Genomic DNA, 144,179 nt, shown 5'->3' on the forward strand with positions numbered 1-144,179 from the left:
TTGCGCAGGTCGCACCAGTGTTTAAGAAGGGTAGTAGGAGTAATCCATCTAACTACAGACCTATATCATTGACGTCGGTTTGCAGTAGGGTTTTGGAGCATATACTGTTTTCAAACATTATGAATCACCTTGAAGGGAACGATCTATTGATACGTAATCAGCATGGTTTCAGAAAACATCGTTCTTGTGCAACGCAGCTAGCTCTTTATTCGCACGAAGTAATGGCCGCTATCGACAGGGGATCTCAAGTTGATTCCGTATTTCTAGATTTCCGGAAAGCTTTTGACACCGTTCCTCACAAGCGACTTCTAATCAAGCTGCGGGCCTATGGGGTACCGTCTCAGTTGTGCGACTGGATTCGTGATTTCCTGTCAGGAAGGTCGCAGTTCGTAGTAATAGACGGCAAATCATCGAGTAAAATTGAAGTGATATCAGGTGTTCCCCAGGGAAGCGTCCTGGGACCTCTGCTGTTCCTGATCTATATAAATGACCTGGGTGACAATCTGAGCAGCTCTCATAGGTTGTTCGCAGATGATGCTGTAATTTACCGTCTAGGAAGGTTATCCGAAGACCAGTATCATTTGCAAAGCGATTTAGAAAAAGATTGCTGTGTGGTGTGGCAGGTGGCAGTTGACGCTAAATAATGAAAAGTGTGAGGTGATCCACGTGAGATCCAAAAGAAATCCGTTGGAATTCGATTACTCGATAAATAGTACAATTCTCAAGGCTGTCAATTCAACTAAGTACCTGGGTGTTAAAATTACGTACAACTTTAGTTGGAAAAACCACATAGATAATATTGTGGGGAAGGCGAGCCAAAGGTTGCTTTTCATGGGCAGAACACTTAGAAGATGCAACAAGTCCACTAAAGAGACAGCTTACACTACACTCGTTCGTCCTCTGTCAGAATATTGCTGCGCGGTGTGGGATCCTTACCAGGTGGGATTGACGGAGGACATCGAAAGGGTGCAAAAAAGGGCAGCTCGTTATGTATTATCACGTAGTAGGGGAGAGAGTGTGGCAGATATGATACGCGAATTGGGATGGAAGTCATTACAGCAAAGACGTTTTTCGTCACGGCGAGATCTATTTACGAAATTTCAGTCACCAACTTTCTCTTCCGAATGCGAAAATATTTTGTTGAGCCCAACCTACATAGGTAGGAATGATCATCAAAATAAAACAAGAGAAATCAGAGCTCGAACAGAAAGGTTTAGGTGTTCGTTTTTCCCGCGCGCTGTTCGGAAGTGGAATGGTAGAGAGATAGTATGATTGTGGTTCGGCGAACCCTCTGCCAAGCACTTAAATGTGAATTGCAGAGTAGTCATGTAGATGTAGATTTAGATGTACTGAAGGACAGGGACCACCGAGCATTGCGAACGGTGGTTGCAAAAAAATCGCATGAAATCAGCAGAAGGACTCACTCTCGAGTTTTTTAAAGTGCTGCCAGCAGATGCTGTGCTGTGCTGAGGGGTAGAACCGTCGAGCAGCTCCTCAAAAGCCACACATTACTGTAGTCAATGCTTAGGGAAGGCTGGACACATCCCACATTGATGTCCACTGACAGGTGTCTGCATACATTTGATCAGGTAGTGTATTACTTGCTCAAACGTACGAGGGTGAGTCAAATGAAAACCTTAAATTTGTAATAACAAATAGAAATTTCGCGCCGTTATCCTGTAAGTTGGTAAGCGTGGTACTAAACAGCGCGCAGAATGGCCTGTAAGTGGCAGCATAGTGCAGATGCACATATACCGTCGCAGTATGAGTATAAAGATGGCCGCCCCACTTGTGACTTACACCAGGGAAGAACAGCGTTCTGTTATTTTTGCGTAGTGAAGGTGTGAAACCTATTGAAATTCATCGACGAATTAAGGTTCAGTACGGTGATGCATGTTTGTCACAGCAGCAAGTCTACGAATTGAGTAGTAAGTTCGCAAATGGTGTGACTTCAGTGGAAGATGCTCCTCGTTCAGGTCAGGCACAACGAGTTGTAACTTCACAGAACATTGCAGCAGTTGAAGACATAGTGAAGGAAAACCGCCTAGTGACACTGAATGACATTGCAGCATGTTTACAGATTAGTCATGTGTCAGCACACCACATTGTGCATAATGTGCTCCAGTTTCACAAAGTGTCTGCAAGTTGGGTGCCACGGCAGCTGACTCCTGAAATGAGAGAACGACGTGTTGATGCTTGTGAAGTACTTCTTCAGTGCTTTGAATGAGTAGGTGGTGACTTCCTTGCAAGAATCATTACTGGGGACTAAACCTGAAAACCAAAACCAAAGAAGTTTCGAACAGAACCATCAGCAGGGAAGGTTATACTGACTCTCTTTTGCGACGAAAAAGGCGTCATTTTGGAGTATTACATGCTTAGAGGGACCACTGTCACCAGTGCATCATACACAGATCTCCTAAAAAATCATCTGCGGCCTGCAATCAAACCAAAGGGACGTGGATTGCTGTCAGCAGGTGTCCTTTTGCAACATGACAATGCCAAGCCCCGCACTGCCCGTACAACAGACCTGCATTTTGAGTGTCTTCCTCATCCACCATACTCTCAAAGACGCAATTGGAGGAAAGAAGTCCCATTCTGATGAAGAGGTACGCCACGCGGTGCATGAGTGGTTGAGCGGACTACCAAAAGAATTTTTTTCTAAAGGAATTTATGCACTTTGTAAGCGCTGGAGGACTTGCATTGAGCGTGAGGGAGATTATGTTGAAAAGTGATACAGCTTTTTACCACTTCTGCACAGTAAATAATATTTAAGAAAATATTTAAGGTTTTCATTTGACTCACCCTCGTGTATCTCACAAAAAGGCCCTGAAGGTAAAATTGGGGAGATTCTAGATCACACGAAGGCGTACCAACCACTGTTCATCCTTCGATTAACTTACGTAGTCTTGTAAGAATCGATCTGTAATTGTTAATGTTGAAATCTTTTTATACGAACACTTTATTTGCCAAGATCGCAGTTGTTTGTATGGTGATGACTACTTACGGCAAATCTGAACGTCCATTTTCAAATCCCATGGATCGTTCTGCACGTTAAATCGTAGTGATGTGGAACGAGTACTTTCACTTTCAATTGCAAATTAATTGGTAAATTTGGCTGCATGCTGAACATTTAGAAGAGTTTTTATTTTTTTTTCAACTCTTTCGGTATACATGGATGTGACAGAATTTCGTGCCAACCACCTTTTACACATTGCAATTATAGACACTCTTCTTCGGAATAGGAGTTGTCAAGGAGAAACTTTTCCAGTTTTTTTTTTTTTTTTTTTTGAAATTTTCCTCTGCTCTCTGTCAGCATTTTATATCACTGAGTAGGTGATCAAAATGTTTTGCTCAGCATTGTGCACCCATTTTTGTGCTAAAGGCAGTCTTAACGTGGAATAATGAATGTCATTTTTCCTACTGGTGCTGTAATTATGTACATCATTTTTCATTTCGAACTGTAGCCGAACATTGATAACAAACTTCATCAGGGAATAAATATAATGTGAACCAGCAGTCAGAATGTTCAACTCCTTAAACAGATGTCTACGAGACGATCACGAGTGAGAACAACGTATTATTCTTACAGCAAGTTTTTGAGCAGTGAAGACTTTCTTTCTTAATGGTGAGCTACCTCAGCACATTATTCCACATGACTTTACTGGATGAAAATACGCAAAACGTGTCAACTTACTGATTTGTTTCTCCGAAGGATTTGCAGTGATTCTAAGTGCAAATGTGGCTGAATTGTTTTAGGAGTTTCGAAGTGTGTTATTTCCAGTTTAAAGTCTCATCAATATGGACACCTGAAGTGTCCACGCTATTTATTATTTCCTCACTAAGTGTTACATTTATCACTGATGTAGAAGCGCTAAATGCGCGGGACTGAATATGTCGTGTCTTTTTAATACTGAGAGTGAGAACATTTGCAGAACACCAGTCAATGATACTTTTAAGAACATTGTTTACGATTTCTTCTGTTTCTGTATACGTGCATGCATTCAATTAATACTAGTGTCGTATGCAAAAATAGTGAATTCCGCTTGTTGCATATTAGACCGAAGATAGTTTACATGTACGAGGAACAAGAGTGGATTTAAGATTGAGCTTATGGAAACACATTCATGGTATCTCCTCAGTCACCATAACGTCTCCGAACTATGTTGGTTGAATTACTAAGTACAACTTCCTACATTTTTTTATTAGATATGACATTATCCATTAGTTGGCTATAACATCAGTCCCACAAAGCTTCAATTTGTCTATGAGAATACTGTGATTCACACAGTCAAATGCTTTAGACAGGTCGCAGAAAATACCAACTGCCGCTATTTTATCATTGTACAGGCGCTAGCGTCTAGAACTACCATTATAAGTAGACACTTGTGACAATCGATAATAATGTTACTCACAGTACAGGTAATGCTATGCAACGTTCCATGTTCATCCCCGACTGGAAGAGGAAAGGAGGAAATGACGGAGGTACACAATGTATCCTACGTCACGCACTGAAAGTTGACTCGCGGAGTCACAGATATGGGTTGAGATGTAGATAGCGAATAACCCACTCAAGAAGTGCAGTTTACTTTCCAGCTGCGTTTTTAGAAATTTCATTTTTATGTAGGTTTGATTCTTCACCCTCAGAGACAGAAAGTGAGTAGAGTAGTTTGTCGTGCAACGCATAGAATTAAATTACTGTGACCACGTATGAAATTACCAGCTACTACTGATAGTATATTGATGCGCCAAAGAAACTGGTATAGGCATGCCTCTTCAAATACAGAGGTATGTAAACAGTCAGAATACGGGGCTACGATCGGCAACGCCTATATAAGCCGACAAGTGTCCGGTGCAGTTGTAAGATCGGTTACTGCTGCTATAATGGCAGGTTATAAAGATTTAAATGAGTTTGAACCTGGGGGAGCGAGCGATGGGATATAGCATCTCCGAGGTAGCGATGAAGTAGGGCCGGCCGGAGTGGCCGAGCGGTTAAAGGCGCTACAGTCTGGAACCGCACGACCGCTACGGTCGCAGGTTCGAATCCTGCCTCGGGCATGGATGTGTGTGATGTCCTTAGGTTAGTTAGGTTTAAGTAGTTCTAAGTTCTAGGGGACTTATGACCACAGCAGTTGAGTCCCATAGTGCTCAGAGCCGTTTGAACCATTTGATGAAGTAGGGATTTGCCATACGACCATTTCACGAGTGTACCGTGAATATCAGATATCCGGTAGAACATCAAATCACTGCTGCCGGAAAAAGTTCCTGCAAGAACGACACCAACGACGACTGAAGAGAATAGTTCAGCGTGATGCAAGTGCAACCCTTCCGCAAATTGCTGCAGATTTCAATGCTGGGCCCTGAACAAGTGTCAGCGTGCGAACCATTTAACCGAACGTCATCGAAATGGACTTTCGGAACCGAAGGCCCACTCGTGTATTCTTGATGACTGCACGACACAAAACTTTACGCCTCGCCTGTTCCCCCCAACACCGACATTGCACTGTTGATGACTGGAAACATGTTGCCTGGTCGGACGAGCCTCGTTTCAAATTGTATCGAGCGGATGGACGTGTACGGGCATGGAGACAATATCATGAATCCATGGACTCTCCATGTCAGCAGTGGACTGTTCAGGCTGGTCGAAGCTCTGTGATGGTGTGGGGTGTGTGCAGTTGGAGTGATATGGGACCCCTGATATGTCTAGATACGACTCTGACTGGTGACACGTACGTAAGCATCCTGTGTGATCACCTGTATCCATCCATGTCCACTGTGCATTCCGACGGACCTGGGCAATTCCAGCAGTACAATGCGACACCCCACCGCGCAGAATTGCTACAGAGTGGCTCCAGGAATACTTTTCTGAGTTTGAACACTTCCGCTGGCCTCCAAACTGTCCAGATATGAACATTATTGAGCATATGCGGGATGTCTTGCATCGTGCTGTTCAGAAGAGACCTCGACGCCATCCTACTCTTACGGATTTATGGACAGCCCTGCAGGATTCACGGTGTGTGTTCCCTCCAGCACTACTTCAGATATTAGTCGAGTCCATGCCACGTCGTGTCGTGGCACTTTTGCGTGCTCGTGGGGGCCCTACGTAATATTAGGCAGGTGCACCAATTTGTTTTTGGCTCATCGGTGTTTCTCGTGTAGATCAGTAACATAATAACGTCTACGCTGTAGGATAAAATGAAAGGATTTCATTAGAAGCAAAGACAGAAAAAGCACGTTTCTTCGTGAATAATTATGACTAGGTTTTTGAAACGGACGTCACTGAGTACAAGACGTACACAAAGGAAGGGGAAAAATGTGTTCTATAACGCTCATCTTGTTCTTCACTTTCATTGCGGTTCCTTGCAGCAAAAATCGCAGTAATTGGCGGGCGCTCTCCTTTGTGAGCGGGCCGCGGTTCTTTGAAGTGTAGCAGCGAGTGCAGCTGCTGCGTTATCGTGCAGTCGTGCTGGAGCCCTCCCGTTGTCCCGGGCGGCACAAAGGAGGGATTCCCTGGCACAGCGGTCCCGTCTGGCCGACGTCTCGCGCAGCCTCCGCACAAAACCACCACCTGTCTCTCGCCAGCCCTACACCCCTACCCTCCCCTCCCAGTGCCATTTCCACTTCAGGTCCTGCGGAATGCGACAGCCGACTGCTGGAGAACGCATCTGTCTTCTGCTCGCTTTATGTCTCCCTTATTAAAATACGCCACCAGGTGCGATTCTTCTTTTCAGGTGCCCGTGACGTTCTGGAGGACCCAGCCACGTCTTTGGTGACAGCGCTATCCTTCTATTTCTCGGCGCAAGCTCTCGAGTCGACTTTCACATGACTGATTATACTCTTATTTCTTACAAGAGCGAATTCTGAAAAAAATCTTTAAGTAAACAATGATGTTCTCCTTCGTTTCCTTCCACCCACCGTAGTACATGCAGGACATTAAATACACTCCTGGAAATTGAAATAAGAACACCGTGAATTCATTGTCCCAGGAAGGGGAAACTTTATTGACACATTCCTGGGGTCAGATACATCACATGATCACACTGACAGAACCACAGGCACATAGACACAGGCAACAGAGCATGCACAATGTCGACACTAGTACAGTGTATATCCACCTTTCGCAGCAATGCAGGCTGCTATTCTCCCATGGAGACGATCGTAGAGATGCTGGATGTAGTCCTGTGGAACGGCTTGCCATGCCATTTCCACCTGGCGCCTCAGTTGGACCAGCGTTCGTGCTGGACGTGCAGACCGCGTGAGACGACGCTTCATCCAGTCCCAAACATGCTCAATGGGGGACAGATCCGGAGATCTTGCTGGCCAGGGTAATTGACTTACACCTTCGAGAGCACGTTGGGTGGCACGGGATACATGCGGGCGTGCATTGTCCTGTTGGAACAGCAAGTTCCCTTGCCGGTCTAGGAATGGTAGAACGATGGGTTCGATGACGGTTTGGATGTACCGTGCACTATTCAGTGTCCCCTCGACGATCACCAGTGGTGTACGGCCAGTGTAGGAGATCGCTCCCCACACCATGATGCCGGGTGTTGGCCCTGTGTGCCTCGGTCGTATGCAGTCCTGATTGTGGCGCTCACCTGCACGGCGCCAAACACGCATACGACCATCATTGGCACCAAGGCAGAAGCGACTCTCATCGCTGAAGACGACACGTCTCCATTCGTCCCTCCATTCACGCCTGTCGCGACACCACTGGAGGCGGGCTGCACGATGTTGGGGCGTGAGCGGAAGACGGCCTAACGGTGTGCGGGACCGTAGCCCAGCTTCATGGAGACGGTTGCGAATGGTCCTCGCCGATACCCCAGGAGCAACAGTGTCCCTAATTTGCTGGGAAGTGGCGGTGCGGTCCCCTACGGCACTGCGTAGGATCCTATGGTCTTGGCGTGCATCCGTGCGTCGCTGCGGTCCGGTCCCAGGTCGACGGGCACGTGCACCTTCCGCCGACCACTGGCGACAACATCGATGTACTGTGGAGACCTCACGCCCCACGTGTTGAGCAATTCGCGGTACGTCCACCCGGCCTCCCGCATGCCCACTATACGCCCTCGCTCAAAGTCCGTCAACTACACATACGGTTCACGTTCACGCTGTCGCGGCATGCTGTCAGTGTTAAAGACTGCGATGGAGCTCCGTATGCCACGGCAAACTGGCTGACACTGACGGCGGCGGTGCACAAATGCTGCGCAGCTAGCGCCATTCGACGGCCAACACCGCGGTTCCTGGTGTGTCCGCTGTGCCGTGCGTGTGATCATTGCTTGTACAGCCCTCTCGCAGTGTCCGGAGCAAGTATGGTGGGTCTGACACACCGGTGTCAATGTGTTCTTTTTTCCATTTCCAGGAGTGTATGTGCTGTAGTTATTTTCAGATAATGACAATATAAAGAAGTCCAAAAGAGCTGCAAGGTAATTATCTCTCTCTATTTCACAACTGATCTATTTCAGCATTCATTTGCCATTTTTAAGTAACCTGCGAATACAATGTTAGTGTGATCATTAACGAATACACTCCTGGAAATTGAAATAAGAACACCGTGAATTCATTGTCCCAGGAAGGGGGAACTTTATTGACACATTCCTGGCGTCAGATACATCACATGATCACACTGACAGAACCACAGGCACATAGACACAGGCAACAGAGCATGCACAATGTCGGCACTAGTACAGTGTATATCCACCTTTCGCAGCAATGCAGGCTGCTATTCTCCCATGGAGACGATCGTAGAGATGCTGGATGTAGTCCTGTGGAACGGCTTGCCATGCCATTTCCACCTGGCGCCTCAGTTGGACCAGAGTTCGTGCTGGACGTGCAGACCGCGTGAGACGACGCTTCATCCAGTCCCAAACATGCTCAATGGGGGACAGATCCGGAGATCTTGCTGGCCAGGGTAGTTGACTTAGACCTTCTAGAGCACGTTGGGTGGCACGGGATACATGCGGAAGTGCATTGTCCTGTTGGAACAACAAGTTCCCTAGCCGGTCTAGGAATGGTAGAACGATGGTTTCGATGACGGTTTGGATGTACCGTGCACTATTCAGTGTCCCCTCGACGATCACCAGTGGTGTACGGCCAGTGTAGGAGATCGCTCCCCACACCATGATGCCGGGTGTTGGCCCTGTGTGCCTCGGTCGTATGCAGTCCTGATTGTGGCGCTCACCTGCACGGCGCCAAACACGCATACGACCATCATTGGCACCAAGGCAGAAGCGACTCTCATCGCTGAAGACGACACGTCTCCATTCGTCCCTCCATTCACGCCTGTCGCGACACCACTGGAGGCGGGCTGCACGATGTTGGGGCGTGAGCGGAAGACGGCCTAACGGTGTGCGGGACCGTAGCCCAGCTTCATGGAGACGGTTGCGAATGGTCCTCGCCGATACCCCAGGAGCAACAGTGTCCCTAATTTGCTGGGAAGTGGCGGTGCGGTCCCCTACGGCACTGCGTAGGATCCTACGGTCTTGGCGTGCATCCGTGCGTCACTGCGGTCCGGTCCCAGGTCGACGGGCACGTGCACCTTCCGCCGACCACTGGCGACAACATCGATGTACTGTGGAGACCTCACGCCCCACGTGTTGAGCAATTCGGTGGTACGTCCACCCGGCCTCGCTCATGCCCACTATACGCCCTCGCTCAAAGTCCGTCAACTGCACATACGGTTCACGTCCACGCTGTCGCGGCATGCTACCAGTGTTAAAGACTGCGATGGAGCTCCGTATACCATGGCAAACTGGCTGACACTGACGGCGGCGGTGCACAAATGCTGCGCAGCTAGCGCCATTCGACGGCCAACACCGCGGTTCCTGGTGTGTCCGCTGTGCCGTGCGTGTGATCATTGCTTGTACAGCCCTCTCGCAGTGTCCGGAGCAAGTATGGTGGGTCTGACACACCGGTGTCAATGTGTTCTTTTTTCCATTTCCAGTCCATGCCACGTGGTACGTCCACCCCTTGCATATGTGATAGATTACAAATTGGTACTTACGTCTTGGTGAACTTGACGCCTATATATATACGACTGGAATACTCTCTTTGAAATTCAAAATGTGGCAGGGATAAAATACAGGGAGCGAAAGGCTATTTACAGTTTGTACAGAAACCAGATGGCAGTTATAAGAGACGAGGGGCACGAAAGGGAAGTAGTGGTTGGGAAGGGAGTGAGACATGGTTGTAGCCTCTCCCCGATGTTATTCAATCTGTATATTGAGCAAGCAGTGAAGGAAACGAAAGGCCGGCCGAAGTGGCCGTGCGGTTAAAGGCGCTGCAGTCTGGAACCGCAAGACCGCTACGGTCGCAGGTTCGAATCCTGCCTCGGGCATGGATGTTTGTGATGTCCTTAGGTTAGTTAGGTTTAACTAGTTCTAAGTTCTAGGGGACTAATAACCTCAGCAGTTGAGTCCCATAGTGCTCAGAGCCATTTGAACCAAGGTAACAAAAGAAAAATTCGGAGTAGGTATTAAAATCCATGGAGAAGAAATAAAAACTTTGAAGTTCGCCGTTGACATTGTAATTTTGTCAGAGACAGCAAAGGACTGGGAAGAGCAGTTGAACGGAATGGACAGTGTCTTAAAAGGAGGATATAAGATGAACACCAAGAAAAGCAAAAGGAGGATAATGGAATGTAGTCGAATTAAGTCGGGTGATGCTGAGGGAATTAGATTAGGAAATGAGACACTTAAAGTAGTAAAGGAGTTTTGCTATTTGGGGAGCAAAATAACTGATGATGGTCGAAGTAGAGAAGGTATAAAACGTAGACTGGCAATGGCAAGGAAAGCATTTCTGAAGAAGAGAAATTTGTTAACATCGAGTGTGATTTAAGTGTCAGGAAGTCGTTTCTGAAAGTATTTGTATGGATTGTAGCCATGTATGGAAGTGAAACATGGACGATAAATAGTTTGGACAAGAAGAGAATAGAAGCTTTCGAAATGTGGTGCTACAGAAGAATGCTGAAGATTAGATGGGTAGATCACATAACTAATGAGGAGGTATTGAATAGAATTGGGGAGAAGAGGAGTCTGTGGCACAACTTGACAAGAAGAAGGGACCGGTTGGTGGGACATGTTCTAAGGCATCAAGGGATCACAAATTTAGCATTGGAGGGCAGCGTGGAGGGGAAAATCATAGAGGGACACCAAGAGATGAATACACTAAGCAGATTCAGAAGGATGTAGGATGCAGTAAGTACTGGGAGATGAAGAAGCTTGCACGGCATAGGGTAGCATGGAGAGCTGCATGAAACCAGTCCCAGGACTGAAGACCACAACAACACGTATAATCGGCAGTAAACTGCTACATAACTGTCAGTTGCCGGTAAATTATGTAATTGTTCAAAATGTTCAAATGTGTGTGAAATCTTATGGGACTTAACTGCTAAGGTCATCAGTCCCTAAGCTTACACACTACTTAACCTAAATTATCCTAAGGACAAACACATACACCCATGCCCGAGGGAGGGCTCGAACCTCCGCCGGGATCAGCCGCACAGTCCATTACTGCAGCGCCCCCGACCGCTCGGCTAATCCCGCGTGGCCTATGTAATTGTAATATTTGTTATATACTGAATTGGTTTTAACAGTAATTTGACAGTACTCTATGATGCTACATCTTTTCAAAGTATACGCAAATAGACAGCGATGACGTTATTTCCCACTGATTGGATTTCGACGTAGGGTATCTTCTGGTGTTGTGCGTTATTATTATTTTTTAAATTTATTTCGTTTCGTGTTCCTGTATTTCACTAACTTTTTTAGGTACAATTTTTGTTTAAAATATTTATGTTCGTTTAGCATTTCTTGTGGATAGTTTCTCGTGGTTATACATATTTTTAATTCTTCAAGAATATTCTAGGTGGAACCTTTAGGCATTTTATGCATTTTCAATTTTATCTACTTTATGGTATTGATTTTTTATATGGAGCAAGGAGCTCATTGATTATTGTCGCTATTTTTGGTGTGCTCTTTAAATCTAATATTAAAATTTCTTCCTGTTTGGCGAATGTAGAAATTCTTGCAGTTGTTACACGTGATTTTATACACAGCTGGGTTAGCGTATTCTAAGGATTTCGTATTGCCCGAACGTAGCTTCACTGTGAGGTAGCTGTTAGTACGGGAGACTAGCTGTAAATTTGTGGTTTTGAACAATATATTTATTTTGTTGAATATTTGAACTAGGTAATATTAGTTACTGTCGATATAACATGGACGTCAATTTCATCTAGACGTCAGAACCTATAATTAATCAAAGAGATACGCAGGTAGTGTAATGTGCTTAAATGCTCTCAGCAACATTGTACAGGGTGTTTATAAATGAATATCGGGGTTTTAACGCTTTATAATATTTATTATATTAAACTTACAGCTATAAATGATATGTCAAATGGAAGAGCAACTCAAACAATTTTACCAAGAACCTTATGAATGTTCAATGTGAGCACCAAATGTCACACGGCACACATCAAGTCTATAGCCGAGTTCTTCCCAAACGTTGATAAGTGTGTCTTCAGTGATTGTAGCAACAACTGCTTCAATCCGGTTTCTTAATTCAGGGGGGTCTGCTGGTAGCGGAGGCACGTACACACGATCCTTGATGAAGCCCCAAAGGAAAAAATCGCATGGCGTTAGGTCGGGTGAATTTGGAGGCCATGCAAAGCAAGCCCTATCATTGGGCCCCTTGCGGCCTATCCAGCGCTTGAGACGAACTCGGCTATAGACTTGATGTGTGCCGTGTGACAAATGGTTCTCACATTGAACATTTATGAGGTTCTTGGTAAAACTTTTTGAGTTGCTCTTTCATTTGACATATCATTTATAACTCTAAGTTTAATATAATAAATATTATAAAGCCTTAAAATCTCGATATTCATTTATAAACACCCCGTATTTTCAGGTTACTAGACAATGGCAATGAAAGCCGAAATAGATCTGTCGTGAAATAAAGACTGATTATTACAACGCAGATATTGTGGACCGTTCATATAATAACGTTATTATCTGACTTATACTATGCTGCAGGCCTAAATGAACAAGTAAAAAAAGGACGTACTTTACAGTAAGGTGATGGCGATTCCCTTCTCTTCCTGATACGTGTAATACTACTGGCTCTTCAGCTTCGACCATCAGCGCTTGGAAATGAAGCATAATCAAAATTTTTCAGCGTCATCAGTCTTTGATTTTTTGGCTCTTTAATAGAAGTTACATTTTAAGGGAATAGGGTTCTGTCCGATTATGGGAACAACAGAATCTTATCGAATGAATAGTTGTTTATGCTGTCAAATGGAAGGTTACAAGCTGTCTGTCTTCCACGTTGTACATGTCATGTGGCCACCGACGGCAACTCACTTTAAGGAACCGTTTGCACTCGAGCACAGACGATATTTAATTTACTGAACTTAGATTACATGTATCGATTTTTTAAGACAAGAGAAAGCAAAACAAAGGAATTAACACCGCTGTCTTGTCGCAGCCAGTAAGCATCAGCACTCTCTTTATGTCATTCGTTGTCCATGAAGGACGTAATATTTTGTGTGGCTCCACAGTTAGCCATATTGATACTTATTTGCAGAAAAGAGGCGCAGAATTAATAAGTCGCTCTCATTTGTGAATTATCTGCAATTGTTTACCTTCAATTTTACGTGTCATTCATATCGTAATGTATATGTTGAAATGAATACATGTTTTATTTAATCGTATGCTTTTCTCTGTTTTAGTAGTTTTAGTCACCCCATTGTCATGATCGAAGCTGAGGTCAGATATCAGACTTTGTCTACAAAAAATATATAATGAGCCCTGGCTACGTTCTGTACATCTTCGGACGAGCGAAGCTCGATAAATTCACGGCGTAAATTGCATTTACTTTATCGTGTGACCTCAATGAACAATGCTACGTAAGATTTCATGAAAAATTAAGAAATTCAATTCCAATCTTAAAGGCGAAGCAAACTTAAATCTCATAATTAATTATCCAAACAACAATAATTTTTATTATTACAAATTATATTTATTATTATTTTATTTTATTTTTATTTGTTAAATCATGGAAACTACCGGTCCTTTTCAGAAAGTCGTGGTTAGCGGCCTGTGGCACGACTAGCCTCTTGAGATGGCCGAGGGTAAAATTTCCAAGTTCTTACAGGGACACCACAATTTATGGCAGAAAAGTATAAGTCTTTGAATGTGGTGTGGCCGTGGGAAATTCAGAAGTGTTAAACTACGCTCTGATTCGCCCATCACCGGCTGATATCAGATGGCAGCTTCTAGGACTAAGTAGCGGCTAACATGTGCTCTGACTGGTCCGTGACTGCCGACATTCTGGGGTGAAGATTTGTTAAACGTGGCATTGACACGCTGTTGGTGAAAAAGAGTAATATTTGTCCTAGTTCGTGTTTGCAGCCAGATGGGCGCAAATTGCCGAGTCGGAGGCTGGTGGGGAAAAAAGGCACTCATCGTTTGCTGGTAGATGGAGGCAGATCACTGGATAGAGACGTCGTGGCGCTTGGAGGTGTCTGAGTCCTGACGAACGAGATTCTGATGCTTCACTACGACCACGGTCCTCCGACTTTCCGTCACAGCAGACTGATGCGAGTATTGTAAGAGGTCCGAGCAGATGTAATACAGATGTAATTTTATGTAAGAGGTCCGAGCAGATGTAATTTCGATGTATTGCTCATGCGCTGCCTGCGATATGCAAGGTATAAGAGAATCGCTAACCAGAGAGCAGTGTTGACTGTACGAACTGTGTAGCAGTAGCAGTAAGTTGTTGCCAGTGTGTGTGTCTGCTCTGGTCCTGTCTGGAGTATCATGTTGGCTGGGCGGGTCGCGTTGCAGCGATGCCGGAGCCTGAGTATTATTGTATAAGGTAAAAAAAGCAGCCTCGCGCACATCTAGTAATATTATGTAATCTCCGATGTATATCTTTTAAAAATGTCCTAATAATAACAAGAATTCATTTCAGTTTAAAGAATTTAATATTTTTTTCAGTGCATGATCATTCCGATTGTTGCAAAAGAAAAATCATTTGCTTCCTTTCATAAATAACAAATGTATAGGCCAGCTGTGCCGGAAAAGAGCTATTGGAAGAGCAGATAGTTGCCGACTTTATCGAGGTGAGAATTTTTGCTTTTTATTCAGAATGATCTTTCAGGGCCATGACGCTGCACTGCTGTCGTCCATATTTTACCAGGTTACTGAATTTATTTTTTATTACGAGGTTTAGGAATTTTTCTGTTTCGAGCTTATATTAAATGAGAAAAGAATTTTGTGGGTACATTAAATGGAACCAGTTTTGTTCTGAGGTTACACTAAAATTAGAATAATTAACCAAATAATATTTAATTATATTTTTTGTGGGGAGGTTACAGTATACAGCAGTGCAGCTCGATAGATGGGAGTTAACTTTTATACAGGGATTGATCAATGAGAGGATACAGACCAGAAAAGGCCTAATGAACTTATGCCTGGAAATGCATGGTTTATTTAGTCATGCTTTGTCACAGAGACTGCGGTCTAATACGCGCTGTACCATGCAGCCACAGTTACAGTATAGATGATTTCCTCCTAGAGACTGGTACTGTTCTTCATACGTCATGCTCTACCGCCCTCTCCTACCATAGCCATTGGTAATGTAGTGTCCGATTCACTTCTCTTGCTGACTCAGCTTGTAGTGGATGTGATATAGCGTTGTACACAATGGTTCCGTATTCGAATCGAAAGCTTGTCGGCATGGTGGCTACCTACGGAAAGGCAAATGGCAATGGGCGGCGGGCAGCAACGTTGTACACTACTGGCCATTAAAATTGCTACACCAAGAAGAAATGCAGATGATAAACGGGTATTCATTGGACAAATATATTATACTAGAACTGACATGTGATTACATTTTCACGCAATTTGGGTGCATAGATCCTGAGAAATCAGTACCCAGAACAACCACCTCTGACCGTAGTAACGGCCTTGATATGCCTCGCATTGAGTCAAACAGAGCTTGGATGGCGTGTACAAGTACAGCTGCACATGCAGATTCAACACGATACCACAGTTCATCAAGAGTACTGACTGGCGTATTGTGACGAGCCAGTTGTTCGGCCACCACTGACCAGACGTTTTCAATTGGTGAGAGATCTGGAGAACGTGCTGGCCAGGGCAGCAGTCGAACATTTTCTGTATCCACAAAGGCCTGTACAGCACCTGCAAAATTCGGTCGTGCATTATCCTGCTGAAATGTAGGGTTTCGCAGGGATCGAATGAAGGGTAGAGCCACGGGTCGTAACACATCTGAAATGTAACGCCCACTGTTCAATGTGCCGTCAGTGCCAACAAGAGGTGACCGAGAAGTGTAACCAGTGGCACCCTATACCATCACGCCGGGTGATACGCCAGTATGGCGATGACGAATACACGCTTCCAATGTGCATTCACCGCGATGTCGCCAAACACGGATGCGACCATCATGATGCTATAAACAGAACCTGGATTCATCCGAAAAAATTACGTTTTGCCATTCGCGCAACCAGGTTCGTCGTTGAGTACACCATCGCTGGCGTTCCTGTCTGTGATGCAGCGTCAAGGGTATCCGCAGCCATGGTTTCCGAGCTGATAGTCCATGCTGCTGCAAACATCGTCGAACTGCTCGTGCAGATGGTTGTTTTCTCGCAAACGTCCCCATCTGTTGACTTAGGGATCGAGACGTGGCTGCACGATCCGTTACAGCCATGCGGATAAGATGCCTGTCATCCTGACTGCTAGTGATACGAGGCCGTTGGGATCCAGCACGGCGTTCCGTACTACCCTCCTGAACCCACCGATTCCATATTCTGCTAACAGTCATTGCATCTCGACCAACGCGAGCAGCAATGTCGCGATAGGATAAACCGCAATCGCAATCGGCTACAATCCGATCTTTATCAAAGTCGGAAACGTGATGGAACGCATTTCTCCTCCTTACATGAGGCATCAGAACAACGTTTCACCAGGCAACGCCGGTCAACTGCTGTTTGTGTATGAGAAATCGGTTGGAAACTTTCCTCATGTCAACACGTTGTAGGTGTCGCCACCGGCTCCAACCTTGTGTGAATGCTCTGAAAAGCTAATCATTTGCATATCACAGCACCTTCTTCTTGTCGGTTAAATTTCGCGTCTGTAGCACGTCATCTTCGTGGTGTAGCAATTTTAATGGCCAGTAGTGTATTAGGAGACCTATCCCCTCCGAAAAAAGCCACAGCCTTCAGTGTTTGCAACAGTGTTTCACAGCGAATCATCAGCATCGGTACAACCGGAATATGTAGGCCGGGACAACTGGCGGCCGTATTTTGGGACCAGTCTTCCTTCCACGTCGCCTAACAGACAGGAACTACTGGCGTTTCTTGCGGATTACTCTGCGTCTCCTGCTGGAAGAAGTGCCATTGATGATTGGATGGGTGTGTGGCTGCTACATGATGGTGTTCCAGGCCAGACGCATGTCTTTCCTGGTCGATGGGTCGGACGAAGGGGTCCAGTTGTATTGTCTGTTCGTTCACCATCCAATTTCTGGTTACGGGACCATCTCGTAAGTATCTTACTCTGCGTCTCCTGCTGGAAGAAGTGCCATTGATGATTGGATGGGTGTGTGGCTGCTACATGATGGTGTTCCAGGCCAGACGCATGTCTTTCCTGGTCGATGGGTCGGACGAAGGGGTCCAGTTGTATTGCCTGTTCGTTCACCATCCAATTTCTGGTTACGGGACCATCTCGTAAGTATCGAGTATGCAGTGCCCATTCCAGATGTGGAAACACTGGACCAGCGTATTCATGCTGCCTCTGACACGGTTCAGGTGCAACCTGGCCGATGTGAACGTGCGAGGCAGAAGATGTTACAGAGCGTACGCAGATGCGTTGAGGCACATGGAAACCAACACATACCGTAAGTGTGGCTGCATAGTACAGCGCGTATTAGTCCACAGTCTTTGTAACAATGTGTGACTGAATAAATGGTCTCCAGCATGGAAACCATACACTTCCGTTCATTAGACCTCTTTTGTTCCGTGTTCTCTCATCGATCAATCACTGGAGTTTATACACGGTGCATAACCCTGTAGTTCGTAAATCAATTGCATGCCCCATGTACTTCTCAGTATTAAGAACGAAAGTTCTTCAAATGCTGTATTTTTCTGAAATGCAAGTTGGGATAGGTTGTCCGCAGCTCTTGGTCCTCTGACTAGACTATGAGGACCCCGGTTCGACACCCTTCCTGGGGTGGACTGGGTGTTGTGTTATAATTATTTCATCATCATCGACTCGCAAGCCGCCGAAGTGGCGTCAAATTGAAAGACTGACACTAGGCGGCTGTACTACCCCGTAAGGGTTCTCCCGGCCATTGACAAGTGCCCTCCCGACAGAGAAAGTTCTACAGTGTAATAATCCTCCAACTGAAAGAAATATGCAAATGCGAATGATTCAAAGTCTCGCAACAATTCGTGATATGGCAAAATAAGAGATATTAATTACTCCAGTCGCTGAAAAGAAATGATGGAAAAATGTAGGAATTACGATAATAGGATTTCGACACTGATGAAGGGTGGTTCTTTCTGTAATAAGAGAATGATTAAGCTGATGGAGCTCGAATAGTCTGGTCATTAAACAATACGGCTCCAACCTTTTGAAGACGGCCGCTGAAAAATCATAAATAAAGCGCGCAGTCCACAAATTATTGTTTCAAATAAGGTATATCATCTTATGTTAAGAAATGAAACACAGTTGAATAAATAATTTTTAACATACAGTCCACGATCCGACAGAGAAAGATAAGAGAGTAGCGAAAAAAATTGAAGCTAAAACCTTACCTGAAAAGAAAGGATAACGTAGAAGAAGCGTAGTCTCTCAAGTTCGACTTGATAATAATATACGTTCATATTTTGAGATTATTGAATAACAGCTTTTTTTTTCATTCGACTTTAAATACCATATTGTCAGAACAAGAACATTATGCCACAAAATATACTTTTTCATTAAAAAAGTAATGGTACACCAATTACGCCATATGATCATTTCTTTTCACTTTATTTGCTAGTTACGCTAATACGATGAACTGAGCACTGATGTAAACAAATTGTTGTTACTAGATTAAAATTGTTTATAAATTTTATTGTTATTATTGTCATTACAATCGCAAGCAAATTGAACAACCCCATGTGCGGCCCCTGGTGAGTCGTGCGTGGGTAACTCAGTCGGTAAGAGAACTGTAGAACTGTGCTGAAAGTCAAGGCTTTGACTTCCGAGTCCCGGCCCACCACAAAATTTTAATCTGCGAGCAGATTTCATACGATGGACATTGTTTTGCAGACTGAAAGATTCATTCTGGGTACAATCCCCTAGGCTACAGCTAAGCCATTTCTGCACAACATCCGGAAAGTGGTTTCTTCAGATGCTTCGATAGCATCCTCACACTTGCAAATAAAATATTGATAAACAGCAATAAGTACCTCAGTAAATAATATGCTAGCAGATAGTGATTCAGATTACAAATGAAAAATGTCCTGCGCTTGAAGAAATTGTATGCATATTTCGTGGAAGATCTACAGCGATCTCTGTTAGTTACAACCAAAAATATGTATGCGATCTTAATCTGTGTACGTTCAATGTTGTTACGCATGGTATGTCTTGCAAATTGTGTGAGCTTTGTTTAATATGTGTGGGTTTCAGCATAAGTGGATTCCAAGAAAACCATACGTAAAAGATTTTTCCGAATCACAGTTAAATATTTAAAAATATTCATCACTAATTGAAAGTTGTGGGCCTTTATATATAACACGACGTCGCCGCGCGGAGTGGCCGCGCGAATTGAGGCGCCATGGCACGGACTGCGCGGCCCCTCACGCCGGAGGTTGGAGTCCTCCCTCAGGCATGGATGTGTGTGTTGTTCTAACCATAAGTTAGTTTAAGTAGTGTGTAAGTCTAGAGACCGATGACCACAGCAGTTTGATCCCTTTGGAATTCACACACATTTGAACATTTTTTTTTTACATGTGGAAAACAACTCCTAATGCCATAATACACGGAAAAACGACCTTGAAAATGAGAATCATTTTCCGAAACGCATCGTATAACAATTACATAAATAAAATAAAAATGTACCTGAGTTTCTCAGTGGCACAAACAATTTTCTGAAGGTGGAGAGGAACTCGAGGGCAATGAACGCCCTGCTCAACCTAACGATGCATGAACTGAAGGAAACATTCAAACAATTAATAAAATTGTGTCTAAAAGACCAACGCCTTCGTAGTAGTTTGACTGTCGATACAGTAAATACCAACAATGAAAGAAATTTTAGATGATGAATTAAACACGAAAAAAGTTTGTGGAAGATGCATCCGAAATATCCATCTCAGGAAGGAAAAAACGAGCGGAATAACATTTGCTCTACCATCAAGAAATAGCTCAGGGAACCATGGGGTAGTCAGACAGACCCAGAGAGGAGTAATTACTTTCCACCCCCATCCGATAAACAAACAAAGTTTTCGCAAAGTGGACTCGCATCCTGCTTACGAAACGGAAAGTAGTTTCGATCTGAAGAAAGCCTGAACACGCAGCGGATATTTACCAGCAATACTTTGTCACTAAATATCAAGACTAGACCTACGAGATTTCCGCCCCCCCCCCCCCCCGCCACGCCAACCACTCTCTCTCCCTACCCCCTCAAATCAGGTCCTAAGTAAGCTTGAAAGGTCTCTGTTGGATTCCTTTCATGTTAATTTCTTAAATCTGTTGTCATTTACGGCATAAATTCCTCTTCTAAATTTACTGTGGTGTTTCTATCTGGGAGGAGACTGAGCAGTGAAATGTGTTACTTTTACACATAAACAAGAACGATCTGTCACACTACTACACTTTAAAACACAGTTTATATGTAATTCATGTCACACAGTCTCATACGGAACCTACATCCGCTTTCTTTGATATACTGTATATGATAAGATACTGTCATCCCCCTTCCCTTCTGTGTGAGAGGATGAATGAGCAAATGTATTTCTAATTGCATGCTTGATGGTAGCAGACAAGCCTGTCTGCTAGAGAACAGTAGGACCAATGTCGGAACAGGTAGCTACACTTTCTAAAAGCAGAGAGGTTTCTATTCTTAGTATGGTCCTGTCCGTCCCTTGTCATGTTGGTATAGGAAGCTGCCTCTCTGGTCACTTCCGTTTGTATCTGTTAAGCATGCTCGGTAGGGGACCAGGTCAGTCTGTCTGCGGCGAGCGTCTGAAGTGGTAAGATCTCCGGCTAAGCGCGTGTCTGCTAAGTCCGTAGGACAATGGATTTCTTAAGTTCAGCCTAACTGAAAATTTAATCACCTTTATTTCAGGTTTAGCTCTAAAATATTTAATGTTATCTTAAATTGCAATGCAGTGTAATTCGAGTGTGAAGTTCCGAATATCTTCCGGTAGTTGCTTTATCACTACTTTGTGAGTAAAGTGGAACCATGTGTTGATCAGTAACTCTAACTAAGATCATCAATCTTAAATGCGAATGTGCGTGATATTATAACGTCTCGTCTTGACAATATTTTTCAATATACACTCCTGGAAATTGAAATAAGAACCCCGTGAATTCATTGTCCCAGGAAGGGGACACTTTATTGACACAATCCTGGGGTCAGATACATCACATGATCACACTGACAGAACCACAGGCACATAGACACAGGCAACAGAGCATGCACAATGTCGGCACTAGTACAGTGTATATCCACCTTTCGCAGCAATGCAGGCTGCTATTCTCCCATGGAGACGATCGTAGAGATGCTGGATGTAGTTCTGTGGAACGGCTCGCCATGCCATTTCCACCTGGCGCCTCAGTTGGACCAGCGTTCGTGCTGGACGTGCAGACCGCGTGGGACGACGCTTCATCCAGTCCCAAACATGCTCAATGGGGGATAGATCCGGAGATCTTGCTGGCCAGGGTAGTTGACTTACACCTTCTAGAGCACGTTGGGTGGCACGGGATACATGCGGACGTGCATTGTCCTGTTGGAACAGCAAGTTCCCTTGCCGGTCTAGGAATGGTAGAACGATGGGTTCGATGACGGTTTGGATGTACCGTGCACTATTCAGTGTCCCCTCGACGATCACCAGTGGTGTACGGCCAGTGTAGGAGACCGCTCCCCACACCATGATGCCGGGTGTTGGCCCTGTGTGCCTCGGTCGTATGCAGCCCTGATTGTGGCGCTCACCTGCACGGCGCCAAACACGCATACGACCATCATTGGCACCAAGGCAGAAGCGACTCTCATCGCTGAAGACGACACGTCTCCATTCGTCCCTCCATTCACGCCTGTCGCGACACCACTGGAGGCGGGCTGCACGATGTTGGGGCGTGAGTGGAAGACGGCCTAACGGTGTGCGGGACCGTAGCCCAGCTTCATGGAGACGGTTGCGAATGGTCCTCGCCGATACCCCAGGAGCAACAGTGTCCCTAATTTGCTGGGAAGTGGCGGTGCGGTCCCCTACGGCACTGTGTAGGATCCTACGGTCTTGGCGTGCATCCGTGCGTCGCTGCGGTCCGGTCCCAGGTCGACGGGCACGTGCACCTTCCGCCGACCACTGGCGACAACATCGATGTACTGTGGAGACCTCACGCCCCACGTGTTGAGCAATTCGGCGGTACGTCCACCCGGCCTCCCGCATGCCCACTATACGCCCTCGCTCAAAGTCCGTCAACTGCACATACGGTTCACGTCCACGCTGTCGCGGCATGCTACCAGTGTTAAAGACTGCGATGGAGCTCCGTATGCCACGGCAAACTGGCTGACTCTGACGGCGGCGGTGCACAAATGCTGCGCAGCTAGCGCCATTCGACGGCCAACACCGCGGTTCCTTGTGTGTCCGCTGTGCCGTGCGTGTGATCATTGCTTGTACAGCCCTCTCGCAGTGTCCGGAGCAAGTATGGTGGGTCTGACACACCGGTGTCAATGTGTTCTTTTTTCCATTTCCAGGAGTGTAGCAACTTTTCTTTATGTTCAACCCATGTGGGGTGTACTTTGCGAGACCAGTACCACGTGCTTATACAATTGTTTGACCCATAGGTTAATAGTAAGACGATAGTAACCAGTTGGAGGTTTTTCTTTTGTAAATTGCATTTCGATGTAATTTATTTTAATTATCAAAATTATTGTGGAGTTACACTCTTTGTGTAAACCAAGTTGACCACGTGAAGCATGTGGTGTAAGCATCAAAGTAGCCCTCAGCTATTCTTTTCGGGAATATTTCACAGAGATATAGTATAAATTTAGTATACCAGTGTGTGGTAATTTCATGACAGACAGGATTGCGCTACGAACGTAACTTCTTTGGGTGAAAATTGAATTGTTTGGTTGTGGTTAATTTCCTCTTGGGTATGTCTCAACGTTCTTCGTGTGTTATTTTATGAATGCAGTGTTGTATGTAGTCTCCCAATCTTGGCTTCCTATTTGATGTGTTCCGTAAGATTACAAACTCACATTTTCACAATCCTAAATTAGGCACCAGTTTAGTGATGAATCAAGTTTGATATGCTGAAATTTTAATGGAACAATGATCAATGTTAAAATAAATGTCCAAATATAAACTGATTTATTTCTTTTTATTTAAATTGTCTTTATATATATATATATATATATATATATATATATATATATATATATATATATCACTGGTTATTGTAAGATGAGTACTAAAAGATTATAATTAATGTTAGTTAGGTTGGGAATTTGGTAAGCTAGACTGGATACCTGGTGATACAGTTGCGCAGTAATGCAAGGTTAACTTCCTCAGATAGCTCACAGCTTTTAACCCACTTTTATGGTCTTGAATATCAGCACTGCTTACACCACACATTAAAGCATCAACATTACACATGGCGACGCTGTTCTGTGATTCCGCTAGACTCTGGAATCTCTGAAACGTTAGATTGCGAGCGTTGTATAATCTTAATTTTTTTCCCTGCAGCACTCAAACAACTTCTGCATTGTTTCTGAGAAGACTTTCAAAAGATTCACGGCGTTGTTGAGCGGCGTTGTGTTGTTTGTCTTGTTTTGTTTTCTATATTTGTATGTTTTATATGTATGTGTTTTTTTTCTCGCTTGTAAATAGCACTGACTTCGATCAAAGATATAAATTTGTTTTGCCTGTGAAAAAGTGCGTACTAGGTTGGGTACCTTTCGTGTGTAATTTTTGGGGGATACTTTTATTCTGATTAGTGTGTTGCGTACCGGGTATAAATTGAACTAATGCAGACACATAACCAAGCTAAAAGTAGGCGGTCCAACAACTTAAGCAACATGGACCAAGGGGATAATTTGATTTCGAATATTAACACGTCGGACGGTTCCGAAAATGCAGTGGGGAATTTTTCAGAGGAAATGAAAAACGGGACAAATGGGCTCACAGCAGAGCCAGAAATTAATTTGCCTCCAACTAACCAAAGTGATTTGGCAGAACTCATAAAAGCCTTATTGCATCAAAATAAAGAAAACGCAGAGAAATCAGAAAAATCGTTCCGAGAACAAAAAGAATCATCCGAAAAATCGATCCGAGAGCTAGGCGAACAAATGATGCAGAAATCTGAAAAATCGACCCGCGAGCTAGGCGAACAAATGACGCAGAAATCTGAGAAATCGATCTGCGAGCTACAAGAACAAATGACGCAGAAATCTGAATAATTGATCCGCGAGCTAGGCAAACAAATAATCGAAAAAGTAATCCAGCAGACAAATAAAGTCGACAAGTCGATGCAGAGAGTGTCCGATGATATCTCACAAAGAATAAACAATGTGGCAAGTGAAATAAAAAGTGATATTATGAAAGAATTAGGCCATACATTTGAACAAATTGATGATTGTCTGCAAGCGGATTCGCGATCCGGAATCGAAAGAGAGCGAGGAACAGCTACTTAGGAATTTCCAAGCTCTTAGAGAAGAATGCCAAAGGGAATACCAGCAGGTACTCTCCAGGGTCCAGGAGGCGGAAACGCATTGTCCCGCGTCCGTTAGCAACACAGTAGCGGACAACAGTCAAGTGATTCATGCACTCGAACAGCAAGTAGAACAATTGAAGCAGACTGGGGCGGAGGACAACAGACAAATACATGATAAGATTGCGGCATTAGCGGACATCTTAGGCACGATGAAGGTGACAGAGAGCGATAACAGTACTACACCGGTAGCGGTCGTAGAGACCGAAGAAGTGCGTTCGCTTCTTAGGTTTCAGAAGGGACAGTTCGAAGTGAACAGGCGACATAAAGCTGTAACAGGCGAATTACAAGAACGCGTGGCGCATCTGGAAAGCCGCATGGGGTATGATTCCGAACTCGCCAATAGCACTAAAAATAGCTGTATGAACAGTGCAGAGAGGGACTCTGGCCACGAGGGAGATTTTGACGACAAGGAAGAATGTATTTTGAGGGGCAGACATGAGAAAAATAGAAACATTCAAGGGCCTTGCCGGGAGGAAATGCGGGGATTTGATTTCAAACATTTCCTTATGGTGAGAAAGTTTGAGATATTTCGAAATTCGCAAAAAGGAATACATCCATGAGCATGGCTCGAGCAATTTGAGTTCTGTCTTCCCCCAGACTGGGCAAGTTCACATAAGATAGAATATATGTGTGGCTATTTGGAAGGCGACCCGGCGATTCGCATGAGGTCGGCAGCGCGTCACTGCAACTCCACTCGGGAGTTTCGACAAGCCTTTCTGTCCGCCTATTGGTCGGAAGCGGCACAAGATAGGGTCAAGCATGGCATAATTATGCTGCCAAATTGGAAACTGTCTGGTTTCAACAGCCCAGCACGCCTATTCGACCACATGCTGCAGGCAAATCAATTTTTATACTACCCATACGGGCCTGCGGAACTAATTAGGATATGCATCATCAAATTGCCGATGCACTTGCGCCACGTCATTCTTGCGGGACGATGCAGAGAGGATGTGGAAACGTTTAAGACACTTCTCCAAGAGTTGGAATACAATACAGGAGAATGCCCGCTTAATCAGGCACAAAGTTATTACGGGGCACTGCAGCGCGATCGCAGTCGTGGCCTTAGTACTAATCAACGGCGTGACTGGTCGTCGCGACGCGAACGGAACAATAATCGGGACCGGCCGTATAGAAACTGGGGTAACAGTCACGAACACAGGTGAAACAACGGAAATGATGGAGGACATGGACAGGATCGTGAACGCAACAGTTACGGCAACCAGAATCGATACTACGGTGAACACGGTGGGAATAGGATTGTAGGCGGAGCACCACATGATGTTGAAATTCGGCCGGCTAACCCAAGACATAACCCAGCAAATGGAAATGAACAAAACCGGCAATGACAAATGATCAGCGCAGAAGGCGCCCAATCGGAACAAATGAGTGACATGGCAAATGAGTACATAGGGTGAATAGAGAGAAGAATGATTTGATTACTTTACATTTGTGACATATGCAGTGTGAATAATATGTTGGTAAAAATAATGATAAAGATGTTTCTATGTGATTGATTGAGGTGATGTTTGTAGTTTTTTTTCCTTCCCTTGTGCAATTAGGATTTAGGTTGGCTCAAATGTGAAGATAAAAGGTTTCTTTGTGAACGAGTGAAATGCTGTTTATGGTTTTTTTGTGTAAATTGAAAAGAGTCTCTCCTGAGAGTAGCTAGATCTGTGTTGAATTAATGCAAAACTCAGGGTAATATCCGATCTGTGGGTATTATGGGTCTGCCAAACCCAGGTCCCCAGCTGTTAGTAGCCTTGTTTCCGATTTTCTGCTTTCAGTGCTACTATCTATCTATTACTATTCTATATCTGTCAGTATAAATGAGGATCTCTTACTATAGTATGCGTGCTGTATGAATATCTTAAGATAGGGGAACTCTGAGAAAGAAATGAGTAAGTTTAGAATCTTGAAAACAGGATGCAATAATACGATTGTTTTACCATTAGCTTCCCAATATGCGATGATATGTTAATATTGATGATATATGTCTTTTTTGTTCTTTATAGCTGAGTAGGTAAAGCGCTGTCTGTGGATTTCGTCAATGTATTGATTCCCTTCAAGGTGAAAGAAGAATTGTTTTTTGTGTAATTTACGTGACCCTGAAATGTTATTGTGTTGGTCAAATACGAGCAGTTTTTCAGCAAATGGAGAATGGAACAGAAATATGGATCCTTTCTGTAGTCTTGATTGATGTTGAGCCAGAGCCTGAAAAATTATTCTGCGTTAAGACTTGTCCTAGAAAAGCGACGTTTATGTGTTTTTTTGATGCTGTAAGCATTACAGCTTACTGTTTTCGCTGGTGCGGGATGCACTGCAGCCTATATGAGTTGAACCGAAGAAGTTTACCTCTTGAAGGTAGAGGAAGATTAAATAATTTTGATTATGGGACCGAAGGAAAGCTTGGTTTAATGTAATAAGGGTGAAGCAAAACATTTCTCATTTAAACTACAGGGGGATTCGGATCTTTTGTGCCTGTTGCAAGTTCAATAGGATGTTAAGATGAAACTGTTTTACAGAATAGAGGAGACCACAATTTTACCATTTCTGAGAAATGAGTCCAGAATAACCACCACAGGTGAAATAACTGATTTGGAAGCGAAAGGTAACTTAAAGAAGGAACGAAATTGGAGCAAAATGGGTAAGAAAATGTAGTATAACCTGCAACCTGCATGATGAAAATATTTTTACCCTTCTCAGAGTCATCTGTGTGATTAATTCTTGTGATAATGTAATCTTAGATGAAATTGTCTTACTGTTTTATGTATGAACATATGAGTATGATAAATGTATAATTGCGAGTCTCTTATCAGGTGTGTCAACTGGTATAAATGTTTTGGCGTGTAAATAACCATTGTTCTTTTTACTGTGTATGTTTAAGGAAAGTTTCTCCATATTTATCATGTGGCAAGACACATGCCGTGAGCATCAGGAAGAGGACAAATTACAACAATGTTGTAGTGGTATAAACACTGTGTTGAAGCAGCATTGAAGTAGTGTTGGATTAACTAGTAGTGGATTGAAGTAAAATTTTGAGTAATTCATGTTTATGGGTAGTTAGTTTGTAGTATAGACAACAGGTGTGCATGTGTGTGTGTAAATAACGTGTGAACCCTATGCTTTCCTGACCTATACTTGCACAAGGCATAATCCTATTCATTTTATTGAATTAATAAGTAGCATTTGATTTATTAAAACGCAAGTGTACCACATTAGAGATGTGGATTTAGATATTATATTGTCAGTTCATTTAATTTTTATTTTTATACTGTCAAGTCATTTCACTTTTATTTTTTATATTGTCAAGTCATTTAACTTTTATTTTTTATATTGTCAATTCTTCTAACTTTTTTATTTAAAAAAATTAAGTCTCACTTTTGTTCTTAAAAATTGTGGAAGACAATGGTAAGTGGTATGATGTATGACATTTTGTAACCACATAACTATGATGAACAATTTCTGTGAATGCAGTTGAGAACATGAAAGCGAACCGGCTAAACTTACGAGACAGCGGGAGCAGCCAGGAGGAGGACTAGCTGTAAATAGGCGGGTTTCCCAGCAGGACACACTGTCAACAGGTCCACTTCGGGAGTGCAGTCAACAACAAAAGAAGGGTACGGGACAAACACATTCCCTTGCACCCGGACCTAATGGCCGGCCACACCAGTGCGACCCTTCGTGGAGGCGATGACCTAAGATGGCTGGGCGGTCCACCGTGTGGAAATCCATCTGCTGACAGCGCACCACACACACACTACCATGACAAGATGGCTGCGGTGAAACGACAGAAGACAGGGGATAAAGGGGCGTGGAGCCTTTTGACAGGTACTTTCCAGAGAAACTTGCAGGCGTCAACGACGACTATCAACATTTCTTGGCGGATGCCCATTGTCAAGCGACAGTAAATCATGGTTCGGTGTTTTCTGGTCGCTAAGGGTGGCGCAATGAAGAGCCATTAAGTGTCATCCTTGTCCAGGAATATCAAACCAGCGAGCCAATTAAGGATAACTCAAGAATGTAACAACACAAAGGGCGTGGAGCCTTTTGACACTGGCAGACTTCAACGACTTCAACGACGCCTATCAACATTTCCTGGCGGATGCCCACTGTCAAGCGACAGTAAATCATAGTTCGATGTTCTCTGGTCGCTAAGGGTGGCACAAAGAAGAGCCATTAAGTGTCATCCTTGCCCAGGAATATCAACCTGGCATGTCAAATGAGGATACCGCACGAATTTGACAACACGAACATGGAACCAAATCGAGATGTACATGACACGGGCCACCAAGAGAAACTTCATGAAAGGGCAGAGCGGCGGGATTGCACGCAACAGCTTGACAAAAAAAGGCCCTACTGACAGCTGCGGCGACGAACCCCCCCCCCTCCCCCTTATATGGTGCCTCGGAACAGTGGAACTACTGAGTGTGCCAGCGAACAGTGAATATACGGTTCTTAGTACAATGTATATACGTTTGTTCTTTCAGAGAAACTTTGATCGTGTATTTTGCAGGAGTTCGATTTATTGGTGTTTCTTTTATTAGACTGACTCTTGTATTTTGCAGGTGTTTTATTTATTGGTGTTTTTTTAGGCATTGACTACTGTACTTTCAGAGCTGTTTTGTTTCTCAATGTTTGTTTTTGTGTGTTGTATTAGATTTGTGATATTTTGTTTCGTAAATTCATTCCTGTGGCATTGCTTTGTTTATCAGTCAGATAGCTATTCATGCTCATTGGACTGTGATCGATTAGCATTTGCATGGGGCATATTTATAGTGAGGAACCCCTTAAGGGTAAAAATCACATAATTAATTGTAGTTTCAGTATAATGACACAGTGCTCATTGTTTGCTAACTAACTGAAATATAGTAGAGTGATTAAATTAGTGCCACAAAGTTATTTTAATTCTACAAATTATTAGTTTTATAAGATATAGAATTTTTTTGCGATAACCACTTTGTAAAACATGTTTTCTCTCTTATCTTTTTTTTGATTTTGCGGATTGTGCATTGTAATGTTCTGCTTTATAATACTGATGTTACTTTCATATATTTTTTAAATTGCTCTGGCACCTTTGCTATTTTCGTAAATTTTACTTGTTAATCAACAGTCATAAATTTTCCTGTGATCAGTTGGCTCTTGCAATGAGCAAATATTGGTGAACTCCACAAGGGTAACAACCAGAAATTGTTTTCATATTAATGACACAGGGACCATTGTTTTTACTTGCTGACCGAATTAGATCTACACTATCTTTTAAATAGGTGTAACAGATTGTTTTTTCTCTTTGAAATTGATAGATTCTAAAGATGTGTTGAAATTATTGTGTTTTAGCAAGCAGCTGGTGACCTTTTGCCTTTTTTTTACATTTTTGGTTTAAGTTGGGTGTGAGAAGCCTGCTTGGGAATGTCCTAGCATGGCCAGAAAATTACCTGAACAATCTTTTCCCGGAGCGTTGGGGTTATGAAAGGTCTCTGTTGGATTCCTTTCATGTTAATTTCTTAAATCTGTTGTCATTTACGGCATAAATTCCTCTTCTAAATTTACTGTGGTATTTCTGACTATCTGGGAGGAGACTGAGCAGGGAAACGTGTTACTTTTACACATAAACAATAACGATCTGTCACACTACTACACTTTAAAACACAGTTTATATGTAATTCATGTCACACAGTCTCATACGGAACCTACATTCGCTTTCTTTTATATACTGTATATGATAAGATACTGTCATCCCCCTTCCCTCCTGTGTGAGAGGATGAATGAGCAAATGTATTTCTAGTTGCATGCTTGATGGTAGCAGACAAGCCTGTCTGCTAGAGAACAGTAGGACCAATGTCGGAACAGGTAGCTACGCTTTCTAAAAGCAGAGAGGTTTTTATTCTTAGTATGGTCCTGTCCGTCCCTTGTCATGTTGGTATAGGAAGCTGCCTCTCTGGTCACTTCCGTTTGTATCTGTTAAACACACTCGGTAGGGCCCTGGTCAGTCTGTCCGCGGCGAGTGTCTGAAGTGGTAAGACCTCCGGCTAAGCGCGTGTCTGCTAAGTCCGTAGGACAATGAATTTCTTAACTTCAGTCTAACTGAAAATTTAATCACCTTTATTTCAGGTTTAGCTCTAAAATATCTAATGTTATCTCAAATTGCAATGCAGTGTAATTCGAGTGTGAAGTTCAGAATATCTTCCGGTAGTTGCTTTATCACTACTTTGTGAGTAAAGTGGAACCATGTGTTGATCAGTAACTCTAACTAAGATCATCAATCTTAAATGCGAATGTGCGTGAGATTATAACGTCTCGTCTTGACAATATTTTTCAATATAGCAACTTTTCTTTATGTTCAACCCATGTGGGCTGTATTTTGTGAGACCAGTACCACATGCTTATACAATTGTTTGACCCATAGGTTAATAGTAAGACGATAGTAACCAGTTGGTGGTTTTTATTTTGTAAATTGCGTTTCGATGTAATTTATTTTAATTATCAAAATTATTGTGGAGTTACACTCTTTGTGTAAACCAAGTTGACCACGTGAAGCATGTGGTGTAAGCATCAAAGTAGCCCTCAGCTATTCTTTTCGGGAAGATTTCACAAAGAGTTAGTATAAATTTATTATACCAGTGTGTGGTAATTTCATGACGGACAGGATTGCGCTACGAACGTAACTTCTGTGGGTGAAAATTGAATTTGTTGGTTGTGGTTAATTTCCTCTTGGGTATGTCTCAACGTTCTTCGTGTGTTATTTTATGAATGCAGTGTTGTATGTAGTCTCCCAATCTTGGCTTTCTATTTGATGTGCTCCGTAAGATTACAAACTCACATTTTCACAATCCTAAATAAGGCACCAGTTTAGTTATGAATCAAGTTTGATATGCTGAAATTTTAACGGAACAACGATCAATGTTAAAATAAATGTCCAAATATAAACTGATTTATTTCTTTTTATTTAAATTGTCTTTATATATATATATATATATATATATATATATATATATATATATACATATATATATATATATATATATATATGTATATATGTATATATATATATATCACCGGTTATTGTAAGATGAGTACTAAAAGATTATAATTAATGTTAGTCTGGTTGGGAATTGGTAAGCTAGACTGGATACCTGGTGAAACAGTTGTGCAGTAATGCAAGGTTAACTTCCTCAGATAGCTCACAGCTTTTAACCCACTTTTATGGTCTTGAATATCAGCACTGCTTTCAGAACAAATTAATGCAACAACATTACAAGCTGTTGCATAGAGATATTAACCCTCGACAAGACCAGCACGGAAACGAAATCACAGATGATAAAAGACGAATTTTCCTATATGAGCTGCAGAAAAACTTCAGTCGATCGTCGTGAAGACTCCAGGATAGCCAAGAAGGGAAAAATGCGGAAATCAGCAAGTTAACACTGACTTTCCGTTCCCAATATCACGACTGAATGGGCGCCTGAGGGCCTGTTAACACAATGAAGTCATAATCAGACTGACAGAAAACTAAAGAAGAAATGAGCGCATTTGTGAGAGAAAAACTCATCGGTTTCTGCCAGCACACCACGTCAGATATCAGTGCCCTATCTTCTAAGCAGTTTTTAGCTAATAAGTGCATTCCTGTTGTAAGTAGGCTGTTTAGTTTTTTTTATTGGTAACGCCACCTCTGTATGAAAATCACTGGCTGTGCTGTGTGCAGTCTGTGGCTGCTTTGCATTGTTGTAATACTCGCCATTGTAGTGTTGGGCAGCGGCAGCTGGATGTGAACAGCGCGTAGCGTTGCGCAGTTGGAGGTGAGCCGCCAGCAGTGGTGGATGTGGGGAGAGAGATGGCGGAGATTTGTAACTTGTCATGAACTGCTATATTTATATATGATGATATCAAGGTAAATACATTGTTTGTTCTCTAATAATATCTTTCATTTGCTAACTATCCCTATCAGTAGTTAGTGCCTTCAGTAGTTTGAATCTTTTATTTAGCTGGCAGTAGTGGCGCTCGCTGTATTGCAGTAGCTTGAGCAGCGAAGATTTTTGTGAGGTAAGTGATTTGTGAAAGGTATAGTTTAATGTTAGTCAGGGCCATTCTTTTGTAGGGAATTTTGAAAGTCAGATTGCGTTGCGCTAACAAAATATTGTGTGTCAGTTTAAGCACAGTCCTGTATAAATTGTTCAAAGGGGACGTTTCATATGTCGACCCTTAGCCTAGGATACCTCACTGGAATCTTCTGATTTTTTTCTTGTAGTTTGTGTAATTAGTGTAGATTTTGTTTATTGCTAGCGCGTAATTATAGAGAGAATTTCCTTTGTAGTTGCAGTCTTTCATTGTTGTATAGTAAAACAGTTGTGGCATGCATGTAGATTTGCACCAAGTATTTCGCAGCTGCGCTTGCAATTAACTAGATATTATTTTCAGTGCTATGTTAATGTGTTCTCTTATTTTTGATCTTCAAATTGTGTTTTTCTGTGTTGTCGTGTGAAATACTGTGACAATAATGGCGTGTGAAAAACGTAATACTAGGCTCCAAAGTAAACTGAGAAATGACAGTGAAAATGAAAGCAGTGTGTTAGCGCCACCGAGTAATGAATTAACTGATGTTCAAAGTAGTAATTTGGTAATTGTGCATAGGGAAATGGAGCGGGCGGCAAACAATGGCACGGACAGTGAAACAATTAGTGAAGAGGGAAGCATTATCGACCGATCGGTCGGCAATAGCTCGCCTCAGGAAGCCGAAATGACACGACACGATCTCGCAAATACTGTAGTTTCAGGTTTTGGATTCTCACCGTTTTCTCAAATGAGTCAAGACACATTTTCCGCTTGTCAAAATGTGAATGTTGCCGGTGCAACTTCACTCCCGAAAAGCACTGAGGAACATGTTTCAGACACCAGTGCATTGTTATTAAAATTAATGCAACAAATGCGACAAAAGCTTGAAAAGTTAGACACAATGGAACAACACCAGAGACAAACACAGCAACAGTTAGACACAGTGGAACAAAATCTCAAAAAGTTAGACACAGTGGAACAAAATCTTAAAAAGTTAGAAGACTTAACTACTGAGTTACATAACATTGAATCGAAATGTCAAAAAGCCTGTAATGACGTAAAGACACAAATTTGTGAGCATTTTTAACCTATTTTTTCGCGTCATGAAAATGTATTACAGAAGCACGAAGCAGCCATAAAAGAACTGCAAACTATTGTTCATGAAAATCATGAGACCTTGCAAGCTAAATTTGACTCAGTTGCATCTACCGATTCGGTTACGCAACTTGCAAAAACTCAGGAAAACTTAAAGGACACAGTAGATACTCTGAAACTTGGTTCAGAAAAACACACTGAGGAAATAAGTACACTATCGGATAAAGTAGCCGAACTTTCAGATCAGTTCACTAACTTATCTACAAAGGTAGATGATGATCTGAATGACACAACACCTGTAGCCTTCACTGCCACAGAAGAGTATGAACAAATTAGGAAATTCAAACAAAATCAGAATCAAATTAATACGCAACACCAAAGAGAAATCCGGGAAGTACAAGATCAGCTGACACAGGTAATACAAGAATTACGTATTTCAGAGGACACTCGCGCTCCAACACGGGAAGAGGGACTTAGAAATACGGAAAAGCCGCAAAATAATAACACAGGGCATTTCGGAAGTTATGAAAGAAATTGGCAATGTGCACCGAATTTTGAGATGGAACGGCCGACACGACCTAACAATGACCGATATGCGACTCGCCGACATGATGATTTTGTCTATAAGCTGTTCATTACTACACGTAAATTCAAAACATTTAAGAATTCTGGCAACGACATTCATCCACAAGCATGGCTCCATCAATTCTCTCATTGTTTTCCTCCCAACTGGTCGTTAGAACACAGATTAGAATTTATGTGTGGCTACTTGGAGAATGAACCAGCTGTAAGAATGCGATCGGTAATTCACGACTGCCACAGTGAAGGAGAGTTTTACCATGCCTTCCTCTCAGCATATTGGTCTCAAGCTACACAAGACCGTGTAAAACATAGCATCATGATGATGAAACACTTTGAACAATCTGAATTTTCCAGTCTTATCAAATATTTTGAAGACATGTTGCATAAGAATCAATATCTTTCAAACCCATACAGCCCCTCAGAACTCATCCGCATTTGCTTACTCAAATTGCCTGAACATTTACGACATATTATTTTAGCAGGACGTTGCAAAGATGACATTGAAGCATTTCAGGGTCTGTTACAAGAATTAGAAATTGAGACAGACAGTCGCCGGATGCGAAAACAGGAAAACAATCACTACAGGTCACATACGTCACAATTCCGTGATGACAGAAGCAATAACTGGACACGACAAGCCTATTCTTACAACGCAAATCGTGACCAAAACAGACACCACCCATATGACAACCACTGGCAGAGTAATAATAGTTACAGAGAAAGATCGCATTTCCGTAGTAAAGAATATGACAGAGATTACCTTAGAAACAGACAATATGGAAACCAAAACAATTATTATCAAGGGAGACAGAATAACTTTAGACGCAACGGTCCAGCGCGCAGTTACGACTCAGGGCGAAATTCTCCACCACATGACCGACAAACAAGAAACTATGTAAACTACCGACAAAACGACAGACGTGAATTTCATCAGAACTGGCGGGATTCTAACAGAGCTGGGCCCTCTCGGCAAGGCGAATTTGTAGACGTTAGGTCTCCTAATCCCAATAACAACGCGCGCCAACAAAGAGACAGACAATGACTCGCACCGCAGGCATACACGTGCGCCGGCTGGCTCCGAGAAAAATAACTTTATATCTGGTACTGCTAATGAGATTTTAATGCAACATTTTGGTTTACTTGAAAATACATTCTGGGTTTAAAGTGCTTTCTGAGAGATACTAGAGGACACAGTGGTTAGTTTATGTGACAGCTACACGATGTTATCACGACGCTACTAATGAGTGACAATTTACAATGTTGCTTTTGCAGTGTATCTGTTTTATATCTGCACAGTTTTCTGAATTCTTCTAGGAAGAAAAACATGTTTTAGTAGTAACTATTGTGGTATAGCAACAATGAGACAGCCTTTTTCGTGGCATAACAATACGTTACTGTACAGTACTTTCCTCATCACGGCAATAAGCATAATAATTATGATATCTATACACAAAGCATTTCACTTTCGTTTCTGATGGGGTAAGTACATTGACTTCTGCAGAACTTAGCTTTCGGAGGACGATAATTACGACACTTCCACAGAATTATCTTACAGCAAGACGCACATTTAGCGCTACAGGACACGCATTTGAGTGATTAATTTTGTACTTAAAACATTTATTTTTAAAGATTTTTGAATTACAAAGAAAGTTTTCCATGATACATTTCATTCCATTGCTGTAATCTGTAACACCTGAGGGTATAATTACATTAATCCTCAGGGGGGTACACACTTACTTTGTGTACCATGTGTGTGGCAACCACAAGGAACCCTAGCTAATATGGTATTTGCTTATACAACTTTACACATCGGTACCATATTTCTCTAACACAGAATTACACAGCTATCTGATTATTTGACAGAGAAACAAACATTCTTTTTACTACATCAGTGACACATGTTTACGCAATACACAGTTGGGTAACTTCACACTTATGAAACTGTATTTTGTCTGTACTTTGAGAAACGCTCATATTTTTCGGAATCATTGTGATACTATGAGAGCTTTGAATGACGTATTTCGTAAGGGAGCATGATTTTAAAGTACGTTTGAGGTAGATGACACTATTGAAATGAGCAGAGAATTTTTTTAGGCTTAGAAATTATTGGAGGAAGTTACGACGATTTTGAGATTTGACTGAAGTGTTATGATGTTATTATTACGACGACGATGTGTATTATGTTGTTGAGGAATGTTTATTATGCTACGTATTTCTCACGATGAAATATTGAAGAAGTGTCGACGAATATGTATATGTATAATGAGGTAAGGAATAATGAGTAGTGTTTAGGGACTCTGATTTATGAAAAGGATGTTGGAAACCAAGAAACGTACTTTAAGAGTTATGAAATGTGTGACTGTATCACAATGCTGACCAATATTTTTTTTGGACACTTATATTTATAGGATTTTGTTTCTACAGATTTGCAACGCTAATTCTTGACCTGTGAAATATTTTTATATGAGACTGCCATGGTAGCAGAAACTGCTGTCGTAAATATTTCCGTACGAAAGTTAAGTGACCACCTGCACGTAATGCGTCGCGGGCACCCAGCTGTGTCAGACGCCTGGAGAAAAAGCCATTATTGTGAGCCCTTGTCAGCGGCACAGGTAGAACAAAAAAAAAAGGGGAGGCCATTATCCTCGGAAATATTTTTACATCTGCACACCTGATTATGACAAGCGTCTTTCTACGAGAGTTGAGAGAATTTCTACTAACTTATGAAATGTCACATGACTATTGAATGATATTTTTATGCTTTGGTTTGCGTAATTGCTTATTTCATTTGATATCTGGTTTCCAGCTGTGTTGCAGCATTGCTTTTATAAAATGAAATGCCTTTGCTAATGTGAACACTTTCTGTCAACAGATCTATTAAATAATTATTTTATGATCCACATTCTTTGAAAAAAAGGAGCACTTGGAAAGGAAAGAACAATAAGAAGGAACTAATAACAGTAACACATAATTTTCTTTTCAAGTACATTGTAATATTTCTTTTTACAATCAGTTGTTGTGGTGCACCACTTTAATTGCATAGACATTAAGATTTGATTATACATTTCCCTTATCTGCATTGTTGTCTTTACTGTAAATTTTTTCTGCTTGCGCTATGTCATGTTTAGGTATAAGTTGCTGCTGTTTGCCAGGTATAGTGTTATTGAATTTGACTTTTGCTCATTTATGCTGCTAGCTTTGCCAATTTGCATTTTTTGCATTGCTGTTTGTGTTGATTTGTTATGTGATGCTGCATTGCCTTGTCCCTTAGTTTAGCATCTGAGCTCAGTAGATTTAAGTTAGCTTAAGAGGGGGTAGCCTCTAAGAGAATGAGTTGCGATGAATTGGAAGAAATGCATTGAGAAAACAGGTTTAGGTAGGATTTTCTTGGAAATAAATGTTGAGGTAAGAAATGTGTGAACATATAAATACAGAAAGCATGCTTAGATAGAATTTTTTTGGTGGAAACAAAGGATGAAATAAGAGGAAAGATATATGAAGTTTTGGGTTGGACTGCAGTACCAAATGTTACACTGAAAACGAACCCTGTCCTTTCCTATTGGTGTTATCCCACTATATGTTTGTGTACCCTTGTGTATTTGTTTTCTTCCTGTCTCTGTGTAGTTTCATAGAATTTTTTCTTCTTTTAATATTAAGCTACATTCACTATGATGAGGAATACTGTTATCCTCAGATATAATTGGCATTAATAATATGTTATTTACCTTATAAATATGCTTACACATTATTTATTCTGTTTAATGCTCATGTGTGAAGTTGATGTTTCGAAAGTGATTCTGATCTTTTATGTATGTACTCATGTCATAATTCCTGTAACACTGATGTATATGTCTATTTCTATTCTTTTGTAAAGCCCATATTACTACAAATGTTATCTGTATTATTATGTTTTTAATGATGTATTTTGTACCTTTGTTATTGTATTCTCATGTTATAAAATTGTAATTGACACCAGTTTATCAAACTAAGTAACTTGTAAGCATTCATTTCACTGCACACATTTCCGTTGGTCATAGTATATGGACAATATGTGAGAAGTAGGGACTGTTAGTGTTTGCACGTGTGTTAATAATTCAGCAAGGGACTGGATAACAGCATTGCTGGTTCTAAGGACAATTCCAAAAACTTTGTGAGTGCACAAGTGGTGGTTTATGGACTTGCTATATTCTCCGCAAGACTCTTTGATGGTGAATGTGCACCTGCACAATCGCAACAGATGGCTGCTGGCCATCTCTACAAGGACTACAGTGGGTCTGCATCTTTGATGGCCCACCATTATCATTATCTCTACAAGGACTACAGTGGGTCTGCACCTCTGGTGGCCCACCAATACCACAATCTCTACCAGGACTCCAGTGGGTCTGCTCTGTGATGACCTACCTACCAATATTCTTCAAAACTTCGAATGACTCTGTTGTGGGTTTTCTCCATTGTGGCCCATTACTTGTCTGCATGTCGAGAGTCAGCACTGTCTTTCCGTTGGAAGGACAACACTACTTCTTCAAGACAGCATGGAAATCCACTACTTCCGTGTGCATTTTCTTCTACTGCTCAGACTTTGAGAAAAACACTATATTTTACCGTAATGAATGATCAGGACTGTCTTTATGGACTGTGAGAAAATTTTAGCTTTTGACCAACATTGTATCAATAAGTGTGTGCATTTGATTTCTTTGTTATTGTAATTATGAAAATTTTTTTTCAAATCTGTATTGGCCACTGCCCAATCCAATTTGTAAAAATTTTTGTGGGGAGCATGGGGGCTATGTAAGTAGGCTGTTTAGGTTTTTTTATTGGTAACGCCACCTCTGTATGAAAATCACTGGCTGTGCTGTGTGCAGTCTGTGGCTGCTTTGCATTGTTGTAATACTCGCCATTGTAGTGTTGGGCAGCGGCAGCTGGATGTGAACAGCGCGTAGCGTTGCGCAGTTGGAGGTGAGCTGCCAGCAGTGGTGGATGTGGGGAGAGAGATGGCGGAGATTTGTAACTTGTCATGAACTGCTATATTTATATATGATGATATCAAGGTAAATACATTGTTTGTTCTCTATTAATATCTTTCATTTGCTAACTATCCCTATCAGTAGTTAGTGCCTTCAGTAGTTTGAATCTTTTATTTAGCTGGCAGTAGTGGCGCTCGCTGTATTGCAGTAGCTTGAGCAGCGAAGATTTTTGTGAGGTAAGTGATTTGTGAAAGGTATAGTTTAATGTTAGTCAGGGCCATTCTTTTGTAGGGAATTTTGAAAGTCAGATTGCGTTGCGCTAACAAAATATTGTGTGTCAGTTTAAGCACAGTCCTGCATAAATTGTTCAAAGGGGACGTTTCATATTCCTGTGCTCCAACATCCTCCGCATTCGCCGGATCTTGCTCCACGTGCTTCATCCAAAAATTGGAAAGTGCACTGGAGAGAGAACATTTTTAGTCTGTGCGACAGGCAAAAACAAAAAATAAAGTCCGAGTGAAAAAGATGACAACTGGCGAGATGCAGAATTGCTTTAAGTCACGTATCGGCAGTGTGTAGATAGAGGAGGAGGAAATTCTGAATGGGCATAAATGTCAGTGATTGCTTTGCAGTAAGTCACATCTCTCAGGCCAGTCTCCCTGTTTAATTGCCACATCTCGTGTCGTCTGTGAAGGGAGTTCGCCGAACGTACGCACGCCTCTCTCACGCACGCCGCCTTCGTCTGCTGCGTAGATTGCCGGCGATTGCCCCAGACCGTCCCCCATGCGCATCGTACGGAGAAACGCGTGTTTTCGTTGGCTGCCGTCTATCTCGGACGTTTGTCGTAATCTGGGCGGCTGCTCTGACGCAGTGGCTCCGAGGGAGGGGAGGGGAGGAGGCCGAATTCCCCGTGCAGAGCCCGGCCAGCAGCCACCGCACAGCAGAGTACTGACATCACCCGTTTGCCAGAGCCTTCCATTTGCGAACTGCAGTGGTAATTATCGTAAAAACAAAAAAAGCAATAATTTTTACGACATCTTGCACAACATATAAAAGCTGATTTTCTACAATCACAGGGCGTTTGTAATAAATCTGCACAAAAATATGCCCCATTAACATTTACGAAAATGTTTTGAGTTTCTGATAATTTTGAGGCAAACCAGGCATACTGAATCATGTCTCGGAATATTGGTGACGATAACTGATGGTGAATAATAGAATGAATTTTTATACAGTCTTCCCGGGAATTAATTTGACGATTCTCCTGTAACAATGCGCTGCAATTTGCAAGCAACAGAAGGAAAAAAAGAAGTGCCGGAGGAGGAATCGAAGCCGAGGCCTCTGGCGTAAGGGTCCGACCGCTAACCATTTTTTATTTTTTTTTATCGTTGTGTTTGGTCATTGCGGACGTCGCAGACATCCTGTTCAAGTTCGGTGGTTGATCCTTCCACTCAGTTTTTTATTACAGAGGCGAACCGGCTCTCTGACCAAACACGCTGAGCTACCGTGCCGGCTAACCATAAGAGGCCAGACGGCGGCTCGGCAATGGACTAACATTTTATACTCATAAGGCACCTAAGAAACTTTGGATCGATTTTTCTCGGGATTTTCCGAGTAGTGCGTCCTCATATTTTAACCACGTGAGGTGTTAGGGGTCCTCTTTCACCACACAAAATTTCGGACAAATCCCGGACGCCACGGTCGTGCCGTCTCCTTGTAAGAGTTTCATTTGCTTCTCTCTACGGCGTGAATCCGGACTCCACGGGGAAAATGTCGGAGACATTTCAGGAATAATTTCTGTCTTTCAAATAATAGAGCACAGCAATCAGTCGTCCTTTTCTTTCAGGTTTTATTAGGCAAATCTAAAACCTGAAAGAAAAGGACAACTGACTGCTGTGCTCTTATCATTGGAAAGTCATATCACAGTCCTTGAATGTACACACGTTCCTAATGGAAGGTAACTTGATAATTTCTGTGTGTTATGGTATAGGAGACCATTAGTCACCCAGTAGCTTAATAAACAGGCATTTTATTTCCTTGCATTTCTCATCTCCCACCCCCCTACCCTTGGCTTACACGAAAAATTATGCTGGACTCGAGCTCGAACCCGGATCTCTTGATTATCGCGAGCGTAACCATTAGGCTGTTCGTGCTCTTCTCCTGAGACGAACCAAACTTCCATATGACACCTCCCTGTACCATAGTCGCCTACGTCCATCACTAAATGCTCGCAGCGATACTCTGCATTCCCGCACCAGCGAGATTGCGGCTATGAGAAGTCGAGACTTATGATGTTATCGTTTGCTGTCCATTTCCGCATGTAATATTTATTCGCATGTCTGGATGAACAGACACATTTGACGGATGCCGTCAGCCGGCAGAAGTTGCTTCGAAATAAATTAGCTGGATGAGAATAACTTGACTTAGCGATGAACGTAGGCGAGTATGGTATAGGTATATAGACAGTGTGATATACGGAAGTTTGTGTCGGTCCAGAAACTGTGCACGGATAGCCTAATAGTTACGGCGACCGCTTGCTATAAGCGGTAAATGCGGTTTCGAGTCCCGATCCGGCACAAATTTTCAAATGTCACCGATAGGTGGCACAACGATCACTAACACAGCTGAAGCAGATTTATTCGCATCCAGCCCGTTTATCTTTGTATCTTCTGTATCTCTGTGGTACAAAAATTATCTGTACAAACTTACAAATGTCGACTGTATGCGTCGCGTGTCTCATTTGCAAAGAAAATTGTTCCTTTCACTCATGGTGTTAGCTGTTTGTTCACAATAATACACAACAGTATGAATAAGTTTACCAATGCGGGGTCACGTAAGTTGTGCATGCAAACGTACTGTGACGCGATTGCCGTCATTGCGGAAAAGCACAGCATAGCGTTGTGCCATTTAATTCAGCACCCATACACGAGCTGCATATCCGGCCAGCAGCTGTAATATAATGCTATGCAATTCGATTAATTTCTGCTCAGCTTCAGGTGGGTATACATAATGACGCATACGTTATCTAATGATATATTGTCCTAATTAATCGAGATTAATGCAGAAATAATCTAGCCATAATTTTGTGCGTTGTTCTGCTGATGATATGTATGTTGGAAGGAGGGGGTGGGGGGAGAAGTCGCCATGCAGAGGTATCTGTTGCTGCTGTTATTTTGTTGTGGATAGACTTCATCATTCCGCCAACCCCCCCACCACCGCCCAGTCCACCACCATTTCCCTGTAACAAGCCACTCGTTCAGCAGAAAACTGCACAAAATTGCACCTACAATATTTCTGTGTTAATTTACATCAATTAAGACATTGTATCATTAGACACATACACCGCCCAGTCATCTTAATGTGACCACCGCATAGGTCTGACAATGTGCAACAACCTCTTGCACACGGTAAGTGGCACCACTAGGAGTGGAGGGGATATAAAGCGTGCTGGGGAGAAGCGAAAATAGTGCAGTCGTTGTCGTAATGCGGGACCGAAGCGATTTATTGGATATTCAGAACGACATCATCACTGGCTTTGAGCCAAGGCTGGAAGCATTTCCGATACGACTAAGTCCATAAACCGCGTGCAGACATGTTTAAATTATATCGTGCATGGCAAAACGGCGCTATCCAAACCCAGCGCCGAGGCTACTCTGGTGCACCACGGACCATAAACGGAAGATATGTGAAGATGGTATCTGTTCTTTCGGACTGTCCGGAAGAACAGATACCATAGGTGATCTTGCTGCTCTCAAAGAATGAAATTACAATGAAATCCAGACCATTAGCTACTTAGAGGCGTTATAAATATCAACGGGGACAGTTGAAAATGTGTGCCCCGACCGGGACTCGAACTCGATATCTCCTTGTTTACATGGCAGATGCTCTATCCGACTGAGCCATGTTTTTTTTTCTTTATTTTTTGTTCCGTGTTGTTCGTTGCGTTTGGTCTGGGCGGGCGTCACATGACATTCGTTCAAGTTGATCGTTGATTCCTTTACTCAGTTTTTTTTACTACAGAGGGCCACCGTCTCTCTAACCAAACACGCTTAGCTGCCGTGCCGGCATCCATCAAGGGCACAGAGGACAGCGCGACTGCAGGGACTTATCTCTGGCACGCTCTCCGCGAGACTCACACTTCCAACTTACTGTCCACACACATTTGTAGTACTCCTACCCACTATACTCATTACTCGAGGCAGTCAATCTACCCATTCCCGTAAGACTTCGGGCAATGTCAGTGCATCCGCACTGAAGAAGATCATTGGCCGGTAAGCCTTATCTATATGAAGACTGCACTCTAATACAGCAATCAGACGTCCACAGAGTGGCGACAAGTGATCTTTTCAGATGAATCACGTTTTATGCTCCATCGGCGCGAAACGTCAGAAAATAAACACCCTGCAACATTTACGGTCTAGGGAATGTTTTCGTGGCATTCACTGAATGATCTCGTCATTCTGGAAGGCGTAAAGCGTCAACACAAGTACGTATTATTCTTGGGGACGGTGTCGACGCCTACATGCAGTTTTTTTTTTTCCTCTCCACGATGCCATTTGTCAGCAGGGCAATGCGATGTGCCACACAACTCTCAGTGTACGTCCGTGGTTCTAAGAGTACCAGTTGAGTTTACCGTACCTCCTGGCTGTCAAACTCCCCCCCATCTAAACAAAATCGTGCTGCTCGGGCGATGGAACCTCGAACGAGGAAACTGGCACCCAGAACTGGAGTCGGCATGGCTCGACACCCCTGTCGGTGCCTTCCAAAATCTCACTGACTCTCTTTCTGCACGTCCCGCAGAGGTCCTCGCCTAAAGTGTGGCTATTCAGATCTTTGTCAGGTAGTCACATTCATGTGACGGGACAAAGTATTTGTTAGTATATACATATGCATGGATATGAACAGAACATATCCGGAACGCATAGCGTTAACAGAAAATAAATACAAACGTGACTGGTAGCAGTGCAATATAAATAATTAACTATAGTGTTCCAGCCACTGTATGATGTCTGGTGAGTTTTCCTATAATACCGCTCATTTGCGTGAGACGCACAACAAATAGGACCATCAGGGTATGCTGAAAGCAGGGCACCACAAGTGGTCACACGTTTGTTTCACTTACTGAAGAGAGTCACTAAAACCGGCAGACGTTTGAAGATAATTGTCAACACCTCACGAAACGCTGCTTGTGGAATCCCATGGCCCTCCTCCCATACGCTCCTTGATGTAGCACGGAAGCAATCATTCGCATTGCTATCCATATGCGAATAGAACACCAATAAACCCTAATCGTGGAACAAAGGGGAGTACCCCCTTGCGGGTATTTCACAATGATTTGCAGAATATAGTTGTAGATGTAGATGTAGGTGTCTCATTTTTTAATGTACAGTGGCACCGACACCGCAGCAGTACGACGACGACCGACGTTGGCCGAAGACGGCCGATCTTTTCAAATCAGCACGTCGGCGCAGCCGATCTCAATGTCCGAACGCACAGACTTAGGACGAGACTCGGCAGAATTAAAATGTTTTTTTCCTTCAACTGTATAGGTAAAAGCTTCCACACGGAAAAAGAGAATTGTTTGAATTTTTTAAGTGCATACTAGAAAGAAGAAGTTTGTGGTATCCTAAGGGTGTACAACATACTAACAGATACCTCGGCATTTATGATCTGAAATAACTACCTTATTGAAAACTACACCTAGAGAACTACTTAAAAATGCAATAATAATTAACTGAACGTTGCCTTATTAAATAAGAAATTATATGTGTTATGTGCTCGTCTAGCTATCATAGTCTCAAGTCTACGCTTTATCTAGCATGCCATCCGTAACTCTAGCGAAATTCATATCAGAAATTTTAGACTTCGATTATAACCTAAAAAAAAATTTGGTGTTCAAATGAGAAAAACTGCCAGTGTCAATTTCGATGCTTTAAGATACTAGCTGCCGAAGACTTCCGGCAAAAGAAGTCGCCTTCATTCTGCCAACGGCCTCGTCAAAGAGGGCGGAGGAGCGGACAGAGATTCAGGACACTCTCTTGTCCTTGTGGTGGGAAACTGCCCCTAAGGCGGAAGAGTCAGCAATGATCAACGTCATGAGAATACATAAGGCAATGGGAACCACTGCATTAAAGGCACATAACGTGTATCGACAGGACATGTGGTCTGTAATGGAAAATGTGTCATGTTGATCTCTCCATTGGCAAAAGATTCCGCAATACTCTCCCATTCGGATCTCTGGCAGGGGACTACCAAAGGGGAGGTGACCATGAGAAAAAGATTGAATAACCAAAGAAAGGGTAACCTTCTACGAGTAGGGACGTGGAATGTCATAAGTTTGAAGGTGGCAGGTAAGCAAGAAAGTCAGAAAAGGGAAATGCAAAGGCTCAATACAGATGCAGTAGGGGCCAGTGATGTGAAATGGAAAGAAGATAAGGTTTTCTGGTCAGATAAGTGAAGGGTATTATCAACAGTAGCAGAAACTGGTATAACGGGAGTAGGATTCGTTATGAATAGAAAGGTAGAGAGTATATTACTGTGAACAGTTCAGTGAAAATGTTCATATTAGAATCGACTGCAAAAAAAAACGACAACGATAGTTCAAGTATACATGTAAAAGTCGCAAGCTGAAGATGAAGAGATAAAGAAAGTATATGAGGATATTGAAGGGGTAATACGGTTCGTAAAGGGAGACGAAAATCTAATAGTCATGGGGGACTCGAATGCAGTTGTAGGGGAAGGAGTAGAAGAAAACGTTACAGGAGAATGTGGGCTTGGGGCAAAGAATGAGAGAGGAGAAAGACTAATTGAGTTCTCTAATAAATTTCAGCATGTAATAGCGAATACACTGTTCAAGAACCACAAGAGGAGAGGCCGAATGATACAGAAAGATTTCAGTTAGATTACATCATGCTCAGGCAGAGATTCCGAAATCAGAGACTGGATTCTAAGGCGTACCCAGGAGCAGATGTAGACTCAGATCACAACGTAGTAGCGATCGAGAGTAGGCTGAAGTTTAAGAGATTAGTCAGGAAGAATCAATACGTAAAGAAGTGTGATACGGAAGTTCTAAGAAATGAAGAGATACGCTTGAAGTTCTCTAAGGCTATAGATACAGCAATAAGGAATAGTTCAGTAGGCAATACAGTTGAAGAGGAATTGACATCTTCTTTTAAGTCTGACAGTGTTTTGCTCGTTGACCTGGTTGAAAACGGCAATAAGTAGGTGCTCAAAAAATCTTACTCTCTTCATTAGAAGGTGGACTGAAAATTACTCCAAATTAAAACGAAACATCAGTCTCCAGAGAACATTTTCGACAGGTTTGGTTTGAATGTAAAGGAGCGTACACAACAGGGCAACGAAGGCCAACGAACGACAGAGATTGAATTCGGCCGAACGCTGGTCGTCAAAGCTTTGACCATCAGCTTCTCATCACTTCTAACGAAGGACTTGCGGCCAAAATATTCCGTCACATGGAATAACATTTCGCTCTGAAACTTTCCGATATTGCACCCGTTTTGTTATTGTTGTAAAATAGCGTTTTAGTTACAATTTCGCTGGCCGATATTATGAAGGAAGAAGTGGATTTAGAAGTCGTCTCATGTGCAGCATTTATTTCACTGCAAGAAGCTGATCATCAGAAAAAAGAAGAAGAAGGAATGGCGCTCTAGAGGACTTCTCTCTTAGAGAGCAGGGTGAGCAGTGTGATGGGACAACATTAATGTCTTACCTTAGAGCTGAATTGGAATATGGGCTGTTTCATAAGTTTTTCCCCAATGAAAGCTACAGTTTTCGCACTGTTATGGAATTGTGTTAGACCTAAAATTTCCAAAGATAACACGTCTTTTAGGAGAGCAGTACCTACAGCAGTTTTCTTTGTTTATATTTGCCGTTCACGGTAAAAAGAAGTCATTAATGTCTTACCTTAGAGCTGAATTGGAATAAGGGCTATTTCATAATTTTTTCCCTAATGAAAGCTACAGATTTCGCATTGTTATTGAACTGTGTAGGCCCTAAAGTTTCCAAAGGTAACACCTCTTTTAGGAGAGAAGTAAGTGATGCAGTTTTCTTTGTTCCTCTTTGTCGTTCACGGCAGAAAGACGTCAATAAAGACAGCATTTTCTTTTTCGCATCGTACGTATCACTTTCTAATAACTAAGTTATTTTCCTCCAAGCGTCTAGTCTTTTTAGTTTGTTTTTATAATCACAGTTCGCAGGGGCCCATAAACATTCTCGTTCACGATACTGCACTAGAAGCTTTAATGGTCTCTCCATGTTCCACTCTATACTGTAGTATTTTTTAAACGCGATAAATACACAATTTTAGCGAGAGCAGTCACTGTCTGCAGGGAAAATTAATTTTTTCAGGACACCAAAAATCGCACTCGTTATGTTCCTGGTTCCACCGTTTAATTTGACAGCCAATTACTGAATAAAGTACAGTAATTGGGTGTCAAATTATTGTGAATTCCAGGGTTTATGATGATTCCCTTCTTATATTAAAGAGCTAAACCGGTCAATCAAAATAGTAACTATGACTTGTGGCTGTCCTGAAAAACTTAAATATACTCCACATCTAGTGACAACAAATCGTTACTGAGCCAACAAACATTCGACCTGCAGTCCATAACAGAAGGGTCCCAACGCCAAACAGCCGCCTATGCTTTGATGTTACCGCCAGCAGACCGAACCGCAACCAAGGCTAAAGCCATTGGCACACGGGCACGAAGCACAGCCTTTTGGCTGCGCGAGGTGTAACAAGCTTCCCCTTCCATCTCCGTACCCTACAACCACTGACGTGATAGTCGCTCCACTCAAAACGAATCGCACGGTGCACGGGGAGTGAAATTTCATGTCATCCGAAATGCCTTAAAAAAACTGTTTTTCGTACATGAAACTAGCTTATAGCCACACATTGCAGCTCGATAATGAAATGGTTTTCTTTTCGCTAAGGCCCATAGTTCCTGAGATACTTCGGAGTGAAGTTCAACACGGCGCATATTCTGAACAATTTGCAGTGAAAAATGTAGTCGCTGGCCAGTTCATGTTTGGTGGGCTTTAGGACGTAGGTTGCTGCGTACGAAATGTAGCTAACATATCAAAATTGTTTTCAACGGTTGAAGGAGGGTCATATCTGTTTCCATTCTCGAGAAAATACATGAAATATATTGGAGATCTCCAGGACGAGGTTGGCTGCTACACCGGCACATCCGGGGCTATTGCCGCCTGCTATCGCCTGCTAAGCGGAGTGCGAAGCTGCCTCGTGTTTCTCTTCTTCGTATGCTGCCGATACAAATCAAAGCTGGAAGTGAAAGAAAAAATTAACGACATGAAAAGACACTGGGAGTTATCAGCTCATGATGCTAACTGCAGGTTATTTAAGTCCAAGCTTCCTCCTTTCTGAAAACATTCCTGTTTTCTGAAAACAATATTACCTATACTATTGAATTTATTCGCTCATTTATTGTAACCTATTCACTTTACAATTGCCGTTTTAGATAAGCGCGCTACAAACTTTTGACATGTTCTGCTGTTGGTTGTTATAATGGCACATGAGCGATATAACTGCTCTCAGTCAAAGTGTTGACACGGTTCCTGAACTGTATTTTCTGTAAGTGCAGCAAATAAATCAGACATAAATTCTGTTATCTCACGTCTATAGAAAAACAGTTGAAATGAACAATAGGCAAATAAATCTAGTCTTAAGGTCGCACAATATAGCAGTGCGTGTAGGAAAGATCGGTACTTTCGGTTTTAATATTTTCTGGAGGAAAACGTTGAAAATGACATAAATAAAATGAAACCTGTGAAGTGAACGTGTAATATAACATTAACACATTCCTCTAGGGAGAAGTGTACGAAATTGAAATAAAACTGTTGTCTTACTGTCTAATAACGCGAGTGCGGTTCAGATCAAAGTTGTAGGTTTCTTCGTATCTTTCTCGTCTTCTCTCAGTGTTCTAAGAAAGTGTGCACGTCATGCTACAATGTCCTCCCCCTGAACCAGAGCTGTCCTTTTTTTTACAATTCTTTTTTAAATGAAGCAAACCTTTCCGTTTCTCTTCTGCACAGAAATGAACTACGCTATACACTATTGGCCATTAAAATTGCTACACCAAGAATAAATGCAGATGATAAACGGGTATTCACTGGACAAATATATTATACTAGAACTGACATGTGATTACATTTTGACGCAATTTGGGTGCATAGATCCTGACAAATCAATACCCAGAACAATCACCTCCGGCCGTAATAACGGCCTTGATACGCCTGGGCATTGAGTCAAACAGAGCTTGAATGGCGTGTACAAGTACAGCTGCCCATGCAGCTTCAACACGATACCACAGTTCATCAAGAGTAGCGTATTGTGACGAGCCAGTTGCTCGGCCACCATTGACCAGACGTTTTCAATTGGTGAGAGATCTGGAGATGTGCGGGCCAGGGCAGCAGTCGAACATTTTCTGTATCCACAAAGCCCCGTACAGGACGTGCAACATGCGGTCGTGCATTATCCTGCTGAAATGTAGGGTTTCGCAGGGATCGAATGAAGGGTAGAGCCACGGGTCGTAACACATCTGAAATGTAACGTCCACTGTTCAAAGTGCCGTCAATGCGAACAAGAGGTGACCGAGACGTGTAACCAATGGCACCCCGTACCATCACGCATGGTGATACGCCAGTATGGTGATGACGAATACACGCTTCCAATGTGCGTTCACCGCGATGTCGCCAAACACGGATGCGACCATCATGATGCTGTAAACAGAACCTGGATTCATCCGATAAAATGACGTTTTGCCATTCGTGCAACCAGGTTCGTCTTTGAGTACACCATCGCTGGCGCTCCTCTCTGTGATGCAGAGTCAAGGGTTACCGGAGCCATGGTCTCCGAGCTGATAGTCCATGCTGCTGCAAACGTGGTCGAAATGTTCGTGCACGTGGTTGTTGTCTTGCAAACGTCCCCATCTGTTGACTCAGGGATCGAGACGTGGCCGCACGATCCGTTACAGCCATGCGGATTAGAAGCCTGTCACCTCGACTGCTAGTGATACGAGGCCGTTGGGATCCAGCACGGCGTTCCGTATTACCCTCCTGAACTCACCGATTCCATATTCTGCTAACAGTCATTGGATATCGACCAACGCGAGCAGCAATGTCGAGATATGATAAACCACAATCGCGATAGGCTACAATCCGATATTTATCAAAGTCGGAAACGTGATGTGTCATTTCTCCTCCTTACACGAGGCATCACAACAACATTTCACCAGGCAACGCCGCTCAACTGCTGTTCATGTATGAGAAGTCGGTTGGAAGTTTTCCTCACGTCAGCACGATGTAGGTGTCGCCACCGGCGCCAACCTTGTGTGAATGCTCTGAAAAGCTAATCATTTGCATATCACAACATCTTCTTCCTGTCGGTTAAATTTCGCGTCTGTAGCATGTCATCTTCGTGGTGTAGCAATTTTAATGGCCAGTAGTGTATATCAACAATTTTCCTAATGAGTATACACTCTGATAAAATAACTGCAATGACTATCCATTTCAGTAGACGCTAAGAATACGCAGAAGTAGTAACGCACCATGACGATCATATGACTGTAAAATTCCGAAACAAGTGTGAACCGTCGAGTACTGTTAGACGCCTTTGGCCCTACCTGTACGTAAACAAAATTTAGTTCTGCGTTCTACCGTCGATATTAACTTAAAAAGTAAAAAATCCAGGCAAACCCGATAGAAAGGAGAGATGAGGTGGTGAGCAAACGAGCAGATACAAGGAAAACAGCAGCGTTCTACCGCTGCGCTAGACGCGGGAGGTACCGAAGGGATAGGGCACTGGACACACGCTCTCTGGTCCTTCGCCACAGGAAAGGCCCCTCTATTCACACTTGACAAGTTACCTAACGTTGACATGGCGCTGTAAGAGTTCTGTGACGTCACTTCCTGATATTTCTCGTTCAGGAGCCATGTCATCATGTGAAACACACAATAAGTACCTCGATAGTCCGGCAACGTGCAACGTAAGGTAGAACCAATAGCAAACAAGGACGCTCGCTACTTCGCAAGCAGAACGCAAAACACCACGGTGTAAGTGTCGTATTCACTAGTTGCCCGTATAACAAAATTATAGGATACGTCATACTGATGGTTAAAGCATTTTTGTATTTTGTTGTTTTCGAGTTATAACTCGCGTTATGAGAGTAAGCTGTGTCAAGGCAACGACCCATTGAAGAGCCATGAATACGTGTCGTTCTTGTTAGGATGTCCTATAATTAAATGTCAACAACATTTCAGCGATTAAAGTCCTTAAAACATTGTAACGTAAAGTACGAGGCCGGTTGTAGTTTCAGTTTTGTCTAGTTGGTTGAGGTGCTACGATTCAGACCCGAAGAGGATTCGTGTCCTGTTGTGTCCATTATTTTTTCTACCTTCGCATTTCCTTAAAGGTTCTTGGAGTTTTCTACGAAATTAATAGAAATAATTCTGTGGTATTTGATGTTACGTAAATATAAGTGCATGCTCTGTCAGGAGTGAATTTGTGCTTTTCTTAGACAGTATTGTTGGGAAACAGCGATCATTATTGTCATAAAATTATTTAAAAACAGTCTTGATCGCAGCCTCTAATAAGCAATCTTATATGTGTCATGTTTGTTTAATTTGGTACGTTTACTGCTAACACTTACGCCAGCTATGGTATGTTTTGCATTGGTGTCATTTAATATGGGAGCTATATTATATTTTAATCCCTTGTTAAGGAGCGTTACTTCAGAAGAGAAAATTTTGAATGTCTGTTACGTTAACAATTCATGGGTAGGTTGTAGTGAAATCAATATATTAATTTTCCTGTCTTTTTTCTGCACATTCCCGTGTGCAATTAATTTTGTCGTTAACTATACTAAGTAACTTGGAAAAGAACATGGGGGACGTAAGGTTGCTCAATGCGAAGTGTAATTTATACTTCCCGAATGAGATTTTCACTCTGCAGCGGAGTGCGCGCTGATATGAAACTTCCTGGTAGACTAAAACTGTGTGCCGGACCGAGACCCAAACTCGGGACGTTTGCCTTTCGCGGGCAAGTGCTCTACCATCAGAGCTACCCAAGCACGACTCACGCCCCGTCCTCACCGCTTCAGTTCTGTCAGGACCTCCGTCTCCTACCTTCCAAACAGGTTCGCAGAAGAGCTTCTGTGAAGTTTGGAAGGTAGGAGACGAGGTACTGGCGGAATTAAAGCTGTGAGGACGGGGCGTGAGTCGTGCTTGGGTAGCTCTGATGGTAGAGCACTTGCCCGCGAAAGGCGAAGTCTCCGAGTTCGAGTCTCGGTTCGTCACACAGTTTTAATCTGCCAGGAAGTTTCTTCCGTAATTTATACATTTGGAAATTTAAAGCATCTTTTACTCTCTAAGCGTCTCTAATTTCATACTTCATGTAGAGGGTACTGCTATTCCGTTGTACAACAATATGAACCTGAGATTTCGTATTGAACATTGCCGCTACATATTTTGGAATAACTCTAAAAGCCAAATATTGTTTATTAAAAGCAATTTTTTAATTTAATTTCGTTATTTTCATTCTAACTTCTCTGTTGTTGCTGTTGTGGTCTTCAGTCCTGAGACTGGTTTGATGCAGCTCTCCATGCCACTTTATCCTGTGCAAGCTTCTTCATCCGCCAGTACCTACTGCAACCTACATCCTTCTGAATCTGTTTAGTGTATTCATCTCTTGGTCTCCCTCTACGATTTTTACCCTCCACGCTGCCCTCCAATAGTAAATTGGTGATCCCTTGATGCCTCAGAACATGTCCTACCAACCGATCCCTTATTCTAGTCAAGTTGTGCCACAAACTTCTCTTCTCCCCAATCGTATTCAATACCTCCTCATTAGTTATATGATCTACCCATCTAATCTTCAGCATTCTTCTGTAGCACCACATTTCTAAAGCTTATATTCTCTTCTTGTCCAAACTATTTATCGTCCATGTTTCACTTCCATACATGGCTACATTCCATACAAATACTTTCAGAAACGACTTCCTGACACTTAAATCTACACTCGATGTTAACAAATTCCTCTTCTTCAGAAACGCTTTCCTTGCCATTGCCAGTCTACATTATATATATCTTCTCTACTTCGACCATCATAAGTTATTTTGCTCCCCAAATAGCAAAACTCCTTTACTACTTTAAGTGTCTCATTTCCTAATCTAATTCCCTCAGCATCACTCGACTTAATTCGACTACATTCCATTATCCTCGTTTTGCTTTTGTTGATGTTCATCTTATATCCTCCTTTCATGGCACTGTCCATTCCGTTCAACTGCTCTTCCAAGTCCTTTGCTGTCTCTGACAGAATTACAATGCCATCGGCGAACCTCAAAGTTTTTATTTCTTCTCCATGGGTTTTAATACCTACTCCGAATTTTTCTTTTGTTTCCTTCACTGCTTGCTCAATATACAGATTGAATAACATCGGGGATAGGCTACAACCTTGTCTCACTCCCTTCCCAACCACTGCTTCCCTTTCATGCCCCTCGACTCTAACTTCTCTAAATATTTTAAATTCTCCCAAAACCTGACTTGGTAAAGAATTCATAATTTTATATATCATTGCTGGAGAACAGCGATCTTTATTGTCATGTAATCACTTGAACACAGTCTTAATCGCAGCGATCAAGACTATATTTAAATAATTTTGTCAGTTTGTGTGATTTGGTGAACTTTTATTAGCTGAAGTACTTCCCGAGTCTTCCCATTTAGTCTTATTGGTCGTCCACGGGTTCTGAAGTTTTCTTTATGTACACCACAGACAGAACAATATTACTTGCATATGGCCGAGATAGGAACTGTGCGTTTTGATAGCGCTAACGTAGGAATCCTATGCGCGTTCCTTTTCGTGAACAAACTGTACGGTTTGAGACCCAAATAAAGTCAACAACTGCCTCTAGAATGCGCCAGATCATGTTAACCAGATGGTGGCGTGTACGCGATGTGGGATATCCCGTCTGCGTGCACGTTATTGTTAGCTGCTTTGTCCCGAGTGCCGACGGCTTAACCGGTTTCTTGGCTCCGATTTGCCGCCCGTACACACTAAGCAAATCTCGGCCAACGAAGCGGTTGCCTGTCGTTCGTTGGCCTTTGTCGGCCAAGTGGGTAAGCGCCTTAAAGCGAAGTCTAGAACTGGAAATCTCCTCCCCAGCATCGCCAATTGTGAACCGAGCTGTACGATGGGCGGAAATCTGAAACAATTGCGCTGCCACCTTGGGAAGAAAATGAATACACAAAATTACGTGAAGTTCGGGCCTCAGTCCCGACGACCTGACCGTTGAAAGTCAGCGGAAACGACCACTGCGTGGAGAAGGCAATTAGAGCGTGTCCGTGGGACGATCTTCATGCGAACCGCCGGCACGGGAAAGACCGCAACCGCGCCTCCCGAGCCCCGGGGCAGAGCGGGACGTCACGCGGGTTTCGCAAACGGCCCCCGCGGCGCGGCGTGCGCTTCGGCGGCATTCCTGGCGTAGGACCGCCCGCTGCGCACTCACTGCGCTCCCAAGGGCGGCCGCCGCCTGCGTCCGCGTCGCAATTCCCAGGCGACTGCCTTTCCTACTTCCTGTCCCTTCCTCTTGCGTCTGCATCGCTAGTACTTGCATGGGACGCGGTCTAGACGCTTCGCACCTGTGCTTCAGGTGTGCGACGGCACGAAGCAGCTTACCCCAGCAATTTCCAACGGAGCAGGCCGGAGTGGCCGTGCAGTTCTAGGCGCTACAGTCTGGAACCGAGCAGCCGCTACGGTCGCAGGTTCGAATCCTGCCTCGGGTACGCATGTGTGTGATGTCCTTAGGTTAGTTAGGTTTAATTAGTTCTAAGTTGTAGGCGACTGATGACCTCAGAAGTTAAGTCGCATAGTGCTCAGAGCCATTTTCTCCAACGGATCTCCAACTGCACGGCCACATCCACTTCTACAATCATTGACCGCCGCACGGTACATCTTTGAAACTAAACAGAGTACAGACGTCCAGAATGAGTTTTTCACTCTGCAGTGGAGTGTGCGCTGATATGAAACTTGCTGGCAGATTAAAACTGCGTGCCGGACCGAGACTCGAACTCGGGACCTTTGCCTTTCGCGCCAAGTGCTCTACCAACTGTGAGGACGGGGCGTGAGTCGTGCTTGGGTAGCTCAGTTGGTAGAGCACTTGCCCGCGAAAGGCAAAGGTCCCGAGTTCGAGTCTCGGTCCGGAACCCAGTTTTAATCTGCCAGGAAGTTCCAGAGTACAGACCTGTTCAAATTATTAGTCTAATGACGTTTCCTTCCAAAACTTTACATTTATTTATTTCCATCCACAAACAGTTTATATTTTTACATTCAATACTTTGTATGCATGCCTTTGTTCTTTATCAACATTTTTATCCAGTTTGGCATGGTTTCTATTAACTTTTCACATGACATTTTAATATCATTATCATGGTACCAGATTTTCTCTAGTTCCTCCATGAGATCCTGTTTGGTGGTTATTGTAAATTTCCTTATCCTCTGTTTCACAATAGCCCATAAATTTACAACTGGGTTCATATCAGGGCTATTTCCTGGACAGCGCAACACTTTCAGTTCTTTTTCTTCCAAGCACTTGGAAGCACTTTTGGCTTTTTGCAGAGTGCCCTATCGTGCATAAAAAAGGCATCTTTATTAGGAAACTACTTCTTCTTCGCGGATGGATCACTTAGGACCACGCGTGATCAACATTTGTTGGCCTTCCTTTTCGTCCAGTATTCCTTCACAAGCAACGAATGGGCCAGCTTTTGTTGCGTAGACGACGTATGTCGGTTAGTTTTTCTCTCTTCTTCCTCAAAAACCCGTGTGTTTGTGATTTTTCTGATTTCATTTCTGTCATGTAGATTTGGAGACCCTAATTCTCTCAGGTCTTTTTCCGTCTGTTTGTACCAGTTCGGTTTTGTAGTTTTGTTCTTTAAAAATGTATGGATTCTGTGCGTTCTCCTATTTGAGTCCATTCTTTCTAAATGCCCCGTGAATTGGATTCTTCTCATGCGCTTTGTGTCTGTTATTTTGGAGATATTTTCATATATTTCTGCATTGGGTTTTGGATAATGCACACCATCTTTAGTTCTTGGTCCTAGGATTTTTCTCATTATTTTACTTTCTTTCACTTATAATTCCCCTTTTAGTGTTCTGTGTTGAAGGTTTAGTGTCTCAGATGCGTAGAGAGCGTCGGGTTTAATTACTGTTGTGTAGTGTCGTATTTTGCAGTTCCACGAGAGACTCTTTTTGTAGTAAATGTTTTTCGTTAACTGAAACGCCGTCTCCATTTCCTGGACTCTTGATCTGACAGATTTCTATTCATTACAATTTTCTGCAATCCATTCACCTAAATATTTAAATTCTTTTACTCGAGAGATGTAGTTATTACCAATTTTGAGATCAGAAGGTGCATCTTTAATGTCAGTCATAAATTTTGTTTTTTCAAATGAAATTTGTAATCCTATTTTTACTGCCTGCTCTTGTATTAATTCTAGCTGTTTCTGTGCATCGGTAATGTCTTGTGCGATCAGTGACATGTCATCAGCAAATGCTAAACAGTCTAATTCAATTCCCTTACGTTTTGGTCCCAGTCTGTGTGCTGGTACACCTGCTTTTCTCCATTTTCCAACAACTTTTTCAAGAACACAACTGAAGAGCACTGGGGACAGTACATCCCCTTGTCATACTCCTGTGTCTATTTCAAATTCTGTACTCAATTCTCCCATAAATTTTACTTTGGATTTGGTCTCTGTGAGTGTTTCTTTTATGATGTTTGTTGTCTGTTTATCTAGTCCAAATTCTGCTAATACTTCAAAAAGGGATTCTCGGTCTATACTGTCATATGCTTTTTTAAAGTCAACAAACGTGATGACATAACCTTTGTTTGAAGTACTATGCAAATATTTCATCGAGTTTTTCAAGTTAAGGATTTGTTCTACGCATGATCGACCTGAATCCATCTTGGTATCCGCCTAGTTTTGAGGTTCTGCTCGATTTAGTAGCGCTTTAGACAGAATTTTGTACGTTATTGACAATAAAGAGATTCCACGATAGTTGTTGGGGTCTGTTTTACTTCCTTTTGGGGGGAAAGTTCTTTTTCAAGGATTTATTTATACTGTTCTTGCCTCATTGTCCCTTCAACAATGTGTAATCTCCCAGGACCTTTCACGAACATCACACTCCAGACCATAACGGAAGTTGGATGCTTCACACATTGCTGCACACACTCAGCCTTGAACTGTTCTCCAGGTCTGCGGCGAACATACTGGCTGCTTTCTTCCGTCACAGTGAATACAGATTCATCACTGAAGCATACCTGAAGCATGTGTACAAAACTGCAACTTAGAAACGATGGGAATAGTAGCGTAGGAGACCTCAACAGCCCCAAAATTCGATTGTGCATTTCTTCAGTATTAATAAAACATCATAATTTTAAGCCAATGCTCCTAACTTTAGGGGTCAGACCCACTTAATTTACCATATCATTGCACATACCTTAGCTCAGTCCCCACTTGTCCACTGCTGAAGTTGTTTAGCCCACTGCAATCTTTCGGTTTCGATAGCAGGTGCCATTTTCTGTTCCTTTCTTGGTCGGCATGCCTTTAAACCACATTCAAACAGTCGCAGGTGAAACTTCAACAGTCAAACCTTTCAGCTGACGGCTCATGTTGATTTTACATTTCATTGTTGCCATGTTTGTAAGTCTTCTAATTGTTCTAGGACTGATTTTTCTTTTATGTCCACATTTTACTTTCCTGTTTGGCTTGTATTCACCACCTTTCTGCACTGAAAGTTTGATTGTGCTGACAGTTTCTGTGATATTCTCATACTGCCAGCAATTTCTTGCTGTGTATAACGATTTTCAGCAAGAAGTGCTACCACAGCCGAAACTTTCCGAGGTGAAACATCTTTTGTCTTCCCCATAACTTCACTGTCTTTGGAAGCTCCACGATTTATTCCTAAAACTAAAAAACATGCAAGTTCACAAGCCACATAATGTCTTGTTAATGTAGCAAGAAGTTGATAGAATAAATAACAAGCTGAAGTACACCACAAAACATAAAACATTACTGTAAACACATTTTCAAAACGTGTACACAGACAACTAACACCAACGTGATTTGGAGGTAAAAGGACAAATGTTACCAACGGAGAAAAATGCAGTGATTTGTGAGTTGCTTGGAAGGGAAATTTCGTGGCATCAATCAAACCACTAAAACAAATCAATTATTACACTTTTCTCTCCTGTTTTTACACCATAAAACTTAAGAGTATCAAAAAGAATCGTTTAGTCTATTAATTTGAACACGTCTGTACATCGATCATTACCCTCCTGTCCCATGCCTATAAGTCGAAATAGTGTACTTTCAGAATTTACGAGGGCGTACTGAAAAGTAATGCCTCCGATATTTTATTTGAAACCCCTTAAAGCTTTCTTCTTAAATAAAACAGGCGTTATTCATAGACTACATATATCATCAACAATCAGACGATTTGGGTTTACTGTCATCGATCATCCTCCATACCGTCCCGACTTGCTCCAATCCGATTAGAATCATTTTCTAAAACTTAAAGAGCAGCTTCGAGGGCTTCATTTTAATAGTAATGAAGTAGTGCAGTCAGAGGTGAAGCTGCGACTCTGCAACAAAATCATAAATTCGATAGTTCCCTTATCAACAAACTGGTCTCTCGTTGGGAGAAATGTTTTCGTCGTCAGGTTGACTATGTTGTGAAATAAACACACTGACGGAAGAAAAATCGTGACACCTAGAGGGACTTGTGCGGCATAAACGAAAGTTGGAAGGAGTGTTTCTACATCTGAAAGATGATGTCTATTCAAATTTCTCGCCAGTTGCGTAAGACTGGTGGTAGTAGCGGCACTACGAGTGTGAAAATCAAGTTTTCTTTAAATACACGCTGTAATGATCGTGAGCATTAGTCACCTCTGAGACTGCATGTGGTAAGTTGACGTTATTCAACAATGCCTTTAAGACAACAAAGACGCCGTTATCAACACCTCACTGAGATTGAACGAGGACTACGAGAAACTGAATGTTCCTTCTGCGATATTGCAAAAAGACTTGGCAGGAATGTAACCTCTGTACATAATTAGTGGCAGTGGTGGTCACGAGAATGTATGGTCGCAAGAAGACCGGGCTCCGAACGGCCACGTGGCTCTACTGAGAAGGAAGAAATGGTTCAAATGGCTCTGAGTACTATGTGACTTAACTTCTGAGGTCATCAGTCGCCTAGAACTTAGAACTAATTAAACCTAACTAACCTAAGGACATCACACACATCCATGCCCGAGGCAAGATCCGAACCTGCGACCGTAGCGGTCGCTCGGTTCCAGACTGTAGCGCCTAGAACCGCTCGGCCACTCCGGCCGGCGAGAAGGAAGACTATAGTGTTCGGCGTATGGCTCTGGCGCTTCGTAATCCATCTACTGCAGCAATACGAGCTGCAGTTAGCACCACAGTGACACACGAAATGCTCAAATCGGTTACTTGAAGGACAGCTCCGAGCCAGACACCCTGTAACGTGCATTCCGCTGACCCTAAAATACGGCCATTTGCGACTTCAGCGGTGTCAAGTGAGAGCTCACTGGAGGGCAGGGTGGAGATCTATTGTGGTTTCCTGGACTTGTGGTCCAGGTGTGATTTCGTATGACAGAAGGAGCACTTCCGTGGTTATCCCACACACTCTGACTGAATCCTGTATGTCGGTGTAGTGATTCGACTTGTTGTGTTGCCTTCATGAACAGCATTCGAGGAGCTGTTTTCCAACAGGATAATGCTCGCCCACACACCGCTGTTGTAACCCAACATGCTCTACAGAGTGTGGACATGTTGCTTTGACCTGCTCCATCACTAGATCTGTGTCCAATCGAGCACATATGAGACATCATCGGACGACAAGTCCAGCCACACCCACAAACGATACCAACCTCCCAGTATTTACTTACCAAGGCATGGAACTCCATCTCAAAAACTGACATCCGGCACCTGTACAACCCAATACATGCATGTCTGTATGCTTTCATGCAACATTCTGGAGGTTACATTTCACATTTGCAATGGCTTATCTCGCGCTTACATTAACCTGTGATATTCCAATGATAATCACATAAATATGTTACCTAGACAAATGTATTCCCTAACTATCATTACTCTTCATTACTTGTTTTTCGGAGTTGCGATTTTTTACGTCAGTGTATGAAGACATAAAGAATAAAGATGTAAAATGTTGATAACGTTTGTTTTATTTAAAAAGCCCTAAGCGTTTTCCTATAAAAAATTGGGGACATTACTTCTCAGTACATCCTCGTACAAAAAGTTCAAGCAGTTTTTCATAAATATTAGCTACCTTTTTAGCTCTTGAAAATGCTCATTTAGTACATTTAGATAAGACAGAAAGCAAGCACATTCAAGACTAAACTTTGATGAATATTGTGTTCCTATAATGTACACTCATATTTTAGTTGTAAAAATGCAGTGCTCATCATTTTTCTAGCAAATTATATGGTCCACGGGTTTATATTGTCCAGTGAAAACACTACTTCACGCAATTTATTCTCATTTTATTTCATATGTTTATCGAGTCACAATAGTAAAGTAGTTCATACAAGTTTTTACACACAAAAGAGCGACTTGCGCAACACGTATTTGAAAATAAAAGATGCACTGTAGAAGTTCCTGCAGATCGCAGCGTGACTGACAATTGCAGTGATATTCCTGGCTGTGGCCGCTAGTATTGTATTCTGCTAGAAGCTCACCTTGATGCCGCTTGATACACCTGAAGTAGCATATGGTACAAAAGTGGAGTGAGGTACAAGCAACAGATGGTAAGGTATGTACCAGTCCCACGGGAGAGTCTGCCAATTGTACTGAACTTGCTTCTGACTGGTCGGCACGTTCGGATGCTAGGCGTCAAAACGCCTAACTTCTCTTATTAATTATTTATATACTTTTCATTGTATTTAACCCAGTTTTAAGTATGGCAATCTCTCATGGTTACCCTACGAGTCTATCACTTTTGTTTACTAAATTTCACTAGTTTTGAGAAACATAAGAGTAACGATACTGCAACCGAAGTGCTTCGGACACCTTCGGGTCACCTTGGCGCGCCTGTGACACGAAGTTCTTAGGCTGCGCTAGTCACTTGTTTTGGGCGTTCTGGAGGGCCGGACATGTAACTCTGTTTTGGACGTTCTGGAGGGATGGATGCGTGTCTCGGTATCGTGCGTTACTTAGATGTGAATATGTAATAGTCACTCTGTTTTGGGTGTTCTTCAGAGCCAGACATGTTGTATTTTATATCAGGCGAAACTTAGTCTAATGCGTATAACCAAGCAGGGTACATTAATGAGAAGTGTCGCCTACGATCATTGTCAGTAATACATTTCTTGCCCTCTGTACATACAGAGACTACCCTGGGCAAGTGGCATCCCACAAAATGCACAATCACAGGTTCGAATTGGCAGCGTAGCAGTCTCCGCCGAAGAAGATCCCACAACCGACGAGATGTCTTCTACCCTGGGGACACAACTTTAGAAGACAATAGGTGGGTGGAAATAACGGTCAGAGACTTTTATTCAATCTCTCCTGATGTCTCCAGCTCCCAGATCTGGCTTCCCAAGGGACATTTAATTTATACACGGCATCCCTCGCGGGGAACGTGTATTTAAAGAAGATGCTTCTATCCATTATCGAGAACTGTGAACAGTGTGACGTGAAAATCACAAAGAGAACAGTGGGCAGTAATTATTATCATAAAACGCCCGAAGCAATAGTGTATGAACAGTGAAAAAGATAGGAAGCGACACTGTGTGAACTGTGAAATTATATCTTATTTCAACTTTTGTAAGTTCCTTTGAACTGTTAGGCAACAAAATTTATAAATGCCGCTAATTAATCCGCGTCACGTAGTTGAATATGAACACGTGAAAACGCCAAATCGAGGTGTAGAGTTATAAGTGTGTCCGCGGTCCAAGGGATCACGTTTTATTTCACCGCTACGAGAAACAACGCTTCAGGGAGCACTTAGCAGAGCAGCCTACAGCAGGCGAGGCGGATGACATGGAAACATCTGTCGCCTCCATCAGCTGCAGTCCAACTTGAGCGAGCCGCGAAAGGCAAAGACAGGCGGCTGTGGTTGACTATGGCAGCCAAAAACACCCAACACGACAAAACAATGCGGCGAGCAACAGAAGAGGGTAGCGTAGTATGCAAATCACTTTACAACTAGAGAGAGGAAGCTGATACTGATAACCATAATGATTTTTCAGAATATTTTTAAATTGTTTCGTAATAATTTCTTTAATAACAAAATGTCGGGGGAAATCAAAATGCGGTAGAATCTACAGCGCGCATAAGTTTCCACGCAAAAAATCTCTCTCATACCCTCGTGGATATCGACGTGCTGAATCTATACGTCCCTCACGGTAGCACACACACTCATCTTCTCTGGTCATGCCACAACATAAGCCACAGTAACTTTGCACTGCAATATATACACATTTTACACAAACAGTGCAGTTATCTTTTATATCTGTACAGTGCCCGAAAAATTTGTCGTATGCCTACACTCACACTGGCTATATGTCTAGATTCTCCTCAGTCCTAGGAAATTATCTGACAGTGTCTTTGAATCAGTGCTTTTGGAAGGTCCTGCATCCTGCCAAGATTCTCTCAAACAAGTGTTACAAAGGACAGGCGTCCAGTACTATGTGATAATGAATACTGCACCCGTGGACATAATGCTTGAAAAGACATCACGGATGTGTGTTGGTCAACTGTAATCAACATCACTATCGATAGAACAACAAGGAAATTGCGAGGGAACGCTTATTGGTGCCAATGAGGAGACATATTGTTACAGCCGTATTTCCCATAGTGCTTGTACACTATAGCAGGTCCAATTGAACACTTGCATTGCTATATTGTGCAGCTGTTTACGAAATGAATCTATCACCACCTACGTTTGGAAATACTCCTCAGTGCATCGAAATCACAATTCACCATGTCCACTCTATCCTTCCCTAACGGCTAGACATATTTTTTTGTTTTTACGTGAATAGTAGTTTGAGTACTTCTCACAGACATATGTCGGAACATCAGCCATGGTACCTTTACATTCAAGCAGCAGCATGTGCATCAACAATTAAACCTTGCAAAGTGGCCTACAGATCGTCAAATACAGAAAGACTCTTACTCAATTACACTGCTCTGCCACTGAGGACAGGAGCTTGAATAATAGAGCGTGAAACCTATTTCCAATCCAGCAATATATCACCGTGTACTGTGTCGATGTAGTAAACATACATTTCGTATCCTGCGCCATACAAAAATCGCCCCTTTTACATCATCCATATAGCTATCGACCACCAGACACTTGTACTTATACCGCCAAGACAGACAGCACCATATACACTCCTGGAAATTGAAATAAGAACACCGTGAATTCATTGTCCCAGGAAGGGGAAACTTTATTGACACATTCCTGGGGTCAGATACATCACATGATCACACTGACAGAACCACAGGCACCTAGACACAGGCAACAGAGCATGCACAATGTCGGCACTAGTAGAGAGTATATCTACCTTTCGCAGCAATGCAGGCTGCTATTCTCCCATGGAGACGATCGTAGAGATGCTGGATGTAGTCCTGTGGAACGGCTTGCCATGCCATTTCCACCTGGCGCCTCAGTTGGACCGGCGTTCGTGCTGGACGTGCAGACCGCGTGAGACGACGCTTCATCCAGTCCCAAACATGCTCAATGGGGGACAGATCCGGAGATCTTGCTGGCCAGGGTAGTTGACTTACACCTTCTAGAGCACGTTGGGTGGCACGGGATACATGCGGACGTGCATTGTCCTGTTGGAACAGCAAGTTCCCTTGCCGGTCTAGGAATGGTAGAACGATGGGTTCGATGACGGTTTGGATGTACCGTGCACTATTCAGTGTCCCCTCGACGATCACCAGTGGTGTAGGGCCAGTGTAGGAGATCGCTCCCCACACCATGATGCCGGGTGTTGGCCCTGTGTGCCTCGGTCGTATGCAGTCCGGATTGTGGCGCTCACCTGCACGGCGCCAAACACGCATACGACCATCATTGGCACCAAGGCAGAAGCGACTCTCATCGCTGAAGACGACACGTCTCCATTCGTCCCTCCATTCACGCCTGTCGCTACACCACTGGAGGCGGGCTGCACGATGTTGGGGCGTGAGCGGAAGACGGCCTAACGGTGTGCGGGACCGTAGCCCAGCTTCATGGAGACGGTTGCGAATGGTCCTCGCCGATACCCCAGGAGCAACAGTGTCCCTAATTTGCTGGGAAGTGGCGGTGCGGTCCCCTACGGCACTGCGTAGGATCCTACGGTCTTGGCGTGCATCCGTGCGTCGCTGCGGTCCGGTCCCAGGTCGACGGGCACGTGCACCTTCCGCCGACCACTGGCGACAACATCGATGTACTGTGGAGACCTCACGCCCCACGTGTTGAGCAATTCGGCGGTACGTCCACCCGGCCTCCCGCATGCCCACTATACGCCCTCGCTCAAAGTCCGTCAACTGCACATACGGTTCACGTCCACGCTGTCGCGGCATGCTACCAGTGTTAAAGACTGCGATGGAGCTCCGTATGCCACGGCAAACTGGCTGACACTGACGGCTGCGGTGCACAAATGCTGCGCAGCTAGCGCCATTCGACGGCCAACACCGCGGTTCCTGGTGTGTCCGCTGTGCCGTGCGTGTGATCATTGCTTGTACAGCCCTCTCGCAGTGTCCGGAGCAAGTATGGTGGGTCTGACACACCGGTGTCAATGTGTTCTTTTTTCCATTTCCAGGAGTGTATATTCCTCGCAGCACTAGATATTTTCCTGCAGCTGATGGTCACAAGTCATTCACTCCTGACGCATGACCAGATCGCCCTCAGTGGACCAAAATCACTCTTAGAACTGTTCTACAAATTGGGCTCGTTTCCCCTTGGCACAAACACGTTCCTGTTTCTGGTCTGGACCGACTTGCTTGCTTGCTTGTTTTTCTACACCCATCTCCAGACTTTGGGGTTACAAGAACACATGTATTTTTGCATGATTTGCCATAATATTATACCATTTTCGCGGTACTTCTCGATATCAAGCACACAGCAGTATCCTACTGATCGCTCGTGCAACATAATTCCGAAGATATAGACTGGAAATTATTTCTCTACAAACCTGAAACTTTAGCGAGGTGGAGCGTACCGTAAATCACTGAGTAACTAGAAACTTATCCCGTCTGTGAAAACCTTTATGTGAGAACTCGAAAAAAATAGAGGAAACCGATATTTCTACTCTCGAATACCGATGTCGGTGATGTAATAGATTCCAAATCATTCCTATGAGTTACAAAATCAGCTAAGGTGTTTCTCATGTCTAGAAAATCAGCAAACTTGTATGCCACCTATCTTTCACTTGCTAGATGCACACACCACAAATGATGTTCCGCCAACCAAATAAAGACGCGCAATATGCAGAAGCAGTCAACCGAACAATTTACATGGGAGGAAATAACGGTCCAGTGCAAACACAAAACCATATTGAATCTTCTCAGATTCCCTCGCGATCACGAAAGCTATCCAACACATACTACGTATTAGTTCGCTATTCGGCCGTCTAGAGGACAACACGGTTAACTCAGGTACATTCCTACACTCCAACAGGCCTCTCCATTTGGACGGCCCCTACTGTTAACGGGATACGTGAATCATTCCCGATACAAGTCACCGGCGTTGCACGGCAAGCACGCATAGACAGAATCGTCCTAGGAAAAAAATCGGCTTCATATATATTTTACCCCTGTACTTACAACTAAAAGTTATGATTGGAGTCTCAGTTGAATGACATTTGCCAATGAGTGCAGTATCGGAAATACACCGTACTGACGGCTATGGTTCTGGAAATAGAAATAGCGGTACCATTCTTATGACTTGACATACTCCTCCCTTTGCTATCACAGTACTCTACGTCAAATCCATATCTTCGTTACGACTGGACACAGTCATTTCCTTTGCACATGTTGGAATAGAAACCCATACTTTATAAGCCTGATGCTAAGGCGACCCTATCAGGCACCCCTACTACTAAGTATAATACTTCGTCAATAACTGATTGCTGGTGATACGAACTAATACTGACCGAAAATCAACGGTGATTGGACATGTCTCATAAGTTTTTCTTGCGAGTGCTACCACCGTGTCTTAGAAAGAGAGGCGTAATCATCTTACAAACTGCTATATGTTAAAAAAACAGGGAATCAGGGAAGCAGTCAATTTTTTCTCTGTCGAGGCAGCATTATACCGTATGTCTATTGAGGTACCAGTGATACATGCGAGTTGACTACTGTATTTGACGATTTTGAGGAAGACAGGAAACCATCCGCCTCTAAACTTACATGCATCTGCATTGAAGGATAACAGAGAGTGGTCAGGGTGATGGCTCTGAGCACTATGGAACTTAACCGCAGTGGTCATCAGTCCCCTAGAACTTAGAACTACTTAAACCTAACTAACCTAAGGACATCACACACATTCGCGCCCGAGGCAGGATTCGAACCTGCGACCGTAGCGGTCGCTCGGTTCCAGACTGTAGCGGCTAGAACCGCTCGGCCACTCCGGCCGGCGACAGGGTGATGGATTGAGATGGAGCTGTAACGAGGTTAGATTTAATGGTAGACTGATGATGCATTCTAGAGAGGGAGGAGTTGCTGCAGGTCAATTTGTTCACTGTCAGGATGCATCAGTCGAGTGACATAGCCTGCGTTCGACTCGTATCCAGCCACGTGCTCTGTATTGGATTTAAAGCACTGTCTACTTGCGATCGTTAAAGGTAAACTTGTCGGTCGTCAGAGGATTTCCATCTCATGTGTTCTGAAATGTGACACATCCTCTAAAAGAACTATGATTTATGCGATGTACTACATCACCCTGTCGCATCTTGAGTGTAAAATCGAGACTTCAGCTTCATAACTAAGTTAGCGATAGGTGGTTGTGAGGCACTGCAGACGCCGTGTAGACATTTGCCTGAGAGATGTGCTGTTTACAGAATTAGTGGCGGAATGACCTGTAATTTTCACACGTCGGACGCTGCTGCTAAGCGTTTATGTGTTTCCTTGTAAGAGGTATTCCCCATTACTAAAGAACGTTTTATATAGGGCTGGTGCAGGAATAGTATAATTTCTGAACCGTCGTCGGATGTGAAAAGTGTATGCTATACATCTCTGTAAATCTATGTTGTGCTCCTGTCACACAGAGACAATGTTTTAAGGAAGAGGTTGTTTCGTTTTACGTTTCGATAACATAGTTTATCACAGAGAAACCAGGAAGAAGGATGTGTGTCATGCACTTGAAATATATTTCTTACATTGGAATATTAACAGCGCTACATTCCATACTATTGATAGGTCGGAAACACAAGCGATCTAACATTTTGCAAAAACAGACATAATGTCTGATGGGATAGCAGCAATCAGTGATGTTAATGTCAGTTTAGAACCTGACACAGACCTCAAAGTCAATACGGATTATAAATAAAATGATCTAATATTGTAGCCCGTTTTGAGATCGTAACGTTGTAGCCTTAGGTGTGTGTCTGTGATTATGTTCTCTCTTACCAATACCTTCCAGGTATTGATGCTAGACTCTGGAATAATACTTTAAAATTGATAGCTTGGTTGATCTACGTAAAAATGCTTCGAACTCCATCTGTCTGGAGCACAATTGCGCATAAAAGTCATCTATTTCTTGTTCTTCTTAACCGTCTGCTATTACATCACAACACTTTCAAATATGTTACTAAACATCAATAAGAAGTGCTAACCTCCTCGACACGGGTGTATCTTGAGAAATCTTGTGCTCTTGCATGGGCGAGGACGCGGCGAGCTTCATTCATTCACGAGACGTGGAATGTAGCGTCTACTTCTGGTCGGTTGCAGATAAAATCGGCACTGGCGCTGCAGGGCTGGTTGGTCAATGACCTTGTGAGGGGCGTCTTTCAGTCTCTAATTTTACTCCAAGACTCCGTGGGTGATCGGTGACTCCCATCAGCATAGAGATAGATCTTAAATTAAGCACTATGTTCGAGGTGTCAGAAATATGTAGAGCACTGTCTGATATACTTCGATGATGTATGTCTTTGAAAATTAACGTACTGCACAGTCATCTATCTACATTCACAATGATAATCGCAAATTAGATGGCGGCTTAGTTAAGATACCGAAATTTGGAAATATGCTGTCGCATGATAGCTCTGTGTTGAAATTACGGTAAAATTGCTAAAATTATTCGGACTGTCAACTGTGGTGCATAGTATTAGAGTACATCAATGGTGTCTTTTCCACCCCATCCGTCCACTGGCATGCTGTTGGTTACCACACAATGGTTGACTGACCGCTTGTTTGAGGTTCAAAATGGTTCAAATGGCTCTGAGCACTATGGGACTTAACATCTGAGGTCATCAATCCCCTAGAACTTAGAACTACTTAAACCTAACCAACCTAAGGATATCACACACATCCATGCCCGAGGCAGGATTCGAACCTGCGACCGTAGCGGTCTCGCGGTTCCAGACTGAAGTGCCTAGAACCGCTCGACCACCCCGGCCGGCGCTTGTTTGAGTTGGAGAAAGAGTTTTGGTGGAGGGACAACACCTTATGGAGATGGATAGCACTGAGAAAGTGATGGCGTACATGACTGCAATATGAGGAATCAGTCGAAACGGAAAGCAGAGCCATCAGCTATTCTGTCACTGTGACAGATAGGTTTAAATGTAGAGGTCGTCAATCACTTTCAGACAGCAGTTTGGAAACTCTCCACAATGCCGCCAAACTGTTCCAGTTTCCTTGTGTTGTAACTGTCACTTATTTAAAATCATCCAGTGTGTGTGTGGCGTGTTATGGTAGCCACAATAACAACATGATTTACACCATGTGACGTCTTGTTTTCTGTGAGAGGCAATGGATCAGAACGTGTTAATGTCAGTTTAGAACCTGACACAGACCTCAAAGTCATGGTGGAAAAACAAAATGTATAGCAGTGTACGAAGTGTGCTACAGCAGAAGAAAACAATGTTTCAAACAACTTCACAGGGTCACAGGGAGCGTTTCTTGCGACTTACAGTATAGTTTGTGGGATACGGTCATCCTCCTACAGAATAGGTGATGAAACTTTTGTGCAGTGGATCAATACCTGTATGTTTAATGGGATCATCACATGCGCTCAATGCTGGGATTCATGTGGTATTTGTTTTCGATATCTGGAAGGAGAGAGATGAGGTAAAAATATTATCGAGTTCTCTATCAGATGAAGTTAGTGGAGCTTTTATAGTTCGTAATTTTTCTCTGGTAGATGGTGCAGAATAACGATGATAGGATGTTAGGTCGATAGACGTGAATGGGCCTTGAGGGACGTGGATCTGTAGTACCTGCTTGTAGTTTGGAGAAGCATCATAATGCAGTAGCAAAATCCACATCCTTCCCCCCAGTTCTCGTACTGTCTTTAATACTACCTCGTGTTGCAGGAGGAGGCTTCATTTCCATCGAATGGTCAAAACATAGTTGTGTCACAGTAACTCAGCTTCGCCTGTTTCTGCACGGGTTGCAGAAGGTGGTAGCTATAGCTTTCTCCAACTTCTACTCGGTTCCGATTTGCATTAGAACAATCACATGCGCAAAGCTGCAGGACGGCAGTGCAGAGTCTGACGGGTAGCTGCAAGATGCATAGGGGCTACCTAAAACAATGTTGAAATTTTACTGTAGGAGATAGGTTCGAGAAATATGATTCACTAACGGCTGTAATCATTAAAGGACTTGTACATCGGATCCAATGCAGGTATGTGGTTGAATGGAAATACTTGATTCAAAATAATAGACATCATTTCTACCGAAAGCATTGCACTAGAGATCTGAAAAGCTAGTGTACATTTCTTACAACCTCAATCATGAAACCATCTACTACTGTTTATGATCCTTCTCAATCAATCGACGCCTATAATATATAGTGGCGGCGGCGTGAGGGAGTTGCAAATAACGGTTTCACAACACTCCTTAGCCGAATCACTTCCTGAATTCGGTAATTTTATTACGAGGGTGCATCCTCGGCGATGTGTAAACGCAATGCTGGTCTGATAATATACACTCCGGCGATCACCCTCTATAATCAGTGTCACAGTAACTGTTTGCAAAAACCACACCATTCATAGGTAATGCCATATGTGGATTTATAAAGCCCTTATAGATTTCAAAATGGATACTTGTGTGCACCTGTAGAACCAAGGCTTGTGATGGTAACATGGTTGGTTGTGTTAGATTTGCCTTGAGCATCAGGCTTATAAAGTATGTGTTTGTGTTCCAACATGGGCAAAGGAAATGACTATGTCCAGTAATAAGGAAGATACGGATTTGACGTGGAGTACTGCGATAGCAAAGGGAGGAATATGTCAAGTCATAAGAATGGTTCCGAGATTTATATTTCCAGAGCCACAGCCATCGATAAGGTGTATTTCCGGTACATCGCTCACTGTCAAATGTTATTCAACTGAGACCGCAATCGTAACATTTAGTTGTAAGTACAGGGGTAAAATATATTTTTTTTCTAGGACGATTCTGTCTATGCGTGCTTGCCATGCAACGCCGGTGACCTGTATTGGGAACGATTCACGTATCCCGTTAACAGTAGGAGCCGTCCAAATAGAGAGGCCTGTTGGAGTGTAGGAATGTACCTGAGTTAACCGTGTTGTCCTCTAGACGGCCGAATAGCGAACTAATACTTAGTATGTGTTGGATAGCCTTCGTGATCGCGTGGAAAATTGAGAAGATTCAATGTGGGTGTGTATTTGCACTGGACTGTTATTTCCTCCCATGTAAATTGTTTAGTTGACCGCTTCTGCACATTTCGCGCCTTTATTTAGTTGAGAGAATATCGATTGTGGTGTGTGCATCTAGCAGGTGAAAGATAGGTGCAAGACACGTTTTCTGGTTTTCTAGACATGAGAAACATCTTAGTTGACTTTGTAAACTATAGGAATGATTTGGAATCTATTACATCACCGACATCGGTATTCGAGAGTGGAAACATCAGTTTCCTCTATTTTTTCGAGTTCTCACGTAAAGGTTTTCGCAGACGGGATAAGTTTCTAGTTACTCAGTGATTTACAGCACGCTCCACCTCGCTAAAGTTTCAGGTTTGTAGAGAAATAATTTCCAGTCTATATCTTCGGAATTATGCTGCACGAGCGATCAGTAGGATACTGCTCTGTGCTTGATATCGAGAAGTACAGCGAGAATGGTATAATATTATGACAAATAATGCGAAAATATATGTGTTCTTGTAACCTCAAAGTCTGGAGATGGGTGTAGAAAAACAAGCAAGTAGGTTCAGACCAGAAACAGGAACGCGATTCTGCCGAGGGGAAACGAGCCCAATTTGTAGAACAGTTCTGAGAGTGACTTTGGTCCACTGAGGACGATCTGGTCATGCGTTGGGAGTGAATGACTTGTGACCATCAGCTGCAGGAAAGTATCTAGTGCTGCGAGGAGTATATACGGTGCTGTCTGTCTTGGCGGTATAAGTACAAGTGTCTGGTGGTCGATAGCTATATGGATGATGTAAAAGGGGCGATTTTTGTATGGCGCAGGATACGAAATGTGTGTTTACTACATCGACACAGTACACAGTGATATATTGCTGGGTTGGAAATAGGTTTCACGCTCTATTATTCAAGCTCCTGTCCTCAGTGGCAGAGCAGTGTAATTGAGTAAGAGTCTTTCTGTATTTGACGATCTGTAGGCCACCTTGTTAGGTTTAATTTTTGATGAACATGCTGCTGCTTGAATGTATAGGTACTATGGCTTATGTTCCGACATATGTTTTCAGGATGTAATCAAACTACTATTCATGTAAAAAAAATTAGGTATGTCTAGTCATAATGGAAGGATAGATTGGACATGGTGAATTGTGATTTCAATGCACTGAGGAGTATATCCGAATGTAAGTGGTGATAGATTAATTTTGTAAACAGCTGCACAATATAGAAATGCAAGTGTTCAATTGGACCTGCTATAGTGTACAAACACTATGGGAAATATGGCTGTAACAATATGTCCTCTCATTGGCACCAATAAGCGTTCCCTCGCATTTTCCTTGTTGTTCTATCGATGGTGATGTTGATTACAGTACACCAACACGCATCCGTGATGTCTTTTCAAGCATTATGTCCACGGGTGCAGTATTCGTTATCACATAGTGCCGGACGCCTGTCCTTTGTAACACTTGTTTGAGAGAATCTTGGCAGGATGCAGGACCTTCCAAAAGCACTGATTCAAAGACACTGTCAGATAATTTCCTAGGACTGAGGAGAACTAGACATATAGGCAGTGTGAGTGTAGGCATACGACAAATTTTTCGAGTACTGTACAGATACAAAAGATAACTCCACTGTTTGTGTAAAATGCGTATATATTGAAGTGTAAAGTTACTGTGGCTTATGTTGTGGCATGTAGAGAGGACATGTGTGTGTGTCCTGGCGTGGGGCAGGTATAGATTCAGCACATCAGTAACCACAAGGGTACGAGAGAGATTTTTTATGTGGAAACTTATATGTGCTATAGACACTGAAATTTGTTCCAGAACCACAGCTGTCAACGGGAGACATTACCTGTACGTCGATCGGTGTCAGAATGCAGCAGCAATCACAATATTTAATTGTAGTTACACTAGAAAATATGTTCCAGGCTCCCAATTTTCTTGGGAGTCTTGTGTGTATTTGATGATCAGTATACAACTTTTGTAGGGTTTAACTGTCAGTGCAATGTAGCAATCTGTGCAAAATAATTTTGCCAGTGAAAGTCTGCAGAAAACATTGGCAGACGGTGCTCCCACACCAGCAGCAGCAGCAGTTTGAAGGGTAAATTCAGTGACGAATGGGCTGACCCATTAGGATTGCTAGGAACAATGCACCCTGTGGTATTCTGGGAAGCATTGGAACATCCCTCTCGATACTGGACCCGCACTACAGCTATGTGTCATCACACCATCAACGATGCCTAGGTGAATATGTGTTCCTTGCGGGACCCAAACTGACACCAACGTGTCGCTTGGCAGCTGTCGACTGCATCGTCACTTTGTGGGGACTGCCAGTGCATCCTGATTCCTGGGGATGTGTGCGGAGTTGGCTACGTCTGTGTTGGGCATCGAGTGGCAGGATGTGTTTTTTATTAGCTATCTTTTGTTTAAACTACATTCCATCTATCTGACTGACCAATAGGATGCTGTGAATTAAAAAAACTACCCCATACGTGTGAAGGATATAAATTCAATTAATTTTCATAAATTTTTTATATCAACGTGGTGTTAGCGGTACAGTAGTTAATGGGAGGGTGTGTGTGAGTGGGTGACATGGAGCAGAACAGCAGGTTAAGTGCAGAACAGTATGTTAATTTGCGTAATTTTTATGTGAAACTTAATACAATAGTTGAAGGGTTTGGGTGACAAAGAAGTATGCGCCAGAAATGGCGTTCTAAAGTATGTGAAATTCGAAAAGCGTACCAGAAAACGGTGGGAGGACATAACTGATTACTTAATTTGGTAGCAAAGGCCGTACAATAGCTTAAGGAAATGGGTGTGTCATAGAAAACCACTTAACAGAACAATAGGTTATGTGCTGACAAAGGCCCAAACATTAGGTTAAGACACCCAGAGTGCAATGCTGAACTTTAGGTTATGCAACATGTTTGCCCCATATGACTGCTTTTTGCAAGACCTACATGTTTCCAAACAGCAGAGAACGATGAGCAAGAGAAATCCAATCCCCACAAACTGAATTTTTATAAATAAACAATATACCCCTGAAATTCCTCTTATGAGATCCTTAATCTCCACGAATTTCCATATATTCCATACACTGCCTTGAATCCCCTAAATGGTTTAAATAAACAATATTCCACACAATATATAAATTTTTAAAACAATATTCCATACACTACAAACGAATTCCCTTCAAATAATCGATCAATTGAGTCATTTTCCGACCTATTTCCGGGAGGGATGGTGGGAGGGGAGGGGGAGGGGGTTTACCAGAGGGGGAGAGGATAATTAATTAATAAATTTAATTAAGTCGTCAATCAAATTGATAAGAGTGAGAGTGGCCTATTCCAATAACTCAGACCTGAAAGTGTACCTGTAGCAGCGAGGGTTGAGGGGGCTGAGGGATGGGGGGAGGGGGGGGACAATACGTTAAGTGCCTGTCAATGTAAAGGAAGGATCCTTTTAGCAGAATAATAGGTTAAGTACCTGTCAATCAAAGGAGAACAATAGGTTTGCCTCTGAGTGCATACCTGCCCCTGATGTAGCCAACCCGCATTAACAAAATGCACTGATTCCCCCTTGTCCTATTTCTCTACTATCCACATGGCATGGATGATACTTGAAGATGCAGTATTGTAACAATGCTACCTACGCACATATGAGCATCGTGGTGTAATTGTGGGCGCTTATCCATGGCTTGTGGTGCACTGTTGCTAGTACAGCTATTTCATTAGCTTTTGCTGTAACACGTTTGCTCCGTTTCCTTCTGGTGGTCCATGTGCTGCAGTCAGATGTGGAGGCGTTCACGACCTTGTAAAAGGACGAATGAGAGCGTGCTTTCTCTGGAAAACACTCAGCATACAAGGCAACAGTAGCCTCAACATTCCTCCTACATTCCCTGTAAATCGGCATCATTTTAATTTTGTCTTCTGCGGTTGCAGCATTCATCGCCCACTTGCACGTCTGTTCTCCAAATGACAAATAAGTGTGCAGGCAATAAAGAAGTGCTGTAATGGTTAGAGCCGCTACCTGTTCTATGTCGGCACAATACGGGATCTCCTGTCGCAGTGAACTGACTGTTACGATACGTCGTAGCTCACTACACGGCCACGTGGCGCGACGAGTAGTTCCTGTTAGATATGTTGGAGGAATAAAACGTTACGAAGGGGGTCGCCAATTAGAAGTTATGAAACACTGGCCTGTCCTACCCTCGCAGCATGGAGATGTGGTCCCACGTGCCATTGGATATTCATGGGGCACTGAGTAGCAAGCCGTAAATTATGATCTTGTACCCATTATAACACCATCTGTGGCGAAACGAAGAAAATTTCAGACAGTTTCTACACCTTGCGTACGCGATACTACCGCCATCTGTATATGTTCATACTGCCATCCCATGACTTTTGCCAGCTCTGTATATGTGTATATCCAAAGTTGCCTAATTTCTCTTCTGTTTATATCCGCTTCCCATCGGCCATCAAGAGTTATTTGTGTGTGTGTGTGTGTGAGTGTGTGTGTGGGTGTTTGTTTGTGTGTGTTTGTGTGTGTGTGTGTGTGTGTGCGCGCGCGCGCGCGCGCGCGAAATGTGGTACTACGCGAGAATGTTCAAAATAATTGGGTGGGTATATCGAATACTAACGAGGAACTGGGGAAAAGACATTTATGACATAGCTCGGCTAAAAGAAGGGACTGGTTCATAGCACGCATTGTGAGGCATCAAGGAATCGTTAATATGGTAATCGAAGGGCGTGTGTGAGGGGACTGGGCGGTGGAGGGTGGAAATTGTAGAGGTAGACCAAAGTTTGAATACAACAAGCAGATTCAAAGGGATGCCGGATGCACTAGAAACACAGAAATGAAGAAAGTGACTTTCAAAGCATAGAGTAACGTAGAGAGCTTAAAGAAGCCAATCTTCAGGCTGAAGTTCGCTACAGCGACCGTAACCCATAAGAGCATAAATGCTAATAAATAGACCAATAATTCAACAGAGAAATAAATTTAATTGTCTGGGGAATCATCTGTAGAATACAAACCGATGCTTATGAAATGGATCTTAAAATAAAAGTGTAACGTTCGAAAGAAAACCCTACCCAAACTATAAAAATTTGTAGGTTCCCCTTTACAGTTGTGCGGATGTGAAATCTAGAATGTAAAAACTGCCGCAAAAGAATAGAAGCTGAATTCTGTGAAGCGGTTGTCTGCAATTTCTGGGATAGTCGCAAGCGTATCACAAAAACAATTATTGATATTAGACAACAATTAAATGTGTAATCAGTCACAGATGTTATCAAAAAACACAAAATGAAACAGAGGAATCTTGTTCATCATACAGAAAACCGTAGAATCACTAAAATTACCTTGCAAATTAATTTTAGAGGAATCGAATTATTGGTTATGCTGTAAAAATATAACATGGACGGTTCTGAGGTGGAACAAGCCAACAGAACTTACATTATGGACGAAGCAAGGGAAAACTAATACCCCTAACATAACCTAAGCTAGGCTATACGCATGGAACAATGGAAAAGGCCTACTGAAAACAAACACACATACCGAAAACAGAGCCGGCCGGAGTGGCCGTGCGGTTCTAGGCGCTACAGTCTGGAGCCGAGCGACCGCTACGGTCGCAGGTTCGAATCCTGCCTCGGGCATGGATGTGTGTGATGTCCTTAGGCTAGTTAGGTTTAAGTAGTTCTAAGTTCTAGGCGACTAATGACCTCAGAAGTTAAGTCGCATAGTGCTCAGAGCCATTTGAACCGAAAACAGAATATGAACATGTCTTGTACCACCGACGTTATTAGACGTGGAATCGACGTGCGCGCTATAATCGATCTTCGGCTTCTCAAATAAACACTCCAGTATTCGCCTTACCTGATTTAGGAAAATCACGAAATACCTAAATCCAAATGACTGAAAGGGTATTCGATCAACTCCCTTTCCAAGTGCGAATGCAGTATACGAATAGCTATGCTACTGGAGAACTATCCAGCGTGACATGCACTTATCAGCCAGAATGTTATGACCACCGACCTGCTATCGATGTAAACCCATTCAGGCGATAGCACACTCACGGTGCATGTAGTGTAAGTGAACGTGTTGTCAGTGTGTAGAATGGGGAAGACGCGTGATCTATCTGAGTTTGATCGAGGGTAGACTGTGATGGCCCAGAGGCTCGGCACGAGCATTTCGGACAGTGCGCAACTTGCGGGTGTTCGAGGAGTGCTGTGGTGAGTGTCTTCAACACTTGACGAAACCAAGGTGAAACCGTGTCGTGTGGTTGGACGGTCATCCCTCATTACAAATATCAGACGTCGTAGGCTGGTCAAACTGGTCAAACAGGACAGACGGCAAACTGTGGCGGAACTGACATCAGACTTTAATGCGAGGCAGACTACAAATGTGTCTGAGCACAGCCGGCCGCTGGTGGCCGAGCGGTTCTGGCGCTACAGTCTGGAACCGCGCGACCGCTACGGTCGCAGGTTCGAATCCTGCCTCGGGCATGGATGTATGTGTTGTCCTTAGGTTAGTTAGGTTTAAGTAGTTCTAAGTTCTAGGGGACTGATGACCTCAGCAGTTGAGTCCCATAGTGCTCAGAGCCATTTTTGTCTGAGCACACAGTGCACCGAACTCTGCTAACGATAGGCATACACAAGCGACGAGTCACGCATGCGCCATTGTTAACACCACTACATCGGCAACTAGACTGAAATGGGCATGTGACCATCGGCACTGGACGTTTGCGCAGTGGCAGAGCGTTGCATGGTCTGATGAATCCCGATACATTCTTCATCATGCCGATAGGAGGGCACGAATCCGTCATCTTACATGGGAACAGCTCTTTGACTCTTGCAGTGCAGGATGGAGACAAGCTTCCGGCGACTCCATTATGCTCTCGAGAACATTCACATGGGAATCCATGGTTCCAGTGGAGCTCGTGCACTGCACCATGACGGCCAAGGAATATCGTACACTAGTTGCAACCATGTACACCCCTTCATGACGATCATGTTTCCCGAAGGCTCCATTTTACAAGGCCAGGAGTGTGTTGGAGTGATTCGAGGAACACAGTGCAATCGATGTACTGTCCTTCCAACTCACCAGATCTGGACCCGATCGAACACATCTGCGATGTGAATTAATGTGGCTTCAAAGTTGATCGCCATCCTCCCCAGAATGTTCGGGAATTAGGTGATTTGTGTCTATAGATGTGGTGCCAAATCTCTCCAGCGACCTACCAAGACCTCATTGTTTCCATGCCAAGATGCGATACCACTGTTATCTGTGCCAAAGGTAGGCATCCTAGCTATTAGGTAGGTGGTCATAATGTTCTGGACGATTGTCGCACTGGAGTCAGATAACTACAGTGGCGATAACTACAGTGACGTGTGAAAGCGGCAAAAACAATGATGTGGACGCACACCAAGAGATCTTTAAGATGATTTTCAAACAACTCCCTGATGTCCAATGGTTCTTTTAACCGTCTTTTTTTTTTTCAAAACATTCTAAATATCTATTTCAGAATAAAAATTAAACATCAATTTTTTGGAGCGGATTGACATGCAAGTTACTTTTACACATAACTTCGTCATCAACTTAAAATTAGTGTGCAATGTTATAATGGAGACTATAGTCCAGTGAAACTGTCAGAAAAAAAGCATGTACCTTGCAAAAGGTGGGGTAGAAGATTTTGTTTTTTTAACTCGTTCATATTGTTGGAAAGGTTAGAAAACCAAGTTTTTCCAACAAAATTTCTCTTTCTGCAGTCAAAAAACTTGGAAAATTTCTGACTTTTTTCAGTTTTTTCAAAATATCTCAGTTTCATTTGCTCCAATCGCTTTGACATCTATTTTCTTTTTTAAAGAGCACACAATTCTCTACAAATTTGATTATTACCACTTTTTCTACTCCCAGTATCTAAGGCGCTACAGCACGTCAAAAAATACTAATTTTTTAAATTTTGAGCAAAGTGGCAAATTACCTAATTTTTGAACACTGTTATTTCAGTTTCTTTTTGTGTAGTATAAACATATTACTCATCATGTTATTCATTGGAATTTCCATCTCACTCTGCTGCAGGGCCAGGACAAACAGCATCATATTCAGTAACTACGAACACATTCACGTCAGATTGCGTGAAGTTTATTTGTGTTACAATATGTAATACGATTGCATGTAGGTGCAGTACATTTTCTACAGTTGATTGACGTTAATGATCAGTTATAAGAAAAAGTATGTAGGAATTGTTCGTTAGCGGACAAAAGCGTATTTATTCTTTGGCGGGCGGAAGGTGATTATCTCTGGTGATTGTTCACAGCGTGGTGACAGCTATTAGCATACAACAATAAGGGTCCTACAGTTTGGAGTCGCTTCCATTCAGTATATGTTGTGGTGCTGAAAATGAGTATGTCTGACATGAATTTGTGTTTCATTTGCGAAAAAACTGTGGTGAGTGGTGGATGCAATGTGGAAAAGAGAGGACTGAGCACACTTATCGATTGTAGTGCTAAATGCAGGGAGTCTGCTCACACCCGTTTTTTGAAAACGCTCAGTGCATGAAGCATGCTACAAGAAGTACATTAATGAGAGAATGATAGCAGCTAGCCTTCGACATCCTCAGGAACCAACAGGCGTGCTACGTCGGTCGCAGGAAAAAGGTCAGTTCAATTTCAAAGAGAAATGCTTCTTATGTGCATGAATCATGCTACAAGAAGTACATTAATGAGAGAATGATAGCAGCTAGCCTTCGACATCCTTGGGAACCAACAGGCGTGCTACGTCGGTCGCAGGAAAAAGGTCAGTTCAATTTCAAAGAGAAATGCTTCTTATGTGCAAAAGGGAATTCTGATGACTTTTTAACCAAGCAGTTAAGATTGCCATATGCTAAACAAAATTTTGTTTACAAAGTAATGAAATTGGAAGTGCAATCGACAGTATTAGAATAGGCTAAACGACGTGGTGATGAATTTGGTCAACAAGTGATAGAGCGGATTCAGAATGTAAATGATTTGGTTGCTGTAGATGGGTGGTACCACAGATTTTGCTACAGAAAGTTCTTTTACCGTGTTTCAGCTACAGGACAGAAACGAGGTTACCGACTTGCAACACAAGTAGATGAAGGCATGGAGGCTATATTTGCCTACCTGGAAACCAATACGGAAGAATGTCAGTTATCTATGGACGATCTGTTAGAGCAAATACCCACATCACCTCGTCCTGATATTCGAAATGTCAGGGCTCGCCTTTTCCAGAAATATGGTGACGATGTGGTGATAGCTGAAACAGCTTCAAAGCCAGCAGTGGCATGTTTCAAGAATGTTGGGCACCAACTACTAAGTGAAAATTGGTACACCAAAAGAAATTCAGATCCTCAGCAAGAAAGACTACGAATTGTCAAAGCTATGTTTCTTACCTGCAACGTCATTTTGGATCTCAATTTGCTATTGTATTTGATGGGTATCCATATGAGGGAGACAAATGTAGCACAAAGAGTGCTGAGAGGATTCGTAGGTCCAAAAAACATTCTTCGGTTGACGTTGTGGTTGAATCAGAGATGGTAAACCAAGTCCCTCAGGACAAGTTCTTGTACAACGAACGAAAAAAGATGCGTTTGATCACACATCTTAAAAAGGAATTTCTGGAGTGTAGCATTGAAGTGCACCAGGCACAAGAAGATGCTGACGTTATGATTGTAACATCTGCCATTTCAAGAACCAAAGATTTTGGAAGTGTTGTCATTGTAGGAGAAGATGTTGACCTGATTGTTCTCATGACCGGTTTGGGGCAAGGCACTGAAAACTTATTTTTCTTAAAGCAAGGAAGAGGAAATACAGAAGACAGATGGTTTTCCACTGCATTTTACAAGTTTGACAGTGAATATATTCTGTTCACTCACGCCTTCAGCGGATGTGATACAACATCTGCTTTTTTTGCTCAAGGAAAAATTAAGTGCTGCAATATTGTTGCGAAAAATGAACACCTAACCTCAGCGCTTTGCACGTTCAATAAATCACATGCTACCCGTGAAGAAATAATAACAGCAGGAGAACAGGTTACTGTCGCATTGTATAGTGGAGGTGTCAGCAGTTCCCACACACTTGACCATTTGCGGTACCAGCTATTCGCCAAGTCTGCCACAAAAAGCAATCTGAATCTTGCACGGTTGCCACCTACACAAGATGCTGCACAACATCATTCGTTGCGGACTTACCAACGAGTCCAAAGTTGGATGGGAAACTGGAAACCTCCTGAGAAATGGGGCTGGAATCACAGTGAGCACGGTCCAATGCCCGTTATAATGAGCCAAGAGCCAGCACCTCAAGCACTTCTTCACATTGTTTCATGCTCATGCAAGCTGAACTGTGGCGGAGCGTGCTCCTGCAGAAAAGCGGGTTTGAAATGTTCTTCAATTTGCAAGAAATGTATTCGGTCAACTGTGAAAACATGCTAAAATTTTTATATGAAGACAGTGAAGAAGATGTTATGGAGGATGTTGAGGAAACCGCTGACAAAATCAACGAACTTGCTGAGGCTGACTCGCTGTTTAAAGAAGAGGTCAATCTGGGATCAACTCTATGTACAGAACCTGAATCCGTAACTCAAGGTATTTCTGGTGACACTGAGGAACCTGGCCCATCAAAACGTTGGAAGTGATGCTCATATCTGTCTCAAGTGCGCTAAAGTGCGATATTACAACTATTACACGCCCAGAACTGTCAACATTTTTTAGTAACTGACAATGCATTTTAATTGTAATAAAGCTACTTATTTTTAATGTCAACTGTGTGGCATTTATACACAAGAATAATTACCTACCTAATTAGGTTGCCTATTGCAGCTAATAATAGTTCAGTTTCCTGAGACAATTTATTTTGTGTGCGTGTGTATGTGTATGTGTGTGTGTGTGTGTGTGTGTGTGTGTGTGTGTGTGTGAGTGAATGAGTCTATGTCTCTTAATGATGTATTTTTATATTTATAGTTTTACAAATACCAGGGCTGAGGTGGCCCATAGTGAACTTCAGGTAGTGATGTAAGAATCACAATAGTTGGGTGCCCAGCAATCCTCATGTTGCATACAGAGAAATTGAATACCTGAAAGTGAGGTGGTAAATTCCAACTATAACATGATGTATAATGTATTTATACTACACAAACAGAAACTGAAAAAATAGTGTTAAAAAATAAGGTATCTTGTCACTATGCTCAAAAGTTGATAAATTTGTATTTTTGAGGCGTTGTAGCGCCTTAGATGTTGGGAGTAGAAAAAAATAGCAAGAATCAAATTTGTAGATAGTTTCGTGCTCTTTAAAAAAGAAAATAGACGTTAAAGCGATAGGAGCAAAAAAAAACTGAGATATTTTGAAAAAAAACTGAAAGAAGGCCGATATTTTCCAAGTTTTTTGACTGCAGAAAGTTTTTCCAAACGAAATTTTGTTGGCAAAACCCGGTTTTCTAATCTTTCCAACCATATGAAAGAATTGAAAAAACAAACTCTTCTACCCCACCTTTTGCAAGGTATATCTGCTATTTGACTGGACTACTACTTCTCTACGTGATAAACTCTTTCAATTTATCTGAACTTTCCTCGAGTTACTGTTCAGGAAAATACAGTCAAAACAGCTCAGACAAAAAAATTGTTGTCAATCACCTAATTACTCGTACATGCTGTATGAGTTTGACGAAGCGTCCAAAACAACTCAACTGTGCTAGGCTCGTTTGTACTCAGCATCACAATCGATCGTTTGAACGCAGCAGCGTCCTGAATTCTGCGTGCAGAAATAGCTAAATCCACAACACATTTGGCTGATTCTACAAGGCGATGGCTTCTTGCTAATCCGACACGTTCAAGTTCTTTGTTTTGTGTTTCCTCGCGAATACCTACAGGCGTTATTTGTGGATGTGCTCATTTTTTTCCCCATTACTCTTACTTCGCTACTGAAACGTTCAGACAATATGTGATAAGTAAAAAAAATCTGCGACCGTTTGTGAACGCCGTGCACCGGAACACGATCAGCGTGTTCCCACGCAGGGAAGGGCTTGGCCGTTTCCGCGGGCTCATCATTCGGACAGCATTTTCCCGAAGGCCGCGCGACCGGATTATCAGGCGAGCACAATGCTCCGCAGAGTTGCTGCCTTCTCCGTTTCTAATCCGATGTCAGGAGCACTCATTCACAACAACACAGTATCGAATAGCATCTACGGAACACAGAGCTCACGCTATATTATTGTGGACGATCTAAACTGTTTATAAAATTCTTGATATTTGTCCTGTTCCAATCAGTATTTTCTTTCTTTCTCTTTGTGGCATTTAGCACTTAGATTACCCTACGTTTCATTACTGTTTGCAAAAGCGTATTTTGTGTGTAACTATTATGCTGAGGACCTGTATGAATGACAGACACAAACACACACACACACACACACACACACACACAAGCTGCCAAATTACAGAAAACTATCTTAAGAATAATAGCCAAAAATAGCTGTCGAGCTCTTTGTACAGATATGTCCAAAACATTGGGGATTTTATCTACGCCAATCAGCTGTACACATCAGCGTTAAAACTAACCATTACTGCAGAAAAATCTCATTTCATGACCATGGAACAAGAAGTACTCTGAACTTACCTTCAGTAAGAAGGAATAACCATAAAACTCAAAACAGAATTTTCTACCAAGAAATAAAATCTGCAACAAATTGCTCTTGGAGATGAAAGAGATTACTGAAACAAATTAATCTAAAAGCCTGTTAAGAATGTACCTGTTAAGTAACACGTTCTACACAATGGAGGATTATTTAGATAACAGAGAATAGGTGTTTGGTAGAAAATGTAAAACATTTCACATAATATTTCTCACACTGTTTTTCCTTCTTTTTCCCTTTCTGCAAGAATGTGCTTCCAAAGCTAGGCAGTATATGATACTATTCCCTTATCCCCTTTCTGAGCTCAACATCTCACTTGTTATAGAGGGATACTGACTTAGTGTTTCAGGCTAGCAAATGGGAAGTTCCGGTAGACAAAAGAGGAACCAGATTTCGCCGCAATGGTTCTGAAATCAGCAGACTGTGTGCAGTGTTACGTTACAAAACAATGCGTGTATAGTATGTGAGTGCTAGGTTATGATCCAATGAGCGTATAGTTGCGTGGTGTGAGTACTCTGTGCTGTAACTGAGAATGAGAAATGGGCGAACGGTGTAGCACTAGCCTTTCATACTGTTACGTAACAACTTTGCATTACAGTATTGTGCACTAGCGATAAAGCGAGTGAGGTAACGACACTCTTTTAAACAGATTGGCTTCGATTCGAGGGGATGGAGGCTCCAGTCTTCATTCAGCCATTTCAGTTAAAGTTTTCTGTGGTTTCCCTAAATTACTTAAGGGAAATGCCGAGATAGTTCCTACTATAAGATCACGGCTGAGTCTCTGTCCCATCCTTGTCAAACTAGATCTGTAAGTATGCAAATGCCTGTATTTTCAATTTTGTTGTTTTTGTTGTTGGTAAGCTGTAACGCCAAGACACATCCAGCATCGTTATAAAAGTGATATACGGATGAATAAAACTAGTGCTATACATCGTTATAAAAGTGATCGATGGATGAATAAAACTACTGCTATTACTAGTACCACTACTACGACTACTATTGCTACAGAGAAGTAATCATGTGCCTAAAGCAATGAAGTAATAACACATGAAAAATTATTTGCAAGTATAGAAAAAAAAACACAAATGTAACAAAATCCGTAAAAATAAAGAAACAAAAATGCACAAGGAGTCTTAACTCCCTCCATATTCTGCTTCACACACTCTTCATTCTCACTTATAATGAAAGTGCGGTAGACATAGGGTTGCTTTCTTGACAGATACAAAAAGTTATTTAAAAATGGATATACAGACCTTAGTACATTATCGAGGACCACAGGATGTGCCATATTCTTATACCTCATTAGGATACAATATTTTTCAGCTTATCATATTGACCACTTTCTGTTTGACTTATTGTGATAAGATGATTACCATCGTCTGGTAGTTGGTTATTTTAACTAATAAGTCATCAGTCTCTCGATTTACACCCACTCCATCACTTTGCAGAAAAGTGTCCGCTATTCTGCTAGTATAATTTCTATAGGTTTCCGATCGAACTGCAAAACATGAGCGATAAACTGCAGATCTTCAACACTAAGTTGAAAGGCTGCCTTTTATTCTGTGCGGCATGTTATCGTAATAGTTTACAGCATTTCTCTCGGTTGTGTTATTCAGTAGGATATTACGGGTACAAGTAATGTAATGGAACAACTGTCGCTGTCGTTTTGATGTTACTTTTTTATATGGTAACCAGTTTCGTTGACTAAATACTCTTATCTTCGGGCCTTAGCTGATGCCGAACGGGTGAACTCTGATCGTATACACGATCCCATCAGTGGCCAACATCTATAAACTGGCTTCCGAGGAGTACTGTAACAGCGATGTTCTTTCTCCAACCATCAACTACCAACTGATGGTTGCAGACAGAACACTGCTGTTACAGTAGTCTACGAAAGTAGTAGTGTTGAACTTTCTCGCCTGAACAGCTTTGTTATGAGAGTATATGTTGCACAATTTAAATATGACGTCACTTATATACATACACATTAAGTAAACCTTTATACAGAAAGAATAAAATCTTGCCCTAATTAACAAATTCTGAGTATTTGTTCTCACTTCAAATATGACATCTCAGGGTAATTTCAAATCGGGAGTCTTACCTCTTGTACTTAATGTTCTGTCAGAAACATTAAAGTAATGCTTCACTGATCACTAAACATGTACAGAAAATAATACTTAGCGACTACTATGTACAGAGTAAAGTATTTAATTTCTACCTTCAGAATGGTTCTATTTGGGTATAAAACTTTTTGATGTCAATATACCCAAAGCCAGCACCCTTCTTATCTCCTTCATGACAGCTTCTTTTCGGGTTCACAGCACCGAGTAGGCAGCTCGACAGTACGTTCGATACTCGTCAACTTGCATATCATATATACAGGCTGTTTCAAAAATGACCGGTATATTTGAAACGGCAACAAAAACTAAACGAGCAGCGATAGAAATACACCGTTTGTTGCAATATGCTTGGGACAACAGTACATTTTCAGGCGGACAAACTTTCGAAATTACAGTAGTTACAATTTTCAACAACAGATGGCGCTGCAAGTGATGTGAAAGATATAGAATACAACGCAGTCTGTGGTAGCGCCATTCTGTACGTCGTCTTTCTGCTGTAAGCGTGTGCTGTTCACAACGTGCAAGTGTGCTGTAGACAACATGTTTTATTCCTTAGAACAGAGGATTTTTCTGGTGTTGGAATTCCACTGCCTAGAACACAGTGTTGTTGCAACAAGACGAAGTTTTCAACGGAGGTTTAATGTAACCAAAGGACCGAAAAGCGATACAATAAATGATCTGTTTGAAAAATTTCAACGGACTGGGAACGTGACGGATGAACGTGCTGGAAAGGTAGGGCGACCGCGTACGGCAACCACAGAGGGCAACGCGGAGCTAGTGCAGCAGGTGATCCAACAGCGGCCTCGGGTTTCCGTTCGCCGTGTTGCAGCTGCGGTCCAAATGACGCCAACGTCCACGTATCGTCTCATGCGCCAGAGTTTACACCTCTATCCATACAAAATTCAAACGCGGCAACCCCTCAGCGCCGCTATCTTTGCTGCACGAGAGACATTCGCTAACAATATAGTGCATAGGATTGATGACGGCGATATGCATGTGGGCAGCATTTGGTTTACTGACGAAGCTTATTTTTACCTGGACGGCTTCATCAATAAACAGAACTGGCGCATATGGGGAACCGAAAAGCCCCATGTTGCAGTCCCATCGTCCCTGCATCCTCAAAAAGTGCTGGTCTGGGCCGCCATTACTTCCAATGGAATCATTGGCCCATTTTTCAGATCCGAAACGATTACTGCATCACGCTATCTGGACATTCTTCGTGAATTTGTGGCGGTACATACTGCCTTAGACGACACTGCGAACACCTCATGGTTTATGCAAGATGGTGCCCGGCCACATCGCACGGCCGACGTCTTTAATTTCCAGAATGAATATTTCGATGATCGTGTGATTGCTTTGGGCTATCCGAAACATACAGGAGGCGGCGTGGATTGGCCTCCCTATTCGTCAGACATGAACCCCTGTGATTTCTTTCTGTGGGGACACTTGAAAGACCAGGTGTACCGCCAGAATCCAGAAACAATTGAACAGCTGAAGCAGTACATCTCATCTGCATGTGAAGCCATTCCGCCAGACACGTTGTCAAAGGTTTCGGGTAATTTCATTCAGAGACTACGCCATATTATTGCTACGCATGGTGGATATGTGGAAAATATCGTACTATAGAGTTTCCCAGACCGCCGCGCCATCTGTTGTTGAAAATTGTAACTACTGTAATATCGAAAGTTTGTCTGCCTGAAAATGTACTGTTGTCCCAAGCATATTGCAACAAACGGTGTATTTCTATCACTGCTCGTTTAGTTTTTATTGCCGTTTCAAATATACCGGTCATTTTTGAAACACCCTATAGATCCCCGATTAACGTCTGGCTTCTCAGAGAACACGGCTTCATGTTGTTTCAAAAGGGGTGGTGGTTCACCGTGCTGTGCCAGACTTAGATATTGAGGTTCTTTAACTTTCATTTCTATTAAATCAGGTATGTGGTCATTGCCAAACTGACAATAACCCTCTTGTGAATGATTATCGTCTACCCACAATATGTTTGTTCGAATATACCAGACACGAATTGCCTGACAAAACTTGCCATGGCTTTCTACGGTTTACACTATCTCCAGTACCAACTGTGTAGCCGGCCGCGGTGGCCATGCGGTTCTGGCGCTGCAGTCCGGAACCGCGGGACTGCTACGGTCGCAGGTTCGAATCCTGCCTCGGGCATGGATGTGTGTGATGTCCTTAGGTTAGTTAGGTTTAAGTAGCTCTAAATTCTAGGGGACTGATGACCTAAGATGTTACGTCCCATAGTGCTCAGAGGGATTTGAACCAATCTGAACCAACTGTGTATCATGGTTTCTGAAGCTATTGAGTCCACGGGAGAGGTCGATTTGTGTGCCCCTCTCTCGCATAATATCCCACCATAGGATGACACGTACCGATAAATTAGTCATTAAAAGAAAAGTGCACAATATTGCTTCTTTTCCGAAAACCACCTCAGCCTGCACCTGGTGTTCAATTACTTGACTCTTCGCCCCAGTGGCACCCACTACTTCGCAGTTCTGTACCGGCAGGATGGGTAACCTCTTAACTTGGTCCACATTTCTTTAGAAATTGCGATCCGTAACCAAAATCGATGCGCCGGTATCGATTACTAACTGCGTTTGAACAACATTTATACTGCCGATTCTCGCAGCTTGTACATTTTCGACACATTCCTTTTTGCGTTTGCGGTTTTTCGTGGACAACTGTTGCCTGAGGTCTTGACTGTCAGTATATCTAACCATGTTTATGAGCTTATACAGTGTGCAGCAACTTGTGCCGCGACCTCCTGCCGAAGGCTTACAAGGGGTCGCGCATAGCCTGACACTTGTGACGGTTGATTTCGATTGTTTTACGCAACCTCCAAAGTACTTACACCATGCGACGCTATTTGATTTTCTCGCTACAGTGCGAAGGCAGCCAGTGCGACTGATATGATGTCTCAGGCACTGGTGTCGCGGTAGCATTGTTTAGCGGTACATTTGGTTGTTGTTGTGGTTGTTGCCCTAAATTAGGGTTCCAGCCACTGGGTCTGGGATTCTGCCAAACCTGACTGAAGTGCGCACGTGCTTTTTTCCTGTTGGAAATAAATCCGTTGTCACCTCCCCTTTTGCGGTTTGGATTGTTGTAGTTGTTTTGGTAGTTACCATTATTGGGATTACGAGTCCGGGATTTTCTATTCTAATCTTGGTTATAATAACCGTTGTTCAATTGCTATTGTTGTTGTAAGGCTTGAAACCATTTCCTTCATGGTTACCATCACTCCGACGTTATTGTGGTTCCCTCCCCCTTTCCCATTAATGTGGCTCATTCCGTTGTTTTCATTTGCCCTCTCAGCATCCTCTTGTATGAGGTCTAACGAGTCACCACAGCAAGGAAGTTTTCGAGATATGTGCTTGGCACATGCCCTAAGTTTTCTCTAATCGAGATAGGCGTACGTGCCTTTAATGTTTGCAACACATCTCTATGTGATATTGGCTCATCCTAATATCTTGTCTTATTTAGATACTCCCGCCCCCCCATGAACCACGACCCTGCCGTTGGTGGGGAGGCTTGCGTGCCTCAGCGATACAGATAGCCGTACCGTAGGTGCAACCACAACGGAGGGGTATCTGTTGGGAGCCCAGACAAACGTGTGGTTCCTGAAGAGGGGCAGCAGCCTTTTCAGTAGTTGCAAGGGCAACAGTCTGGATGATTGACTGATCTGGCCTTGTAACACTAACCAAAACGGCCTTGTTGTGCTGGTACTGCGAACGGCTGAAAGCGAGGGGAAACTACGGCCGTAATTTTTCCCGAGGGCATGCAGCTTTACTGTATGGTTCAATGATGATGGCGTCCTCTTCGGTAAAATATTCCGGAGGTAAAATAGTCCCCCATTCGGATCTAAAAAATGGTTCAAATGGCTCTGAGCACTATGGGACTCAACTGCTAAGGTCATTAGTCCCCTAGGACTTAGAACTAGTTAAACCTAACTAACCTAAGGACATCACACACATCCATGCCCGAGGCAGGATTCGAACCTGCGACCGTAGCGGTCTCGCGGTTCCAGATTGCAGCGCCAGAACCGCGCGGCCACTTCGGCCGGCCATTCGAATCTCCGGGCGGGGCCTACTCAGGAGGTTGTCGTTATCAGAAGAAAGAAAACTGGCGTTCTACGGATCGGAGCGTGGAATGTCAGATCCCTTAATAGGGCAGGTAGGTTAGAAAATTTAAAAAGGGAGATGGATAGGTTAAAGTTAGATATAGTGGGAATTAGTGAAGTTCGGTGGAAGGAGGAACAAGACTTCTGCTCAGGTGACTACAGGGTTATAAACACAAAATCAAATAGCGGTAATGCAGGAGTAGGTTTAATAATGAATAGGAAAATAGGAATGCGGGTAAGCTACTACAAACAGCATAGTGAACGCATTATTGTGGCCAAGATAGATACGAAGCCCACACCTACTACAGTAGTACAAGTTTATATGCCAACTAGCTCTGCAGATGACGAAGAAATTGAAGAAATGTATGATGAAATAAAAGAAATTATTCAGATTGTGAAGGGAGACGAAAATTTAATAGTCATGGGTGACTGGAATTCGAGTGTAGGAAAAGGGAGAGAAGGAAACATAGTAGGTGAATATGGATTGGGGGACAGAAATGAAAGAGGAAGCCGCCTGGTAGAATTTTGCACAGAGCACAACATAATCATAGCTAACACTTGGTTTAAGAATCATGAAAGAAGGTTGTATACATGGAAGAACCCTGGAGATACTAAAAGGTATCAGATAGATTATATAATGGTAAGACAGAGATTTAGGAACCAGGTTTTAAATTGTAAGACATTTCCAGGGGCAGATGTGGACTCTGACCACAATCTATTGGTTATGACCTGTAGATTAAAACTGAAGAAACTGCAAAAAGGTGGGAATTTAAGGAGATGGGACCTGGATAAACTGAAAGAACCAGAGGTTGTACAGAGATTCAGGGAGAGCATAAGGGAGCAATTGACAGGAATGGGGGAAATAAATACAGTAGAAGAAGAATGGGTAGCTTTGAGGGATGAAGTAGTGAAAGCAGCAGAGGATCAATTAGGTAAAAAGACGAGGGCTAGTAGAAATCCTTGGGTAACAGAAGAAATATTGAATTTAATTGATGAAAGGAGAAAATATAAAAATGCAGTAAGTGAAACAGGCAAAAAGGAATACAAACGTCTCAAAAATGAGATCGACAGGAAGTGCAAAATGGCTAAGCAGGGATGGCTAGAAGACTAATGTAAGGATGTAGAGGCCTATCTCACTAGGGGTAAGATAGATACCGCCTACAGGAAAATTAAAGAGACCTTTGGAGATAAGAGAACGACTTGTATGAATATCAAGAGCTCAGATGGAAACCCAGTTCTAAGCAAAGAAGGGAAAGCAGAAAGGTGGAAGGAGTATATAGAGGGTCTATACAAGGGCGATGTACTTGAGGACAATATTATGGAAATGGAAGAGGATGTAGATGAAGATGAAATGGGAGATATGATACTGCGTGAAGAGTTTGACAGAGCACTGAAAGACCTGAGTCGAAACAAGGCCCCCGGAGTAGACAATATTCCATTGGAACTACTGACGGCCGTGGGAGAGCCAGTCCTGACAAAGCTCTACCATCTGGTGAGCAAGATGTATGAAACAGGCGAAATACCCTCAGACTTCAAGAAGAATATAATAATTCCAATCCCAAAGAAAGCAGGTGTTGACAGATGTGAAAATTACCGAACTATCAGCTTAATAAGTCACAGCTGCAAAATACTAACACGAATTCTTTACAGACGAATGGAAAAACTAGTAGAAGCCAACCTCGGGGAAGATCAGTTTGGATTCCGTAGAAACACTGGAACACGTGAGGCAATACTGACCTTACGACTTATCTTAGAAGAAAGATTAAGGAAAGGCAAACCTACGTTTCTAGCATTTGTAGACTTAGAGAAAGCTTTTGACAATGTTGACTGGAATACGCTCTTTCAAATACTGAAGGTGGCAGGGGTAAAATACAGGGAGAGAAAGGCTATTTACAATTTGTACAGAAACCAGATGGCAGTTATAAGAGTCGAGGGACATGAGAGGGAAGCAGTGGTTGGGAAGGGTGTGAGACAGGGTTGTAGTCTCTCCCCGATGTTATTCAATCTGTATATTGAGCAAGCAGTGAAGGAAACAAAAGAAAAATTCAGAGTAGGTATTAAAATCCATGGAGAAGAATTAAAATCTTTGAGGTTCGCCGATGACATTGTAATTCTGTCAGAGACAGCAAAGGACTTGGAAGAGCAGTTGAATGGAATGGATAGTGTCTTGAAAGGAGGGTATAAGATGAACATCAACAAAAGCAAAACGAGGATAATGGAATGTAGTCGAATTAAATTGGATGACGCTCAGGGAATTAGATTAGGAAATGAGACACTTAGAGTAGTAAAGGAATTTTGCTATTTGGGGAGCAAAATAACTGACGATGGTCGAAGTCGAGAGGATATAAAATGTAGACTGGCAATGGCAAGGAAAGCGTTTCTGAAGAAGAGAAATTTGTTAACATCAAGTATAGATTTAAGTGTCAGGAAGTCATTTCTGAAAGTATTTGTATGGAGTGTAGCGATGTATGGAAGTGAAACATGGACGATAAATAGTTTGGACAAGAAGAGAATAGAAGCTTTTGAAATGTGGTGCTACAGAAGAATGCTGAAGATTAGGTGGGTAGATCACATAACTAATGAGGAAGTACTGAATAGGATTGGGGAGAAGAGAAGTTTGTGGCACAACTTGACTAGAAGAAGGGATCGGTTGGTAGGATATGTGTTGAGGCATCAAGGGATCATCAATTTAGTACTGGAGGGCATCGTGGAGGGTAAAAATCGTAGAGGGAGACCAAGAGATGAATACACTAAGCAGATTCAGAATGATGTAGGTTGCATTAGGTACTGGGAGATGAAGAAGCTCGCACAGGATAGAGTAGCATGGAGAGCTGCATCAAACCAGTCTCAGGACTGAAGACCACAACAACAACAATTTAGATACTTCTCAATATGTTTCCTGAGAATGTCCTGTGTTGGGTTGTATACTTCAGGATTATATACCAGTTAACGTAAACGTTCCTGCGCAGAACTTAACCAAAACCGTCCTAGAAAACTTTTTTTGAAGTCTGTGAAAGTGTGACAACTTTCCACGACTTACAGCGCCTACAACGTCGCTTCTCCCCTTATGTGCGACATTGCGAACTGTATTTTTTTGGCGCTCGTTCCACGACCGAGGCAAAACACTACTGAAAGTTCTGTATAAATATCAAATGGTGGATTGTCTTTTTGTTCTCATTAGATGTCTGGAATTGCCGGCGCTAAATCAAGCTTTCCTTCTGCAGCAGACAGGTCAACGTTGGTGCTACTGGGGCTAAGCTAGTAGTCATCCTATTTACATCCGGGAAGTGTGAACTCGTATGACCTGCACCTCCATGAAAGTCTGTTCCAAATGGTGTGCTCCCGTACTGAATTGGATAATGAGTCACATTCATTTGTTCATAATGTCTTTCGTCTTTAATTTCTTGTTCTGGTTCTCAGACCTGCTTTCTACTTTGATTCTGACCGGCTGTAAACGTGGACTGAACTAAATTCTTGAGAGTATCAAATTCTTCGTGCAGTCGTTGACTGGTATTTCCTTGCCAGAGCTTACGACTGACGTTACATTCGCCACTTCTAATTCATCCTCCTCTTTAATTGCCTCTTTCATGTCTTTGTTTGTTTAGTCTACTGATGTGTCCAACATTTTCACTTTTTCTAAGTAATTCTCATTCAGTTGTAAATATGCCACATTTTGACTAAGTTGTTCCACAATTTGTGGTAGTTCTTTACAACTTGTTAGGAAAGCGCTAATGTCACTACGTATACATGACAAATCTTCCTTGATACTATCCGCGAGAGCCTTGCTGTGGGGATCAGGTACTTCATTTAGCCTTAATACAATCTCTTCGTTGCCTAAAGCTTCGTTAAAATGCCTTACCATTTCTTTCTCTCTAAGGATTTGTAAAAGAAAATGAAATGCGTTGTTGGTGTACCTGAAATAATTTAAAGTTCTGATCCTGTGTGCTTGTATTACTTCCACATTTTACTTCTCTTGATTAATGACGCCAATTTTAGAGAATATGTGGGCGCCGCACCTAACTTTAGGTGAATTTGGAGAATGCAGCAATGGCGGCCAACAATCAATCTGCTACACTGAAAATGGCAAAAACTCGGAGCAAAGTTGCTTTACACACATACGAATATTAAATAAAATCAATTTTATCTTAACGAACAATAATTATATTTCTGAGATAAGAAGCAGAACTTATCACATCACAGACCTTTCCGTCCACGTAATAAAATATTAACATACAAGTTTGTGTCTTATTCTTCCAAGGACTCGAATAGAAATAAGTTTTACTAGTATCACACTCTTAAAACAATTAGTGTTAACAATTAATACTGTATTTTCTTTGATTTTGTTGCATCGCAGATCGATTATTACCTTAGTTTATTGGATTTTGTGCTTTTGTCACTTCGAGTCTTTTCACACGCAATAAAATATTTATTTGCCACTTTTTCCTTTTCCAGGCGACAATACAGTATATGTAAGATGCAACAGGTCTACTGAAGAGAGTGCGCACTCTACGCTTGTCCATCCTCTGCTAAAGTGCTGCTGTGCATTATGAGACCCTTACGGAATAGGGGTAGCTGAGGGACATCAAAAAAGTTCAAAGAAGGGCACCCCGTTTTGTATTTCTGTGAAATAGGAGAGAGAGTCTCCCAACATTATACGCGAGTGGAAGTGGCAGTCATTAAAACAAAGACTTTTCTGTTGCGGAGATATTTCAAGACATATCAGTATCCAACGTTCTCCTCCTACGTAGGAAGAAATTGTGATTGTAAAATAAGAGAAATCAAAATTCGCAACGAAATATTTAAGAGTTCGTATTTCCCGCGCTCTGTTAGAGAATGTAACGGTAGAGAAATAGTATGAAAGTGGTTCAATGAACACTCTGCCAGGATTAAGTGTGAACTGGAGAGTAGTCATGTTGAAACATCCCCTTTGAACAATTATACATGACTGTCCTTAAACTGACACACAATATTTTTAGCGCAACACAATCTGACTTTCAATAATCCCTACAAAATTATGGCCCTGACTAACATTAACCTATACCTTTCGCAAATCACTTACCTCACAAAAATCTTCGTTACTCGAACTACTGCAATACAGCGAGCGCCACTACTGCCAGCTAAATAAAAGATTCAAACTACGGAAGGCACTAACTACTGATAGGCATAGTTAGCAAATGAAAGATTTTAATAGAGAACAAACAATGTATTTACCTCAATAGTGTTCAAAAGTCATAATATATATATATCAGTTCATGGCATCCAGTTTTACAAATTTCAAAACTCCGTCATCTACATCTACATCTACATCTATACTCCGCGAGCCACCTTACGGTGTGTGGCGGAGGGTACTTATTGTACCACTATCTGATCCCCCCTTCCCTGTTCCATTCACGAATTGTGCGTGGGAAGAACGACTGCTTGTAAGTCTCCGTATTTGCTCTAATTTCTCGGATCTTTTCGTTGTGATCATTACGCGAGATATATGTGGGCGGTAGTAATATGTTGCCCATCTCTTCCCGGAATGTGCTCTCTCGTAATTTCGATAATAAACCTCTCCGTATTGCGTAACGCCTTTCTTGAAGTGTCCGCCACTGGAGCTTGTTCAGCATCTCCGTAACGCTCTCGCGCTGACTAAATGTCCCCATGACGAATCGCGCTGCTTTTCGCTGGATCATGTCTATCTCTTCTATTAATCCAACCTGGTAAGGGTCCCATACTGATGAGCAATACTCAAGAATCGGACGAACAAGCGTTTTGTAAGCTACTTCTTTCGTCGATGAGTCACATTTTCTTAGAATTCTTCCTATGAATCTCTACCTGGCGCCTGCTTTTCCCACTATTGGTTTTATGTGATCATTCCACTTCAGATCGCTCCGGATAGTAACTCCTAAGTATTTTACGGTCGTTACCGCTTCCAATGATTTACCACCTATGGCATAATCGTACTAGAATGGATTTCTGCCCCTATGTATGCGCATTATATTACATTTATCTACGTTTAGGGAAAGCTGCCAGCTGTCGCACCATGCATTAATCCTCTGCAGGTCCTCCTGGAGTACGTACGAGTCTTCTGATGTTGCTACTTTCTTGTAGACAACCGTGTCATCTGCAAATAGCCTCACGGAGCTACCGATGTTGTCAACTAAGTCATTTATGTATATTGTAAACAATAAAGGTCCTATCACGCTTCCCTGCGGTACTCCCGAAATTACCTCTACATCTGCAGATTTTGAACCGTTAAGAATGACATGTTGTGTTCTTTCTTCTAGGAAATCCTGAATCCAATCACAAACCTGGTCCGATATTCCGTAAGCTCGTATTTTTTTCACTAAACGTAAGTGCGGAACCGTATCAAATGCCTTCCTGAATTCCAGGAATACGGCATCAATCTGCTCGCCAGTGTCTACGGCACTGTGAATTTCTTGGGCAAATAGGGCGAGCTGAGTTTCACATGATCTCTGTTTGCGGAATCCATGTTGGTTATGATGAAGGAGATTTGTATTATCTAAGAACGTCATAATACGAGAACACAAAACATGTTCCATTATTCTACAACAGATTGACGTAAGCGAAATAGGCCTATAATTATTCGCATCTGATTTATGACCCTTCTTGAAAATGGGAACGACCTGCGCTTTCTTCCAGTCGCTAGGTACTTTACGTTCTTCCAGCGATCTACGATAAATTGCTGATAGAAAGGGGGCAAGTTCTTTAGCATAATCACTGTAGAATCTTAAGGGTATCTCGTCTGGTCCGGATGCTTTTCCGCTACTAAGTGATAGCAGTTGTTTTTCAATTCCGATATCGTTTATTTCAATATTTTCCATTTTGGCGTCCGTGCGACGGCTGAAGTCAGGGACCGTGTTACGATTTTCCGCAGTGAAACAGTTTCGGAACACTGAATTCAGTATTTCTGCCTTTCTTCGGTCGTCCTCTGTTTCGGTGCCATCGTGGTCAACGAGTGACTGAATAGGGGATTTAGATCCGCTTACCGATTTTACATATGACCAAAACTTTTTAGGGTTCTTGTTTAGATTGTTTGCCAATGTTTTATGTTCGAATTCGTTGAATGCTTCTCTCATTGCTCTCTTTACGCTCTTTTTCGCTTCGTTCAGCTTTTCCTTATCAGCTATGATTCGACTACTCTTAAACCTATGATGAAGCTTTCTTTGTTTCCGTAGTACCTTCCGTACATGATTGTTATACCACGGTGGATCTTTCCCCTCGCTTTGGACCTTAGTCGGTACGAACTTATCTAAGGCGTACTGGACGATGTTTCTGAATTTTTTCCATTTTTGTTCCACATCCTCTTCCTCAGAAATGAACATTTGATGGTGGTCACTCAGATATTCTGCGATTTGTGCCCTATCACTCTTGTTAAGCAAATATATTTTCCTTCCTTTCTTGGCATTTCTTATTACACTTGTAGTCATTGATGCAACCACTGACTTATGATCACTGATGCTCTCTTCTACATTCACGGAGTCGAAAAGTTCCGGTCTATTTGTTGCTATGAGGTCTAAAACGTTAGCTTCACGAGTTGGTTCTCTATCTGCTCGAAGTAATTCTCGGACAAGGCAGTCAGGATAATGTCACAATAGTCTCTGTCCCTGGCTCCAGTTCTGATTGTGTGACTATCCCATTCTATACCTGGTAGATTGAAGTCTCCCCCTATTACAATAGTATGATCACGAAACTTCTTCACGACGTTCTGCAGGTTCTCTCTGAGGCGCTCAACTACTACGGTTGCTGATGCAGGTGGTCTATAGAAGCATCCGACTATCATATCTGACCCACCTTTGATACTTAACTTAACCCAGATTATTTCACATTCGCATTCGCTAATAACTTCACTGGATATTATTGAATTCTTTACTGCTATAAATACTCCTCCACCATTGGCGTTTATCCTATCCTTGCGGTATATATTCCATTCTGTGTCTAGGATTTCGTTACTGTTCACTTCCGGTTTTAACCAACTTTCCGTTCCTAATACTATATGCGCACTATTTCCTTCAATAAGAGATACTAATTCAGGAACCTTGCCCTGGATACTCCTGCAGTTTACCAATATTACGTTAACTTTTCCTGTTTTTGGTCTCTGAGGACGGACGTTCTTTATCAACGATGATAATGTCCTCTCTGGTAAGCCGTCAGGTATTTTATCGTTTCGCCCAAGGGGGGGTCCCTCTAACCTAAAAAACCCCCGTGTGCCACACGTACTCTGCCACCCTAGTAGCTGCTTCCGGTGTGTAGTGCACGCCTGACCTGTCTAGGGGGGCCCTACAGTTCTCCACCCAATAACGGAGGTCAATGAATTTGCAACCATTATAGTCGCAGAGTCGTCTGAGCCTCTGGTTTAGACCCTCCACACGGCTCCAAACCAGAGGACCGCGATCGACTCTGGGCACTATGCTGCAGATATTAAGCTCAGCTTGCACTCCGCGTGTGATGCTGGTTGTCTTCACCAAATCAGCCAGCCGCCGGAAGGAACCAAGGATGGCCTCAGAACCCTAGCGGCAGGCGTCATTCATTCCGACATGTGCTACTATCTGCAGCCGGTCACACCCAGTGTGTTCAATAGCTGCCGGAAGGGCCTCCTCCACATTACGGACGAGACCCCCCGGCAAGCACACCGAGTGCACACTGGCATTCTTCCCCGACCTACCCGCTATTTTCCTGAGGGGCTCCATAACCCGCCTAACGTTGGAGCTCCCTATAACTAATAGGCCCGCCCTCTGTGACTGTCGGGACCTTGCCGGAGAATCGGCCACTGGCCCAACAGGCGAGGCATCCTGTGGTGGCTCGGAAACGATGTCATCACCACTAGGAAGCACCCCGTACCTGTTGGAAAGGGGTAAGGCAGCTGCCACGCGGCCAGATCCCACCTTCGCCTTTCGGCCAGGCACGCGCGAGCCCACCACTGTCCGCCATTCACCCTGGAGTGATGGCTGACCGGTAAGATGCTCACTGCCGGAAGACGCAGCGACATCAGGGGTTCCATGTGATTCCAAGGCCACCGAAGTAGGCATAGGTCTCACCACAGTTGCCCCAACGCCACTACGAGCCGACGCCTGCGCCTCGAGCTCGATGAGCCTAACAGACAAAGCCTCCACCTGCCCCCGAAGAGTGGCCAATTCTCCTTGCGTCCGCTCACAACAACCACAGTCCCTACACATGACTATGTTTACCCTACTCTATACGGTGACAAATTCCCAAGATAATCTTCTGATGAGCTACTCTGATAATCAAGAAACACTCACTGAAATACGAGACGCGAAAACTACGCTAGGTTTTCCCAGAAAAACTATTTAAAAGCTAAGCGTAGCAAATAAGTACAAAAACGCTTTATACAAACAGTACTCGCTGCTGCTGGTGCTCTCTCTCCCCACATCCAGTACTGCTGGCGGCTGACCTCCAACTGCCCAACGCTACGTGCTGTTAACAGCCAACTGCCCAACACTACAATGGCCAACAACAATGCAAACCAGCCACAGACTGCACACAGCACAGCCAGTGATTTTCATACAGAGCGCTACGTGGCGTTACCAATATAAAAACCTAAACAGCCTATTTACACAGCCCCATGCCCCCCACAAAAAATTTTACAAATTGTTTTGGGCACTGGCCGATACATATTTGAAAAAAAATTTCATAATTACAGTAAGAAAGATATCAAATACACACACTTATTAATACAATGTTGGTCAAAAGCTAAAATTTTCCTACAGTCCATAAAGACAGTCCTGATCATTCATCACAGTAAAACTGCAGTGTTTTTTTTTCTCTCAAAGTCTGAGCAGTAAAAGAAAATGCACATGGTAGTAGTGGATTTCCATGCAGTCTTGAAGAAGTAGTGTTGACCTTTCAACGGAAAGACAGTGCTGACTCTTGACATGCAGACAGGTAATGGTCCACAACAGAGCAAACCTACAGCAGAGTCAGTCGAAGTTTTGAAGCATATTGGTAGGTAGGTCATCACAGAGCAGACCCTCTGTAGTCCTAGTAGAGATTATGGTATTGGTGGGTCATCAAAGGTGCAGATCCACTGCAGTCCTTGTAGAAAAAATGGTATTGGTGGGTCATAAAAGTTGCAGACCCACTGTAGTCCTTGTAGAGACGGCCAGCAGCCATCTGTTGTGACTGGGCAGGTGCACAATCAGCATTGAAGAGTCTTGCGGATAATATAGCAAGTCCATAACCACCACTTGTGCACTCACAAAGGTTTTGGAATTGTCCTTAGAACCAGCAATGCTGTTATCCAGTCCCTTGCTGAATTATCAACACACATGCAAACACTAACAGTCCCTACTTCTCACATATTGTCCATATACTATGACCAACAGAAACGTGTGCAGTGAAATGTAAGTTACAAGTTACTTAATTTGATGAACTGGTGTCAATTACAATTTTATAACATAAGAATACAATAACAAAGGTGCAAAATACATCATTAAAGAACATAACAATACAGATAAATTTGTAGTAGTACAGGCTTTACAAAAGAATAGAAATAAACAGATACATCAGTGTTACAGGAATTATGACATAAGTGAATATATAAAATAAAGAGAATAGTTTTCAAAACATTAATTTCACATATGAGCATTATAACAGAATGGAATAAATAATGTCTAAACATCTTTACAAAGAAAATAACTTAGTATTTGAAAAATTCTACAACCTAAATCTTATTAGCTAAACACACAAATACACAAGAGTACACAAACACATAGCAGAATAACACAGTAGGAAAGGACAGGGTTTGTTTTCAGTGTAACATTTGGTACTGCAGTCCAACCCAAAACTTCATTCCACAGATCTTTCGTCTTATTTCAACATTTGTTTCCACCAAAAAAATCCTATCCAAGCATGCTTTCTGTATTTATATGTTCACATATTTCTTACCTCATTATTTATTTTCCATTATCTTATCTCATCATTTATTTCCAAGAAAATCCTACCTAAACCTGTTGTCCCTAAACCCTACTTTTTTGTTCATATCCTCTTTCAAAATACGTTTTTGGCCAAACCATTTTCTTACAGCTTCTCAATGCATTTTTTCCAATTCATCACAACTCGTTCTTTCATGTAGCCTACCCCATCTTCAGCTAACTTAAATCTACTGAGCGCAGATGCTAAACTAAGGGACGAGGCAATGCAGCAGCACAAAACAATTAACATAAACAGCAATGACAAAAAAATGGAAATTGGCAAAGCAAGCTACAGTAAATCTAAATTACCAAGCAAATGCAACATTACAACTAATATGAGCCAATGTGCAGCAACAAGAAAAATAAATCAGTAGTAAAACTGGCTTAATAGAGTAATGCAAAGTGAAATTTAGTAGCACTATGCCTGGTAAACAGCAGCAGCAAATGCAATAACTTATATCTAAACTTGACAAAGCTAAAGTAGAAAAATATTACAGTAAAAATGGCCATCTCTAATACCTATGTCACATCTTCACACTACAGTGATACATCACAAAAACTTACTCTGCAAGAAAGTTACCAAGTCATTAAAAAAATTATTTATGCAATTCCTGTGAAGGGAAATGTATATTTGTGCTCTCTTTTCTAAGAAAGTACATCATAAATGTATTCTTTACTGGGTCTCTAGACAGAAAATAGTGATATTAGTACATCTATTAAATTTTATAATAACCAATGCTGCAGTGCAGCTAGAAACTAGATATTAAAGAAAATGAGCAAATATGTACAAAGGAAGGCATGAAACATCATTCATTAGCCATATGGCATTTCATAAGGCAGTAAAAAATCTCTCAACTAGAAAGACAGTAGTCATAATCAGGTGTATTCACATAAAAATATTTCTCGTCATTTCATTGGGCATTTCAGTAAATATCATAAATTAAGAGCTCCACAGTGTTATCATATGTTTTCAAGTTTGAGCGTGTCGTATTTGCGATGCTTTCTACAAAGGAATGTCAATAGCGAGGATAATGGCCCCTTTTTTTTCTCCACCTGTGCCTCTAAAGCCACACACTAATGGCTTTTTTCCAGGCGACTGTCGCGCAGCTGGGTGCCCACAACTCATTACATGAAGGTGGTCACTTAACTTTCTTACTGAAATATTTATGACACCAGTTTGCATTACAGTGACAGTCTCATATAAAAAATTTCACAGGTCGAGAATTTGCATTGCAAAAGTGTAGAAACAAAATCCTATGAATATAACAGTGTCCAAAAAATTTTCGCTGGCATTGTGGTACATTCACACATTTACACACATTTCATGACTCTTAAAGTACGATTCTTGGTTTCCAACATCCTTTTCCACAAATCAGAGTCCCTAACCACTACTCATTATTAATATATATATTCATCGACACTTCTTCAATATTGCATCATAATAAATATGTAGCATAATCAAATTCCTCATATATATGGTAGCATCATCTTATTGATCCTAAACATACCTCAAAAGCATAATACTCATCGTCGTCGTAAAAATAACATCATAACACTTCAGTCAAATCTCAAAAACGTCGTAGCTTTCTGCAATAATGTCAAAACCTAAAAAAAATTCTCTGCTTATTTCAATAGTGTCATCTACCTCAAACGTACTTTAAAATCATGCTCCCTTACCAAATACATCATTCAAAGCTCTCATAGTATCACAATGGTTCCGAAAAAATATGAACAGTTCACAAAGTACAGACAAAATACAACTTCGTAAGTGTGAAGTTACCCAAGTGTGTAATTGCGTAAACATGTGTCGCTGATGTAGTAAAAAAATGTTTATCTCTCAGTTAAATGATCAGATAGCTGTATATTTTGTGTGTTAGAGAAATATGGTACCGATGTGTAAAGTTGTATAAACAAATACCATATTAGCTAGGGCTCCTTGTGCTTGCCAAACACATGGTACACAAAGTAAGAGTGTACCCCCCTGAGGATTAATGTAATTATACCCTCAGGTGTTACAGATTACAGCAATGGAATGAAATGTATCATGGAAAACTTTCTCTGTAATTCAAAAATCTTGAAAAATAAATGGCTTAAGTACAAAATTAATATCTCAAATACGTGTACTGTAGCGCTAAACTGTGCGTCTTGTTGTAAGACAATCTCTGTCATTACTTAAGGGTAAAAAATGTGCCAAGTGTCGTAATTATCGTCGTCCGTAAGCAAAGATCTGTAGAAGTCAATGTACTTACCTTGTAATAATCAAAAGTGAAATGCTTTGCATATAGATATCTTAGTTATTACGCTTATTGCCGTGATGAAGAAAGTACTGTGCTGTAGCATATTGTTGTGCTATGGAAAAGGCAGTCTCATTGTAGCTACACCACAAAAGTTACTACTAAAACATGTTTTACTTTCCAAAATAATTCAGAAAAACTGTGCAGATATAAAACAGAAACACCGCAAAAGCAACAATGTAAATTGTGTCACACATTAGTAGTGTCGTGATATAATCGTGTAGCTGTCAAAGTAACCAAATACTAAGTCATCTTTAATCTCACAAAAACTACTTCAAATAAGGAATGTCTTTTCAAGTAAACCAAAATGTTGCATTAAAATCTCATTAGCAGTATATGTTCTAAGTATGTAAGCCTTATAGTCGTTACATAATCGTGCAACTAACAAGCAAGAATGTACACACACAGTAACACTGTGTCCTCTGTTCACTATCACAACGCAGTGGTAATTTCTGTTTAAATAAGTTCTCTTGGTTCTTGACTGGATATTTAACTTCAAACATTGTTGCATGTTAACAGATTCTAAGTCTGACAAAGCATACTAGTAATGTAAAGTGAAAAAATTTATTGCAAAGACTAAGTTAAAAAAACAGATTATCTTTCAATAAACGGTTTTACATGTGAAATGTGGTGTAAACCTTTACTCTTCCTAGTACGCAGAGTTTCAACTTCAACGCAATTATCATGTGGTATACGTCGGTAAGGAATACTGGAATTTATCTCAAGGTTAGCTTATGTTATTTTTCTGAAGCCCAGCCGGCGCACGTGGCTGCCTGTGGTGCGAGTCATTGTCTGTTTCTTTCTTGGCGCGCGTCGTTATTGGGATTTGGAGACCTAACTTCTAGAAATTCACTTTGTCGAGAGAGCACTGCCCTGTTTGAATCCCGCCAGTTCTGATGAAATTCAGGTCTGTCGTTATGATCATATCGTCTGTCTTCATGTCGGTAGATTCCATAGTTTCTTTCTTGTCGGTCACGTGGTGGAGAATTTCTCCCTGTATCGTAACTGCGTGCGGAACTGTTGCGTCTGACGTTATTCTATCTCCCGTGATAATAATAGTTCTGGTTGCCATATTGTCTGTTTCTATGATTGTCTCTGTTATATTCATTACTACGGAAATGCGATCTTTCTCTGTAACTATTATTACTCTGCCTGTGGCTGTCATATGGGTGGTGTCTGTTTTGGTCACAATTTGGGTTGTAAGAATAGACTTGTTGTGTCCAGTTATTGTTTCTGTCATCGCGGAATTGTGACGGATGTGACGTGTAGTGATTGTTTTCCTGTTTTCGCATCCCGCGACTGTCTGTGTCAATTTCTAGTTCTTGTAACAGTCCCTGAAAAGCTTCAATGTCGTCTTTGCAACGTCCTGCTAAAATAATATGTCGCAAATGTTCAGGTACTTTGATTAAGCAAATGCGAATGAGTTCTGAGGGGCTGTATGGGTTTGAAAGATACTGATTCTTATGCAACATGTCTTCAAAATATTTGATAAGACTGGAAAATTCAGATTGTTCGAAATGTTTCATCATTATGATGCTATGTTTTACTCGGTCTTGTGTAGCTTGAGACCAATACGCTGAGAGGAGGGCATGATAAAATTCTCCTTCACTGTGACAATTGTGAATGACCGATTGCATTCTTACAGCTGGTTCATTCTCCAACTAGCCACACATAAATTCTAACCTGTGCTCTAATGACCAGTTGGGAGGAAAACAATGAGAGAATTGATGAAGCTATGCTTGTGGATGAATGTCGTTGTCAGAATTCTTAAATGTTTTGAATTTACGTGTAGTAATGAACAGCTTTTAGTCAAAATCATCATGTCGGCGAGTCGCACATCGCTCACTGTTACTTCGTTTCGGCGGTTCCATCTCAAAATCCAATGCGCCTTGCCAATTTCTTTCATAATTTCCGAAGTGTCCTGTGTTATTATTTTGTGGTTGTTCCGTATTTCTAGGTCCCTTTTCCCATACTGGAGTGCGAGTGTCCTCTGAAATATGTAATTCTTGTATTACTTGTGCCAACTGATCTTGTACTTCCCGGATTTCTCTTTTGTACTGTGTATTGATTTGATTTTGATTTTGTTTGAATTTTCTAATCTGTTCATACTCTTCAGTGTGCGTGGAGGCTACAGGTCTTGTGTCATTCAGATCATCATCTAACTTTGTAGATAAGTAAGTGAACTGATCTGAAAGTTCGGCTACTTTATCCGATAGTGAAATTATTTCCTCTGTGTGTTTTTCTGAACCAAGTTTCAGAGTGTCCATTTGTGTTGAAGTCGTATCTACTGTGTCCTTTAAGTTTTCCTGAGTTTTTGCTAGTTGCGTAACCGAATCGGTAGATGCAACTGAGTCAGTTTTAGCTTGCAAGGTGTCGTGATTTTCATGAACAATAGTTTGCAGTACTTTTATGGCTGCTTCGTGATTCTGCAATGCATTTTCATGATGCGAAAAAATAGGTTGGAAATGCTCACAAATTTGTGTTTTTACGTCATTACAGAGTTTTTGACATTTAGATTCAATGTTATGTAACTCAGTAGTTAAATCTTCACGTGTTTGTTCAAGTGTGGTGTCTAACTTTTGAAGCTTTTGCTGTGTCTCTGATTTTGTTCCATTGTGTCTAACTGTTGCTGTGTTTGTCTCTGGTGTTGTTCCATTGTGTCTGACTTTTGAAGATTTTGTTCTATTGTGTCTAACTTTTGAAGATTTTGTCCCATTTGTTTCTGATTTTGTTCAAGCGTTGTGTCTAACTTTTGTAGCCTTTGTCCCATTTGTTGCATTAACTGTAATAACAATGCACTGGTGTCTGAAACATGTTCCTCAGTGCTTTTCGGGAGTGAAGTTGCACCGGCAACATTCACATTTTGACAAGCAGAAAATGTGTCTTGAATTATTTGAGAAAACGGTGAGGACCCAAAACCTGAATCTGCAGTATTTGCAAGATTGTGTCCTGTCAATCCCGATTCCTGAGGCGGGTTGTTGCCGACCGATCGATCGATAATGCTTCCCTGTTCACTAATAGTTTCACTGTCTATACCACTGTTTGCCGCCCGCTCCATTTCCCTATGCACAATTACCAAATTGCTATGTTGAACATTAGTTAATTCATTACACGGTGGCGCTAACACACTGCTTTCGTCTTCACTGTCATTTCTCAGTTTACTTTGGAGCCTAGTATTACGTTTTTCACACGCCATAACCGTCACAATATTTCACACGATAACACAGAAAAGCACAATTTGAAGAGCAAAAATAAGAAAACACATGAACATAGCACTGAAAATAATATCTAGTTAATTGCAAGCACAGCTGCGAAATACTTGGTGCAAATTTACATGCGTGCCACACCTGTTTTACTGTACAACAATGAAAGACTACAACTACAAAGGAAATTCTCTCTACAATTACGCACTAGCAATAAACAGAATCTACACTAATTACACAAACTACAAGAAAAAATCAGAAGATTCCAGTGAGGTATCCTCGGCTAAGGGTCGACATATGAAACGTCCCCTTTGAACAATTATACATGACTGTCCTTAAACTGACACACAATATTTTTAGCGCAACGCAATCTGACTTTCAATAATCCCTACAAAATTATGGCCCTGACTAACATTAACCTATACCTTTCGCAAATCACTTACCTCACAAAAATCTTCGTTACTCGAACTACTGCAATACAGCGAGCGCCACTACTGCCAGCTAAATAAAAGATTCAAACTACGGAAGGCACTAACTACTGATAGGCATAGTTAGCAAATGAAAGATTTTAATAGAGAACAAACAATGTATTTACCTCAATAGTGTTCAAAAGTCATAATATATATATCAGTTCATGGCATCCAGTTTTACAAATTTCAAAACTCCGTCATCTCTCTCCCCACATCCACTACTGCTGGCGGCTGACCTCCAACTGCCCAACGCTACGCGCTGTTAACAGCCAACTGCCCAACACTACAATGGCCAACAACAATGCAAACCAGCCACAGACTGCACACAGCACAGCCAGTGATTTTCATACAGAGCGCTACGTGGCGTTACCAATATAAAAACCTAAACAGCCTACTTACAATGTAGATACAGTTGTAGATACAAACTACAGATGGTTAGAAAATGAGAAGAGATGTGGAGCTCTACCAAAACATATAGAAAAAATATCAGAAGCAATGACAAAGTGAATGTTAACCTTCTTTGGATACCTCCACGGAATGAATGAGAGCATGCTAACGAAACAAATATTACTGTATTCATGGAAAAAGAAATCAACGATATCATGAATTACAGAAATAAGAAAAGAACTAGAAACAACCTACATCAATCAAAAACAAAAAGAAGGAATCCTGTTAACTCTAAAATACTACATTTAGAAATCTTTCAGGGAAGAAGAAATAAAGAACTGGAAAAAACAGGAATTGAAGAAAGGAAAAGATCACTCGAAGAGGAGATGAAGGAGTACTGACAAAACAGGAAGCAAGCAAGGAAGGAGAATACGTAAATTAAGAAAAGTTGAAATACTACCATTCTCCATGTGCCCCTGTCTTGGGTCAGTCGTTTAACTCACGACCATCCACAGCAATCTGGCTAATCCATTTTTCATATTGTAGTTGTCTGTCCCTTTACTATTCCTGCATTATTTCCGTACATTAGCATGCGCCTCATTACCCTGTCATTCCTTATCGTAAGGAATATCCTCGTCCTTCCTTGTACTTCGTCGCTTCCTATTTATGTGTTCTGTTTAATTTTTGACGTTCTTCCGTAGCACCAAGTTTCAAAAGGTTTGATTCCTTTTGTGTCACTTCCCTGCGGTTACCGTTTTACACCAAGACCAGACATACCGTTCGAGGAATTAATAACTGCGTCCGGTATTTTCCATACTTTGGACATCTTGTGGAGTCTTCTCCGGACAAAACAATTTTTTATACTATATTTGCTCGAAACTTTATATTCAGGAAGTTTTTGCTCTCTTTTCTACCACAACCCAGCGGATGTGCTTTTGCTGAATTTATCGTGAATTCTTATCCATTCATATCGACATTTCTGTAAAAAAAAAAGATGGTTCAAGTTTAACGTGCTATAAACGTAGAGGTCATCAGAGCACCTACGGTTATAGAGTCAGACAAAGCCGTGTTGAAGGCAGCCAAATCCGGGAGAATCTAAGACGAATGTGGAAAGCTTAGGTCAGGATCACCAGGCGGGAACTGAGCCAAGTATGAGGACCAACTATATTAGTCCAACAGATCTTCCACATGTTTCTTACTTTCCTCCAGAAAGACTAGGTCTTCTGCGAACTTTGCCGTTGCTATCTGTTCACCTTGTACCTTTATTCTCCTTATGAATTATGCTTCAAGTTTCTTCATCAGATCCTGAGGACCAGTTCCTACACCTCCCATTGATTTTTAGGCTCGTGTGTCTCGTTGACACCGCACTATTGACTTATTCCAAAGCCCAGTCAAACTCTGATCGCATTACTGATTCACTCACTTCTCTCACATGAAGCTCCTTCACCTCTTCTTCACGACGCGAGAAAACTCTTTATCATAATTGAATTTGAGGTACTTCTACCTTTCTTCTGCACTCAACTAAGATACTGTAAACACAACCACTCATTCCTAAAGTCACACGTTACCTTTTCCAAGAATGAAGAAGAAATCACTTTCAGCATTCTTCATTCCACATAAGCGCTGCGCATCTCTCCCTCTCCCCGAAATCACCCATTCTGTGTGAGATTACATGGCATGGTATGCAGTATGAAGTTTTTGTTTCCTGCTTATTTTTGAAACAGAGAGATGTGCAGTGGCTAATACACTCTACTCGAATGCGGTATATTCATGGTTACTATCCCCAATCGTCCATCCAGATTTAGCTCTGGCGTCGTTTCACTAAATTACTTACGCAAAAGTCGAGATGGGTCTTTTGAAAATGAGGTAGCTGATTTCCTTACTCTATCCTTACCCAGCCGGTGCTTCTCAAATGGTTCAAATGGCTCTGAGCACTATGGGACTTAACTTCTGAGGTCATCAGTCCCCTAGAACTTGAACTACTTAAACCCAACTAACCTAAGGACATCACACACATCCATGCCCGAGGCAGGATTCGAACCTGCGGCCGTAGCGGTCTCGCGGTTCCAGACTGTAGCGCCTAGAACGGCTCGGCCACTGCGGCCGGACAGTGCTTCTCTTCTGTTTCTCGTATTCTCGTCGTCGATCGGACGTTAAATCTTAATCTTTGTTTCTCCTGGGGTTACATCATTTCTCTGTCGGCCTGACTGTTGATTTGCTGGAATAGTCGTACAGAAAAAATTAAAAATAAATTTTATTGACCTGCTGGCCTTTAGATTGAAACTCCTTGCGCCATCGTCTTGCCTTTGCCCTGCTCCAAGTACTGTATTGCATTCTACCTCATTGATGGGACAAATAATTCCGCCAGCTGTTTCAACGGCTGTATCATACCAGAGTGATACTCAGCTATTCTAAAAAAAAAAAAAAAAAAAATGTTTCGTGGCTTAGTGGAGGCGCTAGAGGTCCTAACGGGTATTAGTGTCATAGTTGCTAACGTAATAAACCATCAGACTGAAATCATTTTACTATACTTTATGCTACGGAAGGACATAGATTACCTTCTATATTGCCAGAATTTTATTTAGTTTCTTTATTTCAATCCGCCGCTCCATTATGACATGTACCCATGATCTTGTAACATGTGACAACATTAAAAGAATTAAAAACATCGAAAACTAACGACAAAATTAACAATGATGATACATTTAATATATTTTGATGGTATTCACTTACTCTCTTCCTGTGTCTCTCTCGCAAAAACTTTACTAATGATACAGCGTGACAATTATTGAACTACATGAAAAAAAACCTAACTTAGGTACAAACTGCAGCGTGCACACACTTTATTCAACATGTAAACGTCTCAACAGATAATCACATTTAGGTTAAGACATTTTCGATATGCCTGCCATCATTGGCGATGATGTGGCGCAGAAGAATAGCGAACTTCTGCACGACCCGCTGAAGTGTCGGAATATCGATGCTGTCGATGACCTCCTGAATGCCTGTTTCCTGCTCAGCAATGTTTTTGGGATTATTACTGTACATTTCGTCTTTAACACACGCCCACAAAAAAGAGTATTTCCCCTCACGTTCTTACACTTTCCCGACCCGAAGCTGATCTTCCCTGAACTTCTAACAATTTTTCCATTCTTCTGTAAATAACTCATACAAACATTTTTGAGCCATTACTTACTAAACTTATGGTTAATAATATTCATACCTGTAGCATCTGGCTTCTTTTTAATTAGGAATACTACATTCGTCTTAATGTCTGGCTGTATTTCGACTGTCTCATATATCTTGCATAGAAGGTGAAATAGTTTTTTGTGGAATGTTCTCCCAAGGATGGCACTATTTCTCTTGGGATATCGTCTACTACTGGTGACTTGTTTCAGCTTAGGTCTTTCAGTCTTCTGTACAAATTCTTCCCGGAGTATCACAACCCCCATCTCTATTCATCTACTTCCTCTCCACCCTTCATAATCTTCAGTTTCGTTTCCCTTGCGTAGACATTCTATATATTCCTTCCGTCTTTCGGCCTTCCCTTCTTTTGACTAGCACAGGATTGTCACCTGAGCTGCCGATATTCAAACGGTTTTCTCGAAAAGCCTTATTAATTTTCTATATTTGACATATTTCACAAAGTGATGCGTGCTCAAAATCTTCGCTTTTTTCCTGTAGTCTTTCCTGCTTCGCTGTTTTGTACCTTCAAACAATCTTGCTTTTAATGTATGTTTTGCCTTGCTGCATTTTTAGATCTTATCCTTTCGTCAATTAAATTTACTGTCTGCTATGTTATACAGAGATCTTGTCTTTTTGTGTATTTGATCCTCTGCTGTATTCACTATTCCATCCCTCAAAAGTGCCCATTCGTCTTAGATTTTCCTACTTGCCTGTTTCAATCGATCGATTCCTATTACTCCGTTTTAAATTCTCAATAACCATTGTTTCTTTTAGCTTACAGGTCTCAACTCCTAAATTTTCTACTTTTCTGTAATTTGTTCAGTTTTAATCTGCAGTTCATGATCAATAAATATATGGTCATAGTTAACATATGACTGTGGAAAGTTTCTCAGTCTAAAATATGATTTCTAAATCTCTGTCTTACCATTATATGTCGTGTCTGAAACCTTCCGGTGTCTCCAGATTTCTTTACTGGGCACAATCTTCACTCATGACTCATGATAGGAGTGTCAAAAGTGATAAAAATTGTTCTTTGTGCAGAGTTCTACCAGGTGACTTCCCCTTTAATTCCTTTTTCTACTACTAAATTACAGCCCCCATGACAAATTTTCATTGCACTTAACGATCTGAAGAATTATTTTTATCTCAGCACTAGCTGAGCACTCAGCATTACCCTGGTATTTATATACGAGTATTACAATCCTATATTGGTCTGTCTCCTCCCCCGCCCTCTCTATCCATCTCATACCCCCCCCCCCCTCCCAACTTCTTTGCCACATCTTCCATTCCCACACTCTGCCCACCCTGGCTGTCTCCCTGTCCCTCTGCTCCTTACCCCTCTCTCTATCCATCTCCTCCTCTTCCCTGTCCATTTCTCCCACCCTTCAGTCCACTTTCTCCTCCCAGCTAACCGTGTCCATTCCCTCCTCCCAGTTTTCTGTGTGCATCTCCTCATTTCCCTTCTCTCTGTCCATCTCCTCCTTTTCTCTTTCTTCATCCATTTCACCCCCTCTCTAGTCATCTCCTTCTCCCAGTTATCTGTGTCTATTTCCTCCTTTCCCCTCTTTGTCTGTCCATCTCCTCTTTCTCCTGAACTCTCCCGCCCCAATAGGAGTTTGCTGGTTCTTACCCCCCCCCCCCTTCCCCCCCACAATATTTCTTTCCAGATAGTAAGTAATATGTGTACCAAGCATTTAGGAGTAGTTTTTTCATAAGGCTTTCGCTGCATACACAATTCTCACATATATTTAATGTATTTCACTCATTACTGTACATATACTTCTCCTGTACCTCTATCTAATTTCGCCCTGCACTTTCGTTTTCAAGCAGCTCAATATTTAAGACGTTATAACTCCTGAACTATGTGTTTTACAGTGATATCATTTTGCAGTTATATCCAGTATATATGTGGATGCTGTCTGCAAAATGTTTAGTAAAGAAGTGCGTAATAAAAAAGTAATAAATTACAATATGATGCTTACCTGATTCGGCAGTGTTACTGAATGAACCACGAGAATGTAGTAAGCGATAAGTATATTTCCTTTCGTCATTTTGTGGAGGGTGGGGTGGGGGGGGGGGAGTTGGTGTTAGTGAGAAAAAGTCTCTTAAAAGTTCAAAATTTTGTTTTAAGTATGTCGCAAGTTACTGAGTGCTCTCATTCTCAAATGTTGGATGAATATAGCCTGGCTACTGGCGTGTCATATGCTGTGTCACTATTTGACACCCACTCCCATCCCTTTGAGAAGGAGGCTATTCTTACCCTCGCAATGGTTCTTTCCAGACAGTAAGTGATATGTGTACCAAGTGTGGTTGAAACTGATCCAATGATTTAGGTGGAGATGTAGAACAAACGTACATACATCCCCTTTTATAATATGTATGGATACTTCATCCTTCTCTCTTCATCATTTGCGGAGCGGGTTGGCAAATAAACTTACACTATTGTTCTGAGTGTAGACTTAGTGTCTTTCTCAGTTATTATAATATGTTCACTACAGCCTTAGCAGTAGCTTGCACACATTCCAGCTTTCTTGTTCGCTATTAGACCTGCTAATACAATACCTCCATTTGATTATATGTTACTGACTCAGTATTGACATGACCAGACACTACATTCTTTTTGCCACCAAACTTCACTAATTACCAGTATATCTAATTTCAACCCAACCATTTCTCTTTTCAATTTTCTTTTACCTACCTACCCAATTAAGGGATCTAACATTACACATTCTGACCCATAGAACGCCAGGTTTCTTTCTCCTGGTGACATCCTCTTTTGAGTAGTTCTTGCCGAGAGACCGTAGTTGTGGAACTATTTTACTTCTGGAATACTTTACCCAGCATAATGCCACCATACTAAATACACAGCACAGCTGCATATTGCCGAAAAGTACACGGTGTACCAAAAAGATTCATCCAATGTGGCACATCTGTATTTCTGAAACTAATAAACATGTACAATGAATTTCGTTTTTTGATGAACGAAAATTCAAAAAGCTTTTGTACATATCTTTTCATACGTGTTCAATAAGCCCTCCTTGCGATGCACAGCATATGTCAGTGTGGTATTCAAATTGTTCGTGCACTGCAATGAGCATGTCTTGAGTTTCAGCTTCCACAGCTACTGGTATGCGATGTCTCAGTTCATCCATTGTTGTTGGTAATGGAGGCACATAAACAGAGTATTTTATAAACCCCCACAAGAAATAATCACATAGAGTCATGCCTGGTGATCTTGGAGCCAGTAATGTAAGGCTGAATTATTTGGTCCAGTGCGACCGATCCATTGTTCAGTAATCCTTTGATGTAAAAATTTCCTCACATCCAGATGCCAGTGTGGCGGTGCTCCATCCTGTAGGTAAATGAAGTCATTCGAATCAGTTTCCAACTGTGGGAAAAGAGAGTTGTCAAGCATATCAAGATATGTGCTTCCTGTCACAGTGTTCTTGGCAATGAAAAATAGACCATACACATTTTCTAGTAAATTTCACAAAACACTTTATATTTTGGAGAGTCCCCCTCATTTTTTACAAATTCATGTGGTTGTTCCGTACCACATATTTTCACGTTATGACGGTTCACCTTTCCATTTAAATGGAATGTTGCGTCGTCACTAAACACTAAGCATGGAAGAAAATTTGTCATGCTTCATCTTGTCAAAATCGAAATTACAAAACTCCACGCCGGCCTGGTGGCCGAGTGGTTCTAGGCGCTACAGTCTGGAACCGCGCGACCGCGACGGTCGCAGGTTCGAATCCTGCCTCGGGCATGGATGCGTGTGATGTCCTTAGGTTAGTTAGGTTTAAGTAGTTCTGAGTTCTAGGGGACTGATGTTAAGTCACATAGTGCTCAGAGCCACTTGAATCATTTTTGAACAAAACTCCACACGTTGTTGTTTGTCACCCTCACAGAGAGCCCGCAGTAGCTGAATTTTGTATGGTTTCATGTTTAAACGGTGACGCAACACACGCCAGATGGATATCGAGGGGCATTTTGACCTGTCGACCTGCACAACGAACAGATTTCTGCGGACTCCTTGAGAAACTATGGCGGATGCGTTCGACATCTGTGTCAGACACTCGGGGACGGCCCGATGATTTGTCTTTACACAAACAACCTGTTTCTCGCAATTGTTCATGCCATCGTTTAATGCCCTGTGCCCTAGGAGGATCCACCATAGCTAGTACGAAAGTCACGCTGAACGGCTATTACTAAATCACACTGCGCAAAACGTAGAACTGTTGTCCCGACACCATTCTGACTAGAACTGAAGTGGGCGCACTCTGCTGCTACCTAGCGGGAACCATGTAAAACTTGAGAGTTTGCTCTTTCCAACAGTAGGTTGTTCATGCAAATACCTCAAACAACATAATAGTTATGACTTTTTTTAATCGGATAATTCTTTTTGAAGCATCCTGTATAATGGCCATAGTTTCCCTTTGCTTTCAGCCGTTCGCAGTACCAACATAGCAAGGCCATGTTGGCGAATGTTACAAGGCCACACGATGAGTCATCCAGTCTGTTGCCACTTCAGTCTCTGAAAAGTCTTCTGCCACTCCTCTACTATCTGGGAGACTTTATTACAGAGATGAAAACTCATTTACAATGCTTTCTTGTTCTTTATATTGCTGGAGAAGATTTTGGAGGAGTTTCAAGGGCATGTTTGTAATTGTTGTAATGAGAGAGTTCTGTAATTATTAGAGTCTTCTCATGTTCTTTTTCTCTCAATAATCACAGTTTGATTTCACAAGAACGATTTTCGTTAGAGTAAAACCCAATTCCATGATTCACAGTAAAGTTGTGGAGAATCTGTCGTGAGTGCATTGCACCTGACACCACGCGAAGCCACATATTATTTCTGACAAAAAGATTTAGAGTAGATTATTTACTTTTAGCTGCTGCATCTTCTGATTTGTATTTCCTTTCGAGAACATCAGTGCTCAAGACACAAAAACAGCGTGTAAGTCACTGTTATTTCAGGGGAGATATCGTCTTGTATTCTCATGCAAACAGTGCGTACTCACCATTTTCAGGTGGCGCGCTAGCCAGAACATTAATTTTCAGTGAACAATGCTGGTAGTGTCAGACAGTTCTTTTCTTTCGAGTAGAGCGATAATTTATTTTTGTGGATGTTCGTAAGCAAACATTGCACTTCACATCACGCAACTTTCATAACTTACTTCAGTACTGAGTTATAGTTATATAGTTTTCACTCAGCACACAATTAATTTCTTTTGGCATTTCATTAGATTAATTTTCTTTACTTAAAATGTTGCATTTTATACAGTTTCTTTCGCGACACTGTTCACATGCGCAACACAGGGCCAACCAAAATCAGTTCTGCTTAGGAATAGAATACTATACACGTTACACGAAGAGAAAGTTTTCAAAATCAGCATATTCAGTTTTCTCACATGCAGACAATTTCTTATAAAAAGCTTGCACAGGAATCACATTTTAAGTCTGTCCTCTACAGAGATACCTCTCCAGTGTGGTTGTTGCTATGGTGCGGCTACCTATATCGCAGAATCGTGAAAGCCACACTATTGCAGCAAGGTCCATCATTAGTGGGGAAAGTGTTAAACACAGCGGTAGGAAATTTGTGAAGTAAGAGTATTTGCTGGAAAGTAAAACTGTTACTCAGGGCCATGGTGCCTATAGAAAGATGTGTGGAAAATTGCTTTACACACATCAAATAAAGTTTTGCATCGCCTGGGTTCCGAGAATTCCGGAACCTGTACGGAAAATTGGAATAGAGGTCAACACAAACATCATTTCCGTCCTTTCTATTGCTCATGAAAACCACACATTGCATGTTGTGCCACCATACAGCGAGACCTTCAGAGGTGGTGGTTCAGACTGCTGTACACACCGGTACCTTTAACACCCAGTAGCACGTCACCTTGCATTGATGCATACCTGTATTCGTCGTGGCATACTATCCACAAGTTCATCAAGGCACTGTTGGTCCAGATTGTCAAACTCCTCAACGGCGATTCGGCGTAGATCCCTCAGAGTGGTTGATGGGTGACGTTGTCCATAAACATCCCTTTTCAGTCTATCCTAAGCATGTTCGATAGGGTTCATTCCGAAGAACATGCTGGCCACACTAGTCGAGCGATGTCGTTACCCTGGAGGAAGTCAATCACAAGATGTGCACGATGGGAGCGTGAATTGTCTTCCATGAAGACGAATGACTCGCCAATATGCTGCCGATATGGATTCATGTATCGTATAGCCGTTACTTCACCTTCCATGACCACTAGAGTTATACGTCGGCCCCACATAATGCCATCCCAAAACAGCAGGGAACCTCACTCTCGCTACACTCTCTGGACAGTGTGACGTCTCCGACGATTGTCCGGTTGAAGGCATATGCGACACTCATCGGTGAAGAGAACGTGATGCCAATCCTTTGAGGTCCATTCAGCATGATATTGGGCCCATCTGTACCGCGCTGCATGGTGTCATGGTTGCAGAGATGGACCTCGCGATGGACGTGTGGAGTGAAGTTGCGCATCATGCAGCCTATTACGCACAGTGTGAGTCGTAACAAGACGTCCTGTGGCTGCACGAAAAGCATTATTCAAGAGGGTGGCGTTGCTGTCAGGGTTCCTCCGAGCCATAATCCGTAGGTAGCGATCATCCACCGCAGTAGTAGCCCTTGGGCGGCCTCAACGAGGCATGTCATCGACAGTTCCTGTCTCTCTGTATCTCCTCCATGTCCGAACAACATCGCTTTGGTTCACTCCGAGACGCCTGGACGTCTCCCTTGTTGAGATCCCTTCCTGGCACGAAGTAACAATGCGGACGCGATCGGACCCCTCCGTCTAATAGGCGCTGCTCATGCGTGATTGTTTCGGGTATTTGACGTGAGCATCGTGTTCAAAGATGTTGGGATATGTTTATCTCCTATACTTGCCGGTTTCAGAGAAGCCAAAGGACGGTGGTTAAAATGAAATGCGTTTGTAATCATGCATTTCTTGTTAGTCTTCAATGTCTTGCCATGTAGGAGATAAATGGGGACATAGCAATCGCACAGCTTCGTGTAAGGTATTGCGATTGTCTCACTTAAGGTGTCATTGTAAGATTCAACACATGTGAAACACAGGAAAAATGAAAAACATGTATAAACTTGACGGGACTATAACAGGAAAAATGAAAAACATGTATAAACTTGACGGGACTATAATTTGATCCCGGTTTGTACTGTTCTTCGATATACTATCGAGCTCAGGAGAGGGTTTGTTGAAGAATCAGTGTAGTATGTAAAATAAACAACTTTGTAGACTGTTCGTAATACAGGAAACTGTCACTGGACAATTCATTTTCGGCTTCATGATGCAACTTGAAAATTAATATCGATTGAAACATGACGAAAATAACGTAAACTGTTAGCAGCAAGGAAAAGCGACTTAACCAACTTGTGTCTGACGTATTAAGACTTATCGGTGCACGTTCTGCTTCCAAGACTGGTTCCATACTTGATAGCCAAAGGCTTTTGTGCCATCAATGCAAATTAGAATCGCCAGACACCTTGTCACCCACAGCCGTCAGTGTAGACTGGAGATGAGGAAAAATGCAATAAAAGAGTGAACAGTTCTGTAGCAAATAATCATTGCTGTATATTGTAAAGAAATATAATTTCAGTATTTTGCAAATAATATGTGCTGATTAAAAATGCCATGGTATGTATTGTAAATCTTCGAAATGTGTCATGATTGCTGTATGTTTTGACTTCTACTACTATTTTATAATAGTAATACAGAATACTACAGTCAAATAAAGAAAATCGAAAATAAAGATACCAGTCACTCGACAGAGGCATCACAGTTCGCTGATATTTCCTCATCGTATATATCGTATATAAGAGAGGATACTGAGCGAATTCTCCACTGTGTAAGAACCGTAAAATGTATCAAACCAAAGTAATGCAATGAGAATGAGTGTGAATGTATGTGATGATATCAATAAGATTCTTAAGGCTTTTTTTTTTTTTTTTTTTTTTTAAGGGTGACAATTATTGAACTATGTGAAATAAAATCATAACTTCTGAACGGTTTGCATTAGGACATTCAAACTGCACGGCTGGCAGCGGATTGTGATGGAATTAATATGCGCTGTATGCAAAATTGTTAAGGCTTTCGTGGCCACTTGTTGACAAACTGCCTATTGGCTTCTTTCTCGGGTTCTTCGGCCGACGTTCATCTAATGATTTTTCTGACGTTTCGCCAGCACGAGTGGCTGGCATTGTCAAAGCTTCACCCTCCATTGCCGGTGGTGAACTCGAGTCGAGCTCGCGGGCGCAGACATATGTACCTGGCGCGCCAACGTCCGAGGCCTTCTCCGCGGTCATTTCCGGTGCGGTTCTCCTCTTGCTACCTGAGACGGTCGTTCGGTGCAGTACGGGAAGCCAGGATCCGTTGACCTTAAGGCTTTCCTCTTTCTTGTTCAAACTGTTCGCGTGTTTTTGTATTTCTACAGCTTCTCTGAACAAGCGCGTGTGATAGTGCTTCTCTACAGCCAGAACTTCCGTGTCGGCGAATTTTATTACGTGGTCGGTCTCATTGAGTGCGTGCTCTGCCACGGCCGATTTCTCCACCTGCCCCAACCTACAATGTCGCTTATGCTCGTTGCTCCTGGTGTTGATGGATCGTCCAGTCATTCCGACATAAACTTTTCCGCATGTGCGTGGTATACGGTATATTCCCGACATTGCAAGTGGGTCTCTTTTCTCCTTCGCCGATCTAAGACACTCTTTGATCTTCCTTGTCAGTTTGAAAATCGTCTTTACGCCATGTTTGCGTAATATACGGCCGATTCTGTCCGTCACTCTGGGAATGTATGGCAGAAAGGCCGTACCCGACATTTCTTTTTCTGGTTCCTTACTTCGCCGAGTGTTTGGCTCTGTTACACTTCTAATATAATTTTTGGAGTACCCATTGCTCCTCAGGACAGTTTCCAGGTGTTGCATTTCTCGTTTGAGGTGTTGCGGCTCACATATTCGTCCTGCTCTCGTTACGAGCGTACTAATCATGCCTCTTTTCTGGCTCGGGTGGTGGTTTGACAGTTTGTGCAGGTATCGGTCCGTGTGTGTCGGGTTTCGATAGACGCTGTGACCCAGGTTTCTTGTCCTTTTCTACTTCCATGGTAAATGTTATGTTGGCATGGAGGCTGTTCAAGTGTCTTAGGAAGTCACCGAGCTGTTCTTCATCATGGCTCCACACCACGAAAGTATCATCGACGTACCTGTACCACACCTTAGGTTTGCAAGTCGCCGAGTCCAGTGCCTGTGCTTCGAATTGTTCCATGAAGAAGTTGGCCACCACTGGACTGAGAGGACTACCCATGGCCACGCCTTCCAGCTGTTCGTAGAAATCGCCATTCCACGTGAAATAGCTCGTGGTGAGACATGCATGGAAGAGCTTTCTGATGTCCTGCGGGAAAATGGAACCGATGTGCTGTACCACACCGAGCTGTTCTTCACCATGGCTCCACACCACGAAAGTATCATCGACGTACCTGTACCACACCTTAGGTTCCTTGATGACACAGACTACCGCACAGTACGTGAAGGTCTTGGAAGACGATTTCATCCGTATTACCCAGAGTGGTCCAGATTTTGACAAGATGTGGTTCATGCAAGACTGAGCTCGACCCCATCGAAGCAGGAGAGTGTTTGATCTCCTGGAGGAGCACTTTGGGGACCGCATTCTAGCTCTGGGGTACTCGGAGGCCACTGGCATGGGTCTCGATTGGCCGCCATGTTCTCCGGATCTGAACGCAGGCGACTCCTTTTTGTGGGGGTATCTTAACGACAAGGTGCACAGCAATAAGCCCAAAACAATCGCTGAGTTGAAAACAGCCATTCAGGAGGTTATTGTCAGCATCGATTTTCCAACACTTTATCGGATTGTGCAGAATTTAGCTATTCGGCTGCGCCACATCATCGCCAATGACGGCAGACATGTCGGACATGTCATAACCTAAATCTGAATATCTTTTGTGACGTTTACTTGTTGAATAAAGTGTGCGCACGCTGCATTTTGCAACTGATTTACGTTTTTTCATGTAGTTCAGTAATTATTACCCTGTATGTAACAGCGTGAGGATGGACTATCGTGATATTCTTCTGCCCAAGGTCTATATACGGGAAGTCTGTACATCAGTGTTCCTTACAGAGCCGCCATACTGGAGCTAGAACAGATGATGTAATGCAACGTAACGTTGCTAGAGACGAAAGGCTGCTTTTGCGAATTGTTATCGTTCTGAAGCTATTTTATGCACCCTTTCAGTCGTAAATTTCCTTTCTAATTTTAATAATAAAGTGTTGATAATGCACAAGGCCGGTACTGCTCATTTGGTCTGAGCGAAACGATACGCCTTCAGAAATGTTCGTACTACTCATAAATACTTGACAAGAAAAACTTGTGCTGCGCTATCAGGATCAGGCCGTGTTTACCACATCGGGCAGTGAAGCATCCAGACGAACAGTTACATATGTTGTGCATATTAGTGGTATTATTTTTATGTAGAGAAATTTGTGTAACTATTGGGAAAAGGAAACAGCATCATTTGCAAACAATTAGATTTGAGGATATAAAAAAAAAGAGTTTAACTTAGTGTTGAACATTTTAATCTTTACAGTGATTATGTCAAATGGGAGCCGTGTGATGTATCACGAGGAAACCAATTGTAAAGCTTTACCTGCCAAGTTGTCCTTGCTCATGCGCCTGCGTAAAATACTATCAGACGAAACAACGAAACAAACTGGCCAGAGAATCTCATTAGGCATGCCATTCCATCACCACCTGACTTTTTTTTTATTAATAATGTTGTGTTTAGGTAACTGGAAGGCAGGGAAGGATTACCTACTATTTTAAGCAAAGCATACGGCTTTATTCCATCAGGATATGTTTTAAATAATTTTATTTGCACCACTAGTTTCGAACACTGTCGTTTCTCAAGTGCATACAAAAAACATATAAGTCCAACAAACCATAACGGAAGAAGACAGCAAAACATGGATGTCACGTAAGTACATTAGATACAGCGTTAAACAAACGTAGCAATTACCTATAGTAACAAGTCTGCATACATAATTGTCAGTTCATTAAAGAATTTCATGTCATGCTTATTTGTGCATAGAATGGTCGTTTGCAATCATCTTCTACAATATGAAGTGTATGGCACACAAATTGCTTTCGAGAACAAAAACATGACTGCACTATTGAAATGTAACATCTCGTGAGACACACAAGGGATCCAAACCTTGAAATGTTTACTACATATTACACTACACTTGGTGTTCGTAAGATTCCGTTGTAAAATTCTAGGTCTTGTAAACGGGAGTGAGTACATAATATTTTGAACGGGAACCCATGTCCGGAAACGTCATCCAACACGACGCTATAGAGCCTTAAAGATACAGGCGCCGGCGATCGTAGATCTGTGTACACTGCTCAACAAAAGTTTGGAATATTATCATAAAATGTAGTCTACGATACTAGAGGTCTCACTGACCTAGGCACTTCGTGCATTGTCTAGTTAGAGCCCATATATTGGACGGTGTTTACCACTGGCACGATTTGTGACCGTTTCCCAGTCATGTAAACACACCGCTGGCGCAGCGGCGCACAGCGAATAGTCCAGTATCAACAACAGCTTCATTCAGTTTTTGTTCAGCGCAGCAGTACCATACCACGTAGAGGCATACTACACTCTGATAGAGTCAGGATAGTGGCTTTACTTTCAGCAGGTCATACTCAGCAAAATGTTGCCGATCAGTTACATGCCACTCTACGCGAAAGAAGTACAGAGAGATGGGAAATGTGAACGACAGACCTCGCAGTGGTCGTCCTCATACGACAACTGTGGTGTCACCGCCAGACACCACACTTGCTAGGTGGTAGTTTTAAATCGGCCGCGGTCCATTAGTACATGTCGGACCCGCGTGTCGCCACTGTCAGGGATCGCAGACCGAGCGCCACCACAAGGCAGGTCTCGAGAGACTGACTAGCACTCGCCTCAGTTGTACGGACGACTTTGCTAGCGACTACATGGACGAAGCATTGCTCATTAGCCGAGCTAATAGTTAGAATAGCCTTCAGCTAAGTCAATGGCTACGACCTAGCAAGGCGCCATTAGTAACATTGCATGTATCTAAAGAGTCTCACTTGTATCGCCACAATCTCCAGATGTACCAAAAAGGATGGATTAAAGTTAAGTATTCCAGAAGCTACGTACTTTTCTTTATAGCATTCATTACGTGTCCTGTTTCAGACCTCACGCCTTCCTCCTTTAGCGTAGCGCGTGCCTTTCGGCTTCCTCTCATTGTGTCTAGGCTGTCTTGTCTAGACACAACAACAACACCAATGCTGGATCGTTTTCTCCAACTGTTCGCTCGCAGGGCCCAACATCAACTGCCAGAAATATTGGAAATGACTTCTTCTGGGCAACAGGGATTCGTTTCTCAGACCAAACAGCGCGCAGAAGATTGCATCAGAGTGGTCTTCATTCCAGAAGACCTATCAGAAGTTTTGTACTGAACCAACGGAACCGACGCAAACGAAGGACCTGGGCTCTTGCACATCAATGACAATAACATTGGACCATTGCAGAATGAAGTAGCGTCATATTTGCTGACGAGACCAGTGTTGGTTTGTGACTGGACATTCGACGTGTCAGGGTTTGAAGAAGCGCTAGACGACACCAGGAACGCCATTACGTTCAGGAAGGCCATTCGTTTGCAGTTGGAAGTGTAACGTTCGGGACGGCAATTATGATGGGACAGCGGACCCCTTTAATTCCCATCTAAGGAAATTTGACATGCCCCCAATAACTCCAAGAGGTCCCATAAACGAATGTAAGGCCCTACAGACGTGAAGTCGGCGACATCTTTATCCTAGTTGATGACGCTGAAACACCGCAAAGAATTCTAGCAGTGTCTCGCCATCTTCAAAGATGCAACATCAAAATAATGTATTGACCAGCACTGTCCCCAGACCTGAATGCAACTGAACATTCTTGGGACCTCTTGAAGGTGACCATTGCACAGCGTGCGAATCCACCTGACAATCTTCAGGACCTCACTCAAGGTACCACTGCGAAGTAGGGCTTCCAAGATAAACTTTATGGTCTCATCCAGAGCATGCCTTGCAGAGTGGAAGAACTCATCTGTGTGTGGGGACGAAACACTCACTGTTAAAGACTGGTAATCATCATGAGATAAAGATTTTCTCTGTTTTTGTTTTCAAGATGTACACTTAGGAGAGAGCGTGCTTTGTTTTGTAATGATTTTTTGTAAGTAACCAAAATTGTTCTTGTTTTCAGAAGGAATTCTGTTTATTTTGCTAGTAAGGTAGTGTGCAAACCTCAACAGGTGTACTATGAGAAATCATTGCAGTAAAGTCTATGATATTCTGAATTTTTGTTGAGATGTGTATATACAGGGTGGTTCCGTGATGATGTTACAAACTTTCTAGGATGATGCTTGTACCGGAAACGGACGAGTCGAAAGTTATAAGTGAAAACTGTTCTAATATCTCTGCCAATGAGATACATGTACCGGTGCTGTTGTTGCTAAGATTGTACGGTAGGAAAATTTCAGAGGTGGTAATATGGACCAAAACAAGAAAAAAATGTCAAGTATAGATTGGCTGTAAAATGCATACCTAAATAGCAATGAGCACTTGTTCAATAGAGAAGATACGTTTCACAGTAGGGAAAATGAACAAGTGCTCATAGCTCTTCAGGTATGCGTTTCAGAGCCCATGATCAGTAGACATTTTTTCCTTTTTTTGGTCCATACTACAAACTTATGAAGTTGTCGACCCTAAAATCTTAGTAACAACAGTACCGGTACACGTATTACACTGTCAGAGGTATCAGAACAATTTCCGATTATAACTTTCGAGTCGTTCGTTCCCGGTAGAGGGACTCTTACCTAAAATTAATACATTTATCCTTCTCCGCCATTCCAGAAAGTTTGTAACATCATCATGGAAATATCCTGTATATACATACACTTTTAAAGGCCCCGGCGCCTGCATCTTTGACGCTCTGTAGCGTCGATGGATGTCGTTTCCAGACATGGATTCCTGTTCAAAATATTACGTACTCACTCCCCTCTACAAGTCCTAGAAGTTTGTGCTTGTTCATATGCCTGTCACATGTCCATAAGTGGTTGGGAAAATTTTGACTGTCAGAGAATAAAAATACAAGTATCTTACTGTACTATCGATACGCTCTCATACTATATCTACATCTTACACTAACAGTTATGTAGGAGACATGGGTACTTATAAATATAAATCGGTGTCCCATACGAGCACCAGTAAAGAGACTTCTACTACAGTTGTCAAGAATATTTCGTCGACAGAACATAAATATTTATGGCATATTCGGTACAATATTGGTAAGCAACACACACAGTGTCGAATCTCTAAACTAATCTCTTAGGGCACGAAGACGCATGGTTGACGACATATGGAGGTTTGGGTCCGGCCATGAGTCATACTCGGATAGCTGAATGGTGAGGCGACGCTCGCGATAAGCGGGAAACAGGGGTTTGTGTCCCGGTCCGGCACAAATTTTCATTGTCGTCATTACATTCTACAGCTGATGATAGGCATTAGTCTCAGTTGCGAATTCATCTAAGTGATAAGTTTGGTTCAAGAAATAGTGAGTGTGTGGTATCCTGAGGATGAAAATATCGTAATCGGGATATCGTTCAGAATCCATCGATTGAAATCGAAGAGTTTATTGGAAACCACAAGTAGACAAAATCTATATTGAAAATTTTAGGTGTGAATTATTACCATAAAAACAATTCATTCAAGTGAGAAAGGTGGCGTATCTTTGGCTTATAGCTACCGTAGTGGATCATTTTGGGTTGTGACAGGATGGCATTAGCTACCTACAACTTATTATTACTGCTTACTGGCATTTTTTGTCAGTAGAGTGGTGATTCTGTCATATGAAGCGGTTTGAAAATGTGGTATACGTGTGAGATATGCACGCAAATGGATAATGCATCTGAACTGTCTTCTCAAGCCCAGAGTGTTGAACAGACATTCTATATAGATATGAATCTGGCCCTGTAAGGTAGCTAATATTAGGTGTGGGTCATAACGAATTAATTAGAAACGCTGCTGTCATGTAACTAGAATGCATGAATTAATAAAAGTGAAAACTTGGGACCTATTCTAAAAAGACAAAACAGCTGTTTCCTTTTTCATTCTACATATAATTTATCAACTGTGCTTTCAGGGATCAAGTTATACACAACAATCATGTTCAATTACTTTCAACACTCAGTAACAAAATATTTAACTCTTGGACATATTGAATTGGCAATTATTAAATCCTTATCTCTACAAATGAAAATGTTATCACAGGCAAGAATGATCAAAAATCATCATCTACTAAACTTACTTCTACGATATCATAGCTAGTCATTGCAGTCAGTTTGTGGAGAATAAATTTACCTTTTAAACCAATGAAAAAACTATCATGTACTCAATGTAAGGGTGGGTTAGTATACTAGCTTTTGATATTCAATGATCAAAGTGTACGCAGGTTGGAGTGAGAAAAATTTCGACTTAACATTTACTATGGCCTGATGGTGATGGTACTTTACCAGTCAGGATCTGCAACGGTATTGTCTCTGTGCTGGATCTAAAACGCTAATTCCTTACTCTGGCCTTGACTGAATTCGCTCAGTCTCAACTTTCCTGCGGTCCGCAGAACGTTAATTTTTCCCTAGTCGAAATAATGGCTATTGCACACTCGCTAAGTCTTGGAGCGATGTATACAATTTCATTGCCCACAAAAATTCCCTCGGGAATAATTAACTACCTCTTTGCTATCTGTTGCCACGGTACGAGAATCATATCGTCCATACTTCGGAGATTCAAAGCTCTCAACGCCCTCGCTATTTTCCAATCACTTGTGTGGTCTGCCACGAGACAAGCGAGATCTAGAAATTTTTAGTTCTCAAAATGTTTTTATATAATGGAGATCTCCCCACCATGTCGCGTTTGGGTCGCCCACTATGGCTCAGCCAACCGCCATCTCATTAGAGGTGAATTTTTACTTTTCTTGACAGGTCGCCACTAGCCCTGTTAAAGCCGTGCAACCACTTGCCCTCTGTCCCGGCTGAATATACGTTAAAAGGATTAATGTATTGTTCTGGCCTTATCCCTTTCTGCGCTGAAGCTTGGCGTTCTTTTGTTAAGTGGGGTTTTCCAATGCCATTAACCACCTGCTTGGTTTGTCTCCACAATGCGTTTCACTTTAACTTATTTATGCATCCCTCCGTCCTTAGATTGGTAGATATTGTTTTGTTGTGAATTTTAAAATTTTCCCGGCGAATTGACTGTTCAAACAAATTTCGGGCTTGCAGCCGGTCATCGTTCAATACTTCGCACGATATTTCAACTGGGCACCTGCCAGTCATCTTCAGGTGAGCCGTCACAGACTGGCGATAACGTCCTCCGCTCCGCAATATATAGCGTACTGTAACTATTCTGCGCATGCGTCGAAAACTCGATAGTTGAACCAACACTGCCCGCCGGCAGCGCCTTCGCTGGTGGAATAGCGGAACTCAGTCGCCCTCTGCCTTGCTGTTTGCCACGGCCGTCGACGCACTCTGTCGTCTTCGATTTGAGCAAATCGTGGAGATGATGGGATTCCATGCACTGTCCAGCTGGTAGCCGCTGTCACGGTTTAACAGATTTTCCGCCAGTCGTATTTCTACAGATTCTTTAATAATGGAGTCCCAGAAAGACGTTGCTGTGGACAAAATGATTGTTTTCTCATACTCCACTGAATGTCCAGTAGAAATACAATGTTCAGCAATAGCGGACTTGCTTGGCTGCAAAAGGCGGGTGTAACGTTGATGTTCAGTGCAGCGTTCTTTCACGGTGCGTGTGGTTTGACCTATGTAAGCCATACCACATTGGCACGGTATCTTGTAAATTCCGGCCTTTCGTAGTAACAGATTGTCCTTAACTGATCCCACAAGGTCCGCCATCTTCGGTAGTGGGCGGAAAACCACTTTTACCTGAAATTTTCGGAGGATTCTTGCTATTTTAAACGAGGTGTTGCCAACGAAAGGAAGAAAAGCTAAAGATTGTTCCGGCATGTTCTCCTCTTTATTCACTTCCTGCTTCTTAGTTTTAAGGGCACTAACAGTTAAAGAGAAACACACAGCCAACCCAACATTAATTGCTGCTACAGTAGTGAGAACTCAGACAATGAACACCCAAAACAGAACAAAGTTAGAAAAAGACGAACAGGCACGCTTTGCTGAGCTCTGATTATCACCTAGGAAAATCCCTATCTGCCGGTGCTGCGGACATACATTAGCAAACTGTCTTCTTAACTGCAAGAACACGATCTGGCGTACCGGAGACGATGGCTGGTTGCTTCGACGTCCTGTTGTGGTGATGATAATGTCGCGAGTATAGCCCGAAACAAGTGATCCTGGTCTGGTTGTTCCAGACGAAAGACTTACTAGCAATGCAAATGCGCCTCTGAGGGAGACGAAGAAGGCTCGCCACACAATCACTGACGGTACAGTGATTGATTTTAACAAGCGAAGTCGCACAGTAACTCCGATACAGTCAACTTTAGTCAAAACTGCTCAACATAGACAGCATAGGCCGCTTGTACGCAGAACGCTCAATTGCCAACTGTACTCGGAAAGTTACGTTGAAGTCGAAACTTCAGCAACTTTGTCAAACAGTTACAATTAAATAAAAGTGTATTAGACAGCCAACAGTAGGCAGGCTGTCCAGAAGAGCGAGAACTCAGTCTTGTAACCTACTCCGACCAAAAGGCGAGAGCCGACTCCCACAAGAGCACCCGTACAAACCGAACACAGAACATTCCCGCCCCTATGACAGTGGCCATGGTTAAACGTTCCAATCAGCAACTCAAAAACCGGCGGAAAATTCCACTCTATTGCCGAAGCACTACCATTCCACCAATGGAGATTCTTGGCGCCAATTTCTGTGCCAATTTTGCTACGTCACGGAGCTATGCCCTGAGCAAGCCAATCACAGCTACGATTTTGCAGAAAACGCGGGAATTTTCCCGCCAAGACTGGATACACAAGTCATTCCCACGCCTTGCTGGTAGTCCGCCAGAAAGTGTTTTCGCTAAGTTTCTGCGAAGTAACGGAACCTCTAGCCCAGCCGCTCCTTCAGGCCCCTGCAGGCGTGTCTCCGCCGCTATTATGACAATGTCGGCGTCTGGAAAGCATTCACTCAACTCCCTCACATCCGTCGGCTTAACCCTGTCAAGATCAGCAGAGCCCACCTGTCATCGGACCACCCGGGTGGCAAGAGACGCTGCGTGGGAAGTCCACGTGTGAAGGAATAGCAACTTTTCACCGCATACAATTAGAGAGGAAAATCGAATTACTCAGAGTAAGATAGAAATATGAGAGGGGGCTTCTGCCACCTCTCAGAATGTACAATGACAGACATTATGTCGCACTCTGTTTATCACACATAGGATACATATACATTACATTAAACTATTTTGTAAGTAGTCACCCTGTTAGTACATGATGAAATGTTGCATGTATACGGTGTTCAAAAAACAGTGTCGATTACTTTGAGAGGTGGTAGTACTCATCTAAACAAGGAAATAAGTCCAAGAAACATAAGTCCGGAAATGCATACTTTCTGGGGTAACTCCGATAAACATGGATCTCGAAATGCGTACTTTCTGCGATAAACACCCCTTTACAGGGGGTGTTCAACCCCTCTGCCCTCCGGCGTAAGGAATAACGCACCATTTGAAGTATACCCGATTGTTGTTGTACCTGCTGGCACGCATTGAAGACGTGACCCTGTAGTGTCTGCACATCGTCGATTGGCGTGACGTAGACCAGTTGAAGTGTCCCTGTAACCAAAAGTCTTGGAGATTGAGGTCTGAGGAACGAACCGACCACTTCAGCGGTCCTAAGATGTCTGCATCATATTTTCGCGCACATTGTGACGATAGTGTGCTGCTGCGCCATCATGCACGAACCACATTCGTATTCGTTTCTGCAGTGACACATCCTACAGCAAGATAGGCGATACGTTAATGAGAAAGTCCAGATAATGAGCCCCTGTTAATCTTTGTGGCAGCACGTGTGGTCCTATTAATCTGTCACCAAATACGCCTCCCATACATTGATTGAGAATCGGTGTCGATGCCCTCTTTCCTGATTTACTTGAGGATTTACATCTGCCCATACATGCTAGTAACCGAAATTCACAACACTATCTCTTGCGAAACTTGGCTCATCGGTAAATAAAATCTTGAATGTGAACAGTGGATCTGCGGCACACTTCTGCGACAGCCATTGACAGGACAGCCGTCTTCCATGATGATTCTGTGGCCTTAAGGCCTGAACGCACTGTAAATGATAAGGATACAGCAACTGTTCATGAAGCACCCCTCAGATACGAGAGTGAGACACGCCTTCTGCTGCTGCTAATCGTCACACACTGGTCCCGGTGATTTCTTCCAGCGAGCGTAGCACACGCTCCTTCGTGCCAGGCATGCGTACTGTGCGGGGCTTTCCACTGTCACTCTTTTGAAGTGCAAGTGTACCTGTGTCCCTCAGATGCTGGAAAAGTCTGCCGAGCAGATTATCAGAGAGCACTCTGCGCTGTGGAGATTTTTTATGTACAGGGCACGGGTTCGCAAACTACGTCCATTTGCTAAACCGTAGCAGAATATCGTATCCGCCACTTCATTGTCGAGTAGTAAGCTTCCATTGCAAACAAGTAGTGGAAGAGAGAAAATGTAAATGTACAACACCATTTGTACGTACAAACAGCGCAATAACAATAGACACGTAAGTGAATCCGCCTTTAGAAGGTAAAACACCATGATACGTACCCAGGGTTGACAGTACTGTACAATAAGGCACACAAAAACTAATGTAACGTACAACACGACTAGAACCACACAACTGACTGCGGTCCCCCTAATGGTAGGCAGAGTAATGTGAGTAAGGCATAATAACACCATGCCGACATATTTGACGGAGCGCCAATGTAAGGGCTGTGCTAATATCCGCAACCAAACGTCGCGCAGCCCTTCCTATAAACAAGTGTTTATTTCGCAAATAATGCGTTTCCGGACGCATGTTTGACTTATTTTCTTGCCGCGATGAGTTCTACCACCTCTCAAACTATTCGACACTTTTTTTGAACATCCTTTGTATATATACATATCTACATACATACATACACACGTTAAAAAGAAATCATAAAATGCATATGACAAAACATGGTATACAATTTACGGAACAATTGTAGGACATCTGGTGAAGAACGAAAAAGTCAAAAGAGCAGTTTTTAAGGGAAGGCATAAGCATTTTATGTATTGTTGAAACCTCCTGGCAGATTAAAATTGCGTGCCGGACCGAGACTCAAACTCGCGACCTTCGCTTTTCGCGGGAAAGTGCTCTAGCAACTTTTTTTTCTTTTTTTCGTCATTATTCTTGTCATTTGGTCCGGCCGGATGTCAGAGAACACCCGTCCATGTTCATCGTTGAATACTGTATTCGGCTTTTTTATTACGCTGATCTACCGCGCGGGCACCAACTTACGGAAGGACGACCCACGATCCATCCTCAGTCTTACTTCCTCCAGTACCTCCTCTCCTACCTTCTTTTGTACTGTTAACCGACAAATTTAATCGAAATTATTCTAGTAGCTTCCTATGTGTACTCTCTGGTTGAGGGGGCCGGCCGCGGTGGTCTCGCGGTTCTAGGCGCGCAGTCCGGAACCGTGCGACTGCTACGGTCGCAGGTTCGAATCCTGCCTCGGGCATGGATGTGTGTGGTGTCCTTAGGTTAGTTAGGTTTAAGTAGTTCTAAGTTCTAGAGGACTGATTACCACAGCAGTTGAGTCCCATCGTGCTCAGAGCCATTTGAACCATTTGAACCGGTTGAGGGGTATGGCAACAAAACGTTTCGGGTTGCATTTTAACAAAAATAAAATTAAACAGGCACGTTACATTTATATTCTCGCAGGTGTTGTGTATTAACAGACAGCAAACGGAAAGTAAACATGTAGCACATGACTCCCATCAGTGAGCTACGTTTCAAATCAGTGTTGCTATCTACATAATGTGGCAAGTAAACACATATTACTTGGCCTTAAAATTTTCTTTGGGCTTCTCTGTATGTGCACCGATACTCAAAAACATCATCCAATACCTTCGTAAATTTGAAAATAAGCATGCAGCAGCAGTACTTCACAAAGTCAATATTTTACGAGGGACTATTAGTACAGAACCAAACCTGAAAAAAAAGCCTATCTTTAGACCTAATATCTATGCTTGTATTCTTTAAAATACTTTCTTCGCTTTTAATAATCACATATCAGGCCGTGTGATTCAAATTATCCGATTAATTTGATCAGGAAAATGTACAATGCAAACCTCTATGTTCTTTGTAACTACCAGATTCCCCCAGAAGGAAAAGAAAAACTGTCTCATATTCCTCTTGATAACAATTAGATTTCTAGCCAGCTTCGAGGTACTACACCAATGGAAAGCAACACGAAATGCACGCTAGTCAGCACAGTCCACCGACTAAGAGACACAGCTAACTGTGTTCCCGCCATTTCTGCTCTAAGTCCGTCGGCACACGGAACGTACTGTCGAATGTCAAAGTTGAGGGTGCCGAGTTCAACATGCTGCTAAACGCTCAGAAACGGTGCGACTTGGGCTTACGGTACGTGGGCCCCAACTTGCTATACGCGATCACAACGCGCTCCAGCGGCCGTTGTCGGCTGTATCTGGCTCGCGAATCACACTATTTACGAAAGGGGCGCGCGCAAAATTCCTACATTAGCTCTATTAAAACGTACCTTCGTCTCTTGTCCATATACTAGTCAGATTGTTTTGTCTGTAGAATACATAAACAAAAACTTCAATGTCCGTAAAAATGTTATAAGGCAAAAAGCAAAGAACCATGTCCGCTCAATGAGGACATTGGCTTATATAAGTTCCATTACAAATAGCGCGATGTAAGTTTATAATTGTTCTCCACGCAGGATAAACATTAAGTCACCGTTCTCACTTTTTAATAAAACCCTAAGGTCATATTTACTTTATCACTGTTCCTACTCAGTAGCGGAAACTCTACATGTGAATCACAAAACATAAGAAAGGGCAAACTATCTTACTACAAGTAGCGCAAGGTGCCTGTCGATTTAGTCAATCTAACAAACTCACCCGTCAAAATTGGCGCCCTTATATTTACATAACATCGAATATTATAGTATATACATATATTAAACTAAGAAGAAAGTATCAGAGCCTATAAAAAGTGAAGGTTTGAAGAAATAAATTTTTGGTTGCAGTGGCACTAGAACCACGAACATTCCTCCATTACGCTGCGAAACTGTAATGCTACTCACTGCGCTACCACGACAACAAGAACGTGAGACCTTATCTAAAATTTTACCTTGTCCTGCAAGCTTTGATTGTAGCTATATTACTAATTGAAACTTAATTATAACAGATTGTACAAAGAGCAATGCGTTTTTAATGGATCGTCAACATGCTGTTGATTTCAAATGGTCGACTCTCATAAAACGTAAGTTACAATAATTCTCTTACCACAAACGTGACGTTTCTTGTTATTTTATTACAACGAATCATACAATTGACGGAGGGTTTTGGAGACCTCCCCAGTTTTCTGCTGCTCAGAAACGGCATATTTACATACGGGCTTCAACTGGAAGCCAATATAGCGTCTCACAACTCTTCACCGAAGGAAGATGACATACATGTGACGTAGGTGGCGTTCTGCCATGTCAGTGGTCAACGTTCAACCGCACGTTCAGAATATCTGACATGCTCTGCACGTTCGGAAAGACTTCCCAGTGTACTATTCCACGCTAAGACGTTAGAAACACTGCACGCTCAACGCTCAACGTCCGACAGCACGGCCCGTGTGCGGACGGCTTAAGCCCTGTATTCATAGAACAACAAGAAAAGAGAAGTGCAACTCCTGTGCTAAAAGAGTGCAACACTGACCGATAGCAGCGCCTCTAGTGGTATGGAGATGAACTAAAAAAGAATAAACATTGCGGGTTGAATCTCTCCTAGCTTATGTACGCTTTTTTTTCTTTTAATTTTCTTATCTCAGTTTTCTGGGCGTGCTCTGTAATTATTTTGGATAGCAGCATAATAAAATAATTTAAACACAGCTATAGCACACTGCAACACAGCAGTGACTACCTATTATTCAGGAATATTTGTAGTCCAATTTAGCTGCAACAATTTTATTTACCTTCAGCTATTTAAGCTACAAGCTTATTTCGACTTACTGTCAGTTTCAAGTGTTGCGTCTAGTTTTTATGACGCACAAAACATCCTGGAGCTCTTATATGTTGATAGAAATCAATATAAGTGTGCCAGTATACAAGTCTATTCTTGACGTTTGCGTCCGACAGTCGCTGCTTCTATGATCTTTTCTTGAGCAGCAACTGTCAGGCGCAAACATCAAGAATAGACTTGCAAACTGACACACTTATATTGATTTCTATCAACATATAAGAGCTCCAGGACGTTTTGTGCGTTACAAAAACTAGACGCAACACTTGAAACTGACAGTAAGTCGAAACAAGGTTGTAGTCTAAATAACTGTTACAAGCTAAATAAAAATTGTTGCATATAAATTGGACCACAAATATTCCTGAATAAAGTCATACTTTGACATCTTATAAGCTGTGGGGTCAATGGAAGAAAAAAACTATAATTAAGAGAATAATCGGCAGTTAAAGAGGTTCAATTAAGAAATCTTTGTCACAGTGTTAATGAATGAAGAACTCTAAAATTTGTTACAACTATGTTTCAGGACTGTAATTTCTGAGTAATTGCCCAGGAAACGTGCACTACTGACCATTAATTTCTTAAAAACGTTCCTATATCTTAAAACTGTAAACGTTTCAACACAAAAAAGAAGACATCAATATTAAGTACCAAAAATAGGAAAGGTGGATAAAAACGGTGAAATGAAAACAAAACTTACTTTTTATTTGTTAAACACACAATAAAAATTTCACTATGAGCAATAGTTTCACCTGATTCACTACTGATATTAACAATTTCACATGGAACACCTGCCACAAGTTTTGGAAACTCACCCCTGTTTAGCCTAAGCCTAGTTTTATTCATAAAATCTTCCTCGAAAAAATGATCTTCACAAACAAAATAAGTAGCACAATTCACATCCGGTCACAGTTTACACTTTTCCGCTTCAGAAGCAATCCTTGAAGTAGTTTTGTAAACCTGTTGAAATGCTTGTTCCTAACTTTCTCCGTTGAACCGACGTAATATCCAGATGAACAGCCAGGGAATTTACAGGAGTATTTCTACGTCAATTTGTTGTGTTGAATATTCTGAAAAACATAAAATCCTTCATCAAATAAAACTGCTACTGACATATCAAAGTTATTTAAGTAAGCAAACATAAATCACACAGCTTCATTCACGACAGAATACATTTCATATATAGGCTACGAGATTATTTACTGAAAATTAAATGTCTTACCTTAGGATTAATTGCGGACATTTTTTCTGCAGGAAATCTCTTCAGTTCCACAGTGAACTTTATGAAATTTAAAGTAATAAACCTGTTTAATGAAGATGAGTAGTATGTAAATGTGAAACATATACAAAGACGACTGTAACCGTGGACTTCAGTACAGAGCAAGACGATATAATATCAATAACCGCCATTGGACAGTTCTCATTGGTCAATTACAGCTTCGTTTGACCCATAGCGCCTCTAGTGGTCTGGAAGGAACTACCTGGCTTGTTACTTCTTCTCCCATATAGCTTTCACCCCCGTGCCTGTATTATCACGAGGGCAGTGACCGAGCCCTCCGGCACTAGCAGCACTAATCGTGACGTCACGAGTGGCTTCACTAGTGGCGCTCGCCCAATAGCGGCCTTATGTTAGTAGCAACTTGTAAGTCTTAAAAAATATTTTATTGCTATGTGTCATTTTGGTTAGAATTCCATTTTTCACCATTTTTCCCCAAAACAAATGTTCAAGTAAAGGTTTTATGTAGTTATATCTTACTTCAAGGAAACAACAAAAGCTTGATAACAATATTAGCTCAAGTCGCCCGTCCTGGCCGCCTCTCCCCTAACTACTTTCGAGGTTGGTATGAAGGAATCCTAACAGAACTGGGTGGGCAAAAGAAACGAAGTATTTTCACGTTCGCTGTAGAATATCGACGGCAAACGGAAGACGAAATCGAAAGTACAGGAACCCCCGCCCGACACGTGCAGCGAGTTTTCGCATCAGGTTTCGAACGAGCCGCCTCATTCTGCCGATATCTGAAGTCTGCTGGATCACCGAACGCCGGTGGCAATGAGACGGCAGGCCCAGGAGCAGGCAGGCGGGTAGAAATTTTCCACGAGGCGACGGAGGTCGGGTGCGGGCTCTCGTTTCCCGCGGCTTGTTTTTGCCCGCGACCGCTGCCCGCTGCCGCCAGGCTGTCTGCGTGGCCGCGGCTGAGTCAGCGGCCGTGCGCCCTGCCACTGCTGGCCCGTTACGCAAAACCTGCCGCGGCGCCGCCACACCTGCTGCGAGCGTCGAGACGACACCGTCGCACGCCGCCTCCGTCAATGGACGTCCCTCCCCATTCATGCTGCACGAAAACAGTCTCAGCGACATAGGATGACCAATAATCCCGTATTTTTTTAATACATCACTAGCCATTAAAATTGCTACACCAAGAAGAAATGCAGATGATAAACGGGTTATTCATTGGACAAATATATTATACTAGAACTGCCATGTGATTACATTTTCACGCAATTTGGGTACCCAGAACAATCACCTCTGGCCGTAATAACGGCCTTGATACGCCTGGACATTGCGTCAAACAGAGCTTGGATGGCGTGTAACCTAACCTAACCTAACCTGCCCATCATGGTCAAATGTTCGTGATTTCCTTTACAACCATGATCAAATGTTGGTCACCCACAGCGATCTGTAGCGGTAGCCATAACAAAAGTGCCGTTTGCGTTTGCCTCGGTAGAACACTGCGAACACGAAATACAAGCTTAATCAAAGAAATTCTTTATTGAATTTTTAAGCCTCAGGTCACAGAAATGCTGTGGTCATGCAGTGCTTGATTTCTAAAATGTTAAGTGCGGAACGCACTTCTTCAACTATGCAAGACCCGTCCTCAAACCATAAAAATTACAAGCTCCAATTTTTGGCAACTTGTGATAAAACACACAATGAGAAATAACTGAAATACTGTTTTGAAATTCGGGTTTTTCAAACATAATTTGTTATAATCGAAACAATAAAGATACAAGATGTAACGTACCGATCACAGTTTTGGAACGAAGCTCAACTTATCTTGTGTTCTTGGATACGTTGTGCACACATACACATAAACACACACACACACACACACACACACACACACACACACACACAACAGTACTTCGCGGCACCCCTTGCACATCAGAACACGTTAATCATCTGTTGTCACGTTCACTGGTACCGGCACAGCCGTAAATTGTAGTTACGTTGCGTTTTAATATATGGACACTACTTTGAATCTGCAATCCGACTTGTTCTAATCAGATCTAAAAAAAAAAAATTCCTGTCCGAAATGAAGCATTGCGTTAATCGATTTCGGCTTAAGAACTCATCATCTCATATGGGTGTAAGTGAAACTGCCTGACAAAACGAAGTGAAGTACCCAGATACAGGACTCCCGCATGGGGTTGTACATGGGGGGGGGGGGGGGGGAAGAGAGGAAACATGGGGGGCGATTCAGGGGGGCAGCTGCCCCTGTCGAGAATTTATTTACGATACGAAATGAAAAAGTCTCAGGGTCAGTAAATCTATGACCTGATACACTTGGAAAAAATGTCTAAAATGACTTAAAGACATCGATAAGATAGCGCGAAAATAACATAAAACATAATATGTAAAGTGATTTACATAAGTCTAGAGGCTTTCGTGGCTGTTATTACAGCAGGTAAAATCTTCTGGGTTCTTAGACCGTGTCATATCTCTTCTACGCGATCGCCGTTTCGACCCCTTTGCTAGAATCATCTTTAGGATCTTATGTTGCCCACCGTTAACTAAACACTGCGAAGACCAGTGTCGTGATCTCTTATAAAAGGGATGGTGGTGGTGGTGTGTTGGGGCTTATGGGCGCTCAACATCGAGGTCATCAGCGCCCTGACACACATTAAAAGGAACGAATGTGGACAGACCTAAGAAAACTAAAGCACACACTCAAAGAAAGTAGGAAAAGAAGGAAAATGCTACATAAGAAAGTAAAACCTAAGGAAAGGGGAAACATAGCAACAAGAATGTCACAGGAAATTGTTATTGGCTGGCCACTTACATAAAATATGGGCGAGCTTGACACACAGTGAGAAAATTAAAATCCTCTTCCTAAAATCTTTGTAAAAGCATTTGGCAGGGCACAGAACTTTAAAACTTTAACCACATTCGTCCGAGTGTTGCTAAAAGAGATGGCAGGTCCGCTGGCAAGTCAGCCGCGACCCGCTGGTCAGAAAATAAAACGCAATCCAATAAAACGTGGCGCAGAGTGACCTGGACGCCGCAAGCACCACACATTGGAGGGTCCTCTCGCCGGAGGAGGAAGCCATCCGTCGTCATAGGGCTGTGGCCTATTCGAAGCCGAGTGAGGAGAACTTCGTCCCGCCGATGGGGCTGAAAGGAAGTACACCACACACGCGTTGTGGGCTTGACTATACGGAGCTTATTGTCAGTCACTTCCAGCCACTCATCCTCCCACCGACGCATGACCCGTGAGCTCAACAGCGAGGTGAGTGCGTGCAAGGGGATAGCACACTGAGATACTTGTGGGGCAAGACACGCCTCCTTGGCTGCGAGATCTGCCCTTTCATTCCCAGCAATGCCAACATGCCCCGGAACCCAGCAGAAAGCTACAACCTTCCCCAGTCGCTGTAGTCGGAGGAGGGCATCCTGGATGGTCTGGACAATTGTGTCTGCCGGATACAAACGTTACAATGAGTGAAGGGCACTGAGTGAATCGGAACAGACAAGAAATTTAGGAGAGGAAGAATGTCTCATGTGCTCCAGTGCCCGCAAGATCGCAAACAGTTCTGCATCAAAGACAGTAAAAGTCTGAGGCAGTCGGACCTTGAGGACACGATATGGAAAAACAACTGAGCAACCAACAGAATCCCCTTGTTTCGACCCATCCGTAAAAACAGCTACATAGTCGTGGTGCTCAGATGAAATGGCAGAAAATGCTGTATTAAAAACGGTGGCAGGAGTGCAATCTTGTACTGCAATAAATCTAAAATCACTCCGGGCCTCTTCAGTTGTTTTCCCGTACTTATGCTGGAGAACTGGTGTTATTGGACAAAATCCCTGACGCTACCATTGGGGCGCCATCTTTATTGGATAGTAAGTGCAACTTAACAGTGGCCCGCCAGTGACAGCCACAGGAATTTTGTCCACTAACACCACCTCTCCAGCATAAGCGCGGGAAAACTCATTTAAGAGAACGCGACACTTGTCTTTGACACTGTTCAGTCAACCGTGGACACCACAAGATCCTGAAGAAGATCCCAGCAAAGGAGTTGAAACGTGGAGCGTATAGAAGATACATCACGCGAGTTAAGAACCCAGAAGATTTTTTCCTTCCATATATAAAATGAGTTAAAAAATGAAGTATAGTAATGAAAAACTTTATACAAGGTTTAAATTGAAATTACAAAAAAGGTAAAGTAATGAAAAACATTATACAAGGTTTAAATTGAAATTACAAAAAAGGTAAATAATTTAAAATATTTGACATAAAGGAACTACAGACATTTTGTGGAAGGGGACATTGATTTAAATCAATAGGGAAAGTTGAAAATTTGTGCCAGACCAGGATTCAAACATGGGTCTCCCGCTTAAGATTTCTTTTTTCTTTTCGTCGGCTTCAGCTGCTTTTGAAATGGAAACAACTTCTTTGGCATTCCAAGGCCATGTCATGTATTCATCGCCTTGTCTATCTTGTAATCTTCACATTAGGAAGTTAAAACGAGAGTAAGAGACACATAGGTTATGACTGAAATCTCTTCGCATAATATCAATACCTCTTGACTTGCAAATTTGTGAGAGAGAAGTAGACATTGTAAAATGAATGGGACTACACTGTTTTTAAGCTGTCTACTTTTTTGAGTATGGTGTAATACTGAACTCAGTTACTTCCATTCCGTTATTATTAAATTATCTAAATTCTTTCTGAACATTATTACTGTAAAGTTTAATGATAAAAACTAAATAATAAATAAACGAAAAACACGCTGTTCCATAACGCAACACAAATGGTGGCTCATCCTTACAAAATTATATATAATTTTGTCCATTGTAAACGGTTTTTTTAAAAGCCTGACACTGAAAATAATGGGGTTGTTTATAAGTAACTTTTCTGGTACCAGTCACGATTTTCTTTTATTCATATTTTACATGGCACGTCTCAGGAAATGATTCCCTTTTTCGAGTGTGTTTTCTCTTTGCACTCTTGCAATTTTTAGTTAGTTATCGACTTTTAAATGTAGTTAGTGGCAAATTTGGGAGAATTTGTACTTATAGTTTTTTTACGACCTATTTATGCAGAGTCTCATGCATGCGTGTGATGTTTAACATGTGTGACACTCTGCACAAACGGACCATAAGAAAACTGTAAGTGAAAGTTCTTTCAAATTTCGTCACTAACTACTTACAAAAATCAATAACTAAAATGTGTGTTTTTATATATAGCAGTAAAGTCAACAAAACAAAGCAGTACCTCACACATGGAAAACATTACGCAAAAATGGCATAGTGCAAAGAGAAAACACACTTGTAAATGGGAATCATTTCGTGAAACGCTTCGTGTAAAATATGAATAAAAGAAATCGTGACTGGTAACAGAAATGTTAATTATAAACAATTCCGTAATTGATATTTCAAAGAAATTGCATAAGTCTCCTTATACTCTTTCATCTTGGATAATATGTGGTGCTGGGTGGTAAGATACAGCCAGAAATCTTCCTTGCATTGGTATCTCCTGTCAGGATTTAATGGACTGAATGATGCTTGAGCCAACTGAAAGCCTTTTTTTTCGTGTTTGGGAAAGCAGTTCCATCTGTGTGTAAAAGGTCTGCTTGTTTGACTCTGTTGGGGTGCTATCATACACATGCAGGCTAATTTCCGCCTAATCGCTTGCCAGGTGACCTACACATTAACGAACACTAATCTGTGCTCCTCAGTATCCATTAAGCCGCAAGACGCACACAGCGGGGCCCGGTTAAGTGAGTGGCGTGAAGTTTGGAGTTGGTAGGTATTTCTCTGTTGACGTCCTTGTATCACGTCGCTTTCACATCCGAAGGTAAGTTCCGGTGGCTGATGTTTCTCCAAATCTCCTTCCAGTCGTAATGTGACTATTTCAGTACTATCGCATTTCTGTTGTTATCTTCACTTAAATTCTAATATACTGTACTTTTTTTTAGTGTTGCCATATTTCTAACGGTGAGTTTCGGTTAGATATAAGTAAATCCTACTAAAAATTGCTTAGAATGATAAAAACAGTTTGGAATGTGCTGCACATTTATGAGCAGGTTCTTATTAACAGAGTGATCTTATCAAGTAAATGGGCCGTTAAACTATTGGGCGATTTTGTCCATAGTTTGAAGGTGCTACAAACGTATTTGTGATTTAAATTGACGTCCGTGAGGTTTAGTCCTCAATTTTCTGCCGAAAGAGAGAGGTTGTCAAATTTCGCTTTGAAAATTCGCTTGTAGTGTCCTAAAGCTGGATCATGGCTATGTCCTTATGTACTGGGCCACATTATTCTATTTGGATATTATGTATTCATTTGCACGTCCTACTCTTTGAACTTCATCTATCTTTCTCATGCTGTGCGCTTGACTGCAGTACGTATGATCACTAAGATTTTCTTGTAGCTGACAGCGATGGCGTGCTTTATGTTACTCCTTACTCTATGCCCAACATATGCATGTAGGAGATCACTTTTATCTCTTCGGTGGTTTGCGTGGGAAGTCCTTGTCCTACACTCATTATATCTGATTTTGTCTCGTTCAGTTTTGCACTTGACACCAGTTCGTATCTGCATGTAAGTTGTAGTGAGATCTGTAGGTCGTTTTCGTTTGTTACCACAAAAGGTGGTGGTGGTGGTTAGTGTTTAACGTCCCGTCGACAACGAGGTCATTAGAGATGAAGCGCAAGCTCGGGTTAGGGAAGGATGGGGAAGGAAATCGGCCGTGCCCTTTCAAAGGAACCATCCCGGATTTGCCTGAAACGATTTAGGGAAATCACGGAAAACCTAAATCAGGATGGCCGGAGACGGGATTGAACCGTCGTCCTCCCGAATGCGAGTCCAGTGTGCTAACCACTGCGCCACCTCGCTCGGTTTACCACAAGACCTACGTAGTCGGCATATGACTTGCAGACAATGTTTTGGCCATGTACGTGTAATCTTCGAAGGTTTTGATGCAGAGCAACGAGCAGAGGTTTAATAGCAATGGAAAACAAGGCCATAGTCATTGGGCACCCCCGCTTCACTGAACTACTGAGATCAAACTCCCCAATGACTGACCATTGATCATAATTCTTGATGACCCGTTCTTTAGAGAAATAGTTGTGGAAATCCCATGACCCTCATTGTCTCTAGGAGGTACTAATGGTTGACCATGTTAAAAGCCTTTTCAAAATCTAGTGACATTATTCTACATCTAAGTTCAAGAATGTCTCGTCTAGCTATAATGTCTTCATAATCCCACACGGAGAAGAAGATTGATCTGTCCTTACCTATACTAGCTTGATAGACCTCAGTGACCTCATGTATTATTGTCTTGAACCTTTGTGCAAATATGGGCCATTATTTTGTAATCACTTAAGAGGTGTGATGTGTCTTAGGCTTCTGAGAGAGACAATGTGTGAGCTTTTTGAAATGTGCACAATGGTTCCTTTCAAGAAACCTTTCCAGATTTCGAAGTTAGGAGTCATAATTGTTAGTTGTGGGGCAAGGGGGGCACCAGTGTATTTTGTTTGTGTGGGTTGCCTACATCAGGGGCAGGTATGCACTCAGGAGCAAACCTATTGTTGTTCTTTGATTGACAGGTACTTAACCTATTGTTCCCCTATGATTGACAGGTACTTAACCTACTGTTCTCCTGGTGGCTGTGGCCGGGGTAGGGTTGGAGCTGGGATCAGCGGCGGCAGCGGCAATGGCGGCAGGGCGGGTGGCGGTGGCGTCGGGTGTCGAGTGGCGGGATATCTTTTTTATTAGAGATCTTTTATATTCCATCGATTTCACTGACCAATAGGATTCTGCAAATTAAGAAAAACTATCCCACGCATGTGAAAAATATCGATTTAATTAATTTGCATAAATTTTTTATATCAGTGTGGTATTAGTGGTACAATAGCTAAGGTGGGGGGGGGGGGGGCTGGGCGACATGGAGTAGAACAGCAGGTTAAGTGCAGAACACTAGGTTAATTTCCATAATTTTTATGTAAAATGCTGTACAATAGTTTAAGGGGGTGTGTGACAAAGAAGAATGCGCCAGAAATGGCGTTCAGAAGCATTTCAAATTCGAAAAGTGTACAGAAAACGGTACGAGGACATAATTAATTTCTTAATTTGGTATCAAAGGTGGTACAATATTCTAAAGAAATGGGGGTGACATGGAAAACTACTTTACAGAACAATATGTTAAGTGCTGGCAAAGGCCCAAACATTAGGTTAAGCAGAGTACAGTGCTGAACATCAGGTTATGCAACATGTTTGTCCTATGTAATTGCTTCTTGCAGGACCTACATATTTTCAAACAGCAGGGAATGATGTGCAAGAGAAATCCAACCCTACAAACTGACTTTTTATGAATGAACAATGTACTTTTGAATTTCCTGTTACAAGATCCTTCTTCTCCACCAATTTCCGTATATTCCATACACTGCCTTGAATCCCCTAAATTCTTTAAATAAACAATATTCAATACAATGTCTAAATTGCAGTGGTTGTTGGATCAAAATGGTGTCTGTTCTTATGGAACAATTTAAAATATGTTTTTCTTTAAGAAAGTTCATTCCTTGAAGATTAACGAAAATTGTTGTAAGACCATCTTAGACTTACTTCCGTATACACAGTCAGCTTTCAGAGTATCTCGCAACTGACGGAAGGTCTGTTCTTCGACAGCATGCGGTTGTAGT

The sequence above is a fragment of the Schistocerca serialis genome, chromosome 4, assembly GCF_023864345.2.
Source record: "Schistocerca serialis cubense isolate TAMUIC-IGC-003099 chromosome 4, iqSchSeri2.2, whole genome shotgun sequence".
Lineage (NCBI taxonomy): Eukaryota > Metazoa > Arthropoda > Insecta > Orthoptera > Acrididae > Schistocerca > Schistocerca serialis.